Genomic DNA, 144,179 nt, shown 5'->3' with positions numbered 1-144,179 from the left:
TTTCGTTTTGTTTTTTGATTTATTTTTAGCTGAGTTGGGTCTTTGTTGCTGCGCACAGGCTTTCTCTAGTTGCGGCGAGCGGAGGCTACTCTTCGTTGCAGTGCGCGGACTTCTCATTGCGGTGGCTTCTCTTGTTCTGGAGCACAGGCTCTAAGCACGCAGGCTTCAGTAGTTGAGGCTCACGGGCTCTAGAGCGCAGGCTCAGTAATTGTGGCCCACGGGCTTAGTTGCTCCGCGGCATGTGGGATCTTCCCAGACGCACGGGCTTGGTTGCTCCGCGGCATGTGGCATCTTCGCAGACCAGGGCTCGAATCCATGTTCCTTGCATTGGCAGGCGGATTCTTAACTGCTGCACCACCAGGGAAGCCCTCTTTGAGCTATTTTTAAATAACTCTGTAAATTGTAAAAAGCTGGTAGAAAAGATTCTTACCCATGAAAAGACAGTACAACTGATTCTTGCCCTGTGTCTATTGACCAGTTTTTAACTATCTGTAAATTCATTTCCTGCCTTCCTGATTGCCCATATATGTGTGTTGTTTGGATTCTGTTTTGAACCAACTGCAACATCTTACTGGTTCCCTTATTAATTAATGATTAAATAAAACCTTTGACATGTGTTCATTTTATATTTATATGAGAGTCATGATTTTACTTCTTTTACTAACTGTCCTTTAATGTTTTTGAATTTATTATTTCTGGAATGCATATCACAATTGTGTATATATTAAATGTGTTAGTGGTTCTTTTTGCTTGAAAAGTGGGCAACTTAATATTAAGTCCATAGAGTGTTTTATTATTGATAGCCTTAACAATTTGCTACATTACACATTCAGATAAGCTCTGAAGTTATAGTCATGGTTCTGGCAGTTGCTTACTGAAAGTTATGAACTATTACTAGGCAAAAAGCTGACTCTTCTTTATTATCTTTCAATACTACCACTCAGGACTTCCCTGGTGGCGCAGTGGTTAAGAATCTGCCTGCCAATGCAGGGGACACGGGTTCGAGCCCTGTTCCGGGAAGATCCCACATGCTGTGGAGCAACTAAGCCCGTGAGCCACAACTACTGAGCCTGCGCTCTAGAGCCAGCGAGCCACAACTACTTGAGCTCACGTGCCACAGCTATTGAAGCCTGTGCACCTAGAGCTTGTGCTCGCAACAAGAGAAGCCACCTCAGTGAGAAGCCTGTGCACCACAACAAAGAGTAGTCCCTGCTCAGCAACGAAGACCCAACGCAGTCAAAAATAAATAAATTTATTAAAAAATAAAAAAAAACTACTACTGCGTAGTGTTGCCTTGCTTGAAACATTAGTTCTTCACATTAGGATTGGCTTAATTTTTGAAAAAATGCTAAAAATAAATTACTGTCAGAATTACAGAAGCTGGGCTTCCCTGGTGGCACAGTGGTTGGGAGTCCACCTGCTGATGCAGGGGACACGGGTTCGTGCCCCGGTCCGGGAGGATCCCACATGCTGCGGAGTGGCTGGGCCCATGAGCCATGGCCGCTGAGCCTGCGTGTCCGGAGCCTGTGCTCCATAATGGAAGAGGCCGCAACAGTGAGAGGCCCGCGTACCGCAAAAAAAAAAAAAAAAAAAAAAAATTACAGAACCTGGCTGACGATGTGGGAATTCATTACGAAAAGCATACTATAGGGCTTCCCTGGTGGCGCAGTGGTTGAGAGTCCGCCTGCCGATGCAGGGGAAACGGGTTCGTGCCCCGGTCTGGGAGGATCCCACATGCCGCGGAGCGGCTGGGCCCGTGAGCCATGGCCGCTGGGCCTGTGCGTCCGGAGCCTGTGCTCTGCAACGGGAGAGGCCACAACAGTGAGAGGCCCATATACCGCAAAAAAAAAAAAAAAAAAAAAAAGCATACTATAAACAATATATGTCCTCTTAAACCCTTGCCTATTTAAACAGTCATTCATTTTACAAACATTTACTGAACACCAATTATGTGTTCTCCAAGGGTAAAAAGGTGACTGCTCTAGGTCGAAATTAAGAATCCAGCATCCCATCATGCAACCATGTTTTGAGAAAATTTAAATTGCCATGTATCGTTAGTCCAGATAATTGATTAGCCTAATGTGTGGATTGATATTCACAACTCCCATTTATTTGTGTATTACTTTATGCCAGATTCCTTACTGCTTTCTATACAAACATCCCAGTCTGTAGAATGGGGATATTGTTCTCAAACTCATTGGGTTGTCATGGGGATTAGATGTATTTATGTATAAATAGTACTTAGATAAATTCCTGGCACACAGTAAGTATAAACCACGGTTATGGTCTTATCTAATTCTCACAATAACCTAGTGAAGTAGATGTTATCCCATTTTTTAGAATAGAAACTGAAGTTCAAAAACTGGCTTGCTAATGAGCCTAAAGCTATGTAGTGAAAGAGCCAAGATTTAAAAAAATTTTTATGGTTGTGAACTATAACACATCTACAAAAAAGTTCAGACAACATAAATATGTCATTAATAGGTAATTATAAAGAGAATATCCCATGTAACCACTACCCAGATCAAGTATTTAATAAAAAACTGCCAATATACTGGATGCCACCAAGCTTTCCCAATCACAACCTCCTCCCTCCTTCCTAAAGTAACCACTATCCTAACATTTATGGTACTTACTTACTTGCCTCTGTTCTGTGCTTTTACCATCTAACTATTCACTAGAGTTTAATTTTACCTGTCTTTAACCTTTACATAGAATCAGACAATTTAGATTCTTTTGAGTTTAGCTTCTTATATCTAAGCTCCATCTGAGTTAAATTAAGCTGGAATTTGTTCATTTTTATTCAGTGTTCTATACCACAGATCATACATTCTTCTTTGATATTATTTCCAATTTTGAGGATTTTACAAATCTTCTTGTTAAGAATATTATTATAATTCTTCCTCTTCCTCTTCCCTACTTTAACAAGTCAGTCCCTAAAGCCATAAGGTGGTATGGATCCATGCAGAGGACTGACTTGGCACTAGAGTATTAGAGCTGAAGGGGAGTAACTAAGGCATCCACATAGGGACGTGAACTGGCTTGCAGTGCCAGCAGGGTGCATAGGGCATCCAGTTGAGGGAAGGTCCAATGCAGGGTACCAGATCCCAAGCAGAGTGAGGAGGGTTTCCACACAGGGAGAGCCATTTAACACAAGTTGTCACCCTAGTGGGGAGAATGTCTCCATGGGGGAGGGGAGGTATAATTTGGTATGGGGTGGCACAGTCTAAATAGAAAGAGAAATGAGTTCATGTGAGGTGGACTGGCCTGGCAGTGGAAGTCAGCCCAGGCAGAGTGAGGAGCATGTTCACATGGGTAGTGTGGGAGGACAGCAAAGGGCAGAGTAGCAGAGCCCAAGTGGAGTAAAGAGGGCATCTGTAAGGGGGAAGGGGCAACAATGGGCAATTGGTTTCATAAGACAAATTGACCAAATAAGTAAATCTGTTAAGGATAATGGGAGCCAGATTTCTCACTGAAGGAGGAGGAGGTATGGGGAAGGAGAAAATAGAGTAAATTCTGTGAAGTTGGATTGGAATTAAAGGTATCGGTATGAATTCATGGTTTTCAAAATATATAGTTAAATATAGCTGTAAATGTGTGTATTTGATACATGGATAGTAATGTGTGTGTTGTTCCCTAGCTCTGTCCACTGAAGGGGTACCTGAGAGCAGCAACATTCCAGTTACAGTGAGCACATGTGTGCCCTGATCTTGACTCTGAATGTCATCAGGGTTCTATCAGGCTGATTTCAGGCCTGGAAAGGCCTGATTTCAGGACAGAGAAAGTATAAGATGAGCCTGGAATTTTGTCTTGTACCAGAAAGCAAGGAAGTGCTCAAAGAATGAAGGAACCATGTCAAAAGAACACAGAATCCAACTTGGAAGGATTCCCACTGACCAAATCTAGGGCAATCTGAGCATCAAAATAAATCATGGTAACGGATAGTAACTCATTCAATAAAATAGAAAAATAGAGTTCATACTGATAGATGAATAAATGAACTAAAAATTTAATGAGCAGGATATTTATGTACTTTCAAATACCAACCCACAAAATATTTACTAATTGCTTTATTAGTTATTAATTATAGTTGTATAACAAATTACCCCAAAATTTAGTGACTTCTAACAATAAACATCTCAGTTCTGTGGTCAGGAATTCAGGAGTGACTTAGCTGAGTAGTTCTTTTTTCTTTCTTCGGTTTTTTTTTGGCTGCCTCAGGTGTTAGTTGTGGCATGTGGGATCTTCATTGAGGCATGCGTGATCTTTCGTTGTGGCGTGTGAGCTTCTCTCTAGTGGCATGTGGGTTTTCTCTTCTCTAGTTCTGGCACGCAGGCTCCAGGGCACATGGGGTCTGTAGTGTGGCATGTGAGTTCCAGAGCACATGGGCTATGTAGTTTGCGGCTCGTGGACTCTAGTTGAGGCGCGGGAGCTCAGTAGTTGTGGCGCACGGGCTTAGTTGCCCTGCGGCATGTGGGATCTTAGTTCCCCAACCAGGGATCAAACCCGCGTACCCTGCATTGTAAAACAGCTTCTTTACCACTGGACCACCAGGGAAGTCCCAGCTGAGTGGTTCTGACTCAGGTTCTCCCTATATGTTTGTGGTCAGGATCTTGCCAGGGGCTGCAGTCATCTGAAGACTTGACCACAACTGGAGGATCTGCTTCCAAGATAGCTATTCACAGGGCTGTTGGCAGGAAGCCTCAGTTCCTCACCACATGGGCCTCCCTAGAGGCTGCTTGAGTGTTTTCATGACATGGCAGCTACATGAGCTAATCTTTAAAGTCATGCTCCATCACCCTGCTTTATTCTGTTAGTTAGAAGCAAGTCACTAAGTCTTAGCCACACTTAAGGGGAGGGTAGTTAGGCGCCAACCCTTGAAGTAAGGATATCATAGAATTTGTGGACATAATTTAAAACCACCTCAATTACAAAAGGACAAAAAATAACTTTATATTGCAAAATCTGGTCGACCCTCCATAATGAAGGGATCAAAACGAACATCATCAGTAACAAGACAAATTGAAGTCTTGTGTCACCTGACAGGAATACAGCGAGAAGAACACGGCACATGTCTGTTATATTCCTGCCAAAAATACGTGGCTTGAATCTAATCATATAGAGATATCAGATGTTGTAGCCAGCCTCCAAGATGACCTCCAGTGATCCCTGCTTCATGTGTACTCTCCTCCAGAGAGTACCAGAGTTGGTCTGTATGACCAGTAGAATATAGCAAAAGTAATGGTATGTCATTTCCAAGATTGGGTGATAAAAGACTGACTTCTTTCTTGAGTTATCTTGGTCACTCTCCCTGAGTAAAGCCATGTTGCAAGCAGCCCTATGGAGAGGCCAGCAGGCAAGGAACTGAAGCCTCCCATTAGCCACATGAGTGAACCTGGAAGCAAATCCTCCAACTCAAATTGAAGCACATTCTACAAAATAACTGGCTGTAATCATCAAAAAGTGTCAAGGTCATGTAAAGCAAGACACAGGACTGAGGAACTCTTCCAGACAGAAGGAGACTAAAGAGACATGACAACCTGTGTAACATTGATGCAGAACTGGATTTTGCTATAGAGAACGTTTTGGAGACATTTGATGAAACTTAAATGGGGTCTGAAGATTAAACTTAAATGGGATCTTGAAGGTATCAACATTAACTTCTTGATTTTGATGGTTACATTGTGTATATGAGAATGTCCTAGTTTATAGAGAACATGCAGTAAAGTGTTCTGGTTTGATGAGGCATCAGGTTGGCAACTTACAAATGGCTCAGCAAAAACAGTTCACAAATGATTTAGGAAAAATAGTTCTTTGAACTGTACTTAACAGCTTTTCTATAAGGTTGTGACTATTTCAAAACTTTTAAAAGCTACATAAAGGAAAGCAATATTCCAATATTCTTATACATGTTATCTGGTATAGTTTTGTGTAGATGTCTATTGTGTAAGTACCTGAAAGTGGAATTGCTGGACTGTAGAGTATGCATTTCTTCAACTATAGTGGTTTTTGCTTTTTCTTAGGTTAGTATCGAGCACCTTTTCATGTGTTTATTAATTTGTTTCCCAATCCCATTTTTGTACTGCCTTTCCATCTTCCACTTTATCTTATTTTTCTATTATACATCATATCCTTAATGATTCATAAGAGTTCTTTGTATACTTAAGATGAAGCTGTTGGCAAAATGTGTTACAAATATCTTCTCCCACTCTTTGGCTTCTCTTTTTACTCTCTTTTTTTGTTGTTGTTGGGGGTAGGAGTTTATTAATTTATTTATTTTTGCTGTGTTGGGTCTTCGTTTCTGTGCGAGGGCTTTCTCTAGTTGCGGCAAGCGGGGGCCACTCTTCATCACGGAGCGCGGGCCTCTCACTATGGCGGCCTCTCTTGTTGCGGAGCACAGGCTCCAGACGCACAGGCTCAGTAGTTGTGGCTCACGGGCCTAGTTGCTCCGTGGCATGTGGGATCCTCCTAGACCAGGACTCGAACCTGTGTCCCCTGCATTAGCAGGCAGATTCTCAACCGCTGCGCCACCAGGGAAGCCCTCTTTTTACTCTCTTTATAGTATATTTTGATGAACAGAAATTCTTAATTTTTGAAAATTCTTAATTTTAGTAATTCTAATTTATCAATCTTTTATGATTAGTGATTTTTTTAAATTAATGTAGTTATTTATTATTTTTGACTGTGTTGGGTCTTTGTTGCTGCACGCGGGCTTTCTCTAGTTGAGGTGAGTGGGGGCTACTCTCCTTTGCGGTATGCGGGCTTCTCATTGCGGTGGCTTCTCTTGTTGCGGAGCACGGGCTCTAGGCACGCGGGCTTCAGTAGTTGTGGAACATGGGCTCAGTAGTTGTGGCTTGCGGGCTCTAGAGTGCAGGCTCAGTAGTTGTGGCGCACGGGCTTAGTTGCTTCTCAGCATGTGGGATCTTCCCGGACCAGAGCTCGAACCCATGTCCCCTGCATTGGCAGGCGAATTCTTAACCACTGCGCCACCAGGGAAGTCTTAGTGCTTTGTTTTTGTTTCTTAAGAATTCCTAACTCAAATATGTCACGTTTTTTATACTGTCTTTTAAACCTTATTGTTTGGCCAAGTCTGTAATCATTGTTGGCTTATGGTTAAGTCTTATTTTTATCATATGCATAACCAGTTGTCCCTACATCATTTATTTATATTTATTTATTTATTTATTTATTTTGCGGTACGTGGGCCTCCCACTGCCGTGGCCCCTCCCGTCACGGAGCGCAGACTCCGTACGCACAGGCACAGCGGCCACGGCCCACTGGCCCAGCCGCTCCGCGGCACATGGGATCCCCCTGGACCGGGGCACGAACCCGCGCCCCCCGCCCCCCGCATCGGCAGGCGGACCCCCAACCACTGCGCCACCAGGGAAGCCCTCCTACATCATTTATAATCTAACCTTTCCCCCCACTGCTCTTTAATGCCATGGTTGTCATAAATTGTTCATGTATACATTAGTCTATTTCTGGACATTCTGTTCTGTTCTACTGGCATATTTGTATATATTTGCTCCAATCTCACATTCTTAGTTATTATAGCTGTATCATAAGTCACTGTCTTTTATTTTTTCTTTCAGTCTTATTGAGATACAGTTGACGTACAACACTGTATAAGTTTAAGCTTAATGATTTGATTTACATACGTCATGAACTCACTGTTAACAATAAGTTTAGTGAACATCCATCTTCTCATATAGATACAAAATTAAAGAAACAGAAAAAAAAACGTTTTTTTCTTGTGATGAGAACTCTTAAGATTTACTCTCTTAACAATTTTCACGTATAACATACAGCTGTTAATTTCATTAATCATATTGTACATTACATCCCTAGTACTTATTTATCTTATAACTAGAAATTTGTACCTTTGACTGCCTTTATCCAGTTGCTGCTCCCCCATCCCCCACCTCTGTTAACCACAAATCTGAACTCTTTTTTTTGTGATTTTTTTGTTTATTTTTGAAATATCATTTACCTACAGCACTATGTTAGTTCCGGGTGTACAACAAAGAGATTCGATATTTCCGTATATTACAAAAGGATCACCACAAGTCAATTTCTTTTTATCCAAGTCTTCCCTACTTGTTCCTTTATAAGGGTATTTTGGCTGTTCTTGGCCTTTTGAATGTCCATATACATTTTAGGGAATAAGTTTAAGTTCCATACCAAACAAACACCTGTTAAGATTCTGATTGGCATTGCTTCGAATCTATAGATCAGTTTGGGGAGAATGGACTGTTTTTACAATATTGAGTCTTTCAGTCTATGAACATGGTAATCCTTTTATTTAGCTACTTATTTAGATGTTTAATTTCTCTCAGTAATGTTTGTTTTCTGCATAGAATTCTTGCACATATTTTCTTTCACTTATTTATAAGTGCTTGTTATTTTTCAGGATGTTATAAATACCACCTTTTAAATTTTTATTTTTAACTGTTTTTGTTAAGTAGAAACTCAATTGATTTTTATGTGTTGACCTAATATCTAATAGAAAGTTTGGCAAACGATAGTCCACTGAATCCTGCCTGCTGCCTGTTCTAGGCTTGCAAACTAAGAATGCTTTTTACATATGTTTGTATATATATGATCAATTTGATGATAGAGAACACTAATTTTGAACCTCAATTGAGTGAAATGTTATCTTATAGAAAAGAATTCCATTCTTCTCATTAATAAACCTCTTTTATTTGAAATATTTTCATTAATAAAATATTTGTAGAAATTTGTTTTCTCTCTTGTGATATAAATACCTTTGTAATATCTTAAATTTTGCCTCTTGGTCTGCAAAGCCTAAAATATTGACTCTCTGACACTTTATAGACAAAGTTTACTGACCCCAATATAAAGCCTTCCTAAACTCACTTATGAATTCTAATTATTGAAAAATGTTTTGGGACTCCCCTGGCGATCCAGCATTTAGGACTCCACGCTCCTAATGCAGGGCGCAAGGGTTCGATTCCTGGTTGGGGAAGTAAGATCCCACATGCCGCATGACAGGGCCAAAAAAAATTCTTTTTATCTGTAGAGTCTGTTGGATTTGCCATTTACATGATACATCATCAGTAAGGAATGACAATTTTATTTATTCCTTTCTAATTCCTTTATCTATTTTTCTTCACTTGCCACACCTTAATTCAATTTCAAGGACTGAGATTTTTCTTAGTCTAGGTGACTAGAAGCTGGGCTGCACTTGATAAGTAGTTGCTTTATTCTCAGAGTAAAGCCCTTCAGAATCCCAACTCTGAATGCATAATTTGTCTCCCTTGCTCCTTATAAGTGATGCTTGCTTACCCTCCTGACTTGGGAAAAAAACCCCAGCACAAGAGTTGACTTAAACGTAGGGCTGACCACTCTAGGTTTCCAGCTTCTTCCATATCTTGGCTTGGTTATTCTTTAATCTCTTGTTAGTTCTCTGATACCTTGAGCACATTGTTAAAAATGTTTTGACTGTCTTTTCTAGTTCTGAGCTGAAGAGTTGGTCTGAGTTACCTAGTCTGCCGTTACTGGAATGGAATTGAGGAAAGAAGATTTGTACTCAGTTCTGTCTAACTCCCAGGGCCATGCTCTTAACCACTTACTATATTGCTTTGTGATTAAATCTAACAAATAATTTAAAGTGTAAAATGATGCTTATTTTTGAATTGTACCTTTACATAAGCATCATTTTATGCTTATATTATTTATGCTTCTCACAACAGAAAATGTCAGGTCAAAAATTTAAGGCCTGTATTCTATTTTTTACTCTGCAGTGAAGCAAATAAACAACATGTAAGATGTCAGAAATGCTTGGAATTTGGGCATTGGACTTATGAATGCACAGGAAAAAGAAAGTACCTACATAGGCCTTCAAGAACAGCAGAACTAAAGAAAGCTTTAAAAGAAAAAGAAAACAGATTATTATTACAGCAAAGGTAAGGTTACATATGGTATCCAAAGGAATATTTATTTGTATTTATAAAATTTATTAAGGGACTAAATATCTTATGGTGGTTATCCAGATTTAGATTATATTGTAATATTAGCTAATGTTTAATGAGTGTTACTGTGTGCCAGGCACCGTACTAAGGTCTTTACAATTATTAGCTTATTTCAGCATCACATCTATACCGTTAAGGTAAGTACTATTATAATTCCCATTTTACATATGAAGAAGCTGAGGCATGGGGCTTCCCTGGTGGCACAGTGGTTGAGAGTCCGCCTGCCGATGCAGGGGACACGGGCTCGTGCCCCGGTCCGGAAGATCCCACATGCTGCGGAGTGGCTGGGCCCGTGAGCCATGGCCGCTGAGCCTGCGCGTTCAGAGCCTGTGCTCCGCAACGGGAGGGGCCCGAACAGTGAGAGGCCCGCGTACCGCAAAAAAAAAAAAAAAAAAAGAAGCTGAGGCATGGAGAGATTCAGTAACTTGCTCAGTGTCACACAGCAAGTAAGTGGAAAAGTTAAGTGTTAAACCAACTAGCCAGTCTCCAGAGTCCATGCTCTTAATCACTTTGCTTTTTTGCCTCAACTGCCAATGAAATGACAGCAGAATACTATGAGGTAGATTATATGAACTGATATGGAAAGATATCCAAAGTAAGTACCCAAGATACTTAGTATACTAAGTATATAAACAAGGTAGAGAACAGTATATATAATATACTATCATTTATGTTAAAAAGGAAGAAAAAAGGAAGAATGGAGCTTTTTTGGGGGGGAATATAAATGGTTGATAATAGTGGCTGTTTTCTAGGAGAACTGGGTAGGAAGGAAAAATTGTTATTTATCCTTTTATGCCCTTTGAATAAAGCTTTTTAAATTCCCATGAAATAAGTAAGCTTATGTGTTTCAGAGAAACTGAAACAGGAAGGTGTCAGGTCTACTTAGTGCTGCATATTAGAAGTAGCACCTTCATGAGAATCGTTAGCAATATAATAGTGTCTTAAACATCTGGATTTTCCAGGCAGCAGTCTTCCAGTCTGTGGACAGGAAGGCTCTTCAAGGGTTATACAGGAATAGACAGGTAATCAGTTTCTAGATTATAAATATTCATATATGTTTCTTCCAAAAATAAATCTGTATGAGACCTTTCCTACCCTTCTCTAATTTCACAAAAGAAAGGCATACCTCTCGCCTATCTCTAATCTTACCTTGGTATATTGTGCTCATGTATAAAATCCTAGAGACTTTTCAAAATACTGGTGTTTGTAAGAAAGTAAAAGGCCCAAATTATTGGGAGCAAGTTCTTTTGTAATTTTTTTCCCCAGCAAAATTGAAGGAGGATCTAATTGAGTTGTCAATTTAAAAGTATATTTTAATGATACATCGTTATGTGACTTGTGGAATCTAACATGGGAGAAATTCAGAGAACTGAGTGACATTGCTACAGCAAAACTCTTTCTGTTCCCATCTACCTGTTCAGGTTAACAAGCTTTCTCAGGGTTAAATCTGTAAAAGTTAAATATAGGAATTAAATTGATACTGAACCCTGTCATAGTCAAGCAATAAGATCCATGGATACATAAGCTAGAAAAAAAATCCATGTCATTAAGAGGTACAGTTCCAGTGAAATTTTTTAATGTATAATAGTTACTAAGGGCCTCCCTGGTGGCGCAAGTGGTTGAGAGTCCGCCTGCCGATGCAGGGGATACGGGTTCGTGCCCCGGTCTGGGAGGATCCCATATGCCGCGGAGCGGCTGGGCCCGTGAGCCATGGCCGCTGAGCCTGCGCGTCCGGAGCCTGCGCGTCCGGAGCCTGTGCTCCGCAACGGGGGAGGCCACAACAGTGAGAGGCCCGCATACCGCAAAAAAAATAAATAAATAAAAAAATAAAAAAATAAAAAAATAGTTACTAAAATTTATAATATATTTTACATTGTTTTAATCAATTTGTATAGTAGTAATGATAATGGTAATTCAACTCAGAATTTTAAAACACTTTTAAAACCTTATCACAAGTAATTAAAAGATACAATATCAAGTTATGTCTATATTTTTATTGCAGAGAAATGTAAGTGATCACTAAAATTTTCAGGCATGAAAATATATTAGGATACATTCTTTGGGGAAAGGAGAATAAAAATTCAAGTTCAAAGAGGAAAAGGGACAGTGTAAAAGTACCAATTGTTAAAGATAAGCTTGTTCATTTATTTTTTTAAAATTAATTATGGTACATATCAAATTTTGTGGTATTTACAATTACCAAAATGATGTAACGATTTTCTTTTTAAAATATCAATATTTAATATATAATATACCAGACTTTATACCCTTTGAGGGGAAAAACATAATTTTTCAAACTTCTTTTGTTAGGAATGTAAGCAAAAAATGTTTGAAGACCTCTGTCCTAAAGAATAAAATATGAGTTATGAATAATTTCATTTCAACATTTACTTTTGTTTTTCTAGTTGTATTACACAAGTATCTTGGTCTTAAAAATACATAGAACTACATGAATTTTAGTTTTGGCTCTGTTACGTAAAGAGTGCTGATTTTTTGGTTCAATGATAAAATTATGGAAGTGTGTGAATTTCAGTGATCTTCCATTCTTGTGGTATGACTTAACAAATGTACTTCTACCACTTATTTTACTGCAAAAATTACAATTCTCCAGTAAGTAATTCCATCGTGTAAAACAGCTTTACATAAATACATATTTATATTTGAGGACCCAGGAAATAAGGATATAATGTTATCTAGGAAATATAGAGAAGTTCAGAATATAAAAATGTTAAATTTACAGGACAGTATATAGTAATAGAAGTAAATCTGTAATTTGAAAGCCTGATTTAGTATGCATGTTGTTTGGCAGCAGTATAGCAGCAAGCCATTTGTGTATTTCACTCAGCAATCTCCAGACTTTGTTCTTTATAAATAATGTGAGGGAACACAGTCTTGAAGTATTAAGTCTCTGGTTCTTAAGCAGTAAATAACTGAACGTTTGGGGGACATGCAGAAAAAGAAATATTTTGTTTGTTTTTGTTTTTTAACTTTTTTTGACCATTCCTCACGGCATGCAGGATCTTAGTTCCCAGACCAGGGATCGAACCCGGGCTCCCTGCAGTGGAAGCACAGAGTCTTAACTCCTAGACTGCCAAGGAAGTCACAAGAAACAGTTTTTATTTTTTTTTGTTTTATTTTTACTTTTTATTTTTATTGGAGTATAGTTGATTTACAATGTTGTGTTCGTTTCAGGTGTACAGCAAAGTGAATCAATTAAGAAATTTTTTTTTAAATTAAAGGTTGCTTTTTTTATATGAAATGGCCATTTATAATACCATTCTAGAAACCCAAATTATAAATTACAGCTGTTGTGCTATTACTTGCTTTGTTCTGTTGTTCGCTAAATAGTCAATTTAGCCATGTCAATCTAAGTTCAAAACTAAAAAAGAGGGGCTTCCCTGGTGCCACAGTAGTTGGAAGTCCGCCTGCCAATGCAGGGGGCACGAGTTTGAGCCCTGGTCTGGGAGGATCCCACATGCCGCGGAGCAGCTGGGCCTGTGCGCCACAGCTGCTGAGCCTGCACTCTGGAGCCCATGAGCCACAGCTACTGGGCCTGTGTGCTATGGCTGCTGGGGCCCACACACCTAGAGCCCGTGCTCCGCAACAGGAGAGACCACCATGGTGAGGGGCCTACACACCGCAAAGAAGAGTGGCCCCTTCTCGCTGCAACTGGAGAGGGCCTGTGCACAGCAATGGAGACCCAGTGCAGCCAAGAATGAATAAATAAAATAGATGAGTTGGGAAAAAACTAAAAAACAATCAAATTGGTGCGTTTGGTCATCTTAACTACTAACTTAACCTGGCTTCTAAAGTACAGTTGATAACATTTGTCTTGCTTAAGTGCTGGTTAAGTTGACTGCATTTACCATATACACCTGCAACAGGAAACTTTCCTCTTGATTATAGCAATAAACACTGGACTCTCAGTACATGTTATAAAAGACAAAGTGTTTCTCCAATGAAAAAAGTTTTGGGGATAGCAGAAGCGTTTGTCTGAGCTGTTTATAATCACTGTATTAACAGGAGCTTTTCCCCCCTTCACATTTATCAGCATTGGAGAAACTAATGTAGAAAGAAAGACCAAGAAAAAAAGGTATGTGTGGCTTTAGTATTATATAGATAATATATAATACTAGTTGGAGGGATGGGGTGTGTGATTTTAAAATAATAGTTAAAAGATTTGGATCTGAAGTCTCTTGTTTGCAATTCATGATTAAATATCATCCTGTTTTCTGATATGTTCCTCTGTTTACCTATCTGGAGTTTCTTCCTTCATTTATCCTTTTTCTCCAACTTTCTAGAGTCCTTATACATGGAAATAGTAAGTAATTTCTCTTGTCTTGGATTAGGAAATGTTATTAGAGTGGTAAGAAATTATTGACCAGCTGTATCTGGTATGAAGTAGTTAAGGTTATGAAGCATTTACCACTGTACGTGAGGTTTAAATAAACCCAGTTGTTAAACTGCAACTTTATTCTAACATCATTCACTCTGGAGCATAGTATAGTAGGTACACTTATCTCAGACTCCATCCAAGAGAGTTAAATTGCTGTAGTAAAAGACCTTGTGGGGCTTCCCTGGTGGCGCAGTGGTTGAGAGTCCACCTGCTGATGCAGGGGACACGGGTTCATACCCTGGTCCGGGAAGATCCCACATGCCGTGGAGTGGCTGGGCCCATGAGCCATGGCTGCTGAGCCTGCGCGTCTGGAGCCTGTGCTCCGCAAAGGAAGAGGCCACAACAGTGAGAGGCCCGCGTACCGCAAAAAAAAAAGACCTTGTGGTTGGGGGGAGAGGGTGGGCATGGTGGGGTTATTACAGTTAGGCAATCCTCAAAACATCAAATCTAGAGATAACATGCTAGCAAAGCTTCAATATATATATATACATAATACTCAAGTGAAATTGCTTTTAAACATTCTATTAAATGTCAGCTTCTCATGCATATAATTGTCTAATAGGTCTAAGAGTGTAACCAGTTCCAGTAGCAATAGCAGTGACAGTTCAGCCAGTGATTCTTCATCAGAGAGTGAAGAGACCTCTACCTCATCCTCCTCAGAGGACAGTGACTCTGATGAAAGCTCCTCCAGTTCATCATCTTCAGCCTCTTCCACAAGCTCTTCCTCGTCCTCCGATTCAGACTCAGATTCCAGCTCTTCCAGTAGCAGCAGCAGCAGCTCTAGCTCTGAGGATGAACCACCAAAGAAGAAGAAAAAGAAATAGAACTGTTCCATCCATGTTGGACTGATGGACTAAAAACATTAATGTGATTCTCAGAAGGGAATTTAGAATGTGTTAAGACCAAATAGGTTAACTGATCAAAATTTTTAGAGTTCAAAAGTTTCTAAATGTTTTACATTGTAAGAGCATAAAGAGTATTAATAATGGATTATATATATAAAGACTTTTTTATTTTAGGGGTGAATCTTGTTTTTTTTTTATCTTTAAAATATATCTCTAAAATTAATCAAAGCTGAAACCTAGTAAATCTTTTTGTGATGAAACCTATCTTTTCTCCCTGTAAAATAAATGCCATACTTTGTTATATGTTAGTGCTATGTATCAGACATGTTTTCAGGATAATGCATCAGAATATCTGTCAGGCAGTGAATTTCTAATGCTTTTGGCTGTATGTTATTATGTAAGATTTAATACCTCTATAAGCTTAGAGTTTTCCTACTGTTAATAAATGTGCTCTATTTTTATGTTTATGTTCAGAAAGTTGTTCTGACTTCTTGTCCTAAGTGAAAAGTTCAAGGAATCTATTAATAAATTTATACCTTTTGGATGGTACAAGTTTCAAGTTACTGTGTTGTATCATTCATTTTCTTCTGGTTCTTAGAGTTACCCTTTTATGACAAAAATTATTCTAGAGGAACTTAAAAAGGAACAAAATTCTGAAACTACATAGGACTCTAATCTTGGTGCCTTTTGATAAATTCAGTGTATCAGAAAAGAAAACAGTCATTTAAAAAGCTAACTTAAGTAAAAGTGATATAAATACCTTTGTGTTGATATGCTATAAAAGGTACCATTCAAAGGGGAAAAAAATGGTAGGAGGAAGAGAGGTAATTTTTACAGAAAATTAGAGTAATGTTGGTTGCCTTTTACTAAAATATTAAGTTTTCATAAAGATTGCCTTTTACCATTTTGCAATTGTGGTATGACAGTTCATCTGGTAACTGGTCGTATATGACAGTCTACTGCATAAATATGAATGACTTGGATTAATCTGGTATGTTGACATAGCATATACACAGTTGAAATCTAGCATGAAAGTTTAAAAAGAAATACTGCACAGTATTTCTTAAAAGTAAAGTACCAGGCCATGGTGAAATTATTTGGTTTAACATCACATTATTTTGTGATGTCTTTTAAACTTTTTGGAAAGAGGTATCATTTGTAGAAAAATCTTGATTTGGGTTAAATATAGATTTTTAAAACTACAGATGTTGTCTTTTTATATTTTTATGAAAAAGCAGTAGAAAATTACTTTTGAAGAAAATCTATTTAAATGTTTAAATATATGTATGTTGTGAGCTTAAAGAGCTGTAATTACCTGTTTTACAGAACCGTTGCTTTCAATGATTGTAAATAAACTCTCAAAACATCATTTTAAGGCTCCATACAGAATGTGTCAATTGACAGGCAAATTTAATAAATTACTAATGAAATACAATTTACAATGTAATCTCTGTGAGGACAATTTTAGCAGTTAAACTTGGAAGGGAAACAAATGTGTACATAGGTTACATCACTTGCAGTTAAATAAAGCTCAGTTTGTGCTGACGAGCTTAATAAGCTGCTTTTCTCTCTTTGCTGTTTTACTTAATGCCACTTCTTATCCATTTACATGGTAAGAGCATTTAAATTCTAATTATTTTTACTATTACAGATGTTAAAATGTATACCTGGGAAAGTACAGAGGACAGGAGCTTTATTCTAGTCACACAGTTTACTCAAAAAAGAAGAATCAATGGCAAAGTGGAGAGTAACTTCCAAAGAGTTTCTCCCCATCCTGCCTAAAAGCAGAACTCTGGATGTTGAATCCCTGGCAAATGTAATAAATGTATTATTTCTCAACCACAACCACAAACATATCAAAAGGAGACATAATTAGATCATAGGTTTTCACTCCACAAACATTTGTTAGTATGACTATATAATATAGTAAATTTGTCTTGGGATCAAAATATGGCATTAGGCCAAGTTAGCACTGGAAATGGAAAAAAGTACAGAGAAGGTGTACTTTATAGTCATGGTTTTATTTACTTTTTTAACTTGCTTTTTTTTTTTTTTTTTTTTTTTGCGGTACGCGGGCCTCTCACTGTTGTGGCCTCTCCCGTTGCAGAGCACAGGCTCCGGACGCACAGGCTCAGCGGCCATGGCTCACAGGCCTAGCCGCTCTGCGGCATGTGGGATCCTCCCAGACCCGGGCACGAACCCGTGTCCCCTGCATTGGCAGGCCGACCCTCAACCACTGCGCCACCAGGGAAACCCTAACTTGCTATTTTGAACTGACTGTAGATTTACAGAAAATTTGTAAAAATATTACAATTTCCCTGTATACCTCACCTAGCTTCCCCTAATGTTAGTATCTTATATAACCATAGTACAATGATCAGAACCAAGAAATTAATATTTGATAAACTACTGTTAATTAAATCAAAAGCCTTACTCATATTTCATCAGCTTTCCCAGTAATGTTCTATTTCTGTTCCATTATATTACCCAGAAAGTACATTTAGTTACTTCTAAGTCTGAGGCTAAGTTCCTTAGTCTTTCCTTGTCTTTCATGCCCTTGTCACTTTTTTTTTTTTTTTGCGGTATGCGGGCCTCTCACTGTTGTGGCCTCCCCCGTTGCGGAGCACAGGCTCCGGACGCGCAGGCCCAGCGGCCACGGCTCACGGGCCCAGCCGCTCCGCGGCACATGGGATCCTCCCAGACCGGGGCACGAACCCGCATCCCCTGCATCGGCAGGCGGACTCCCAACCACTTGCGCCACCAGGGAGGCCCCCTTGTCACTTTTGAAGAGTATTGATCAGTTATTTTGTCTAATGTCCCTCAATTTGGGTTTGCCTAGTGTTTTCTCATGATTGAAATGATGTTATGCTTTTTGGAAGAATATCACAGAAATGAAGAATTCCCAATATCGATAAGTCATTTATTATTGGTGATGTTGACCTTGATTACTTAGTGAAGGTGGTTTCATCAGGTTTCTCCATTGCAAAGTTACTGTCTTTCCCCTTTTAGTTGATATATATCTTGGAGGAGATACTTTGAGACTTTGCAAATTGTTTGTCCTTACAGTCAGCCACTACTTTTAGTGGGTCTTGTCTAGAACAATTATTACTGTGATGTTTTGCAAATGGTGATTTTCCATTTCCCTCTTCTACACTAATTGGAATTATACTCTTAAGGAAGAGCTGCCTCTTCTCCCCCATTCATTTAATCAATGGTACTGTGGACTCCTGGATGTTTATTTTGTTCTGTGGGTTAAAATTCAATAATAGTGTTGCTTTGTTGCTCAAATTCTTCCACCTTTGGCTATTAGAAGAGTTCCTTCAGGTAGCCTCCCTCATTCTTTCAACAAATCCTTATCTTTTTGTTAGGACTTCCTTACTTTGTGGGACCACAAGACGTTCCGGGTTCATCTTGTGGACTCCTTGCCCCATATTTGGAAGCAACCACTTCTCCAAGAGGCCTGCCCTGATTTTTAATTGGAGAATGGTGTTTAGAATCCATGATCTGGGTGCTTAGTAGGTTTCTTATACATTTTGTATAATAGTGTTCTAAGGTAGGTAGTTAAGACATGGAGACCTGCCATTAGCAGGAAGAAATGAGTTAATTCAACATTTCTCAGCTTAGCTTTTTTTACTTTCACAGGACTCTTCCTCAGCAGCAAAGTTCTTTGACAACAGGTGGAAGAGACTAAGTCTTTAATTAAAAATTGCCATTAGAGACTTCCCTGGTGGTCCAGTGGTTAAGACTCCGTGGTTCCAATGCAGAGGACAGAGGACGAGGTTTTGATCCCTGGTTGGGGAACTAAAATCCCACATGCTGCACCGTGCAGTCAAAAAAAAAAATTTTTGTCATTACTTCCTCCCATTCCCCACTCTACAGTATATCTAAATTGAGACATAGGCCAAATATATATCCATATTCAGACCTTGGGTTATGGTGCCTTAATTGAAAGAAATTGGCCCAAAGTAATATTTCAAATTGTATTTTTATATACTGTCCTGTGGGTTTATACATCCTAGGAAAATTGTTCCATAAAAAGATTTAGGTGTGGGGACTTCCCTGGTGGCGCAGTGGTTAAGAATCCGCATGCCAGTGCAGGGGACACTGGTTTGATCCCTGGTCTGGGAAGATTCCCACGTGCCGTGGAGCAACTAAGCCCGTGCACCACAACTTCTGAGCCCACACTCTAGAGCCTGCGAGCCACAACTACTGAGCCCACATGCCACAGCTACTGAGCCCACGTACCACAACTACTGAAGCCCACGCATCTAGAGCCTGTGCTCCGCAACAAGAGAAACCACTTCAATGAGAAGCCCTCGCACCACAACGAAGAGTAGCCCCTGCTCTCCGCAAGTGGAAAAAGCCTGCGCACAGCAGCGAAAACCCAAGGCAGCCATAAATAAATAAAAAGATGTAGGGGTGGTGGTGGTGGTGGTGGTGTGTGTGAAAGAGGGAGAAAGGCAGTGTGAGAGAGGAAGAGAGAAAGGAAAGCCAGTACAATACCTGGGTTGCAGACATTCTCAGATGAATTTTAGGAGAGGTTACAGATGGAAGTTGAGGACCTGGAAATTGCCAATGTCCTTGAAAAGTCTTTTGTGTACCCCCAAAGACACTTGTGCGTGCTATTCAAGGTAATCAGTAATAAACACAAACAGTAGTATAACTTCTGTTTGGAAGGTACTGTACCACAATGTATAAATAACACTTCAACAGTGATTTCCTTGGAGTTCACTATCTGTTGGGGAGACACACACAAAAACATTGAGAACAATGGAAAGAAGACTTTCATTGAAACATAGCAAATCGAACCCATGTTTATTACCATTCCTCCTGACACCTAACTAAAATGGTAGAAAAGAAACAAAGAGCATAAACCCATAAGGCAAAGAGAAAAAGAGAGGAGATGAAACATGAGAAATTGCAACTCTTTTGGAAGCTGGAAAGTTGATAGAATCCTGAATGCCAACTTAAACAACAAAACAAGGCCAAATTGTTGGTCTACAGTGATGGAAAGTCAACAGGAAGCAAACCAATTTATGCCACAGAACTTTGCAAAGGCTCCAAACTTGATGGTACCATACACTTGTCAGCCAAGGTGCAGGGAGGGCTCGAAGACAGAGTGGTGCTAAGTTTATGTAAGAAACTGCTCCCCTGTGTACTCCTCTCCTGTTTGTGCTGTTTCAGTGGGTTTATTTTTATTATTATTTTTTTTATTACTTGACTGTGACATATTGTGAGTTTGCAGTAGTATACACCTGGGTTCAACCTGCTATGATTAATGAATACTATGTTAACTTAAAATTAAATAAGACATAGTACAAGTTGCCATATGCCACAAGCCACTTGAGTTATAGATAATAAATGCTATTAAACCCCGTTGATAAATCCCCAGCACTGGATCTTACTCTCCCCAAAATTCTGGACAAAATCAAGAATGAAAAACCATGGAACTATTGGGTAACATTTTTACATGGACATTGTGGTATACACTTGATAAAACAATTCCCTTCCCTAAGAAGTCCTGAGGGTACTCTAAAAAGATTGGTTCTGTACTAGGCAAATCCATAGTATCACTAAACATATAAGCCAATACAACTAGATACTTGCACAAAGAAAATCATCCCTAACTAGTTAGCTGCCTTGAGGGGAATCAGTGAGTATGTGGACAAAGGAGAAAACACTCATTCACATAAAATTTAACAGCTAGTGTTAAGTACCTGTCTTTGTCCTCTGAGGATTCATAGGCTATTAATAAATACTTATAGACGTGTCTTAAGTGGTGCAAGCTTAAGTCACTAGAGAGCTTAGAGTAGACAATTGCAGGGAGAGTTTGGTAAAGCCTTTCAAGGGAGGTGTATTTGGCTGAGAAAGAGTTGTTGAGCCCATGCAAATATATATGTGTGTGTGATTAATACTCAGATATATAAAATATAGTTATTTAATTAATTGATCAGCTTGTAATCAACATTTAAATGTCCAAGAAAATTTTTTTCACATTTTACTAGATTTACTGGTTTAATATCTTTAACATTAAGATAAAAGAATGAGAGATATTATTTCAATTTTTCAGAAGAAAAATGAGGGTCACTCCTGGGGACCTTGATCCTCAGAGCCTTGATACAGCTACTCATCCCCATCACTCTCTGCAAGGCCAGAGGGAACACATCCCCTTACAGTAGAGTCTCTGTTGTATGATTTTTGTGTTCTTGTTTGTAATTTATGCAAGCCTAACACAATTATACTAACTTAACACATTAAAGATGAGAGTGGAAAGGAGGTGACAGATATGAGAGATACTGAGAAGGTAGAAATGACAGAATTTAGTGATCGCTTGATTTTGGTGGTAAGAGAGGTATACCTAGGAAGGTTTCAAGATCTGTTGTTTGGATGACTGGGTAATAAAAGTATTCATTTCAGTATAATTATAACAATAAGAGCAACTACTACCTTGGCAAATATAAACTGACGCTAGCAATGGGAGAAATGTCAAACTATTTTTAACATAATGGAATACTACAGTTTGTGAAAATTTTCAGATACCACTTGGGTATCTGAAAATGTGTCTATAGAGTCTGATAGTGACCAAGTTGCTAATAGTTATCATATTTGGGTGGTAAGATTATAAATTATACTTTTTATTTCCTTACTTTCCAATTTTCTTTTCTTTCTTTCTTTCCTTCCTTCCTTCTTTCCTTCCTTCCTTCTTCCTTTCCTTCTTTCTTCCTTTCCTTCTTCCTTCCTTCCTTTCTTTCTCTTTCTTTCTTTCTCTTTCTTTCTCTCTTTCTTTCTTTCTTTCCTTCTCTCCCTCTCTTTTTTTCTTTCTTGCCTTGTGGCTTGCAGATCCTCAAAGAGGGATTGAACCCTGGCCATGGCAGTGAAAGTGCCTAGTCCTAACCACTGGACCGCCAGGAAATTCCCTTCAATTTTCTTTTTAAAACTTTATGAGATGCACTTGACCTACAATAATCTGCACATATTTAAAGTGTATAATTTGATGGATTTTGACGTATGTATACACTCATGAAATCATCACCACAAGCGAGATAATTAAACCTTGCCCCACAAAGCGTCCATGTGCCCTTTTGGAGTCCTTCCCACCCATTCCTCTTTGCTTACCCTATCCCCCACCAATCCCCAGACAACTACAAATATAGTTTATTTAACTATGGAATAGTTTGCATTTTTTAAATTTATATAAATAGAATTATATAGTATGTACTTTTTTGGTCTGCCTTCTTTCTCTCAGCATAATTATTTTGGGAATCATTCTTGTTCTTATGGCTGTCAACAGTTCATTCCTTTTTATTGATAGTAGTATTCCACTGTATGGATATACCAAATTTGTTTATCCATTCATGTGTTGATGGCCATTTAGACTGTTTCCAGGTTTTGGCTATTACAAATAAAGCTGCTATGAACATTCATGTATAAGTCTTTGTGTGGATATATGCTTTCATTTCTCTTGGGGAAAGTCCTAACAGGGAATGATTAAATATACTATGAACCCTATAAACCAATAAAATAACAAAAGGAAGCACTATAGCTAATAATCCAACAAAGGAAATAAATGGAATTCAAAAAAAAAAGAAAGTAAAAGAGGAAAAGAAAACAAACTCAAATGGGACAAATAGACAATAAATATCAACATGACAGATTTAAACCTAATCATGTCTGTAATTGCATTATATATAAATGATCTAAGCACTCCAATTAAAAGTTAGGGATTATTGGATTGGATAAAAGAGCAAGACACGCTGCCAACCAGAAATGCACCTTAAATATAAACACACACATAGGTACACTAACACTAATAAAAGGAAAACTAGAGAGACTATATTAATATCAGACCAGTAGATTTCAGAAGAAAGAATATTACCAGGGCCAAAGAAAGTCACTCTGTATGACAATGTGGTCAATTCTTCAGGAGGACATAATGATCCTAAACATTTATAAATAATAACAGATTTTTAAAATATGAGAAGTAAAACTGATGGAAATAATAAAATGAGAAATAGACAAATCCACAAGTATAGTCAAAGATTTCAATACCGATACTCAGTAACTGGCAGAACAAGTAGACAGAAAGTCACTAAAGGTATAGAAGACTTGAACAATTCAACCAGCCAATTTGACATAATTAGCATTTATAGAATACTCCATCCAACAATAGCAGAGTACACATTCTTTTGAAAGTGCATCCAGAATATTTACTAAGGTATATTTACCAAGGTAGCCCATATTCCAGATTGTAAAACAAGACTCAATAAAGCTAAAAGGATTCAAGTCAACTGAAAGAATTTTTTTGAATATTTATTTATTTGGCTGTGTCGGGTCTTAGTTGCAGCACACGGCATCTTTGCTGTGGCATGCGGGATCTTTCGTTGCTTCATGAGGGCTCTCCAGTTGCTGCTCTCTAGAGCTCTTGAGCTTAGTTGCCCCACGGCATGTGGGATCCTAGTTCCCTGACCAGAGATCGAACCCGCGTTCCCTGCATTGGAAGGGGGATTCTTAACCCCTGGACCACCAGGGAGGTCCCTGAAAGAAATTTTTTAAAATTAACTTTTATTGGGGTATAGTTGATTTACAATGTTGTGTTAGTTTCTGCTGTACAGCAAAGTGAGTCAGAGTTGTGAGTTTTATTCAGGGTCTTACTGAGGACTATAGCCCAGCAGACAGCTACTCAGTAGCTCTGAGTATACTGCTCCGAAGAGGTGGGAGAGAAGCCAGTTTATATGTGATATTTTTGGCACTCAAGTATACATCTTGGTAAAAGATTACTGCTAGTCACAAAGAATAGATATCTCATGATATCTATATGATTTTAGTGCTTTCCTATGTGTGGGAAGATGCAAGAATCTGAGTTCATTAAAATTCTTCCTGAGATATACATCTAAGGGTCCTCCTTGTCAAAAGCACAGAGCATCCTGATATTGTCATTTCCTCTGTCTGAAGCATGGACTGCACTGTCTGTGAGTGTCTGCAGCAGGTTAATCCCTGTAGAATTGGGTGGTGAGCAAAAATGCTCTTTTGTTTTTCTTTGTTTATAGCACAGACAAGGTATATCTGACCACAGTGGAATTAAACTAGAAATCAATATCAGAAACATCTCTGGATAAGTCCCCAATATATGGAAACTGAATAACAACACTTCTGTATAACTCACAGATCAAAAATGAACTCATTCGTACTTCCCTGGTGGCACAGTGGTTAAGAATCTGCCTGCCTATGCAGGGGACATGGGTTTGATCCCTGGTCCGGGAAGATCCCACATGCTGCTGAGCAGCTAAGCCCGTGCGCCACAGCTACTAAGCCTGCACTCTAGAGCCCACAAGCCAGGACTACTGAGCCCTCGTGCCGCAACTACTGAAGCCCAAGTGCCTAGAGCCCGTGCTCCGCCACAAGAGAAGCCACCACAATGAGAAGGCTGTGTACCACAAAGAGAAGTCCGCGCACCACAATTAAGCCCATGCACCGCAATGAAGAGCAACCCTTGCTTGCTGCAACTAGAGAAAGCCCATGTGCAGCAACGAAGACCCAATGCAACCAAAAATAAATAATAAATTAATTAATTTTAAAAAATGAACTCATGAACTCAAAAGGAATATTACTATATATATATATATATATATATATATATATATAGGCATACTGCACAGCTTGTGGGATACTAGTTCCCCGACCAGAGATCAAACCTGGGACCTCAGCAGTAGAAGCACAGAGTCTTAACCACTGGACCACCAGGGAAGTCCCCCAAATACTTTTTTTTCCCAAAAAATACTTTTAACTAACCAAAGATGAAAGCAGAACATTTGTGGGATGCTTCTGATGCATACTTAGAGAAAATTAATAGCACTAAATATTAGAGAAAAAGAAAGTTCTCAAAACAATGACTTCAGCTTGCACCTTAAGAAACTAGAAAAAGAAGAGCAAATAAATCCTGAAACAAACAGAAGAAAGGAAATAATAAAGATCAAGAGCAGAGATCAATGAAATAGAAAACAAACTATAGAGAAAGTCAGTGAATCTAAAAGGTAGTTCTATGGGAATTCCCTGACAGTCCAGTGGTTAGGACTCCTCGCTCTCACTGCCGAGGGCCTGGGTTTGATCCCTAGTCAGGGAAATAAGATCCCACAAGCCCCTCGGTGTGGCCAATAAATAAATAAAATGAGATAAAATAAAATAACATAAAAGGTAGTTCTAAGAGAAGATTAATAAAGTCAATAAATCTCTAGCCAGACAGCTCAGAACAAAAAGAGAGAAGAGGCAAATTACCAATATCAGAAATGAGAGATATGCTATCACTACAGATTCCACATATATTAAAAAGACACTAAGGGAATAATAAGACAACTTTACTCATTTAATAAATTAGGTAAAATGGAAAAATTCCTTGAAACCCGAACTAACAAGTTTCACTCAAGAATAAACAGATGACCTAAATACTTGTATATTTATAAAGGAATTGAATTTTTAGTTAAAAATCTTCTCACAAAGAGAACTCACATTTTCAAAACTGTGATTTTGTACTTTTATAAACATTTAAGTTTATAAATGAAATAGAAAATATTGTCTAATTTTTCCTTTGGAATTCTTCTTTGACCCATGGGTTATACAGAGTGTATTATTCAGTTTCCATATATTGGGGGATTTTCCAGAGATGTTTCTGTTATTGATTTCTAGTTTAATTCCACTGTGGTCAGATATAATACCTGGAAATATCTTGTGTGACTTGAATCCTTTTATCTTTATTGAGACTTGTTTTACAATCTGGAATATGGACTACCTTAGTAAATACACTTTACTAAATGTTCTGAGTGCACTATGAAAAGAATGTATATTCTGCTATTGTTGGGTGGAGTCTTCTATAAGTGTTAATGTACACAGGTTATGCATGTGGATAAGGACTGGAAATGAAATTGAACCAATATAAAAAAAATGTAGAATTTACTGTTCATTAGTGAGTTTTTTTTCCTGTGTAAATTGCTTGAAATCATATGAAGGAAAACTATGGTTTGGATTGGTATAACTACCCTTCTAGATGGTTCCCAAAGATCCTATTTCCTGTTCTTTATGGCCTTGTATAGTCCCTTCCCACACTGAATAAAGGCTAACCAAAAAAAAGAATAAGGGCTAACCTCTGTGACCAGTACAACAGTACAAAAGTGACAGTGTGTGACTTCAGAGGCTAGGTCATAAAAGGCATTACAGTTTCTGCCTTGTCTCTTGAAACATTCACTCTAGGATGAACCAGCCTCTGTGGTATGAAGATACTCAAGCAACCTTGTAGAAAAACCCGTATGGAGAGGAACTAAGTCCTCCAAGCAACAACCAGCAGCAACCTGCCAGTCACATCCAGGAGCCACCTGGGAAGGAGGTCCTCCATCCGGAGTTCAGTCTTCATATAACTACAGCCTCTTAAGAGACCCAAGCCAGAACTGTTTAGCAAAGCCACACCTGAATTCCTGACTCACAGAAATTGTGAGAGATAATAAATGGTTATTGTTGTGTTAAGCCACTAAGTTTTGAGCAATTTGTTATGCAATAATTTTAAAAACCTAATGCTCATATATTTTAAAGTAAACATTTATTCAAAGACCACATTCAAGCTTCTGCTCATCTCCTTTGAGAAGTTTTTCCTAGACAACCTAGCTGAAATAACCCCTGAACTCATTCTATCCCTTTGCTCTGCTTTTTCTTCTTTACATTTATACCCAGAAATTTAGAGTTGTGTGTGTTTCTTCTCCGCTAAAATGGAAGCCCCATGAGAACAAGGACTATTTGTTCACTACTGCTCCTAAGACCAAGAGTGCTTAGAATGCTACTTGGTGTATCATAGGCACTCTACCAATAATTGTTGAAAGAATGAATAAATTAATAATAACAAAATCATTAATATTCTCATTTGCCTTAATAGTATACTTGGATTTTATTTTGCAGATGCAGATATGTATAGAGACTATGAGCTATGTGTGAATTTGTACTAACTACTTTTCTTAATGTTTGCATTAGGATCATTTTTACAGCAACATTTTTTGTTGATTCCCTTTTCTTAACAAGGCATTGTGGTAGGCAGCCTCTAAAATGGCTCCCAATGACTTCTGAGTCCTGGTATTCATGTCCTTGTACAGTCCCCTCTCACACTGGATGGGGCTGACTTGTGCAACCAATAGAATATTGCAGAAATGAATGGGACTTCTGATCATAAAAGACATTGGAAATTTTAAATGGAATATCTCATTACAACTGAATTTCTTCAAACAATTTAAAAAATTAAAAAGAGGCTTTAACCAAAGTTTCTGAGTGACTTATTATGCAAGCAAGGAAAGTCATTTACTGATGGCAGATTCATTACATCATGTTTGATTGTAGCGGCCAAAGAAATATATCCACAGAAAATAAACTTGTTTAAGATTATTAGCCTTTCTGTGAGAACAGTTACTCAGAGCTGAAGACATTGAGAGCAACATCAATAGTCAATTAAGACACAAGCTAAGTCATATCGACTGGTTTTCCTTGACTCTTTAATTTTTTTGTAATAGCTTCTTGAGATATAATGAACATGCCATACAATTCACCCATTGAAAGTATATAATTCAGAGTTGTACGGCCAACACCAGAATCAATTTTTGAACATTTTTATCACCCTCAAAAGAGACCTTGTACCCATTAGCAGTCGTTACCCATTTCGCCCCCAAGCACCCAGCTGTAGGTAACCACTAATCTCTTTAGGTCTCTGTAGATTTGCCTATTATGAACATTTCGTATAAATGGAAGCATACTGTGTATTGTCCTTTGTGCTGACTTCTTTCAGTCAGCATAAAGTTTACAAGGTTCGTCTATAGTGTAGCATATATCAGTATTTCATTTCTTTTTATTGCCAAATAATATTCTATTGTATGGACACGCCACATTGTTTGTCCATTCATTAGTTGGACACTGATGTTGTTTTCCATCTTTTGGCTATTATGAATAATATTGCCATGGACATTCTTGTGCAAGTTTTTTGAGGACTTTTAAAAATTCTCTTGGGTGTATTCTTAAAACTCTGGGTTAAGGCTTCCCTGGTGGCGCAGTGGTTGAGCGTCCGCCTACCGATGCAGGGGACGTGGGTTCGTGCCCCGGTCCAGGAAGATCCCACATGCAGCCTGCGCATCTGGAGCCTGTGCTCCGCAACGGGAGAGGCCACAACAGTGAGAGGTCCGTGTAACGCAAAAAAAAAACAACCCCAAAACTCTGGGTTATATGGTAACTTTATGCTTAACCTTTTGAGGAAAGCCAAAACAAAACCAAACCTCTGTGCATTTTTCAAAAACCGGGTATTTGTCTTTTGTCTTTTCACTTTATTGATGTTGTCCTTTGAAGCACAAAACTTTTTAATTTTGTTGAAGTCCAGTTTATGTTTTCCTTTTGTTGCTTGTACTTTTGGTGTCCTATCTAACCTAATAAACCATTGAAGATTTATGCCTATTTTTTTTTTTTTTTTTTTGCGTTACGTGGGCCTCTCACTGTCATGGCCTCTCTCGCCACGGAGCACAGGCTCCGGATGCACAGGCCCAGTGGCCATGGCTCACGGGCCCAGCCACTCCGCGGCATGCAGGATCCCCCCGGACCAGGGCACGAACCCGCGTCCCCCGCATCGGCAGGCGGACTCCCAACCACTGCACCACCAGGGAAGCCTCCTATGTTTTCTTTTAAGAGTTTTATAGTTTTAGCTTTTACAATTAGGGCTTGGATTCATTTTGAGCTGATTTTTGTATGTTGTGAAGTAGGAGTCCAATGTCATTCTTTTGCATATGGGTATACAGTTGTCCCAGCACGATTTGTTGAAAAGACTGTTGTTTGCCCATTGAATTGTCTAAGAATCCTTGTTGAAAATCAACTGACCATAAATATGAGGACTTACGTCTAGACTTTCAATCCTATTCCATTCATATATATGTACTTGACTCTTGATGAGTACACAGGAGTTACTGATACCAGTCAGTTGTTTATTCAAGGAATCAATGTTGAGTTTGAAGAATTACCACTAAGAGTAGTCTGTGGGACAACTACACATGAGAATATTTTCAAAGAAGTTGAGGAAACCCTAATTCAGTATAACCTGCCGTTGAGCTGAATAAGATGTGTTATAATTGATGGTGGTACCAATATGTGTGGAGGAGAAAAAGCTTAGTTGGACAGATTTACAAAGCTTTTGAAAATGTAAGGTGTTTAAAGCCTGTTGCAAATATTTGAATTTATCCTGTGTCATCAGACCAACAGTATCAACACTGAATTTCATTTGCTCTTCTGGACTTAACCACCATGTGTTCCAGGAATTGTTTTAGAAATAAACCTGAATATTCTGACTTGCTATACCACACAGCAGTTTGATGGTTTAGTAATGGTAAAGTATTATGGTGATTATTTGAGCTCTGGACTGAGATAGAAATTTTTAAAATTGAGGTAGAATACATATAACATAAAATTTAACATCTTAACCATTTTTTTTTTTTTTTTTTTTTTGCGGTACACGGGCCTCTCACTGTTGTGGCCTCTCCCGTTGCGGAGCACAGGCTCCGGACGCGCAGGCTCAGCGGCCGTGGCTCACGGGCCCAGCCGCTCCGCAGCATGTGGGATCTTCCCGGACCGGGGCACGAACCCGTGTCCCCTGCATCTCAACCCTGCGCCACCAGGGAAGCCCTTAACCAATTTTTAATGTACAGTTCAGTGGTATTAAGTACATGCACATTATTGTGCAACCATCACCACTATCCATCTCCAAAACTTGTTTCATCATGCAAAACTGAAACTCTGTACCCATTAAACAATAATTCCGCATTTCCTCCACCCCAGCCCCTGACAACTGCATTCTCCTATCTGTCTCTATGAATTTAACTACTCTTGGTATCTCTTATAAGTGGAATCATACAGTGTTTGTCTTTTTGTGACTGGCTTATTTCACCTAGCATAATATCCTCAAGGTTGATTCATGTTGTAGCATGTGCAAATTTCTCTTCCTTTTTAAGGTTGAATAATATTTTGTTAATGAATATACCACATTTTGCTTATCCATTCATCCATCAATGGACACTTGGGTTGCTTCCACCTTTTGGCTATTGGGAATAATGTTGTCAGATGGAAGTTTTTGGGAATAAGTGCCCTCAACGACTGTTGAACACTAAATGGCTTGGAAATTAGCTTTTACTGAAGACTCAATAATGCTTATTAACAAGTTCAACCTAAGTTACAAGGCAAACTGTTTATATGTGAAATTTTACTGCAGACAAGTCATTTCAGCAACAACTTTTTTTTGAATTACAATATCAAGTTGTTTTGTATACTTCCTGTGCTGTCCAAAGTTATAAGTAAAATGTCTATTACCATACAGATTTGCAGCATATATTTTTTCTAAGCTTGAACTACAGTGCCTATGGAGGTTTCTGGAATTTGCGGCAGTGAAAGCATGGAGTCCTAACCACTGGACCACCAGGGAATTCCCAGCAATGAATATTCTTAACTAATATCACATGCCAGTGGATTGATGTCAGTATTTGGCAGTACCTATCTGTGTGAAAAGATGTTTTCAAAATGAAATACTTAAAACTTTACAACAGATAAGCATTAACAGAAGAATATCTGAAATCACATTTGATGATAGGAAATATTAACTTTGAATCCCATGTAAGTGAAATGTTATCCCCGTTCCCTGCCAAAAAAGAAAAATTATTATTCTCATTAGTAGACTTGAATTACAAAGCTTAATTACTACATTTTGAATTTCATGAAAAATTGACGGAAAAAAATTTTAATCTATTATGTACCTACACGAAATCCTTGATTTTTGCCACTTGGCCTGTAAAGCCTAAAATATTTACTATCTGGCCTTTACAGAAAAAGTGCCAATCCCAGAAAGAAAGAGAGAGAAAAGAGCTAAAGATCAAGTCTTGAGACACCTCTATTCAGAAGTCAGGGAAAGGTAAAGGATCTCCTGCAAATGAGACTGAAAAGCAGCAGCCAGGAGGGAAACTTGGAGAGTGTGGCATCTCAAAAACCAGGAGAAGAAAGTGTCTCAAACAAGAGAAAATGGTTAACTGTGTTAAACACTAGTAAGGTAAAGACAAAGATTCAACTTTTGGATTTGACAGTGTGGGAACTGATGGTGATCTTGGTGAGTAGTTTCAGTGGCATGCTGGTAGCGGAAAAGATAGAGAGGAAAAGGTTAAAAAAATTAAATAATGCATCTGAAAATGTTTAGCTTTGTGCCCGGCACATCATAGTATGTACAGTAACTATCATTGAAGCAGACATGGATGTTGCCCGCCCATGTCCCTCACCTCTACCATTTCAGGAATATCAGTGTAACTTTGAATTATGCAGATGTTCCTGATTTTATTTGCCTGAAAAACGTCTCTGGCTGCTGTAGTTTGCTCTACTTACATGCAACAGGCCGAAGTTGCTAGAAAGCCCTCAACAGTGATCAACAGGAGTAGTTATATAAATACTCCAGGGACTTCCCTGGTGGCACAGTGGTTAAGACTCTGGGGTCCCAGTGCAGGGGGCCCGGGTTCAATCCCTGGTCAGGGAACTAGACCCCGCATGCCACAACTAAGAGCCCGCATGCAGCAACTAAAAGATCCCGCGTGCCTCAACGAAGATGCTGCACACGGCAAGGAAGATCCCATGTGCTGCAGCTAAGACCCAGAGCGGACAAATAAATGAATAAGAATTAAAAAATACTCCAGCTTCCTTGCCCCTCAGATGTGGTAACTGAGATATGTGTTCTCCAGTGTTCCCCAGAAGGATTACGAATGGGAAAACCTGATACTTGTGCAATTTGAAACAACCATCCCCCAGAAATTTGATTCGTAATCATGACACCTCAGGTAACAGTGAAGATTTGGACTGATCATGGCTCTAGATATTAATGTTCTCCAACTCAGGCTGAAAAATGGCTGCAAAGTCAGACACTGAGAATTGAACCAGTCTGTATCCACATGGATTACTATCAACATTAAATATCTACATGGATTACTGTCAACATTAACATAATTTTATTATTTCATTGTCATCTTCAGCATTACTACTATTCCAGGAACATTTGACCAGGAACAGAAAAATTGCAACTTTTCATTTCAGAAACTTCTCAAAGTCTCATTTAAATGAACAAAAACCTCATCAACTTTTCAATAGATGACTTAATTTTACTTATTTATTTGGCTGCACCACGCGGCTTGCAAGATCTTAGTTCCCTAACTAACCAGGGATCGTACCCCGGGCCTCCCACAGTGGGAGACCAGAGTCCTAACCACTGGACTGCCAGGGAATTCCCTATTTATTTATTTTTATTGAGGTGTAGTTGATTTACATTGTTGTGTAGTTTCTCCTGCACAGCAAAGTGATTCAGTTATATATATATACATATACATATTCTTTTTCATATTCTTTTCCATTATGGTTTATTGTGCGACATTGAATATAGCTCCCTGTGCTATATAGTAGGACCTTGTTGTTTATCCATTCTATAGATAACAGTTTGCATCTGCTAACCCCAGACTCCCAACCCATCCCTTCCCCATTCAACAGATGACTTTAAATGACAGTTTACACTGTGTGGTGGGCAGAATAATGGCCCCTCAAAGGTGTTTACGTACTAATCCCTGGAACCCTTGAATATGCTATGTTACATGCAAAATGGAATTAAGGTGGCAGATGGAATTAAGGTTACTAATTCAGCTGACCTTAATATAGAGAGATTATCTTAAATTATTTGAGTTGGTCCACAGTAATCACAAAGGCTCTCAAAAGCAGAAGAGGGAGGCAGAACAGAAGGTCAGAGGATGTGATTTAAGAAGGAGTCAACCAGCCCTTGCTGACTGTGAAGATGGATGAAGGCGTCACAAGACAAGGAATGTGGGCAGCCTCTAGAAGACGGAAAAGAGCCGCTGGAAAAGAGCCTCTGGAAAGGAGCAGTCTTGCCAACACTCTGATCTTAACACAGGAAGACCTCTGTCAGACTTCTGATTTATAAAATTGTAAGATGATAAATTTGTGTTATTTTAGGCCTCTAAGTTTGTGGTAATTTGTTAAAGTGGCAATAAAAACTAACACACTCTCAAGACTCTTTAAAATCTTTACCTTGCTGTGTGTGCTAATCCTAAGCTATTATACCATAATTCTTATCCAATCCTAATCAAGCCCCCTAAACTGAAAAACCCCCTTAGACCAGACCCCAAAACCTTATAAGTGTTCCAATTTCCCCTTGGAAATGCTACTGAAAACATCAAGGCACCCGTCTCTTTTATCAGTAAGTAATAAACTCAGCTTTGCCTTATCAACACACCATTTTGGTGCTATTTTTTTTGGTGCCAGCATTTGACCATCGTTTTATCCATATGCCTAGAACAGTACCTGCTATGTAGTAGATGTTTAATAAACATTTGATACATAATGAATAAATTATCTGAGTTTCTAAAATAACACGAACTAATATTTATGACTTAGTAATTCCTATGTCTAGAAGTCACTTTCAGAAAATCATTTTAAAGCCTGAGTGAAACCTTGTATGTGGATGTTTATATGTTTTATTCATAATCATTAAAAACTGGAAGCAACCCAAATGTCCTTCAACTGATGAATGCCTAAACAGGCTATGTTATAGTAATAGAATACTACTCAGCAATAAGAAGGGATAAATTACTGAGACATGCAACAACGATAGATAGATCTCAAAGACATTATGCTAAATGAATAAAGGCAGACTTAAAAGGCTACATACTGTGAGTCTATTCATGTGATACTCTGGAAAAGGTAAAAGTATAGGGACAGAAAGCACATCAGTGGTTGCCAGGAACTGGGGTTGAGGTGAGGAATTCATTACAAAGGAGCAAGAGGGAATGTTTGGGGGTAAAGGAAATGTTCTATATCTTGATTGGGGTGGTGGTCACATAGCTGTATGCATTTGTCAGAACTCATAGAACCATACATTGAAAAGGATAAATTTTACTGTATGTAAATTTTATTACTTTTTAATTTTTTATTGAACTATAGTGGATTTACAATGTTGTGTTAGTTTCTGGTGTACAGCAAAGTGACTCAGTTATATATATATATACATATATATATATATATTCTCTGTATGTAAATTATACCTTCACAAAAATCTGACTTAGAAACACCCCAGAACTCTACTGAGAATTGCTGCTGTAACAATATATACTGAATACTTTGTTCAAATATTGCCTGTTAATAAAAGTCATATTTTTCTTTGAGATTTTTTTCTCTTAAAGTTCTATGGTTTGTATTTTCTGATATTACACCAAACTGTGCAGTTTACTTACATTGTTCTAGAACATGAAGTTAGAGACAGAAAATTCACTTTGTTAAAATGGATGCATCTGATTAAATAAAATGACAGCGTATTAATATGTTACGAGTTGAGAAATATATAATTAGGAATTTTTTCTCTCATTGCTAAAAGAGAAAGAAATTCCTATTTGCAGAATAATTCCAAAGGAAAGTCTATTTTTTCCAACCCAGGCCCCCTTTTGTTTTTTTTTTGGCTGCGTTGGGTCTTCGTTGCTGCGCACAGGCACTCAGTAGTTGCGGTGCGTGGGCTTCTCAATGCGGTGGCTTCTCTAGTTGTGGAGCACAGGCTCTAGGCACACGGGCTTTAGTAGTTGTGGCTCGTGGGCTCTAGAGTGCAGGCTCAGGAGTTGTGGCGCACAGGCTTATTTGCTCTGCATGTGGGATTTTCCCAGACCAGGGATTGAACCCGTGTCCCCTGCACTGGCAGGCGGATTTTTAACCACTGTGCTAGCAGGGAAGTCCCCTCTTTTGGTTTTTAAGTAGGGTCTCATTTATATTGAAAAATTATCGTGATAATTTATGGAACAAAAAGCATATTATCTTTTGGTTAGCCAAGTAACATTTACGCCAAAATAAGTAAAGGAATCTTCTTGTAAAGTTTACGACATATCTTCAATGTTTTAGTACTTCTTTAATTGTGAAAAATGATAATCTTTCTTGTTGTCAGTCTCCATCTTCCCTCCCTTCTTATACAGGCTTGTAAATCTTCCAAGGCAGAATACAAAAGAAAACACGTGAAATTGGCACTACATCTATGGAGGACAATTTGGCAATCTCTATCCAAACTGAAAATACCTTTTGATTTAAAGATTGCCGTCTAATGAGTTATTGGTATACTTATCCATTTTATGAGACTATTAGTTGTGGCCTAGTTTGTAATTTAGTAACGGCTTGGCAACAACCTAAATGTCCACCTGTAGGAGATTGGTTAAAATAAATTGATATTTGCGTACAATGGAATACTATACTGCCCCTAGGAAGAATGAGACAGTTCTTTACACAGTGATATGGAAAGATATCCAGGATATTTTAAGTGAAAAAAGGAACTTAACAGTGTATATAGTACGTTACCTTTTGCATAAAAAGAGGTACGTATAAGTGTATTTTAATATATATTTACAACATATCTTGGGAAGGCTACATTAGAAAATGCTAAGTGATTGCCTCCGGAACTGGAGTAGTTGAAGGGCAGGGATGGGACTGCCAATTATTTTTCACTATATTTTGTCACAGTTCATTTTGAGTTTTGCATGAAATCATTTCCTAATTTATATAGATAGATAAAAATCTATATAAAGAGTTTAGCTTAAAAGAATATGGGGTCACTTCAGAATTTTAAAAAGAAAAATATTATACTACTATTGCTGCTGATGAATTACCAGCTTTTAGGGCTAATAAAAACATTTTCATATGCACACTCTTTATAGTTTATCATAAAGCTCCTCAAAATCCTTGCATTTTATTTTTAAAAATCTTTAAAATGCTTGCTTCAAAATTAGTAGAGAGTGAAAAAAACACCTTCATGAGGCTCCTTCATGGAAAGAAAACAGATAAGAAGCAGGAAATTATAAAGTGTTTTCCAAAATAATGAACCCAAAGTAGTTTCTCTGGACAGTTACCGTACTGGGTTCTATGAGACCCTTTGAAAATCCTGTCTAATCTATAACTATGGCTTTACTCTCAATTAAATTATAGCTTGTCCTGACTGGCAGGATGTTAAGAACTGAAGAAAAGTGTTCGGAATGATATCTTGAAAGAAAGTATTAACAGTAGAAGATGTTTAGATGACCAAGAAAAAGGGCTGGCTTGGCTTCGTCTGAGAAGTTCAAGAGAGGTTCTAGGCGGCCTCCGGCAGAGAAATTCCCAACGGACTTCCTTTTCCGGCCGGACCTGTCGAGGGCCGCCGCACTGACTCCAGGCTTCGACGGCAGCACCGCACCACGGGCCTGGGGGCTTCGGCCACACCCTCAGGAGGGGCGAACTACCTGACCTCCTGAGCCCCAGAACCAGAAGATCCGGCTCCACCCGGCCCCGCCCTTCTGAAACTCGCTAGCGGTTACGCGCTGGAGGGTGTGCGCGCCGAAGTGTGCGCGCGCGAAGTGTGGAGGCCCGATCCTGCCTGTCCCGCCCTGTTAGACGCGGCCGCCGGGCTCAGGGGCTCGGACCTAGGCCACCTGGGCCAGTACCCAGCCAGCCCGGCGTCGTCGGACACAACCGCCGCGCACGTCACCACCTCCAGCGTCACCTCCCAGCGATGTAGGATCCGCAGCCCTCCGCTTTTCTGGCGGGGAGGGGGCGCGGCGTCGCCACGTGATGCCTCGTCCCCGCCCGGCCCTGGTCACGTGGGTGGCGCGGCCGCTGCGTCAGTCGCTGTCCTGGCTGCGGGAGTTGAGCGCCGTCGCTGCCGCCGCCAGCGGACGGGGCGGGGGATCCCGGTGCCAGGTCCTCGTCAGCCCGCCCCTGCCTCCTCAGCCAGCCGTCCCGGTCTGGGCTCGACAGTCATGGAGCGGGGCGGAACCTCCGCCTGTGCTGTGTGAGGTGCGTCGCCACCGCCGCCGCCTGCGCTTTTCGAGACCTGCCGAATCCCCGCCGCCGCCCGGAGCTCCTCGCCCTTGGCAGTCTGTCGCCGCCCCCCGAACGGGTTCGAATGCGCGTCCGGTGAAGGTGCAGGCCCGGCGCCGCCTCTGCCGCAACCGGGAAATGGTTCGGGCCTAGCGGAGCCGGGACTGGAGGTGAGAAGAGCAGACAGACAGACTGAGGGCCGGGCCCGGCCGCGGGGAGGGGCTGGGGGGAGGGGAGGACAGGGTCCGTTTGGGGGCTCGGAGAGACCCTTCGGGCTAGGGCTGCTCGATCCGGCTTCCCTCGTCTTCGCGTTCCACCTCCGACCCTCAAAAATACAAATTAATTAAAAAGGCTAACCCAGTCCTAACAAAAATTCCCAGAAATCAGTCTTTTCACTGTTTCTCCTTTCCTCTTTCGTCCATTAATCCATTCCTTCGCTCAGAAATTCCATCGACTGATCTGTTACTTTTTAATACCCTTCTCAATTTCAAGTTATTTCTAGTTAAAGAGAAAATAGGCCTAGGTTCTGGCTATCATTACCCAACTAGTTCTCGCTTTCCTTCTCGCGATCCTGCGTACGTCCTCCTCCACCACCACCACCACCTCCTCCTCCTCCTCCTCCTCCTCCTCCTCCTCCTTCTTCTCCTCCTCCTCCCCGCCCCCCCCCCCGCAAAAAAAAAAAAAAAGGAAAAAAAATTTCCGCCTTCGACTGGCGAAGGGGGTTGACTAAAAATGGGAATGTGGGGGTTTAATACTTGAATACCCCCCCATAACTTCTGAATCGGTTAGCTAGTTACCCCGATAGCTTGCATTTGGATATTGATGGTGTAGGCCTTTCCTCCAGCTGCCTGTGCCCGGGGTTAATCTCGTAATTGACGTCAGTGCTTTGTTCCTTCCACTTTGCTGTTCCTTCCACTCTTTGAGGATGGATTATGGGATATAGGAGTTTGAGGAGTATCCTTATTACCTTTTCTTTCACAAATGGTATCATTTGTAGGAATGATACAAAGGTGCAAATTTGTACAAAGATACAAATCTGAAATGCTTTTGTATGGAGTTCAAACTAAGACGAAGAGTTCGATTTAGGGTTCTCATAGTCACTTGCAAAGAAGAATTGTGCGATTTCTTTTCTGCTGGCCTGTTGGAGATTTTAAACTAAGGCCAGTCCCTTTTCCAGTTACCACTGTTTTTCCTTACAGAATCTAGGCGATAGTTCCTTGTGTATAGGATGTTTGTAAATGTGATGTTTAAAATGTCTTGTTTTTGAGGGTTCAGATGTTAAAAGCGCAAAGCTTTGTTTCCATATTGATTCTGCAAAGCTTTGTAAAGTGTTCCTTTTATTTAACTGTCCTTTAACTTATCAAAATTGAAATATGAGAACTTTCTTAATTTGACATTTAATAAAGAGCTTCTGTGGCCTGTGAGTCTTGCCTAGAATCATCTTTGGTTTTACGTGCATGAAGAAGTGTTGGCAAGTGGCCATCTGGTTTTTAACAAAGCTGGCTTCTTTAAATTGCTCAGGTTTATTTTACTTATTCATCAATGCCTCCTTCAGTCTCCAAACATTAAAAAAAAATCTTAAGAAGTTATTTTAAATTATCTTTTAGCGTTAACTTACCTGAGGCAATAAAAAAAATTTTTTTTTTTTTTTAACACCAGCATTTTCATTCAGTTTGCGGTGGCTTGCAGGCTGACGGCTTTGGTTTTTGTTAGCTCTACTGGAACAGTAGGCAGATTTTGCTTTAAATAAAATTCTGTGTCAAGTGGAGGCAAGATGGGATGTTTGTGAGTGACCAAACTTTTACTGTTTGATTTTAAAAAAAAGAGCTTAGCTGTGATTATTGGAAAATGGTCTACAGTTTTGAGGTGTAAAGGTGATTCTACAGTGCTTTGAAGCTGTGTAATTCTTAAAGATAGCATATTTTCATTCAGAATAAGTTTCTGTTTGTCAGATGATGTACATTCCCTTCTCTGTGCTCTTGAGATACTGTACCCCCTTTGTGACAGTTGATGCATTCTGCTTTGTGTTGTAATTTTTTTATAGATCTGTCATGTCTTTAGAGCAAGAACTATATTTATACCTCTTTGTGTCCTCCCCAGTATTTTATACAGTTACTAGGTTGAATTTGAATGTGATACCCAACCCAAGATTTCACAAAAGGGTACTCTTAAAAAAAAAAAGGCTGTATGAGCAAGTGATCAGTATTTATTTGTAGGGGAAAAAGTAGCTGTCAGCTACAGAAGATGACAGAAGGTGAAGCCTTCTAAAATTATGTATCTTACATTTTTTTAAGAGTTATGGTAAATGTCATGGTTTTATGTGTACCTGAGAGGAACAAAGAAAACAGGTATTTCTTCTTTTGTGGCCATCTACTGGTTTAGAATGGAGTCCAAAATGTATGAGGCCTTCTCTTCATAGTATTTTTCATAAAAATCAAAGAGGTAGTCTTTTTTTTAATATAAATTTATTTACTTATTTATTTATGTCTGTGTTGGGTCTTCGTTGCTGTGCGCGGGCTTTCTCTAGTTGCTGTTAGCAGTGGCTACCCTTTGTTGCGGTACCAGGCTTCTCATTGCCGTGGCTTCTCTTGTAGCTCTAGGCGTGCAGGTTTCAGTAGTTGTGGCACACGGGCTCAGTAGCTGTGGCTCGCGGGCACTAGAGTACAGGCTCAGTAGTTGGGGAGCACAGGCTTAGTTGCTCCTCGGCATATGGGATCTTCCTGGGCCAGGGCTCGAACCCATGTCCTCTGCATTGGCAGGCAGATTCTTAACCACTGCGCCACCAGGGAAGTCTCCAAAGAGGTAGTCTTAAATATTGAAGGCACACCTGGACAGTGACCCAGAAGTGCAGTGTGTATTATAAAAATGGATAACTTAGATTTGATTTTATTTTACTATTTTTTATTTTTTATTGAAGGATAGTTGATTTACAGTGTTGTGTTAATTTCTGCTGTATAACGGAGTGACTCAGTTATATACATATATGCATTCTTTTTTATATTCTTTTCCATTATGGTTTATCCCAGGATATTGAATATAGTACCCTGTGCTATGCAGTGGGACCTTGTTGTTTATCCATTCTGTATATAATAGTTTGCATCTACTAATCCCAAACTCCCAGTCCATCCCCTGCCCCCACGTCTGTTCTCTATGTCTTTTGAGTCTGTTTCTGTTTTGTAGATAGGTTCATTTGTGCCATATTTTAGATTCCATATATAAGTGATATCATACAGTATTTGTCTTTCTCCTTCTGACTTACTTAGAATGATAATCTCTAGTTGCATCCATGTTGCTGCAAATGGCATTATTTTGTTCTTTTTTATGGCTGAGTAGTATTCCATTGTATATATGTACCACATCTTCTTTATCCATTCATCTGTCAATGGACATTTAGGTTGTTTCCATGTCTTGGCTATTGTGAATAGTGCTGCTGTGAACATAGGGGTGCATGAATCTTTTTGAATTATAGTTTTGTCCGGATATATGCCCAAGAGTGGAATTGCAGGATCATATGGTAGATTTTATTTTTTATTTCAGCTCTATTCTACAGATAACTTACTATAAAAACTTTCCTGTATAATGTAAAGGATTTCCAGCTTTTGAACCCCCAGTCTTCATTATGGTTTTCCCATTTCCTTTTTTATTTTCTCTGAAAAGTTGGAACAATTATATTGATTTCTGGGAGGGTGTTTGCCAGTCTCAGGTAATTGTGAAATAAGGTGTAGTCAGTGACTAAAAATTGCTTAAAGCTAACCTGACCTGTTACCTTGCTACTTTTCCCTTTGGTTTAGGGAGAGCACCCCTACTTGCAGTAACTCCCCACACCCAGAGATTGACATGAATAGATTGCTCTGGAAAGCCAGTATGGTTTGGCTACCCAGATACTGTCGTGATCTGTCCTGGGACTGGGCTTCCTCGGTCTGTTTTGGGCCTGAATGGGTCTCCCATGATTTTGTCAACTTGGAGCTGTGTAGTGGGTTATGACATTTCACTTTGACTTCTCCTTTTCTTGTCATCACTAGGGTAGGGACAGTTTTATGGAAAGGTGAGTAGAGTCAGTACTCTTTGTAGATAGGCCTTCCCACCTCTTTCCAATTTTTATCATTTCTTCCATCTGGAATATCACTTTTCCTGTCTTGTTCCCTGTCTCTTAACATTTCATCATCTTTTAAGGCACAGTGCAAATACCATTGCCTTAAGTTTTGCTTGATTCCCTACCCCAATAGTGACTTATCTCCTTTGAATCCCTGTATCGCTTTGTATCTCTCTTAATATTTGTTATGCAGCTAACTATGGGACTGTAGCAGGCTGGATGACTTTGAGCACACTCAGTGAAGACTCACTAGTAGAATAAAGACTGTGTTATACTATTTTACTGTATATCTCTAAGAATTAAAACAATAATCCAATTTAAGATTTTACTAAAAAAATTAACACTAATTCCTTAATATGATCACATATTCTAGTCGGTGTTCAAATTTCCCTGATTACAGTTTTTGTTTTGTTTTAACAGTTTGTCTGAATTAGGATCCAAATAAGGTTCATACATTATATTGTGTTGATGTGTGTCTCAACCTTCTTTGTCTTTTTGTTCTTGTTCCTATACAATTGGTTTGTTAAAGAAACCAAGCCTTTGCCCTATGAGATTTCTCACAGTCTGGATTTTGCTGATTGCATCCCTGTGGTTTCATGTAGTATGTTCTTCTGTCCACAGTTTTTCCTGTAAATTGGTAATTACATCTAGAAGCTTGCTCCGATTCAGGCTTGAATTTTTTTTTTTTTCCAATGGGAAGAATACTTCATAGGTAGAGTTGTGTACTTCCTATGTATTCTTTTTTTTTTTTTTTTTTTTGCCGTACACGGGCCTCTCCCGTTGCAGAGCACAGGCTCCGGATGCACAGGCTCGGCAGCCATGGCTCACGGGCCCAGCCGCTCCGCGGCATGTGGGATCTTCCTGGACCGGGGCACGAACCCATGTCCCCTGCATCGGCAGACGGACTCTCAACCACTGCGCCACCAGGGAAGCCCTTCCTATGTATTCTTTTTTTTTTTTTTTTTTTTTTTGGTATGCGGGCCTCTTGCTGCTGTGGCCTCTCCCGTTGCAGAGCACAGGCTCCGGACGCGCAGGCTCAGCGGCCATGGCTCATGGGCCCAGCTGCTCTGCAGCATGTGGGATCCTCCCAGACCGGGGCACGAACCCGTGTCCCTTGCATCGGCAGGCAGACTCTCAACCACTGCGCCACCAGGGAAGCCCTTCCTATGTATTAAACCCTCAATCTGGCTTCTCATCCTAGCATGCCAGTGAAATTGCTCTTATCAGAGCCACCTGTGACTTCTACATTGACAAATTGTATAATCATTGCTTACTCCTTTACCTCTTTCTATACTTGACATTGTTAACCGTCTCCTTGATACTGTTTTTTTTCCTTGACTTTCATGACTGTCCCTTTCCTGCCTTTCTTACTACTAGCTGCTTCTTTGCAGACTCTTAATTCTCTGCTAATCATATTGATATTTATGAATTTCCACCTTGACCTTCTCTTTTCACTCTTCCTGGTGATTTCTTCCATTTTTGTTGCTGTAGCTACCATCTTTAAGTGTTTTAAAGTCACCAGAACTCTTTGATCCAACTGAATATCCCTATTTAGATTGTCCAGTAGGTACTTTGTTTTAGTTAGGAGAGCGACACATACCTAACTGAAGCAAAAAGAAGAATTTTTTGGAAACATACGGGTATCCTGTGAATTCTCAGAAAGGCAATCAAGCCATAGGAGGACAGCTAGAACTCAGGAACAGCTAGATCCAGGGACTCCATATGTGGTCAGGAGTATCTCTTTATGTCTCACAAGATACTCTTTTTTTTTTTTTTTTCACACAAGATACTCTTTGTTCAGTTAGTTCTTTCTTGCTGCAGGTCAGTTTTTAACACTTACTAATATCTTTTGAGTTTTAAATCTTATAGCTTCTGCCATCAGAGAGACTGACCTGATCCTCAGTCTCAAATCTCAGGAAAGGGACTCGTTATGTTATATGTCCAGCTCTGGACCACAGCTGTGGCTACCGGGCTACATCCCAGAGAGAAGAGGAGTAAAGGACACTCTAAATCATAGTTGTCCAGTTCATTCATTCCATGGCTATTTAGCATACACACACAGAGTCCTACTTTTCTTATATATATTAAATATTTTCTTTAACATAATCTCACTATCTCTATATACCAGCAAACACTCTCATCTCTTCTATGGAAACAACCCAAATTCATATCTACTTAGCATATCCAGAGGTCATTGTTCTCTGAGTCCAGATTCTAAAGGTTATACTCTTTGTTAATCAGGCCTAGATATGCTTTGTCACATGTTTGAAAATTGTGGACTAAATACTGAATTTAACCATCCCCAACATAACTGATACACAGTAGTAGGAAAAAAAAATAGCTAAAACTCTTATGAGGGGAGGGGAGAGGAAGGTATCATTGTTCCGAAACTTAACACCGTATCTTGCTGGACAGGTACAGTAGAAGGTAAATGATAGAACCAGCAAATTGCATGGGCCTTCATTTGTTGACTTACTTCCTTGCAAATGGAGTGAGTTCTTTGGCAGCCAAATGAAGATTTTCAATTCTGTCCACTAGAAAGATTTTCCTTTTCTGACACTTAGAGGACATTTGAAAGAATAGGAGAGGGCAGTTCTGTGTTACCTTAGCACAAGGGTTGACACACTAAGGTTAGTAGGCCCAATGCTGCTTGCTTTTATATGGCCTGAGAGCTAAGAATGGTTTTTACATTTTTTTAAAATGGTGGGAAAAAGTCAAAAGAAGAATATTTTGTGGTATGTGAGAATTATAGGAAACTCAGAATTCAGTGTCCATGAATAAAGTTTTATTGGAGCACAGACAACACACCCATTTGTTTATGTATTGTATGTAGGTGCTTTTGCTGATACAGTGGCAGAGTTGAGTAGTCCTAACTTTATGGCCTGTGAAGCCTAAAATATTTACTGTGTGGCTTTAAAACAGTTTGTCATCTTTTGTCTTAGCAGATCAAATGACCCTTAGTGGATATTTGAGTCTGAGGATTGCCTTAGGGTTGAGCTGTTAGTTACAAGGTCCTATTTACTGTGGTGGTTGTTAGGGGATTTTTGTGTGTGTGTGTGTGTGTGTGTGTGTGTGTGTGTGTGTGTATGTATATGTATATATCTGTGTATGTATGTATAAATGTGGGTATACATATGTGTGTGTATACATACCCATTTACATATACATATAGAGATATAAATAAACCAGGTGGGGTCTGCATATTGGCCTAGCTTTAGTTAAGGATTCAGACTTTATCTGTCAACTGTACCCTGAAGGTAGGATCACACTATAGGTTACATTGTAACATGGTTGCTCTTAGTACAGCTATGTGAATGGGGGAGAGAATTTTGAGAAAAGTTGGGGGTGAGTGAGGTGAGACTAGAAGATGATCAAATAGTCCCTGTAAGTGTTGATCATGTTCAAATTAACTATTCTACTACTTCTCAATCCCTTCATCCCTAAATTCTTCTATTTTCCTTGCCTTGGAGGATGTACCACTATCACTGTTTTTTCTAGAAACCTGCAAGTTGTCCTTGATTCCTCCATTTTACATCTCACATCTGTCTGGCCCCAAGATTCTACCTCCTTAACATCTTTGAATCCAAACGCTTTATCTACATTATCAACACTCCTACTATTACTGCCTTAATCCAGGCTTTCATTTCTTACCTGGGTTACTGCAACAGTCTTCTCATTTGTTTCCTTATAATCTACTTCATCCTGTACCAAAGTGATTTTTTTTTCCCTCTAAACTGCAAATTCACTTCTCTTAGAACTCCTTAGTAATATTGTGTTTTCTGTAGTATTTTTCTAACTGGGTATTCTTGTACATTAATGAGTTTTATATAACTTCTAAAGGACTGCTTTATAGCCAAGTAATCCCTTGGGAGTTTGTTGCTGTGTTTAGATTTTGTTTATTATTGTGTTTGTGCCAACTTATAAAGCATTGTACTGATGATGCTCAGACAGGGAAAGATGGTGAGTTAAATTAGATCATGTCATGGTATATGTTAGTACAGGCAGGTCAAGCCCCAGCTTAGTATTTAGTATCATATTTTCACTGTGAGATGTATCTGGTAGATCCCATCTTGTAATTAATCAATGTGAAACAGTTTGTTTGCAGTGTGAGTGTTTTATTCCAAACTTAAGCAGTGATTATATTAGATACACATTTAATGTAGTTTTCATTAAGGTACTGAACCACAAATGAACAAGAAAGATTGCCAGAGTTAACAAGTAGGCCTCTTTAAAACCGACATTTAAGGACCGCTAGCTGGTATGGTAGTATATATAAGGTTGTATTTCCCTAAATAAGCAAATAAACACTTGCAGTTATTAAATCTGTTTAGTTTTACATATTTATAAGCATTTTATGCACTACTGTTATTGAAGTCAAATTACAGAAGTGGTTTAAAAATATAGAACTATGAGAATTCCCTGGTGGTCCAGTGGTTAGTACTCTGTACTCTCACTGACAAGGGTCCAGGTTCAATTCCTTGTCGGTGAACTAAGATCCCACAAGCCATGCGGCACAGCTGGGAAAGAAAAAAAAGTGTGTGTGTGTGTGTGTGTGTGTATAAAACTAGACCCGAGACTACATATTTCCAGGATTGAATACATCATTGGTCTAGTTTATGTAAAACAACATAATCTGTTACATTAGCATTTTATTTATTTATTTTGGCTGCACTGCGTGGCATGCAGGATCCTAGTTCCCTGACCAGGGGTGGAACCCGTGCCCCCTGCAGTGGAAGCATGGAGTCCCAGCCACTGGACCACCAGGGCAGTCCCACATTAGTGTTATTTAAATTTTTGTTTTGTATTTAATTTTTAAAGTTGTTTTAGTGTAACGGTTACATAAGAGCTATATAACATAATGAGTTCATACCTAATTTTATATCCATACCAGATTCTTAACATTATAATTTTAAAAAGGTCATCACTCAAGATCTGGGAGATACTAATTTTCTCTGAAAAGGTATCCTTATGTCTTTCAGATTTCAGAAACAAACCCACAGGTCTAGTCTGATCCCATGTATTTCTCCAGTCTCACCTTTCATTTTGTACTCCCCCAACCCTATTTTTCAACTACTCTTGATCTATCTCTATTCCCTGGGTGTATGCTATGTTCTCTCTTCAGGGCTGTTCCACATAGTCTTCTTTCTGCTCAGAACTAACTTCCCTCCCTTCCTCTTCTTCCTTCCCTTCCCTCCTCCTGTCCTCCTGCCACCTTTCTGTAGTTGGTCTAGCTGCAACCAAATCTTGGAGATGATGGGTAATTTTTATTTTTATATCCTTAGCCTTAGTGCAGTGTGTGACACAACATATGCCCTGGTTAACTACAGTATTAACGTTGTACCGTATATATAATATTGGTCTATACTGAAGAGACAGATTTTAAAATCAGAGTTATAAAGCCTTCAGAATCTTTTGAGTTCTGTTTAAATATGTTACAAGTCTGAATTAGAAAATATTTTGACAATAAGTTTATTCTTATCACTTTATAAATTGATTTTTCAAAGTAAATATTCTCTCTGTCATAATAACTCATTTAATATATAAATTTGTATTCTGTGATTAAAGAGCAATAGCCTTAAATGACCTTAACTACCTTTTAAAGCAATATTCTTATTTACATTTTAATAGAACCTTATTAACAAGAAGTTAAGGTAATTAGGATAGGGGCTGATTTAAGTTCACAAGCCTTGAGTATCTGCCTTCTTCATTCAGTACATTAGCGTTTTCTCTCTAACCTTTTTTGTAATATTCTAAGACACTAAATATATTTTAGGAAACCCAGATACTTTATTATCACTTGTCTTCCACATATGCAGATGAAGATGAAATTAATCAGAAATAATTCCTTTTTAGCGTAAACTAAAGAATCTTTGCTGTGTAATGCTTTTTAACTTTTGTTTAATTTGCTATATACATTTTTAAGTAATAAAATTGCCCTTATTTTGCCTTTTTGACGTGTTATTTTCTCTTGGCTTCCTCAGGTACTATAAATGAAAGCAGTCTTGCAGTACTCTTTTGAACAGATCATTTCTTTCTGGGTGTTGTTACTGAAACACTCAGTTTTTATACCGTCTCAGTTTGCCAAGTATGATTATGAGATTTTACAGTCTAGCACTTGTATTTGGTGAACATTTGAGAGTGTAGGTTTTAAGTAAAAATAGAAATTGATCATTTCTGTACAAGTGTTTTTTTTCTTGTACGTATGTTGTTTTTTTTCCTTTAGATAAACTCTTTTAGAGAAATTGTTTTAAAAACAACCAAATTCATTTAGTATTAATATTAATGCTTTATTGGGTTGATAATATATTGAATGCAGGAAATGAGGTAGTAAATGAGATAACCCCTAGTAAATGAGAGAACCTCTACTTTCTAACCAACTAATGAAGTTTACTCATTTAAGTGATTGTCTACTAGGTTATGTTCTAGGTATGCAGTGCTGAAAAACAAGCACATTCCCTGATTATTGTCTAGTGGGAGAGGAAATATAAATGAACATAAAAATAAGTATATATTTAATTGTGATCAGGTACTCTGAAGGAAACAGGAATTGTCTACATGAATTTTTTTAAGCTGGAAAGAGCGCCACAGTTCAAGAAGCCTAAAAAAGGCCCTTGGTGGGAGCTGGGAGGGGAGGGCAGTGAGATATAAAATAAATGTGATGAGATAGGCAGGAGTCACGTCAGTAGAAAGTCAAATCCTGGCTTTGTAGGCCATGTTAAGTACCTTAAAGTTTATCCTAAGGCAAGTGGAAAGGTTACTAAAATTTTTAAAGCAGGGGTTGAGTGAAATGATCTGGTTTGTGTTTTAAAAAGATCACTTAAAAAAAAAAATCACTTTAGGGCTTCCCTGGTGGTGTAGTGGTTAAGAATCCGCCTGCCAATGCAGGGGACACGGGTTCGAGCCCTGATCCAGGAAGATCCCACATGCTGCGGAGCAACTAAGCCCATGCGCCACAACTACTGAGCCTGCTCTCTAGAGCCCGCGAGCCACAACTGCTGAAGCCCGTGCGCCTAGAGCCCATGCTCTGCAATAAGAGAAGCCACCGCAGTGAGAAGCCCGCGCACCACAACAAAGAGTAGCCCCCACTCGCCACAACTAGAGAAAGCCCTCGCGCAGCTACAAAGACGCAACGCAGCCAAAAATAAATAAATAAATAAAATTAATTTTTTTTAAAAAAGATCACTTTAGCTGCTGTATGAAATATGGATTAGAGAGAGATGAGGGGAACTAGGAGTCCCAATTAGAAGGCTGTAGCATTTGTCCAAGTCTGAGGTAAAATGATGGCTTGTTTTGAACAGTGACAGTGGAGAAGGAAGTGAACTGATAAATTCAAAATATATTTTGGAGGCCATGGTTATGGAGTGGATGTGGAGGGAGGTTGAAGGGAGGGTTCAGCAAGAGCAGGTGGTTGGTAGGATGAGGATCACTGGAGCAGAAGTTGTTGGCGGTAGGGAAAAGAGATCAAGAAATCCATTTTGGATGTATTAAGATTGATATTCCTCAGTCAAAGGACATGATCAGACAGGCTTGATGTGGAGTATATTTTGGTATTTGTAGTATAGACATATAGATGGTATTTTAAGCCATGAGAATGTAGGGAAAGAATGTAGATTTAATCAGAGTCTGAATAAAGACTTAATCGGAGTCTGAATAAGGCCCACGGCTGAGTGCAGAGGAGCACCAATTTTTAAGAAGTCTGGTAGATAGAATGGGAGAAGCCAGAGGTGCTAGGAAAACTGGGAGGGCTGGGGTTATAGAAGCCAAAAGTATATTAAGGAGCCATTAGTGGCTAAGTATGTTGAACAGTAGGTCAACTAAAATGATAGTGTCTGTTGAATTTAGCAACTTGCAAATCAGTGTGATCTTGGCAAAGGAGTGGAGTGTGGGAAGTTGGAAACAATGTTGGAAGGTTGGAAACAATGTTGGAAGGTTGGAAACAATGTGGAATAGTGATTGGATGTATTTTGGAAAGCAGTTTGTGTATATCAATTAAAATTGAAGATGCTCATTCCCTGCAACCTAGCAATTCCACTTGTAGGTGTCTCTTCCAGGAAAACTCTCACTCATTGGTACAAAGAGAAGTGTATAAAAATGATCATTACAGGGACTTCCCTGGTGGCATAGTGGTTAAGAATCCGCCTGCCACTGCAGGGGACAAGGGCTCGAGCCCTGGTCTGGGAAGATCCCACATGCCGCGGAGCAACTAAGCCCGTGCACCACAACTACTGAGTCTGCGCTCTAGAGCCCACAAGCCACAACTACTGAGCCCATGTGCCACAACTACTGAAGCCCGCATGCCTAGAGCCCATGCTCTGCAACAAGAGAAGCCACCATAATGAGAAGCCCGTGTACCACAACGAAGAGTAGCCTCTGCTCTCTGCAACTAGAGAAAGCCCGTGCACAGCAACAAAGACCCAACGCAGCCATAAATAAATTAAATAAGTAAATAAATAAAGTAAATTTATATTAAAAAAATCATTACAGCATCGTTTGTAATGGCAGAGAAAGGGGAAACTACCTAAATATCCATCATCTGGAGAGTGGATAAGTAAATTGTGTGGATACACAGCAGTGAAAACAGATGAGCTACAGCAACATGTATCATGATGGATTAACCTCAACATAATGCTGAGAATTTAAAAGGCTCAGAGTCTTTAAAGTGTACCCTTTTTAAAGGTTGAAAAATATGCAGAACAATTCAATGTCTTATTTAGGGATACATACATATATAGTAAAAGTATAAAGAAATCTATGAGAATGATTAACACCAAAATCAGAATAGTGGCTATCTCTTGTAGGGGAAGGGAGCACAGGAGATGTGATCCAGGAGGGGTACACAGTAGCCTTCCACTATATTGGCAATGCTGTATTTCCCAAGGCGGTTCATGGGTAACACAAGTGTTTACTATATTGCTCCTTACACCTTTTTGGGTCCTTTTTATCAAACAAATGGTTGCAGAGAGAGTGGGGAATCACCAAGAGTCCTTTTGGCTGTGAAGGAGAATAGAGGAGAGATAGAGTGAGAGCTGGAGAGATCTATAGGATCAGGGAAGACTTTTTTTTTTTTTTTTAAGAAGAATATGTTTGAATGATGATGGAAGGGATTCATTAAAGAGAGAAGAGTTGAAGTTGCTGGAGAGAAGGCAGTAACTGATAAAGGTCTAGGAGAAGATAGCAAAATGGGCATAATTGTTCTTTGATAGAGAGATGCTTTTTCTTTTTTAGACAGAGGAAAGAGAATGGATGCAGTGTTAATAGTTTGAAAGTTGATAGTTGATTTCTCTCTCGTCTTTAATCTTTGTAATCTTTGTCCAGTAAGATAAGGTCATTTGTGGAATGGAAGCTAGGAGGAAGAGTCATAGAACTCCATGAAAATACTTGTGAGGAATAGGAAAGAGCATTTGTCAGAGAAGGATAGTAAATTTCCGGGAAACTTTGAGGGCCTAGTTGAAAGTGATTCATGAAACATGATTATGAGAAATTAGATAATGTATAAAGATATGATGAAGAAAGCAAAAACGGTATGGAATTATCTTTGCTTTCATGTTTTTTACTACCTTTTTTTTTTTCTTGGTCACGCAGCACAGCACGTGGGATCTTAGTTCCCCAACCGGGATCAAACAACCTCCCCACCCCCCAACCCCACTGGAAGCACAGAGCCCTAACCACTGGACTGCCAGGGAAGTCCCTTTACTATGTTATTTTAAACCTGAAGGCTATAGAAATCTCATGACTAACTTTGGGTGAAAGGTCCTTTTATGCAAAATACCATTTTGGGACCTGATGTTTTGTTATTGTTGGCTTTGATCTCCAGGTGTACAACCTCTGTTTGCCTGCCTTGTAGGAACTGACCTCTTCAGACTCTCATGGGTAGAGAAATCCTGCCAAATGAGGCCAAGAGGGATTTCTCTACCTATAAGGCTTTTTGCTTTAAGATAGTGTATTTTAAAGTTATAGTTTAATAGCAGTTGTAATAAACTGGATTCTAAAATAATTGAAATCTTAGCTTAAGTCTCATTTTGACTTTTGGAGTGTAAATCATTTAATACTCTGGTAGCTGAATGGCTTCATTTTTCAGTAGGATAGTTCTAAGATACTAATTGAAAAAAAACCATTGTAACAGGTTCTGAACACTTGAAAGGGGCAAGTTAAAGGTCACATTTTACTCTTTAAACTATTTTTGAAATTTTAAATTTTAAAAGGTTATAAAACTAATACATGTTTTTATTAAAAGAATTATAGGAGATGAATTTCTGGTTCATTGGGAATGCACACTTTTTTTTGAACTGTGAGTACTGTAATTTTTTTATTGTAATATATGCATAACAAAATTTATCATTTCAGTCATTTTAAACGTACAATTCAGTGCCATTATTTACATTCACAGTGTTGTGCAACCATCACCATTGTCCATTTCCAGAACTTTTTCATCATCCGAAACAGAAGTTCCATACCCATTAAACGATAATTCCCTATTCCCTCTTATGCCCAGCCCCTTGCAACCACCATTCTACTTTCTTTTTTTTTTTTTTTTTCTTTTTCCTCTACTTTCTATCTCTGTGTCAGTTTGCCTTTTCTGCATACCTCATGTAAGTGACTGCTTCATCCATGGTACCATGTGTCAGAATTTCATTCCTTTTTAAGGCTGAATTATATTTCTTTTATGTGTATACCACATACATTTTGTTTGTCCATTCATCTGTTGGTGAACACTTGGGTTGCTTCCACCTCTTGACTGTTGTGGTTAATGGTGCTATGAACATGGTGTGGACAACTACCTGTTGGAGTTCCTGCTTTCATTGGCCATATATACATAACAGTATAATAGCTGGGTCATATGGTAATTCTATGTTATACTCTTAGAGTGACCATCAAACTGTTTTCCACAGCAGCTGCACCATTTTACATTTTTACCAGCACTGCACAAGGATTCTAATTTCTCCATATTCTTGCCAACACTTGTTTTTTTTAATTTTAATTTGTTAATAATAGCCATCCTGATGGGTGTGATGTTGTATCTCTTAGTTTTGATTTGCATTTCCCTAATGACTAATGTGGTTGAGCATCTTTTCATGTGTTTATTGGCCATTTGTATATTTTCCTTGGAGAAAAACTTATTCAAATCGTTTTCCCCTTTTTTTTTTTTTTTTTTTTTTTTTTTTTTGCGGTACACGGACCCCTCACTGCTGTGGCCTCTCCCGTTGCGGAGCACAGGCTCCGGACGCGCAGGCTCAGTGGCCACGGCTCACAGGCCCAGCCGCTCCACGGCATGTGGGATCCTCCCAGACCGGGGCACGAACCCACGTCCCCTGAATCGGCAGGCGGACTCTCAACCACTGCGCCACCAGGGAAGCCCCCTTTTCCCATTTTTTGACTGAGTTGTTTGTCTTGGCATTCTTGTGGAAAATCTGTTACAAATGTGAGGTATAGGGACTTCCCTGGTGGTCCAGTGGTTAAGACTCTGCTTCCACTGCAGGGGGTGTGGGTTCGACCCCTGGTCAGGGAACTACAATGCCGCATGAGGCGTGATGCGGCCAGGGGAAAAAAAAAAAAAGTGAGGTAGATTTCTGGACTCCCAGTTCTCTTTTCTTGATCTATAGGTTTGTAGTAAGTTTTGAAATTGGGAAGTGTGTGTCTTCCAGCTTTGTTCTTTTGCAAGGTTGTTTTGACTGTTCTGGATCCTTTGAATTTCCATGTGAATTTTAGTATCAACTTGTCAATTTCTGTGAAGAAGTCAGCTGGGAATTGATAGGGATTCTGTAGAAACTGTAGATCAATTAAGGGAGTATTTTCATCTTAATAAATTTTCCATTCCATGAATAGGATTGTTTCCATTTATTTAGGTCTTTTAATTACTTTCAGTAATGTTTTATAGTTTTCAGAGTGTAAATGTTGCTGTTCTTCTGTTAAATTTTTTTCTAAGTATTTTATTCCTTTTGATGATATTGTAAATGGAATTATTTTCTTAATTTCATTTTTGGTTTGTTTATTGCTACTGTACAGAAATACAATCCTTTTTTGTGTGTGTATCAATCTTGTATCCTGCAGCCTCGTTGAACTTGTTTATTAGCTCTAACAGATTTTCAGGGGATTCTTCATGGTTTTCTATGTACAACATCATTTTACTTTTCCTTTCCAGCTCAGATATCTTTTATTTCTATTTCTTGCCTAATTGACTGACTAGACTCTCCATACAGTATTGAATAGAAATGGTGAAAGGACATCCTTGTCTTGTTCTTGATCTTAAGGGAAAAGTATTCAGTACCTCACCATTAAATATGATAGCTGTGTTTTCCTTGTAGATGCACTTTATTAGCTTGAGGAAATTCCCTTCTCTTTTTTTTTTTTTTTTGCGGTACGCGGGCCTCTCACTGTTGTGGCCTCTCCCGTTGCAGAGCGCAGGCTCAGCGACCATGGCTCACGGGCCTAGCCGCTCCACGGCATGTGGGGTCTTCCTGGACCAGGGTTCGAACCCGTGTCTCCTGCATTGGCAGGAGGACTCTCAACCACTGTGCCACCAGGGAAGCCCCCTTCTCTTTTATTCATAGTTTGTTGAGTGTTTTTGTCAAGAAGGGATGTCGCAACTTGTCAGATGCATTTTCTCCGTCTGTTGAGATGGTCATTTGGTTTTTGTCCTATATTCTATTGTTATGGTGTATTACTTTAATTGATTTTTGGATGTTAAGCCAATCCTGCACTCCTCACTTAGTCATGGTGTATAATCCTTTGTAATATTGCTGGATTTGGTTTGTTAATATTTTGTTGAGGATTTTTATGTATATATAATAAGCTTTTTATTGATCTATAGGTTTTTTTCTTGTAATGTCTTTGTCTGGTTTTCATATCAGGGTACTATTGCCCTTACAAAATGAATTGGAAGGAGTTTCCTCCTTTCCATTGTTTGGGAAGAGTTTGTGAAGGATTAGTGTTAATTCTTTAAACGTTCGTTAGAATTCAGCAATGAAGCCATGCAATTCTGAGCTTTTATTTATAGGCAGTTTTTGGACTACTAATTCAGTCTCTTTACTTGTTATGGGTCTATTCAGGCTTCCTGTTACTTTTTTTTTCCTCCTAAATTTATTTATTTATTTATTTATTTATTTATGGCTGGATTGGGTCTTTGTTGCCGCGCGTGGGCTCTGTCTAGTTGCAGTGAGCAGGGGCTGCTCTTCGTTGCAGTGCGTGGGCTTCTCATTGTGGTGGCTTCTCTTGTTGCGAAGCATAGGCTCTAGGCGCACAGGCTTCGGTAGTTGTGGCACACGGGCTTAGTTGCTCCACAGCGTGTGGGATCTTCCTGGACCAGGGTTCGAACCCGTGTCCCCTGCATTGGCAGGCGGATTCTTAACCACTGCGTCACCAGGGAAGTCCCCCTGTTACTTCTTGAATTATGGAATTTGGTGTCTTTTTAGGAATTTTGTCCATTCCATCTAGGTTATCTACTTTGCATACAGCTTTTCATCATATTCCCTTATAATCCTTTTTATTTCTGTAAGGTTGGTAATATTGTCCTCTCTTCATTCCTGCTTTTAGTAATTTGAGTTCTCTCTCTTTTTTGGTCATTATAACTAAAGGTTTTTCAATTTTCTTAATCTTTTCAAAGAACCAATTTTTGGTTTTGCTAGTTTTCTGTATTATTTTTCTATTCTCTTTTATTTCCACTCTAATCTTCATTTATTTCCTCCCTTCTGCTCGCATTTGGTTTAGTTGACTTTTAATTTTTTTAGTTTCTTATGACTGATTTGAAATCTTTCTCCTTGCTTAATAACAGTGTTTGTAGTTATACATTTCCCTTTAAGCACAGCTTTAGCTGCATCTCATAAGTTTTGGTATGGGGTTTTGTTTTTATTATCTTAAAGGGTTTCCTTCCTCTTGTGATTCCTTCTTTGACCAACTGGTTATTTAGGAGTATATTGTTTAACTTCTATATATTTGTGGATTTCTCAATTTTCTTCTGCTCTTGATTTCTAATTTCATCCCATTGTGATCCAAAAACATAGTTGGTGTGATTTCAGTCCTTTTAGGTTTATTTAGACTTGTTTTATGGCCTTACATACAGTCTATCCTGGAGAATGTTCCATGAGCACTTGAGAAGAATGTGTATTCTGCTTTTGTTGGGTGTTCTATATCTGTTAGATCTAGCTGAATTATTACAGTGTTGTTCAATTTAGTGTATCAAAACCTGAGAGACTGTAATATTTGTTCTACTCATATCCTTTATCTCTTGAATAACATCAGATTGTTTTAATGATATGAGACCTCAGTCGTTTCTGATAGGGAAACAGGCAGTTTAAGCAGAAGGTTGGGAGCATGAATTATTTAAAGGAATGCACTGGTCTGAAGCCCATTAATAAGGTCATGAAGATAAAGGAAAAGTTGACAAAGATAAGGTTTCTTTATTCTCTTTTCAAAAACAGCTTTATTGAGGAATAATTTGCATTCCATAAAATTCACTTGTTTTTAAGTGTACAATTCAGTGATTCTTAATCAGTTTATGAGTGTGCAACTGTCACCACAATGTAATTGTAGAACATTTTCAGCACCCTAAAAAGATCTGTTGTGTCCATTTACAGTCACTCTTCATTCTTTGTTTTACCCTTTACTCTTTTTATGGTGGCGGGGGTGTGTGCACCATGTGGCTTGTGGGATCTTTGTTCCCTGACCAAGGATCAAACCTGGGCCCCCAGCAGTGAGAGTGCCAAGTCCTAACCACTGGACTGCCCCTTTATTCATTTTATTTTATTTTTATTTTTTTCATTTCATTTATTTGTTCTGTGGCACGTGGGATCTTCCTGGACCAGGGATCGAATCTGTGTCCCCTGCATTGGCAGGTGGATTCTTAACCACTGTGCCACCAGGGAAGTCCCCCCTTTATTCTTGTATAGTGTTAAATACTCAAGTACATTCAAATAGTTCTCTCATCTAAACCTTACCATCAGATTAGTATGGACATTTTATGAAAGGCAAAACCGAGGTTTAGGGAGATTATTTGCCTAAATCATATGTCTAGTATGTTATATAATCACAACTAACCATCAGGTATCCCTAATTGTCCCATTTATAAAATTATGGTGCCTCAGCTGTTTACAGCTCAATTGAAGTTTGGAAGTTATGTTACTTTGTTAAGGTATTTAAGAAGTTAATAAAGAGGTAATTGCCTGTATTGGTTTTTGGTTACTGGATGTTTTATGTTTGAGAGTTTTTATTAGCAAGGATACCACTCTACATCAAGATTATCCAATAGTCTTTGCTTATAATTAAACCACCTGAATCACTACAATTTGAAGAACTGTGTATTAGGAAATAGAGGGTCATTTTGCAAATTAATACCTTAGCCTCTTTGATATTGATTATGGAGAAATAAGGTAGGACATCCCTTTTTCCCCCAAATATTCTTCCAGTAGATAGTAACTGCACATGTACCATATGCTCTGAGTTATTTTTGATGCTCTTCTGAGATTGCTATTCTCTTTTTTTCTTTGCTTTTTTGGCTTTGCTGCATGGCTTGCAGGGTCTTTCTGGATCAGGGATTGAACCTGGGCTCCGGCAGTGAAAGTGCCGAGTGCTAACCACTGGACTGCCCGGAAATTCCCTGAGATTGGTATTCTTAACCTCTCTCTCATTTCCTTCTGGTTTCTCCCCAGGAGGTCCTAAGGATCTTCAGAGAAATATAAATGACTGAGAAATAACCGCTTTCAAATTTGTCCGGTTCCGCTATAAATGCAGTTTCACTTGGACAGAGCTGCTAGTAGTGGGTGGATAAGACTTAGAATAACTGCAATGGGTAGCAGAGGCTGCCTATCAAAGCAACCCTTTCCTTCCTTTAGTACCTCAATCCCATGTAGTCCATAGTATAATTCACTTTTAGTCTCTTCGGATACTAGGTAACTGAGAAGTAAAGATACAGATAGCACATTATCTGTAGTATAGACATTTAAAGTTATTTATTTAGATTGATTTTAGTTAGACCACAGAAATAAAGAATGGAAAACTCCAGAGAGGCTAAACAGTTGCAGATCAAGGTGAAAGTTAAAAGTCAAAAATCCAGCCAGAGGGACTTCCCTCGTGGTCCAGTGGCTAAGACTCCATGCTCTCAATGCAGGGGGCCCGAGTTTGATCCCTGGTCAGGGACCTAGATCCCACATACCGCAACTGAACATCCCACGTGCCGCAACTAAGACCCAGGCGTAGCCAAACAAATAAATTAAAAAAAAAAAAAAGAGCCAGCCAGAAACAAATCAAGAGACTTGGAGAGAGTATTGACAAACTTTGAAAACCACAGTGTGAAGTTTGCATCTTAGATTGAGGAGAGTTTAGGCATGGCCTTCCCGTAGTTTGGGAGTGGTCCTGAAAGAGGAGGCAGACGACTTGAAGGAGGTGGTCAGTAGAATTAGTATGCAGTTTAGCATAAAATTTAGTCCTAACCTTATATTCCTCAGCTAAGATATAGGGCAGGTTGGGAAAGCCTAGTTATTACATAATCAAAAGACTATCACTCTAATAGAAAAATGGGCAAAAGATGTAAATAGGCAGTTCACAAGAGAAGAAATATGAATGGCTAAGTAGGACATGAAAAAGATGTGTGGTTTAACTATCGGAGAAATTGACTAGAAAGCAGTTGACTATGAGCTTTATAAGGTCAAAGACCGTGAGTCATTCTCCGTTTTATCTCTGGCTCCTAAGACAGTACCTAGACATAGTAAATAGGCTCATGTATTTGTTGAATGAATGAAATAAACAAATAACGTTGGAATAATTTTTTTTTTTACTTCTTAGATTGGTGGCACGATTAAAAAAGACTCATAATGCCTGGGATTGGAAATGGCATGGTTAAAGGGCAGTTTCATACTCCTTTGGGGCGCTGTCAATTAACACAATCTTTTCGAAAAGCAGTTTAGTGATATACGTTAAAGTGGTATAGCATATATCCTTTGACTCAGCAATTTCACGTGGAGAAATTTATCTGAAACTGAAATAGTGTGCTGGCGCACACGTGCACACACACACACAATCATTATAATGTTTATCATACTAAATTCCGGATACAACCTAACTATCGGGCTTTCTGGTTAAATGAATACTATGCAGTCAATCAAAGAATGAAAATTCATATGTATTGATATGGAACTATGTTCATTACTTATTAAATGAAATAAGAACTGTATGTGTAACAGTTTTCTACACTACTAATGTGTGACTCTTTGCAATATTAAAGGGAAGTTTCACTTCCCTGAAACTGTTGGTGACTTCTGCTTTCTACTTTATGTTAATCATATTAAAGTTTTTGAGCAAAGAGCGAGTATTACTTGTGTAGTTGGAAAAACAGACCCATCAAGGTTTATCTCTTTTGAAAAAGAACCCTCTACACTGTTGGTGGGAATGTAAATTGGTGTAGCCACTATGAAGAACAGTATGGAGGTTCCTTAAAAAAACTAAAAACAGAGTTACTATATGATCCAGCGATCCCACTCCTAGGCATATATCTGGAGAAAATTATAATTCAAAAAGATACATACACCCCAGTGTTCATAGCAGAACTATTTACAGTAGCCAGCACATGAAAGCAACCTAAGTGTCCATCAACAGATGAATGAATAAAGATGATGTGGTATATATACACAATGAAATATTACTCAGCCATCAGAAAGAATGAAATAATGCCATTTGCAGCAACATGGATGGACCTAGAGATTATCATACTAAGTAAAGTAAGTCATCAGAGAAAGACAAATATCATATGATATTGCTTATATGTGGAATCTAAAAAAAATGATACAAATGAACTTATTTACAAAACAGAAATAGACTCACAGACATAGAAACAAACTTATGGTTACCAGAGGGGAAAGCGGGGAGGGATAAATTAGGAGTTTGGGTTTAAAATATACACACTACTATATATAAAATAGGTAACCAGCAAGGACCCACTGTATAGCACAGGGAACTATACTCAGTATCTTGTAGTAACCCATAGTGGAAAGGAATCTGAATATATACATATATATGTGTATAACTGAGCCCCTTTGCTGTATACCTGAAACTAACACAATGTTGTAAATAACTATATTTCAATAAAAATTTTTTTAGAAAGGTTTATCTCTGTTGGAAAATACAAAAGTGGAAGACTGTTCCTTATTAACATTTACAAGAACAGCCAAAATATTTACTAGGGTCAAGAAAGAAGATTTACCTAAATAGACATCCTTCATATTATGTGTGAAAACTGGATATTCAGATTTCAGTTTTCTTGTGTTTAGCTTATGAGAATAGGAGTTGGCATATTTTGCTGTTAGTTGAGTTAGTTGTATCTCATTCTTTCTATATACTCAACACCTAACAATTCTACTTCTGAGTTTACCCTAAAGAAATAACGAGGTCATCAGTCATATGGCATACATTGTGTTGCATCTACTTTTCCTCACAAAACGGCATTTATGGAAATTCCTCCAAGGTAACTGGCAGTGATCTACCTCATTTGTTTTAAAAAACAATGGTTTATTTAAGCATTTCTATTTTCTTGGGCATTCAGTTATTTTAAATTGTTTTACCACTAAAAACAGTGCTGCAGTAAACATCTTCATAGCTTATGGCTGTGCTTTTAATTCTGTGGAATATAGTCCCACAAGTGAGGTTACTGGGCTGAAGGACTTGTCTTTTTTCTGGCTGAGTTTGAAATGTCTTCACCATTTTATAACCGTCATCTTAGAAAAGTATGTGGTTTTTAACTGTTATTAAATAAAACATTTATTTAAAATTTTTATTTATTTATTTTAAATTTTATTTATTTATTTATTTAGGCTGGTCCGGGTCTTAGTTGTGGCATGCAGGATCTTTTAGTTGCAGCATGCTGACTCTTAGTTGCGGCATTTATATGGGATCTAGTTCCCTGACCAGGGATTGAACCCTGACCCCCTTGCATTGGGAGCGAGGAGTCTTACCCACTGGACCACCAGGGAAGTCCCAAAACATTTTATTATTTAATTGGTTTTGTTAACTATTAAAATCCCATATATCTTTGGGTTTATTTCTTCCCTCTGTTTTACTGATCAGTTTGTTCATTTCTGTGCACTACCATACTATTTTGATAATGGTGATGGCTTATAGTAAGTTTTATTCTAGTGTGGCCAATTCTTCTTGTTCTCTCCCCAATGCTAAGTATTTAATAGATGCTTGTTGCATATTAAGTTAATAGTAAACTTAATAATAAACATTAAATCTTGCTTTAGATAAATTCTGGATGCCCATTTACTTTAGGGAGCTGAGCTTGGCATGTGGATGTTGTCCTCTCCTAGCAGTGTAATAAATGTAATTTCTTTCTGAAATGTAATAAATTGTGACACAGAGGAGGAGTTGAGGAGAATTGGATATCGGTGTGAATTTGGAGACAGGGGTGCACCTTAGTCATGAGAGAAATACTTTAAGCCCTAGAGAAGAGACAGTTTGATGGTAAATCCCAAGGCTGAAAAATGTTGGAAAGCACCCATAGTGCTCTAATATATAAATTTTATCACTCTTATCCTTCCATCTTTTATTTTGAAAAATCTCACACCTATAAGAAAAGTATAATATACATATGTATACCCTTCACCTAGATTAACATTTTTCCTGCGAACATTTAATTGCTGCTGCTGCTACTCTTCCTTCTCTTCCTCTTTCCCTCCCTCACCCTCTGTCTTTCCCTCCTTCCTTTATCCATCCTTCTCTGTCTGTCTGTCTGTCCCTCCCACCCTCCACACACATACTATCTATATACATGCTATCTATACATAATAAATATATATTCCAGTGGTCATTGAACCATTTGAGAGTTGGCAAACATGATGACATTTCGCCTGTGTGTTGTGTATGTCCTAAATAAGAATCAAAGATTTTCTCCTGCATAAACAAATACAGTTATCACATTGCTATGATTATCTGAAATACCATTCATATTAAAATTTTCCCAAGTTTTCCATTAATGACCTTCACAACCATTTTTTCCTCCTCAGATCCAGGGTCTGGGGTATGAAAGATCATGCATTGCATTTAATTGTGTCCTCTTTCTTTCTTTCTTTCTTTCTTTCTTTCTTATTTATTTATGTATGTATGTATGTATGTATGTATGTATGTATGTATTTATTTATTTATGGCTGCGCTGGGTCTTCATTGCTGCACGCGGGCTTTCTCTAGTTGTGGCGAGTGGGGGCTACTCTTTGTTGCAGTGCATAGGCTTCTCATTGCGGTGGCTTCTCTTGTTGCAGAGCATGGGCTCTAGGTGCACAGGCTTCAGTAGTTGTGGCATGTGGGCTTAGTAGTTGTGGCTCATGGGCTTAGTTGCTCCGCGGCATGTGGGATCTTCCTGGACCAGGAATTGAACCCGTGTCCCTGCATTGGCAGGCGGATTCTTAACCACTGTGTCACCAGGGAAGTCCTGTTGTGTCATCTTGAATGTAGAATATAGACATAATCTCCAGTGCCTGCCCCTGTCTGTTTGTCTCTCCTTTTGTTCTCTGACATTGTTTGAAGAGTCCAGGCCAGTTTTGTAGAATGTTTCTCAGTTTAGGTTTGTCTGCTTACTTGTGATTAGATTCAGATTAAATATTTTTAGCAGGTAGAATACTGAGGTGGTGATATGTCTTTAGTGCATCACATTGGAAGGCACATGATGTCAGTTTGCCCCATTATTGATATGTTAAGTCTGATCACTTGATTACGGGTAGTGTTTACTTCTCTACTTCAAAGATTTTTTTCTTTATACTTGATATTTTGTGGGGGTGATACTGAATATTCCATTGCCTCCCAAATTTTTACCCAATGGTTTTAGCATCCATTGATGTTTTTTGCCTCAATTATTACTTTAGTGGCTGCAGAAAAGAGATTTTTTAATTCTTTCATTTCTCCTACATTTATTAGTTGGCATTCTTCTATGAAGAAGTACATTTGCTCCCTGACTTATTTGTCTTTTAATTTTATTCTTTGCTATTATTCTGTGGATTCAGAGATTTTTCTTTTGTTTTTAAGTATAGTTGATTTACAATATTGTGTTAGTTTCAGGTGTACAGCATAGTGATTCTGGCTTTTTTGAGGATTATATTCCATTATAGGTTTTTACAAGATATTGGGTATAGTTCTCAGGGATTCTTTTTTTATTCAATTTGTTATATTCCGTTGCTTGTTCATTGTGATGCTCATGTTTTAAAATTTGACCAGTGAGAGCCCCTTCAAGCTGGTTCTTGTGTCCTTTTGATATGTCTCCATCTGTTTTTGAGCGTTTTCTTACTGTTACAACAAGATACTTTAGGCTCACTTTTTACCTTCCTTGCTATAGCTCTGGAATTATCTATTTCCCGAAGAAGTCCTGTTCCATTTTAGCAGGGAATGATATTAGAAAACAAAATTTGGGGGCTTCCCTGGTGGCGCAGTGGTTGAGGGTCCACCTGCCGATGCAGGGGACGCGGGTTTGTGCCCCGGTCCGGGAGGATCCCACATGCCGTGGAGCGGCTGGGCCCGTGAGCCATGGCTGCTGAGCCTGCGCGTCCGGAGCCTGTGCTCCGCAATGGGAGAGGCCACAACAGTGAGAGGCCCGCGTACAGCAAAAAAAAAAAAAAAAAAAGAAAGAAAACAAAATTTGGTTGCTGAGGGTGCTTCTTTCTACCAGATTGTCACTGCTTCTAGACTCTTTCAGTGGATGGAGCTAGAGACACCATATGTGTGTGTGTATATATATGTATATGTGTGTATATATACTTAGATATAATTTATTTTTAATATAAGCATGAGTTCATAGTACTACTTTCTAATCCCCAAAGGTTCTTTTTCTTCTTATTCCTCTCTATATTTGTATCTGTTTTCCCATAGTAAGGTCCCTGGTTCCCTAAAAGTTTCAGGATGTTTACATTTACTTATTTGTTCAGTCTTGTAGCAGTAAAATTGCTACACCATTATCTTTACCAGCAACCAACCAACTAAAGTTGCAGATATTTCTTTGCATTTCTTTTTGTCCCTAGGATTTCATTTAAAACTGTTTTGAATTTTACTGAATTGGGAAGAAATAGAAAATATGAACAGACCAATTACCAGTAATGAAGTTGTATCAATAATTTAAAAAGTCCCAATGAACAAAAGTATAGGACCAGATGGCTTCACAGGAGAATCCTACCAAACATTTAGAGAAGAGTTAACACCTGTCATTCTCAAACTGTTCCAAAAGATTGCAAAGGAAGGAGTATTTCCAAACTCATTCTTTGAGGCCATCATTACCTTGATACAGGCACAGACAACACAAAAAAAGAAAATTACAGACCAGTATCACTGATGAATGTAGATACAAAAATCTTCAACAAAATGTTAGCAAACTGAATTCAGTAATACATTAGAAGAATAATACACCATGATCAAGTGGGATTTATGTCAGAGGTTCAAGGGGGTGGTTCCACATCTGAAAATCAATCAGTGTTATACACATTAACAAACTGAAGAATAAAAATTATATGATCATTTCAATAAATGCAGAAAAAGCCTCAGACAGAATTTAGTGTCCATTTATGATAAAAAGCTCTCCACAAAGTGGGTTTAGAGGGAACATACCTCAACATAATAAAGGCCGTATATGATAAGCCTGCAGCTAACAACATAATGGTGAAAAGCTGAAATCATTTCCTCTAAGATCAGGAACAAGATAAGGATATCAGGGCCTCCCTGGTGGCGCAGTGGTTGAGAGTCCGCCTGCCGATGCAGGGGATACGGGTTCGTGCCCCGGTCTGGGAGGATCCCATATGCCGCGGAGCGGCTGGGCCCGTGAGCTATGGCCGCTGGGCCTGCGCATCCGGAGCCTGTGCTCCGCAACGGGAGAGGCCACAACAGTGAGAGGCCCGCATACAGCAAAAAGAAAAAAAAAAAAAAAAAAAAAAAAAAGATAAGGATATCGACTTTTGCCATTTTTATTCACCATAGTATTGGAAGTTCTAGCCACAGCAAACAGGTAAGAAAAAGAAATGAATCCAAATTGGAAAAGAAGAAGTAAAAACTGTCACTGTTTGCAGGTGACATGATACTATAAATAGAAAATTCTAAAGACATCACCGAAAAACTACTAGAGCTCATCAGTGAATTCAGTAAAGGTGCAGGATAAAAAATTATGATACAGAAATCTGTTGCATTTCCATACACTAACAATGAACTATGAAAATAATCCTATTTACAATTGCATCAAAAAGAATAAAATACCTGGGAGTAAACCTAACTAAGGTAAAGGATCTGTATTTGGAAAACTATAAGACACTGATGAAAGAAATTGAAGATGGCACAAATAGATGGAAAGAGATAACGTGTTCATGAATTAAGAGAATTAATGTTATTAAAATGACCATACCACCCAAGGCAATGTACAGATTCAATGCAATCTCTATCAAAATACAAGTGGCACTTTTCACAGAACTAGAACAAATAATTTTAAAATTTGTATGGAAATAGAAAAGACCTTGAATGGCCAAAACAGTCTTGAGAAAGAAGAACAAAGCTGTATGTATCATGTCCCCCGATTTCAAACCATACTACAAATCTACAGCTATCGAAACAGTATGGTACTGGCACAAAAAGACATACAGATCAGTGGAACAGAACAGAGAGCTCAGAAATGAACTAATACGTACATGAGCAATTAAACTATGACAAAGGAGACAAGAATATACAATGAGGGAAATACACCCTCTTCAGTAAATGGTGTTGGGAAAACTGGACAGCTATATGCAAAAGAGTCAAACAGGACTACTTTCTAACACCATGTACAAAAATAAATTCAAAATGAATTAAAGACTTAAATGTAAGACCTGAAACCATAAAACTCCTAGAAGAAAACATAGTATGCTCTTCGACATTGGTCTTAGTAATATTTTTTGATATATTCCCTCAGGCAAGGGAAACAAAAGCAAAAATGAACAAATGGGACTGTGTGAAACTAGAAAGCTTTTGCACAGTGAAGGAAACATCATCAAAATGAAAAGCTGCCTACTGAGTGGGAGAAGATATTTCCAAATGCTCTGTCAGATGAGTGGTTAATATCCAAAATGTAAAAGAACTCATACAGCTCAACATAAAAAACACAAACAGCCCAACTGAAAAATGGCCAGAGGATCTGTAGACATTTTTCCAAGGAAAACATATAGATGGCCAGGAGGCACAGGAGAGATCCTCAGCATCGTTAGTCATCAGGGAAATGCACATCAAAACCACAATGAGATGTCACCTCACACACAATAGCCATTATCAAAAGACAAATAAAAAGTGTTGGGGAGGATGTAGAGGAAAGAGAACCCTTCTGCACTGTTGGTGGCAATGTAAATTGGTGTAGCCACTAAGGAAAACAATATGGAGATTCCTCAAAAAATTAAAAATAGAACTGCCATATGATCCAGCAATTCCACTCCTGGGTATTTACCTGAAGAAAACAAAAAACACTTGAGATATGTGCACCCTTATGTTCATTGTAGCATTATTTACAATAGCCAAGATATGGAAGCAACTGAAGTTCCCATCAGTAGATGAATGGATACAGAAGATGTGATCTATAAATATTTGTAATGGAAAATTACTCAGCCATAACAAAGAATGTGAAATTGTGCAATTTGCAACAATATGGATGGACCTAGAAGGTATTATGCTAAGTGAAATAAATTAGAGAAAGACAAATACTGTATGATTTCACTTATATTTGGAATCTTAAAAAACAAACAAACACAACAAAACAGAAACAGTTTTAGATACGGAGAACAAACAGGTGGTTGCCAGAGGGAAGGGATTGCGGGGGAGGGGGAGGAAAGAAACAGGTGAGGGAGATTAAGAGGTACAAACTCCAGCTTCAAAGTAAATGAGTCAAGGGTTTGAAATATACAGTGTGGAGAATATGGTCATAACTATGTAATATCTTTGTATGGTGACATATCTTAGCTAGATTCATTGTGGTGATCAGTTTCAAATGTATAGAAATATCAAATCACTATGTTGTGTAACAGGAACTAACATAGTGTTGTAGGTCAATTGTACTTCAAAAACAAACTCAGAAAAAGAGATCTGACTTGTGGTTACCAGAGACTGGGGGGCTTGGGGTCGGGGTCCAGGGAATCGGATGAAGGCAGTCAAAAGGTACAAACTTCCAGTTATAAATAAGTACTAGGGAGGTACTGTACAACATGATTAATAAAATTAACAGTGCTGTATATTTTATATGAAAGTTGAGAGTAAATTATTAGTTATCACAAGAAAAATAATTTTTTTCTATTTCTTTAATTCTGTATCTATATGAGATGATGGATGTTCACTAAACTTACTGTTATGATCACTTCATGATATATATCAAATCATTATACTGTACACCTTAAACTTGTACAGTGCTGTATATTAATTATACCTCAGTAAAACTGAAAGAAAAATTTGTTTGTTATTAATATATCAACTTAAAATAAGTACCGGATGGGTACTTAAACAATTTACCTTAAGTAATTTAAAATATTAGATGGAGAACCTCCTTTCTACTTGCTAATTTTCTTTTAAAAATTATTTTATCTAGTAGTCAGATTTTGTTATCATACAGCAATTTGTTATTTTTTACTGAATCCTGTTTCAGTACAGTTGCAGATGTCCTGAGGAATATAGTTTTGCCTTTACAAACAGAGATATAATTCAAATTGAGTCATACTTAAATTTCATAATAATTTTAGGGCAGCTCAAGTGGAATTACTGGAATTACTGCTTTGGGGAAAACTTTATTTTAGGCAGAGATACTGATGTTGAAAGACACAGGAGAAAAAAATAAAACTGACATATTAGATGTGAAAATAAGTCAAATCAGAAAAAAATTAGAGAATAAGAGCTACAACTAGAATATTAGTTCTTATAAGCTTATATAGTTCTATATAAGCTTATAGTTCTGTAAGCTTATAGAACTTAATATTCTTATAGTTCTTATAATCATTTAATTTCATTATGAGCTTCTTGGCAGCCTTGTTTAAAAGAGGAAATATTCAGTGTGATGACTTATTGTTTAAGAAAAGGTTTTATTGAATTATAGGAGGAATTTTATTGTGGGAATCGTCCGTTTTTGAAGTAAATGTTCACGTGTTTCTTGCATGATTATTTTAGTGCTGTTGAATACATAAAATTAAATCATAGTTTAAATAAGGCATTTCTGTTGTTTTCTGATCTTTCAAGAATTAAATTTAGGGAAACATAAGGAAATTGGTCATTAACATAGACCCTAACATACAGATAAGTTTGTATGTTGCAGCACCATAGCTCTAGAGGTCTATTTGAAACCTGATTGTTGGTGATATACAGTTATTAGTTGGTTCAAGTGTGCTGGAGGATAATAAATGTTCTTTGTTTTTATTTTTGAGTACCAAAGTGTAGATGTTTTATGGTATTTATTAAAGAAAGAATCAAGTACTTTATGTGGTTCTGATGGGAGACCAAAGCAAGCACACACTATTTCCATAACCTCAAAATAGTTTATGTTTTCTTATAAATTTATTAGAAAATTGTGCATATAAGAAAGAACTTGAATACACATTTGGACACTTAGAACATTTTTTTAAACACGAAATTGCTTTATTTGCATGATATTAAACTAATCAGGATGTTTTATCTTTGAATGTTTATTTGTACTTAAAAAAGTCCTCAAGAATATATTGGTTTTGCTGTCCATTCTCATTTTATGATTATAGTTTCCCCCAGTCTTGATTGACTTTAATTTTCTGATTTGATTTGATTTATGAATCATAAGGCTGGAAATACTCCACAGTATAACCTGTTTTTTCCCTTTGGCCTCCAACAGGACTTTCAAAACAAAACAAAACATAACCAGGACAATTGATTAAAACTATCTCCTGGGAAGAGTGTGTTGACAACATTTTTCATTATCTAACCAAAATTCCCGCTGCTATAAATAAAATATTTTCCTTGGTTTGTTCTTAGTGACAACAGTATGACAACATACTGTCACGATTATAGAAATGACACCCTCATTTACCCTTTCTCCCCAAAGACTTTTTCTTTTTCCATACAATTTCGACTACTGTTACTAACCCAAGTTAATTTTAGATTCTATTGCTGAAAGCCTCAGTTTTGCCATTTATTGAGGTGCTAATTGAAATATTAATGTATTTAGAGCAGAAATGTCGTTTTTTAGGGAATCTAGAGCAACAGCAAAGCTGAGGTCAAACTGCCATAAGGATGGACACCAAGGAAGCTGTGTTTGGGACAAAAAGAAATCAAGATAAGGTAGATGCAAAGTAGAGAAAAGCACTGGACCCTGGGGGGAGAGGGTGGTAGGTGGGAGTGGGTTGTATGCCTCTAATGGCAAAGGATAGCTAGATTTCTGAAGAGGAAGCCATAGGAGGCTTATAGGAAATATTAAGAATTATGGGCTTAAGTACTACTTTCCCTCTGAATATAGAAGTTTTAGTTGACTTTTAGCTAGCAGAACACTTAAAAATTCATAAGGTTAAGTATTTCAGTGGGGTGGATCCTAATATTCTGGGCTAGTTTTTCCTGTCTGGATAGTTGTGGAAGACACTGTCGGTTTAGTTGATAAAACCGTTGCCAAAACCCAACTTCAGTACTAATGCCTGTTATTACTTGAAAGTTGAAAGGGAATCTCCGATTGAAGTGTTAAACTGACAAAATGAGTACAGAACATTTAATTTTTCCTTTTCTTTTTGTGATGTAAAGATTGTGTTTCTCTTCATAGCAACATGAACCGTGAAGACCGGAATGTGCTGCGTATGAAAGAACGGGAAAGGCGGAATCAAGAAATTCAGCAGGGGGACGACGCCTTCCCACCTAGCTCTCCTCTCTTTGCTGAGCCATACAAAGTTGTAAGTTGTCCGTTGAATGTTTTTTCCCCTGTAACATAACAGTTTTTGTTTTTAAAATTTTTAAACTTGAGTTTTTATATTAGAAAGGGTTGTTATGTTACACCTTTTAACAGTTTTTCCTTTTCTCAGAATATACTTTTTTGGTGTAAACTTTTCATTGCAGTATAACATACTATGGAAAAGTACACAAAGTAAGTGTTACAAATGAAAGAATTTTCACCACATGAGCAACCTCACATAATTAGTACCCAAATCAAGAACTACAGCATCACTAGTACCCTAAAGTCATCCTCACAACCCCCCACCCCCACCCCCATTGCTACCCTATACTCTTGAAATATGGTCTGGAGTAGCTCAAACATTCATATCTGTATTCCTGGCTCTACCACTAACCCTGAGCAGGCATTCCACCTTTCTGAACCTTGAATTAAATTAAAAGTTTGTGAATCACTATGCATTGTCTGCTGTTTCCTTGGCTATTTGGGTATAACATCAAAGACAAATATTTCATAGATTCTTTTGTTTCTCCCTATTTCTTGCCATTTGCTTACTTAGTTTACTAAGTTTCAGTGATTATTAGTAAGTTTGAGTAAATGTGTCTTCAGCATCAATCTGATTCTTTTTCTGTTATCATATACTAAATTCTCTGATTTTCTATATGTTTAATGCTTAATTAACAATATCAAATTTAGATTAAAACATGTTATCAGACATGTTCAATAAATTGAACTAATTGCTTTTTTTTTTTTTAAACTATCATGGTACTTGATTTGGGATTACATAAAACACTGAATCTGATGACTCTGTTGTAGCTGTAGTGGCCACACATGTCTCTCTTAGGTTTGATTTGGCTTTGGATTTCATTGGAAGTATTATTATAATTTAAAGGCTTGTACTGTGTATAATAGTTGTAATACTATGTATTGCAGCACTAGTGACCATTGTTGGCTTTATAGTATGAGATTGAGAGTGTGTTAGACTTTTTTCTGATGAAATACAAATGTAACGACATATCCTGGGTTTACCCTTATAACATTTGGTGTTTGTAGAAACCATTTGGGAGCTATATAAAAAAACATTTATTCAGAGCTTATAAGGATTGTCCAATGAAGGGCAGTTATACTGACATCATTTATGAGTGTAACACAAAACTTTGGGATAAAAGACATTTTGAAAAAAGCAGGAGTTTGGTCCAGAATCTTTGAATCATACTACAACTTATTTTGTAATTACATTGTAATGAATTGGATTTGATTTCTGATCTTGATGTTGTCAATAAACTGCTGTAGATTTACCTCTCAGTCTGATTTTCAAATAATCTAAAGTCATTACTGATGCCTGCCAACCTCAAAATAAATAGTGGTGGTTCAGGCTTTTCTGTTTGTTTCAAAGTCTTGATTTCCCTTTTAATGTAATCAGTCAACTTTTTTTCTTTCATGTATATGCTTACAAAAGAGTCCTAAAGCTTGTAGACATCTTGGACCTTATTATTCAAGAATAATTCTTGAAACTTAAAGTATGTATTATTGACTTCAAATGTTGGAGCATTTGATGGTCAGAATTAATAGTCAAGATTTAAAACTTTATTACTGGATTTTCCATGCTTAATTTGTTGTTGATTTTTTTTTTTTTTTTTTTTTTTTTTTTTTTTTGCTGTACGCGGGCCTCTCACTGTTGTGGCCTCTCCCGTTGCGGAGCACAGGCTCCGGACGTGCAGGCTCCGCGGCCATGGCTCATGGGCCCAGCCGCTCCGCGGCATGTGGGATCTTCCTGGACCGGGGCACGAACCCATGTCCCCTGCATCGGCAGGCGGACTCTCAACCACTGCGCCACCAGGGAAGCCCCTTGTTGTTGATTTTTATTAACTTGTTGAGTCACAGTAAAAGAAGGAATTATAAAAAGTCATTTGCGTATAACTTGTTTAAGTTTTTATTTCTGCCTCTAATTATAACATTGAATTATAAGGAATATGATGTTTTCCTAGACTGCTAAAATGTGCGTATTGGCTAATCTGTGACTTGGAACTTAATTACATAAAGGCATAATTTTCCTGCTCTTCAAAAGATTTTACTACTGTTCCAATATATTTATTGGTGAAATTTGGATTTTTAAAACATCTACTGTAGTCTATTGTGTATATTTCTCAGTGTCCTCTAGGATATTTGTGTTTTAACATGAAGGTTTTTCACCTTCAGTTCATTTTTTTCACCATAAAAAATATATGTATTTGGAGTTTGTTTTGAGATTTTAACCTTAAGATATGAGATGAGACTTATTTTGAAAAGTCCCGTTCCATTTGAAGTTTGTAGAGTTAGTTTAGAAGCATCTTTTATTTCTAGTTTTGCTAATTTTATAATTTTATTTTACAATATTTTTTGTAGACTAGCAAAGAAGATAAGCTCTCAAGTCGTATTCAGAGTATGCTCGGAAACTACGATGAAATGAAGGATTTCATAGGAGACAGATCTATACCAAAGCTTGTTGCAATTCCCAAGACTACAGTACCGCCGACAGCAGATGAAAAATCTAACCCCAATTTCTTCGAACAGAGACATGGGAACTCTCATCAGAGTAGCAAATGGACTCCAGTAGGACCTGCACCCAGCACTTCTCAGTCTCAGAAACGGTCCTCAGGCTTACAGAGTGGACACAGTAGCCAGCGGGCCAGTGCAGGTGCCAGCAGTGGCGCTAATAGCAGTGGCCAGAGGCATGACCGTGACTCATACAGCAGTGGTGGGAGCAGTAGCCGGAAAAAAGGCCAGCATGGATCAGAACACTCCAAATCACGCTCTTCCAGCCCTGGAAAACCCCAGGCTGTTTCTTCATTAAGCTCCAGTCATTCCAGGTCTCATGGGAATGATCACCATAGCAAGGAACATCAGCGTTCCAAATCACCTCGGGACCCTGATGCTAACTGGGATTCTCCTTCCCGTGTACCTTTTTCAAGTGGGCAGCACTCAAATCAGTCTTTCCCACCTTCATTGATGTCAAAGTCCAGTTCAATGTTACAGAAACCCACTGCCTATGTGCGGCCTATGGATGGACAGGAATCCATGGAACCAAAACTGCCCTCTGAACACTACAGCAGCCAATCTCATGGCAACAGTATGACTGAACTAAAGCCCAGCAGCAAAGCTCATCTCACCAAGCTGAAAATACCTTCCCAACCATTGGATGTAAGTCACACATTTAGAGCTTTTTAACATTGTAACTATATGAAGCAATTCACCCTGAAATTATGTTTGAACTTGAACTGTCTCTTTGTCTTAATAGTAAGGAATGTAAAAGTTTAAGGAAAGACTTGTGATTGACTCCCAAGGAATCTGTAGAGCTCTTAGCTACCCCTCTTGAGCAGTAGAGAAAATGTCATTCATTGTTCTCAAATATTAAAATGACAAGTCAGTTATAGAATTAAAACATGGTCTATCAATACCTTAGATTTCCTCATTTTGATTTTATGGAATAATACATCTTGTGTTCTTTTGTTTTAAAAAAATTACTTCTGTTCTCATTGTGATACTCATCAATGAGATGTGGGCATGGTTCGTTGCGGTGAATGTTGGAACTTTTTTGGGTACATGAAGATGGTAATGTTTTATGGTTTGGATGCCATGATCCTTTTCTCTGGTTACACTTAAAGGTTTGAGGCAGCTGCTCCAGGCATAGTGTGGTTTGAAATTTACAGTATTTATAACTACATACCAAAACATGCTATTCAGAATAACCAAAGAAGTGAGCATTCGTTGTGGAATAGCTGAAATTTTATCTTTTAATCTAGTTTTTGCAATAAAAATTTTTTTTTTTTTTTTTGCTGTACGCGGGCCTCTCACTGCTGTGGCCTCTCCCGTTGCGGAGCACAGGCTCCGGACACACAGGCTCCGCGGCCATGGCTCGCGGGCCCAGCCGCTCCGCGGCATGTGGGATCTTCCGGGATCGGGGCACGAACCCGTGTCCCCTGCATCGGCAGGCGGACTCCCAACCACTGCGCCACCAGGGAAGCCCTGCAATAAAAAATATTTTAAGTAATATCAGTAGCTGAAAATCATAGCTTAAAACGGTGGGGGAAGAGATCAGGAATAGGTAAAATGCTGTCTTAAGGACATTTTAAAATCCTTCTTATGGCCTTGGGAAACTCATTGTTTGTAGCATTTGTCATCTAATTACTCCTCTCAAGAGAACAGTAAAGTGGTAACTTGTTCTTTCTTCAAACAGTATAACATGATCCTTAGAGTTAGACTTCACTGTAGCTCTCCAGTTCCTGTTTGTACTTCAGAATAAAATTAACTTTTGAGATTTAAGAAATACTATGTAAAATGTCCAGCATGTTCCAGACAACTAATCTTTCAATAATATTGGTTTTATTCTGTTTGTTATTTATGTGAAATGATGATCTCAGTACCATGGTATATTTTGTATATAAACCAGCTTGTAAATTTTTGACAAATTGTTCACCTGAAAAAAGTACATTTTAAAAATTATTTCTAATCCAAGTGTAAGAAAGATAAGATTTCTTTTTCTTTTTTTGGCTGCGTTGGGTCTTTGTTGCTGCAAGCCGGGGCTACTCTTGTTGCGGTGCACGGGCTTCTCATTGTGGTGGCTTCTCTTGTTTTGGAGCATGGGCTCTAGGCGTGTAGCCTCAGTAGTTGTGGCACACGGGCTCTAGAGCGCAGGCTCAATAGTTGTGGCGCACGGGCTTAGTTGCTCCGCAGCATGTGGGATCTTCCCGGACCAGGGCTCGAACCCATGTCCCCTGCATTGGCAGGCGGACTCTTAACCACTGCGCCACCAGGGAAGTCCTTAACATTTTTTTTAAAGAAATCTTATCTTGGGACTTTCCTGGTGGCTCAGTGGTTAAGAATCCGCCTGCCAATGCAGGGGACATGGGTCGAGCCCTGGTCTTGGGAAGATCCCACATGACGCGGAGCAACTAAGCCCGTGCGCCACAACTATTGAGCCTGCGCTCTAGAGCCCGTGTGCCACAACTACTGAGCCCGCCTGCCACAACTACTGAAGACTGCATGCCTCAAGCCCGTGCTCTGCAACAAGAGAAGCCATGACAATGAGAAGCCTGCGCACTGCAACGAAGAGCAGCCCCCACTTGCCGCAACTAGAGAAAGCCTGCGCGCAGCAACGAACACCCAATGCAGCCAAAGATAAATTAATTAATTAAAAAAAATTTTTTAATATAAAGCTCTTCCGGTCATGTACAGCTTGGTGATTAAAATTTTTTTAGTGCTTGAGAATTTGTATTTAAGGAAATTAGTCCAAAGATTCTAATTAGTGTTCTGACTTAAAGTAGTGGGATACTAAATATGCCTTTAATTTTAATCTCATTTCTAATAATGTTAAAGCAAATCTAATAAGAAATGACTCCAGATCTAATGTGTGTTTCTTTTCCTCTTTCTTTAGGCATCTGCTTCTGGTGATGTGAGCTGTGTGGATGAAATTCTTAAAGTAAGTTTTAAAAAAAATAGTTTTAGTCTCTTTAATTATGATGCTTTGCTACCCTCTTACCCTCCTTCCCCTTGTATTTCACGAAGTATCTGAAACTGCAGCAGATTGCTTACATGTATAACCTGATTATGGCCATCAAAAGTAACTGACTCTGTTCTACTTATATTCATACTTAAGTTCTAAATCACTTGGTTTGTTTACTATTTGCCCTCAAAAAGCTGGGGGTTTTTGGTTTGTTTTTTTGTTTTGTAAGTAAAAACAAACTAGTCTTAGCAGCTTGCTTTGAAAAGAGGAAGAAACCAAATATAAACTGTACCTTCTCAGGTTTATCGGTTAATAATTTGAAGTACTAAAAATATCAGTAGTTATCAGTCAAACCATTCTGTTGAAAATAGCTTGCTTTGTAGTTTATCTGTATATACTGGTCAAATCCTACATTGGAAGATCTTCTCTGAATACTACACATTTTGAGTGTTTAATGGAATATGTTTAAACTTGACACATGACCAAAGAGTACATTCTTCTGTTGGGAAAAGAAAACGTTGTCCTTTGGAAGAAGAAAAAGTCCAGTGAACTGAGTGACAGTGACTGCTTTTGGCTCAATAGACAAAAACCATCAGTCACATATTAATTGTATTTTTTGTGTACACTCTTGAATTTTTGTGTCTGTACTTGTATTTCACTATGGATACTTCTGAAAGACTACTTGCATTGGCTGCTTCCACTTTATTTTCTCCTTCCTTCCTTTAGCCTGCTAAAATTGCTTTTACTTCTACCATTCTCCTGAACTTGTTTCTCCAAGGTCATTATCTTCCATGTCACCAGAGGCTTCATTTGAGTTCTTTCTGCTGTTTTGAAGAATTTTTATTTTTTTCTTCAGAAAACATCATTCTTTCTTCCTTGACTGTTGTTATGCTTCACTGTTTTTATTTTCCGCACACCTTCTTGTCTCACATTCTCTGCCCTTTGGGAACACTTGTGTCTTCTCTTATCTCTTAAATATGGGTGCATTGTCTAGCCTCTCCTCTTTTCTTTCTCCTCTTTGATGTGATTTTCCTCCATCCTTTGGGATTTATCTGTTAGACAGCTATTCAGTCTTTCCTGCTTTGGCCTCCTTTGGGTTTTGTTTTGTGTCTCTTAATTGCTTCTTAGCCGGGTCTCCATTTGGATTTCTCCCTGCTTTTTAGACTCAACATGTCTAAAGCTGTATTTATCAGAGTTAACTTCTGTTAGTAGTATCACCATTCTCCCTTGCTTATAAGTGTAGAATCCTAGTTATTTTCCACTTCTTTCTCTCATGTTCTATTTAATCACAAAAACTTCATGTAGATTTTGAAAATTCCTTGAAAATGTTCATTCCTTCATTTCTATTTCTGCCACTTTGAGCTTCAGTAATTGTAATATACAGTCCTCACTTTGCCTTTCTGTCTCCACAGAGTCTCCCTGCTCATCTGTCTTCTGTATTGCTGCCAGATTCTTTGCTTTAATCCTTTGTCTTCATAAAGTGATATCCTTCTTAGACGTTTTCAGTGGCTCTCTAAGGCCCCTAGAAAGAATAATGTGCAAATTTAACATTTTAAATGTTAGGCTGTCCACAGGCCAGTTTCACCCTCTCGCACTATTGATTGACCACTTTGCCAAACTGGTGTCCCTAAGCCATACACTTTCTTGCTCTTTCATCTTTGTAAAGTAAACTTTCATGGAATGTGTGTCTCCTTCCTCTTCATTTATACATAGATTCTGTTTTTTCTTAGAATCCCACTGAAATCCTTATTCCCCCTGTATCAGGCCGTCAGACCACAGTGATAACTCATATTGCATTCATTTTTCAGTTGCCATGTACATAAGAAGTTTAAGGGAGCATATATCTTTACTCCTAAATCCTCAAAAATGCATGGCACTTTAATACCTGGAAGAAATCTTAGATTTTCTTATATTTAATTATATCTTTGATGTTACTGACCATTTATTCCTCATTTTATGTATATGCAGGACTTGGCACGTGGCCTTGGGTGTAATAGGTGCTCAGTCATTTGATGGTAGGGAGTTAAATAGATTTTCTATTGAGAGTATTTTGGTATTTGAGGTGTAAAATGCCAACATTGAAAACCTGGGGCATATGAGTTTCTGTTTCTTTTCCCTTCCCTATGTACAGCGTGCAAGGAAGTTCAGGTTTACACTCCTTTCGTGTTTTCTTTATTTTTCTTCTTCTTCTTTTTTTTGGCTGTGTTGGGTCTTTGTTGCCGTATGCAGGCTTTCTCTAGTTGTGGCAAGCAGGGGCTACTCTTCATTGTGGTTTGCGGGCTTCTCATCGTGGTGGCTTCTCTTGTTGCGGAGCACAGGCTCTAGGTGCTCAGGCTTCAGTAGTTGCAGCATGCAGGCCCTAGAGTGCATGGGCTCTAGAGCGCAGGCTCAGTAGTTGTGGTGCATCAGCTTAGTTGCTCCACGGCATGTGGGATCTTCCCAGACCAGGGATCAAACCTGTGTCCCCTGCATTGGCAGGCAGATTCTTAACCACTGTGCCACCAGGGAAGTCCCCCTTCTTGTTTTCTTGATATTTGTAGTCATATTGTTTCTGGGAACCCCATCACGAACTTAAAGGAAAAAAAGTTTTTCTAATCTAAAAGTAATATATGTTTATTGTAAAAAATGATGTATTAATTCAAAGCTTACTAATTGAGTACCTACTGTGTGTCAAGTACTAGGGACATAGTGGTGATAATAGTGATAATGTTGCATCCTTTGAGCTGACAGTCTCGAGCAGGATGTAGGAAATAATCAATTATATACAATTACTTCAGAAAGTGAAATGCTATTAAAAAATAAAGCCTTGTAAGAGGATAAAGAGCAAGTTTAGTGCAGGTGGCTGTTTCAGGAGATTCAAGTGGTAGAAGCTGCATCAAGTGCCCTTGTCTCTTCCTCCTTCAGTCATTCTGTTCAGAGGTAGCCACTGTTAACTGTCTTCCAGAGATTTTTTCATCGATAAGCATTTACGAGGATATACACTATGATTTGTATTTGCCACTTAACAGTAACTGTGGATATCATTTTATTTCAGTAGGTAACTTTCTCATTTTTCTGTCTGCTTGGTGTTCCATTGTATGAATGTCTGGTAATCTAATCTTTGGTTGTTGGATATTTAGGTTGTTTTCGTTTTTTAAAAGTGTGAACCCCTTGAATATGTATCTTTACATAACTGCGGGTATAGCTATAGGGTAAATTCCTAAAAGTTATATCACCTTTAATTTATTGTGTTTCCTCAGACTACTTGATGGCTTACTTTGAACTAAATGCCAGAGATAAAACACTCCCTCCTTATTCTAAATCTGATACCTCTCTCTCTCCTGCTTCTCTAACATATACATTGTGATTGTATCCAAACCTCTACTTGGACATACTTGGCATATGATTAGACAGAAGGCATTGAATGAAATCAGACGTATGGCCTTTCTTGTCTGTCTTCCTCCTTGTGTGCTTTTGATAGCTCTCTTCTTATTTCCTCCACCTGACCAAAATTTCCTTTCAGCGAATGGGCTCTGTAGCCAGACTACCTAGGATCAAATTCTGCGTCCATTACTTACTAAGTGTGTGACCTGGAGTAAATAACTTAATCTCTGTGCTTCAGTTTTGTCCTACATAGAGTCAGGATAATAACAGTATCTACTTCATAATGTCATTATGATGACCAGTTGAGTTACAAACATGTAAAATAACAGTATCTGGCCCATTAAAGGTACGCAGTAAATGCTGGCTGCTTTTCTTACTGTTATTCTCTTCCTCCCACTCCCACAGAAAGCTCTTCCTCAGTAGCATTTTACTAGCCTTGTGTTTGATTGCAGGCTGATTTCTATAACTGTTCACAGGTCTTACCATCTTAACTCTAAGCTCCTTGAAGCCAGAGAGTGTAAACTATTTATCTTCCTATTACCTACCCCATAGTGCTTCGCACACACTGTGCTTAATTAATATTGATTGATTAAATATGTATACTTTTGGAGGAGCAATCATGAAACCAGCATTTATAATACAAATCTGGTTTTTAGCTGTGTAATTTTTATCCTTGACCTGCTTGAAAACAAACTGTAATAATTACATTTCAGGAGATGACGCATTCATGGCCTCCCCCTCTAACGGCTATTCATACACCATGCAAAACCGAACCTTCCAAATTTCCTTTTCCAACTAAGGTAAGTAAATGAAGTGTGTCTTTATACTGTAAGAAGTCTCTAAATGGCTTGACTAAAATCATGTGAATTCAGAATTATCTTGCCATTCCCATTCTAGTGGGAGATAGATAATAAGTGAATAAATAGGTAAGTTTGGATAGTGATATTACTATGAAGAAAATAAAACTAGAACATAGAATCGAGATTAACTTGGATTGAGAGATACTTGGAAAATCTTTGGAGGCAACATGGGAAAGAGACTTAGAAGTCATCAATGTTTGTTGCAAACTATTATGATATTCTAGGCCACAGATGATAAGGGCTTCCCAAACTGTTTGTATGAGGAACTCCTTTCCAGAGGACACAACAACCATACTTACGTCATATGGTAAAGGTTTTCAGACAACAGTTCCAAGCTCATCTAAAATCAGCAGATTTCGTTTTTTTACATTAATTTATACTTATACAAATAATGCAAAAATATATTCTCCTTGTGAAAGTTTGGGCAGGACCCCTAATAATAGTCTTCCCCATATTCTGTCTCCTACATCTCTCACCAGAGCTACTTCATACATACGTTTACAAGTCTTTTCATATGCATTTACATACACATGTAATGTAATTGTTACATACATGCATTTTCTCATTTAATTTCTGTACAGATACATTCTACTGTATTTTTCATCAGTCAGCAATAGGTCTTAGAGACTTTTTCATGTTATTTTATATATATATAGAGAGAGAGATTATATATAGATAATATATTACATATAGAGGTATTTCAGTTCTTTTAACTGCATCCATTTTATAAGTATATCTTACTTTATTTAGCCATTTCCCGTTGGTATTTAACTTGTTGCCAAGTTAAATTGTAAACATTGCTATAATGGATAACTTCGTTCATGCCTTCTTGTGTGCATATGAGTTTCTTTTGTGTAAAGAGCAAGAAGTATAATTGTTGGATATTGAGAGTATATAGTTAATATATTCTCTCAAATCCCCTCCATAGTGATTGTACTAGTCAGTACTCCCACTTGTATTCTCTATTATTCCTTACATGCACACCACTATTTGTTATTTTAAGTACCAGTCTTTTGAGTGGGAAATGGCATTCCATTTCCTAGATTGCTAGTGAGGTTCATCATCTTTAGTCCATTTAACTTCTATGTGGATGAATTGGCCTATTTCCTCTGCCTTTTGGGCTACATCTTTCACTGAGTAAGTTTCAGCAGAATTTCTTTTTTTGTTTTGTGTTGTTTGAATTCTGGATTCAAATAATTTGTTCCACATACTGCAAATGTTTCTCTCAGTTAGAGCCCATTTAAGTTTTATGGTCTAGAAGATTTTAATTTTGATGAATAAATTTCTTTTTCTTCTATAAAGCTTTTGCTTTTTAATGTCTTGTTAAAGAAAGCTTTGCCTTCTCCAGGATCATAAACATATCTTCTTATTTTTCCTTTAATGCGATTGCAGTTTTGTTTTCTTTGTTTATATTTAGCCCAGTTTATTTTTGTAAGTGATGTGAGGTATATCACTCACATCTGCCTATATGTGTGCCATACCACTCTTTTACTTTTTTAAGTCATAAAAAATGCACATATATTTAATGTACAGCCCCAGTTTTGATAGACATATGCACCTGTGTAACCACCACGTTAATCAAGAATTAGAACATTTCCGTCACCCCACAAAGTTCCCTCAAGTTCCTTTCCAGTCCCCCTCACCCCCACCACTGGCCGCACACAATGGCTGACCTGTTTTATGTTACTATAGGTAAGTTTTGCTTTTTCTAGAATTTCATATAAATGTACTCCATACAGTGTATACTTTTTTGGCATATATATTTGCATTCTTTTGCTTAGTATATACTTTTGGAATTCTTCCATGTTCTTGAATATATCAGTAATTTTTTCCTTTTTATTCATAGTTCATTTTTATTTCTGTTGTATGAAAATACCAAAATTTATTTATCCATTCACCTGTTGATGAACATTTGGGTTGTTTCTAGATTTGGGCTATTAAGAATTAAGTATTTATAAACATTCACTAACAGTCATTTCTGTGTTTATATTTTCTTATGGGTAAATACTGAGTCATGTGGAAAAAAGTAGAATTGCTGGGTCATGTATTAAGTGTGTGTTAAATTGATTGTATCACACTCCTACCTTATCTCACTCCCATTTCCCAGCAGTGTATGATAGTTTCATTTGTTCTACATCCTTGCCTACATTTTCTATTGTCATTCTGTGTAGTTTTAGCCATTTTAGTGGGCATGTAGAGGTATCTCATATTGATTTTAATTTGTATTTCCCTTATGACTAATGATGTTGAACCTCTTCATGAGCTTATTGGCCATTCTTCTCTTTGAAATATCAGTTCAAATTTTTGCCTTTGCCTTCTCTTTGAAATGTCAGTTCAAACTTTGGCCTTTGCCGTGTGTGTGTGTGTGTGTGTGTGTGTGTGTGTGTGTGTGTGTGTGTGTGTGTGTGTGTGTGTGTGTGTGTGTGTGTGTGTGTGTGTGTGTGTGGTGGTCATGGTGATGCCAGAGTTGGGTGGGTGATGACTGTAATTTTGTTTTGTTTTTTTCTAATAATGTCTTTGGTTTGATATGAGGATAGTGCTGGCTTCTTAAAAGGAGCAAAGAAATGTTCCCTTCATCTCTATTTTCTGAAATAGTTTGTGAAATATTAGTATTAATTCTTCCCTGTATGTTTAATATAATTCATCAGTGAAGCCATCTGTACCCCTAGTATTCTATATTGGAAGGTTTTGAATTACAAATTAAATTTCTTTATTAAATATAGAGCTATTCAGATTTTTGATTTCTTCTTATGTCAGTTTTGGTAATTTTGTTCATTTCAGTCAAATTTATTGGCACAGTTATTTATAATCTATACTTACTCTTTAATGTCTGTAAGATCTATAGTGAAGTCCTTTTTTCCCTGCTATTGGTGATGTGTAGTTTCTCTTTCTTTCTGTTTTCCTTGATTTGTCTAGCTAGACCTTTTTCAGTTTTGTTGGTCATTTCCAAGAACCATCTTTTAGTTTTTTTCAGTTTTCTGTTTCTTTGATTTTTGCTTTTACTGTGATTATCTTCTTCTTTTTTTTTTTTTTTTTTTTGCGGTATGCGGGCCTCTCACTGCTGCGGCCTTCCCCGTTGCGGAGCACAGGCTCCGGACGCGCAGGCTCCGGACGCGCAGGCTCAGCGGCCATGGCTCACGGGCCCAGCCGCTCCGCGGCATATGGGATCCTCCCAGACCGGGGCACGAACCCGTATCCCCTGCATCGGCAGGCGGACTCTCAACCACTTGCGCCACCAGGGAGGCCCTATCTTCTTTCTACTTATTTTGAAGTTTCTTTTATTTTTTAATTTTTATTTATTTATTTATTTTTGGCTGCATTGGGTCTTCGTTGCTGCACGTGGGCTTTCTCTAGTTGTAGTGAGCAGGGGCTACTCTTCGTTGCAGTACGTGGGCTTCTCATTGCAGTGGCTTCTCTTGTTGCAGAGCACAGGCTCTACGTGCATGGACTCCAGTAGTTGTGGCTTGCGGGCTCTAGACCGCAGGCTCAGTAGTTGTGGCGCACGGGCTTAGTTGCTCCACAGCATGTGGGATCTTCCCGGATCAGGGATCAAACCCGTGTCCCCTGCATTGGCAGGCAGATTCTTAACCACTGTGCCACCAGGGAAGTCCCTTTCTACTTATTTTGGGTTTCATTTGCTTTTCTCCTGATTTCTTAAGTTGGAAGCTTAGGTCATAGATTGTAAATATTTCTTGTTTTAAGTATGTAAAACTATCAGTTTCTCTCTAAGCCCTGTTTTAAATGTACCTCACAGATGGTGATATATTGTGTTTTTATTATCATTCAGTGCAGAATATTTCCTAATTCCCTATGTGGCTTCTTCTTTGTTTTATTTAGAAGTATGTAGTTCTATTTTCAAGTATTTGAGGATTTTACAGATATTATTCTTTTACTGATTTCTAATTTATTTATATTCTTGTCAGAGAATATACGCTGTAGAATTTCAGTCCTTTTAAATTTATTCAAATGTTTTAAGGCCTAGTAAATGATCTCTCTTGGTGACTCTTCCATGTGCACCAGACACAATATGTTCTATATGTGTCAATTAGATATGGTTGGTTGAGAGTGGTTAAGTCATCTATATTTTTACTGACTTTCTATCAACTTGTCCTCTCAGTTACTGAAAGGAGAGTGTTGACATCTGCATCTGTATTCGTGGTTTTGTATGTTTCCTTTCAATTTTGTCCATTTTGGGCTCATGTATTTTGGAGCTTTGTCCTTAGGTACATATACATTTAGGATTTCTGTGTCTTTCTGATGAATTGATCTCTTTTTTTCATTATAAGATTTCCCTCTATGTATCTGGTATTAATGCTTGTTCTGAAGTTTATTTTGTTTGATCATATGATAATTCTATTTTTAGTTTTCTGAGTAACCTCCACACAGTTTTTCATAGTGGCTGTACCAACTTACAGTCCCACCAACAGTATAGGAGGGGTTCCCTTTTCTCCCCACCCTCTCCAGCATTTGTTATTTGTAGACTTCTAAAAAATTAATTAATTAATTAATTAATTAGTTAATTTTTTTTTTTTTTTGGCTGTGTTGCATCTTCGTTGCTGTGTGCGGGCTTTCTCTGGTTGCGGCGAGCGAGGCTACTCTTTGTTGCGGTGTGCGGGCTTCTCACTGTGGTGACTTCTCTTTGTTGCAGAGCACAGGCTCTAGGCACGCAGGCTGCAGTAGTTGTGGCATGCGGGCTCAGTAGATGTGGCTCACGGGCTCTAGAGCACAGGCTCAGTAGTTGTGGCACACGGGCTTAGTTGCTCCGCGTCATGTGGGATCTTCCCAACACCAGGACTCAGCCCCGTGTCCCCTGCATTGGCAGGCAGATTCTTAACCACTGTGCCACCAGGGAAGTCCCTATTTGTAGACTTTTTAACGATGGCCATTCTGACCAGGGTGTGGTGGTACTTCATTGTAGTTTTGATTTGCATTTCTCTAATAATTAGCAATGTTGAGCATCTTTTCATGTGCTTGTTGGCCATCTGTATGTCTTCTTTGGAGAAATGCCTATTTAGGTCTTCTGTCCATGTTTTGATTGGGTTGTTTTTTTTTTTGTTGTTGAGTTATATGAGTTGTTTGTATATTTTGGAACTTAAGCCCTTGTTGGTCTCATTGGTTGCAATATTTTCTCCCATTCTGTAGGTTGTCTTTTCATTTTGTTTATGGTTCCTTTTGCTGTGCTATTTAGTTTGACAATCAACTCTCCTTTGTCTGATATTCATATAAAAGCCACTCCAGCTTTTTAAGAATTTATGGTTAACATAGTTTAACATTTTCTATTCTTTTATTTTTAATCTTTTTGTGCCTTTATATTTAAAGTGAATTTCTTATAGGTGGCATATAATTGGGTCTTGATTTTTTATTTACTCTGCCCATGTAGTGTGTAATCTTGGCACATTCAAAAGATTTCCCTTTAATGTAATCATTAGTGTTGTAGGCTTTAAATATTCCATTTGCTACTTGTTTTCTATTTGTCCCATCAGCTTTTTCTTTCTTTGTTCCCTTTCTTGAGATCCTTTTGGGTTAAATAATTATTTTTTAATATTCTGTCTCATATTATTTAATAGCTATACCTCTTTTGTAATTGTAAGTTAAAGCTTGAGTTTATCAGAAGACTTTGGATATATGTTTGTAATTCTGGCTAATAGCTACTTTTCCTTTTCTTCGGTAACTATTTCATTGAAATGTAATATACATACCATACAGTTCATCCATTTACAATGTACAATTCACTGGGTTTTAGTATATTTAGAGTTGTGTAACCATCACCACAATTATTTTAGAACATTTTCATCACCCCAGAAAGAAACCTTGTACCCTTTAGAGTCACCCTCCTGTTTCCTCCAACCCCACTCCCCACCCCCCAGCCTCTAGGCAACCACTAGTCTTACATTTTATCTCTGTAAATTTGCCTATTCTGGACATTTCATATAAATAGAGTCATGCAACATGTGATCTTTTGTGACTGGATCTTCTTGTTTTTTGTTTTTTGGCTACATTGGGTCTTCGTTCCTGCGCACAGGCTTTCTCTGGTTGCGGCGAGCGGGGGCTGCTCTTCGTTGTGATGCGCAGGCTTCTCATTGCGGTGGCTTCTCTTGTTGCGGAGCATGGGCTCTACACACGTGGGCTCTGGTCGTTGTGGCCTGCAAGCTCAGTAGTTGTGGCTCGCGGGCTCTAGAGCACAGGCTCAGTAGTTGTGGCGTACGGGCTCTGTTGCTCAGCAGCATGTGGGATCTTCCCAGACCAGGGATTGAACCCGTGTCCCCTGCATTGGCAGGCAGATTCCAGGGATCGAACCCATGTCCCCTGCATTAACCACTGTGCCACCAGGGAAGCCTGCTGTCATTTAATAAGTTGAGGAAGTTCCCTTCTATTTTTATTTACCTGAGAGTTCTTATCAGGAATGAATTTTGGATTTTTTGAATGTGTTCTTTGAATTTATTGATATAGTCAGAGGATTTTCCTTTTTTTTGTCTGTGAAATGGTGACTACATTGGTTAATTTTAAATTTTTAAATCAACATTACATTTCCTGGTAAAAACTCCACTTAGTGATTATGTATTATCTGCTTTATGTAGTGTTGAATTTGATTTTCAAAAAAAAATTTTTTTCAGAATTTTTGCACCTATGTTCCTGAGGGATACTGGTCTGTAATTTTCTTTTCTTGTTGTCTTAGTCTGGCTTTGGTATCAGAGTAATGCTGACGTCATGGAATGAGTTGGCACCTAATTCCCTCTTCTCCATTTTCTGGAATAGTTTGTGTAGAATTGGTGTTATTTCTTCCTAAATGTTTGCTAGAATTAACCAGTGAAGCCCTGTGAGTATTGAGTTTCCTTTGTAGGACAGTTTTGTAAAAACTGAATGTATAATCATGTTATCTATTTCTCCTTGCATCTGCTTTGGCAGTTGTGTCTTTCAAGGGATTTGTCCATTTTATCCACTCATTGTCAAATGTTGTCAAATTTATTGATGTAAAGTTTTTGATAATTTTCTTTTATTATACTTTTAAAAATCTGTTGTGATGCCTCTTCTCTTATTCCTGTTATTGGTAATGTGTTTCTTCTCTTTTTCATCTGTCTAGAGGTTTGTAAGTTTTATTGATCTTATTTTTTTTAAAACTGCTTTTTTTCCCTCTCTCCATTGTTTTTCAATTTTGTTGCATTGATTTCTACACTGATCTTTATTACTTTTTTGTTTTGCTTTGTTTTGCTTTATTTTGCTCTTTAAAAAAAATTCTTAAATTGGAAGCTACGGTTGTTGATTTGAGATCTTTCTCACTTTCTAATATAGGATTTTAATGCTATAAACTACCTTCTAAGTAATGTTTTGTTTACATCCCAGAGATTTTGATATGTTATGTTTTCATTTTTATTCAGTTCAACATAACTTTTTGTTGTTGTTGTTGTGTTTGTTTTGTTTTGTTTTGTCCACATCATGCATGGCATGCAGGATCTTAGTTCCCTGACCAGGAATCCAACTTGTGCCCCCTGCAGTGGAAGCACGGAGTCCTAACCACTGGACTGCCAGGGAATTCCGTCAACATAAACTTCTGATTTCTTTGATTTCTTCTCTGTTCTGTGGGTTATTCTGAAGTGTCATTTAGTTTCCAAATATTTGGAGATTTTTTTCATATATCTTCTATTATTGATTTGTGGTTTAATTCCGTTGTGGTCAGAGAACATACTCTGTGTGACTTGAATCCCTTTACATTTGTTAAGACTATTTTATGGCCCAGAATATTGTCTCTTCTGGGAAATGTTTGAAAAGAGTGTACCGTTGTCAAGTGGAGTGTCCTGTAAATGTCAGTTAGATCAAGTTAGTTATGGTGTTATTCAAGTTTTCTGTGTTTTTATTCTTTTTAATTCTCATTCTGCCAATTATTAACTTATAGTTAATCTCCAACTATTACTTTGAATTTGTCTCTTTGTCCTTACTTATTCATTCCTACTTTTTCAAGTTCTGCTTTTAGGTGCTTAAACATTTGGGATTGTTATTAGCTCTAGATGAATTGGCCCCTTATCATTATGAAATGACCTCCCTTTAATCCTGATATTATTCTTTGCTATAAAATTTACTTTGCCTGATATTAATATAACCACTTAGCTTTCTTTTGATTAATGTTAAGTTATATACCTTTTTCCATCCTTTACTTTTAACCTGTGTTCTTACATTTAAAATGCATTTCTTATAGGTAACATAATTTTGTCTAGGGCTTTTTTGTATTCAGTCTGACACTCTCCTCTTTTTTGGGGGTATTTAGTCCATTTATATTTAATGTGATTATTGATATGGGTGGGTTTATCTCTGCCATCTTGCTTTTTGATATCTACCTGCCCCATCTGGTCTTTTTTGCCTTCTTTTTGGATTGAGTATTTTTTATTATTATATATCATTTTTGGCTTATTAGCTGTAATTCTTGTGTTATTGAATGTTTACTTCAGGGTTTGTAGAATGTATCTTTAACTTACTGAAATCTATCTCAAGTAATACTAAGCCATTCTTTTCTATCATATAAAAATTTCTCAACATTATGCTTGCGTTTTTCACTTCTCCGCATCTGTTGTTGCATACATTTACTTTCATGTAAGTTATAAACCCCACAAAATTGTTAATCATTTAAAAAGTCTATTATTTTATTTTATTTTTTTTAAAGAAGATGTTGGGGGTAGGAGTTTATTAATTACTTTATTTATTTTTGCTGTGTTGGGTCTTCGTTTCTGTGCGAGGGCTTTCTCTAGTTGTGAAAGGGCCACTCTTCATCGCAGTGCACGGGCCTCTCACTGTCGCGGCCTCTCTTGTTGTGGAGCACAGGCTCCAGATGCGCAGGCTCAGTAGTTGTGGCTCATGGGCCTAGTTGCTCTGCGGCACGTGGGATCTTCCCAGACCAGGGCCCGAACCCGTGTCCCCTGCATTAGCAGGCAGATTCTCAACCACTGCGCCACCAGGGAAGCCCTGAAAGTCTATTATTTTTTAAAGAGATTTAAATAATAGGAAAAAAAGGCTTTTGTATTTCCCCATATAGTTACCATTTCATTTGCTCTTTCTTCCTTTGTGTTAATCCAGATTCCTCTCTGGTATCATTTTCCTCCTACCTGGAGGACTTCTTTAACTTTTCTTTATAGTGCTTATTTGCTGGTGATAAATGCTTTTAGCTTGTGTATGTCTGAAATAAAATTTTATTTCACCTTTTCTTTTTTGTTTTTAAGATACTTTCACTAAATATAGATTTCTAGGTTGAAGATGTTGATCCATTGTCTTTTGGCTTGCATTGTTTCTGAAAAGTAATTTATTGTTCTTTCTTCATCTGTGTATAATGTGTCTTTTTTTTTTTCTGGCTGCTTTTAAGAGTATTCTGGGGCTTCCCTGGTGGCGCAGTGGTTGAGAGTCCGCCTGCCAATGCAGGGGACACGGGTTCGTGCCCCGGTCCTGGAAGATCCCACATGCCGCGGAGCGGCTGGGCCCGTGAGCCATGGCCGCTGAGCCTGCGCGTCCGGAGCCTGTGCTCCGCAACGGGGAGAGGTCACAGCAGTGAGAGGCCCGCGTACCGCAAAAAAAAAAAAAAAAAAAAAAAAAAGAGTATTCTGGTTTCAACTGATTTTAAGTTGTTCATTTATGATGTGCCTTGGTGTGATTCTCTTCATCTTTCTTGTGCTTGGGTTTGTTTGTTTTTAGCTTCTTGGAACTTTGGGTTCATAGTTTTCATCATATTTGGAAAAATTTTGCTATTACTACCTCAAAATATGTTTCTGTACTCACTTCTTTCCTTTTTTCCTCTTCTTTAGAGACTCCAATTACATGTATAGTGGGCCTCTTGAAGTTGTTCAACAATGTAGTAATGTGCTCTTCATTTTTCCCAATCTTTTATCTTTTGTTGTTTCATTTTGAGTTGTTTCTATTGCTGTATCTTCAGGTTCAGTAAACTTTTGTTCTGCATTGTCTAGTTTGCTATTAATCCCATTTGACATATTTTTAATCTCAGATATTTTAGTTTTCATCTCTGTAAACCTGATATGTTTATGTGTTTTATCAAACAGATACTAAGTTCTTACTATGTTTCAGATACTAAATTTGACAATGTATTTTTTTTTAATTTTATTTATTTACAGTCTTTTTGGTCATGCTGTAGGGCTAGTGGGATCTTATTTCCCAGACTAGGGACTGAACCTGAGCCCTCTGCAGTGAGAGCGTGGAGTCCTAACCACTTGGATGACCAGGGAGTTCCCGAGAATGTACTTTTTATTGCAATGCTTTTTCTTTCTTTCCAGCTTAAAAAAATTTTTTTTAATTTTATTGAAGTATAATTGATTTACAATGTTGTAATTTCTGCTTTATAGCAGTGATTCAGTTATACATACATATACATTCTTTTTCATATTCTTTTCCATTATGGTTTATCATGGGATATTGAATATAGTTCCCTGTGCTGTACAGTAGGACCTTGCTGTTTATCCATTCTGTATATAATAGTTTGCATCTGCTAATCCCAAACTCCCAATCTGTCCCTCTCCCACCCCCTCCTCCTTGGCAACAACAAGGCTGTTCTTTATGTCTGTGAGTCTGTTTCTGTTTCATAGGTAAGTTAATTTTTGTCATATTTTAGATTCCATATACAAGTGATATCATATGGTATTTGACATTGTATTCTTTTTTTAAATTTTATTTATTTATTTATTTGGCTCCATTGGGTCTAAGCTGTGGCACATGGGATCTTCGTAGCGGCATGTGGAATCTTTGATTGTGGTGTGTGGGCTCTTCGTTGTGGCACGCAGGCTTCTCTCTAGTTGTGGCACACGGGCCCTAGAGCACAAGGGCTCAGTAGTTGTGGTATGCAGGCTTAGTTGCTCTGCGGCATGTGGGATCTTAGTTCCCCAACCTGGAATCGAACCTGCGTCCCCTGCAGTGGAAGGCAGATTTTTAACCACTGGACCACCAGCAAGTCCCTGACAATGTATTCTTTATTGGTGACACTTTTAGTTAGAAAGGTGAGGGCAAAAGAATGATTGCAGTGGGCTCAAAAAGTATTGGAGACAATGATTATATAAATGGAGATTTTCTTTTGAGGCATTGTCTGTAAAAGGGAGCAGAGAAATGTGGGGCTGCCAAAAGGGTATGGTGATATTATCAAGGAGGTCTTTTTTATAAGGTGAGGACATTTTATCATATTTATATGCTGATGAAAATGATTTTGTAAAAAAGGAAAAACAAGTGATATATGGGAAGGAGAGAAGGTAACCTTAGGAAATCTCCACAAGAGGGATTGACATTCATGCCCAAGTAGAGAAGACTGGCCTTAGAATAGAGCACAATTAGGTCATTCTTTTCCACAGGAGGGAAAGCAGAGTGAATGGGTGTAGTTAGAGATAGGTTGGTAGATTTTCCAGTGTTAGTTTCAAGCAAACTAAAACTTTTGACTGCCTTTACTCATATTCACTCTATGTTCTGAACAATCCCTGGCAGTGTTCTAGGTGCTATACATACAGCGCTGAACCATTTAGATGGTGTCAATGTGTAGAACAGTTCCTGGCACATAATATTCAGTAAATGTTTATTGAGTGAATTTGGGTATATATACTCAGGTAATTATGTTTAGATTTTTGATATTTATGAAACAGCTCAGTTAGCTGCTTAATGATTATTGTTTTGGTTTGGTTGCTTTTACAGGGTTTTGCTCTTTTATAGCTTGTCTCATGCTCTGAATTTTCAGTGAATACAGCTTCACGTATAATATAGCTTAAAGCTTTATATGAAGCTTTAATAGGTATTTATTCTCCTTGTGCACTAACTATATGGACTAAGTCTAATGAGCAGACAGAGAAGGGACAAAGTTTTGATACTCAGGGAATTTGGAGATGGCATCCTAGAGAAGATGACAACAACCGGGATTAGAATAGGAAGTATAGGAGTGCCAGAAGCACATGGGAAGATGAGGAGCACAACAGAGAGGATTTCCTACCCATTAACAGATCTGAAAGAGCAGTTCATAGTCATGGGTGAGAAGTTGAGTTTAAGAACATATTTGGAGAGCTAGTTTATTAGTGAATCACTATCATTTGCTTAACCATTCTTTATCTGTCCCATTTAAAAACAACACAACAACAACAAAAAAATCCAGTCTGTTCCGTGTTGTTCTCCAGCTACTCCTCCACTTTAGAGTTACTCTTATTAAAGAGTGGTTCATATTTGCTGTCTATATACTTTCCTCCATTTAATCCTCAGTCCAAGCTGATCTTGCTTTCACTCTCAGTGTCTCACCAAAACCATTAAGATCACCAGGGGCCCATTTTGGCAACTCCAGTTAATGTTTTTCATTTTTTTATCTTCATTGAGCTTCTCATGAGCATTGAATGTTGTTTAACCTATTTCTTCCTTGTCTCCCACTATACACTGCTCATCCAGATTTACTTTGTTTCTTCGGTTGCTCATTTTTCTCTTCTGTCTCTCTACCATTAAAAGTAAGTTTTCTGGGCATTGTGTTGAGTACTATAAGAGAATACGAAAGAAGAAATGTGTTCTGCCAGTGTGTCAAACATTTGGTTGTGGAAATGAAATAATACAAAAGAAAGAAAAAAGAATTACATGTTAGTGTTTAATTGGATGCACAGCTAAACATGAGGAGAAGTCATTATTCTCCCAACCAAAAAGCAAAGAGAAGAACAAGCATGGTTCTCTTCTACTGTTCCATATCTTAGTGAAGCTAGAAAACCTTATAGGAGTTATGTTTGGCATTTTCCTCTTCATCACACCTCATAGACTGTCACCAAGTCCTAATGATTTTAATTCCTTTAATGCATTTCAATTTCATTCATTTTTCTCCATCTTTGTTGTTACCGCTGTGGTAAGTCAGTGGTCTCCAGAGTGGAAAACATATACCCCAGTGTTGTGTGCATTGGAGAATGGGGGATGGGGGATGAAAAGTTTATTCTTATTTTTTAGTTCTAAAAATGCCAATTTATTTGCTTTTTAATTTTGAAAGAAAAATCAAATACGTACATTTTGCTGTCTCTTGATCCGAATGGCAGATGGTCACATTTTATGTCTGGTATGTGAGGTATCCCAAGAGAAGTTTAGGTCTTTTCAATATGGAAAATTGATAGAGTTGTTTTCATTCATTTGTTCTTCCTAGCTGTGTCATATTGCAGTTTTAAGTGCGCTTGGTTAAGATGATTTACAGATTGTATTAACTGGTTTTAATTCAACTAATCTTCACTAATGCACAAATGGCTTAAAAGACATACCTGCAGTGAAACTACTGAATGAAAGTAACACTAAAATGCATTTCTGACCAAACAAGAAAATGGCAGAGTTGAGATTGTCCTTCTCCTTCATCTGCCACTACAAAGTAGAAACAAAGATGCCCATAAGCAGAAAAAAGAAACAAAAAAGTCCAGATTATCAACAGTAGTTTGAGCATGCATGTTTATCATTAACCTTGCTTTTAGTGTATATAGCAAGTGCCTTGAGATAGTAACTGATGAAACTGAAAGCATCATAATTTGTACTTAGTGATATTTTGAATTATGTGGTATTCAGTTCAGTCCTTAAACATAAATCAGGCCTAATAAAATTTTATTAAAAACTTCTTTGATGTTTCTCCCAGTGTTCTATAACCTTTGTTTAAAAACTCAGTCTTTTTACTCCAATGAAAATGACTGAAATCCAGTACAGAGAGAACACAGAGAAAACATACTAAAATGCATTCCTTTGTCAGGAAACACTATTGAAACAGGCTTAGAAAGCAAAGCTAAAGCTTCAAGAACAAATATTAGAATAAATCATGCAGTGTACAAAGTTAGCTATATATAGATTGATGAAAGTGCAGGTGCTTCTGGTAGTATCAGTTTAAGATATTGTTAGATTCTTTTTTAGTTATAAAATACTTGAAAAGCAGTTTTTTTGTGTGTGTACCACCACTCAAAGAAAGATATAACAGAAGTTAAATCCTAATGTATAAATAATTTTTCTTCCTCCTTCCTTTGTGGAGAACCTGTGTGGCACTCCCAGATACCTTTTATACTGACGCAGAAGTTCACTGATTATTTGTTTAATGACATAAGAAGTTAGCTCACTTATAAAAAAAAAAGAAAATAATTCATCAAAAGGCAGTGCTTAATCCATAATGATTCTGAAGAATATCTGGCTCTGACCTAGTCCCCCAGACCACTACAATGTTAGTATTTTAAAATAATCACATCAAAAATAAATGTAGTATCTGTACCTCTATCTTGAATTATATAAATGCATAATTCAAGCTAAGAAAAATGAATTAGACATCTCCTTCCCTTCCTTTCTCTCCCTCCCTCTTCTCTCCTTTCTCCCTCCCTCACTCCTTTCTCCCTCTCCCCTCTCACTCTTTCACACACAAGTCCCAAATACATTAGATCTTTTCATAACATATTTAAAATAATAATAATAAATTAAACCCTCTTCTTAGAATAAAAGTGATATCTTAATGAATGAAAAAGTAACTGCCTCAAGCTAGGAAAACAAGATTTTAAAAATAAAGTCATTACTATGTATTTTTTATTGTTGACAAAAACTATGATGATTGTCATATGTGCAACCTTTAAAGACTTAGAATTTTCTAACTTCAGTGGGTTTTGAACCTATTTCCTAAAAATATTAAATCACAACCTTTTAATTTATTTTCCTGAAAACCTGTTTTGTATCATTGAACATTGGAAATCTATTAGCTCAATTTCAACAGAAACCTTTGCATAATTAAGGTATAAATTGAAATTTTGGTATCATGATTTAGTAAGTATAGCACTTCCGTTTGTATAGCTGTGTCTTTGTGATGTCCAATGAAACCAAATATCAAGCCAGTTTTGGTGTCAGACCTTTGAAGCACTATATATTTTTTTTGTGTGTAAGAAAAGTGTTGTTGTCATTGATAAATATAATTTTTAAATTACTCTAGAATATTATCTGAGCCCTTTAAAATTTCAATATTTTGGTTTTACATAATATATACTAGTTAAATAACAATGCATACAATATACGTATTTGGGAGATACAAATGCAAAAATTTCTTAGCGGTGGGGGGTACATGATCAAAAAAGCGTGGAGACCAGTTTGTTTAAGCTGTTGTCATCTCCTATTTGTACCACTGCGGTTATCTCCTAACAAATATCTTTACTTCCATTCTAGATTTCTCAAAGCTGTTCTCTACTTAATAGCCAAGGTAATCATCACAATATGCAGATGTGCTTGTATAATTCTTCTGCTTAGTAAATTGCACACACACACAAATCTTTAATATGGTCTATAAAGTCTATAAACTATGTGATCTAGCCTCTCTGGTCCTGAGTCTAATTTCTTAACCCTCTTCCTTCTGTACTTTTTCCTCCCATGGGCTGCCTTTAAGTTCTTTATACTAGCTGTGCTCCTGTTCTTTCTTGCCTTTACACATGCTTTTCTCTCTACCCTAAACACTTACCTTTCCCTTCGTTTCCCAGTTTACTTCCTACATAACTGTCAAATTTCATACTGAACAGTACCTACTCAGGGAAGCCTTTGTTCATTTTCCCGATCAGGGGTGTGTGTGTGTGTGTTTGTGTTTGTGCGTGTATGTATGTATCTGTATGTGTCTGTTTTGCGTGCACACACACACACAATTGTAAGCTCTTTTATAATGCTGTGTAAGCATTTGCCCTTCATTGTACCTAACACAATTGCTATTTTACCTTGATTTGCATGAGTAGTTGCAAAGATATTCATTGACATTAAGCTCCATGAGGACAAGGCCCATGTTAGTTTTTGCTTAATTCTGTTTTTCCAGTACTTAGATAAGTGAGTGAATGTTATATCAAGGAGTTTGGATTTCATCCCTAGGAAAAACAAAGAGCCATTGGAGACTCTGTGAAGAATAGGAGTAATGATGACAAATACTAAGATTTGGGCTTTAGAAAGGTCAACTAGAGGCTATAGCTGAGTGAAGGAGAGAGAGACTAGAGCCAGGAAAATCCATTAGATGGCCATTGTAGATGAAGAAAGGTGAGGACCTAAAGTCTTCGCAGTGTAGATGGAGAGGAGAAGGTGTTGCTTGTAGTAGATGGTCTGGAGACACAGAATCCAGTCGCATTGGTAACTAGCTGACTGACTGTTGTCAGAGGTGAGGGGACGGAGTCAGAGATTACTTAAAAGCTTGGGCTATTAAACTTTTAGGCCATTTACTAGGTAAATGAGTATAAGACAATTAGCCTTTCAAGGGGGGTGGAGAATTCTTTTCGTTTTTAATAAGATTCACAGGAGTGACCTCTTGGCCACTGCTGTATTTAAAGAGTGTTTTAGAGTAGCTTTACTGAGATATAATTCACATACCATGCAAATTATCCATTCAGAGTATACAATTAAATGGTTTTGAGTATATTTATAGACATATGCAACCATTACAACAGTCAATTTTAGAACATTTTGGAAAATCCATGGTGGTCCAGTGGTTAGGACTCTGCGCTTTCACTGCCGAGGGCCTGGGTTCAATCCCTGGTCGGGGAACTAAGATCCCACAAGCCACATGGCACAGCCAAAACTAAACAAACAAACAAATAAATAATTTTTTAGAACATTATCACCTCAAAAGGAAACTCCCTACTGTTTAGCTATCAACCTTTTCCCCTCTGTTCCCCTCCCAGTGCTACCCAACCACTAATCTGTTCTCTCTATAGATTTCCCTTTTCTGGACATTTCATGTAAATGGAATCATATCATATATGGTCTTTTGCAACTGGATTCTTTCACTTGGCATAATCTTCAAGGTTCTTCCAAGTTGTAGCATGTATCAGTTCCTTCATTCTTTTTTATGGCCAAATAATATTCCATTGTATAGGTGTATATCATTTTGTTTCTGAATTCATCAGCTGATGGACATTTGGGTTGTTTTGAGCTTTTTTTTTTCTGTTTTGAGCTTTTGGCTACTATGAATAATACTTCTGTAAACCTTTGTATGCAAGTTTTTGTGTGGACATACGTTTTTGTTTCACTTGGTTATACACCTGGGGGCAGAATTGCTGGGTCATATGGTAACTCTGTGTTTAATCATATGAGGAACGGCCAGAATGTTTTCCAAAGCAGCTAGCCACACCATTTTGTATTTCCCATTAGGCTTTCAATTCCTCCACATTCTTGTCAACACTTGTGATTATCTGTCTTTTTGATTCTAGTCATCCTAGTAAGTGTGAAGTGGTTATCTCATTGTGGGTTTGATTTGTATTTCTCCCAGTGACAAATGATGTTGAACATCTTTTCATGTGCTTTCTGGCCATTTGTATATCTTTCTTGGAGAAATATATAGTTAGATCCTTTGCCCACTTTTTCATTGGTTTACTTGACTTTTATCATTGAGTTGTAAGAGCTCTTTATATATTGTAGATACCAGTCTCTTATCAGATATATGATTTGCAAATATTTTCTCCCAATTTGTATGTTGTCTTTTCACTTTTTTTCTTAGAATATTTTTGTTTTTATTGGCATTATTATTATTTTATGGTAGTGTCTTTTCACTTTCTTGATGGTGTCCTTTGAAGCACAAAAGTTCTTAATATTGATGAAATCCAATTTACCTGTTTGTTTCTTTTGTGTCTTGTGCTTTTAGTGTCATGTAAGAAGTCTTTGCCAAATCCAAGGTCATTAAGATTTGGGCACTACATTTTCTTCTAAGAGTTTTGTAGTTTTATCTCTTATCTCTTACATTTAGGTCTTTGATCCATTTCAGGTTAATTTTTTAATATTGTCTGTGGTAAGCATCTGACTTCATTCTTTTGCATATGGCTGTTCACTTGTCCCAGAACGTTTTGTTGAAAAGAGAATTCTTTCCCTGTTGGATGGTCTTCACACCCTTGTTGAAAATCAGTTGACAATTGATGTAGGTTTACAGTTTTTTTTAACACCAAAACTATATTTTAGCTTAGATACTGTTTGGATTTCTCTTTCATAGATAATTCTGTCATTAAAGGAAGATTGTGCTTATTTTTAAGTAAGCTGTTACAGATGTTAGGGATGTTTGTGTAATCTTAGTACTACATTGTGTACCACAGACTTAACCTAGAAAAATGCACAATTTGCACTTGCGAAACAGCTGTTCTGATCTTGAAAGTTGACTTTGGAAAGTCATGTTTCTTTCATGGACAGTGACATTTTGGTTTTCTTTTCTTTTCTTTTTGGCTTTCTTTTTACGGATGCTTCCTGAATGCCAGGCACTGTGCTAGTATAGGGCTTACAAAGAAGTATATAAAACGAGTATGGAAAATCTCTTCCTCAGTTTGCTAATTGTAAGATCTTGGGAGCAGGGAGAGGAAGTAAAATGACATCGGAATAACATAGTAGGAGTTGCTAGTTCATAAAAGTGGTATATTTTGAGTCTATATAGTTTGTACAGCTATTTTCACTCTAGTATATGGTTATTAGTATTACTTTTTAAAAAATAGCATTTTCTTAAGACCAAGAATTAAATTGGGATATGAGTACCATGGATGCTGCTGAATAGAAATGAATGATAAAGAAAGACTTACATAGCTTGATGCTTTTTGTATTAAGCTCTGGGAAACTCTGTTATTGACCACAAAATTGCTGAGGCTGATCAGATGGAATCATTAAATTCTTTTGGTGTTTTTTTCTTTTATGCATTCTTAGGAACTCAACGGGATCTTTCATTGAATTAGCTGGAATTGAATAGTTTAATTTGAAGCATTTTTCTCTAATGAACCTTTTTCTCTTAATGTCACTATATAATTTTATGTCCCTTTTTCTTAGGAGTCTCAGCAGTCCAATTTTGGCCCTGGAGAACAAAGTGAGTATTTCTTTTCCTCTTGGTTTTCAAATTAAGCTGTTTGTTGCACATTCATTTCTCATGGTCACATCATGTATTTCTTTAATAATTCTTTTGTGTGTCTTATCCCAGTTTTAAAAATTTTTTTGGCCACACCACATGGCATGTAGGATCTTAGCTCCCTGACCAGGGATTGAACCTGCATCCCCTGAAGTGGGAGCGTGGAGTCTTAATCACTGGACCACTAGGGAGGTCCCTTATCCCAGTATTTATGACCTGATGATCAGTAATGGGTTGAACTGAATCTTGGCTTGAAAGATGAATTAAAGATCATTGGAGATCAAAATTAACTGTTTTTACTAAGTATTTGAACTAATAGTTCAGAGTTCATGAATTCAATTTGATGGGCACCTCATAACCCCAAGAGCCATACTTCTGTCTTTCCATCTCCTTCATGAAGATACTGGGTTCTATTATGGTAAAACTCCAGGCAAGAAGGGGTCATTTTAGCTTACCATGGCTCTTCTCTTCCTGTATCTATATTTATCTGTTCTTCCTGAGTGTTTTTGGCTGGGAAGAAAGTTTGCTGTCTGCTACACAACCCCCCTCCACCTCCACTCTCTTGGCCTCTCAAAGCACTTGAGGGGAAGATAGCCTTGGGGAATTCAAGTGTGATTCAAAGAGTTGATGGCTGTGTGAACTGGTAGTGGTAAGGTCAGGAACCTTGCAAATGTCTGGGCTTCACCATATAGCTCTCTAACAAAACAAATGTTCTTTTGCCAAGAGCAATAACTTTTCAGATAGATTTACTCTGGTCATAAGCTATTTTGGGAGATTAATATGTGGAGCATTTTAATCCTTAAAGTTGTCTTTAGTGATCTTAAAGCAGGGACAAAACTAGAAGAATATCCATTTTAAGGTTAACAAACTTTTTATGTATCTGTTTCTTCGTTCTGCCTTAAAGCTGCAGTTACAGGAAAAAAAGGACCCAACATTGTTGATATACAGTAGATAGCTAGCTGTAGGCCAGAAAGTTTACATTTTCTCTTAAAATCTTTTAAGAATGTCTCATCCTTACTTCTCCCCTTCCCCCATTCTCTCTCCCCAAAGCTCCCTATTGGCAACCGGGCTCATAAGTTGCACCTACTCTTTATTACCTGTATTTTTCACTTAATTTATTTTAGAACTGTTTTTATATCAGTATAAAGTTCTAGTTCATTATTTTTAAAAACAAAATTGTGTTATATTGTTGAAAGTATTGTAATTTGTTTATCTAGTCCCCTGTAGCTGAACACTGGTTTCCAGTTTTTGCTGTTGCAAACCATACTATAATAAACTGTATGTGTGTGTCTGTGTGTCTGTGTGTGTCTGTGTGTCTGTGCATTTATGTATTCCTCTAGATATACCTGTAAGGTAAACTCCTTTCCTTATAATTGCTAGGTCAGTGGATATGTGTATTTACAGTATTGGTAAGATAATATTATCACATTGCTCTCCAGAAAGATTGTATGAGTTTATAGCCCTACCAATAACATATGAACATGCCTATTTCCACCAGTGTTTCATATTATCGCATTTTAAGGTGTTAGCAACTTGATGGATGAAGAATTTTATCCCAATTTTTTGATTTATATTTCTTTAAGGTTATATTGATAGATACTTTAAAATATAAATAGCCATACTGTAGTTGCTGATTTCTGCATTCCTTTTTGTTCCAGAAAGATATAATCCTTCTTCTAAAACTTCCAATGGACACCAGTCTAAATCGTAAGTTTATGGCTTAGTAAGTTTAATGTTTGTCTTTTTTTGCTAAAAGTCTAACTGTGGTATCGATATTTAGAACAACACTTAGAAATATGTACTTAATCTTTTAAGGCAGGGGTAGGCAAACTTTTATGTAAAGGGCCAGATAGTGAAATAGGGGCCAAATGGTTTCTGTCTCAGCTACTCAGTTCTGCAGTTGTAGCTTGAAAGCAGCCATAGACTATGGGTGTGGGTATGTTCCAATAAAACTTTCTTTACAAAATACGTGTAGATTTCGCTTGTGGACCATAGTTTGCCTACCCCTGCTCTGCGATTGCAATTACACTTTTTTCTCATCTTTCAGAAATGTGTGTGTGTTTGTGTGTGTTGATAGTTTGTTTTTAATAAAAAAAAAACACATGAAAAAATATAGGATTCTTCTTAGTAAGCCCTCCATTTGACCACTAAGTGTAGAATATTAAAGCAACATAGTTCATACTGTCTGAGTTTTCCTACTTTTATTTTGTAGGTAGACCTAGGAATATATTGGGTTGGCCAAAAAGTTCATTTGGGTTTTTCCATAACATCTTATGAAAAAAACCTGAATGAACTTTTTGGCCATCCCAATAAATCAAAATATGATAGGGTTGTATATTGGATGATGATAAATTCTGAGCTTAAAGAGTGAACTAACAGGGCTTCCCTGGTGGTGCATTGGTTGAGAGTCTGCCTGCCGATGCAGGGGATGCGGGTTCATGCCCCGGTCCAGGAAGATCCCACATGCCGTGGAGCGGCTAGGCCCGTGAGCCATGGCCACTGAGCCTGCGCGTCCAGAGCCTGTGCTCCGCAACGGGAGAGGCCACAACAGTGAGAGGCCCACATACCGCAAAAAAAAAAAAAAAAGAATGAACTAACTACTGAATTCCTGAGACCACAAGTTAACCCACTGATTAAAACAAAATTCTAAAGAAACTGACCACAGTGCTAGCTTTATACCATAACCACACTCTATACTGATAACCTCAGCCTCTTCAGCTAAACATAGTGCGAGCTGAGAATGAAAGTATATGAATGCAAGGAGTTTAGCCTCACTGCTGAAGAATTCAAATTATGTAAATTCCTATTTATCATATTTATTCATGGGCAGAAAACTGATGGGAGCTTACCATGTATGTGCATATCACTTTGGTTGTTGACAGAACAAAAGCATGAAGGACCTTGAGCGGTCTGGTAAAAGCTTTGACATATTCACATGTGTAAACAGGTTCATTGAGCTGCCATTATTAAAGCATAAGGACTGAGAGAATTCAGACTAAGTATATTTCTTTACACGAAATGAGTCATAAAGATGCACTAAGCCCTAAAACTCTTTTTCTCTGTTCCACTTAATTGGTCATCCTTAGAACACTTTTCGTAATTCTGTAATCATGTGGTTACTTTGTTTCAAGGTGATCTTTTATGTGATACTCTGAATTTGGGATCAGATTTAGAAACTCAGGTTAAGCTTTGAGGGGAGAGTGTAAGTAGTTGTTGGAGTGAAATATTTCCTTTCTGCTGATTGGAGACTGTCGTGAAATTTTAAGAAGAAAGGTAAATGGAGCTAGTGGTAATGAGAAATTAAACATTTTCTAGTTGTAGTTCTCCCTAAGCTTTTTTTTGTTTTGTTTTGGTTTGGTTTTGCGATACGCGGGCCTCTCACTGTTGTGGCCTCTCCCGTTGTGGAGCACAGGCTCCGGACGCACAGGCCCAGTGGCCACGGCACACGGGCCCAGCCGCTCCACAGCACGTGGGATCCTCCTGGACTGGGACACGAACCCGCGTCCCCTGCATCGGCAGGCGGACTCCCAACCACTGCGCCACCAGGGAAGCCCTTTTTTTGTTTGTTTGTTTTTGTTTTTGCTTTATCTCCCTAAGCTTTGTATTAATTTTTCCTTTCTTGTAAAAAGGCAAGGAGTGTTTTGTGGTTCATTACTCAGTTTTTAATTTTGATTTTATGGCCTTAAGGAAAATTTAAATCCGTAATTTTACTTTCAAAAACTAATTCCAGGGCCTCCCTGGTGGCGCAGTGGTTGAGAGTCCGCCTGCCGATGCAGGGGATACGGGTTCGTGCCCCGGTCTGGGAGGATCCCATATGCCGCGGAGCAGCTGGGCCCGTGAGCCATGGCCGCTGGGCCTGCGCGTCCGGAGCCTGTGCTCCGCAACGGGAGAGGCCACAACAGTGAGAGGCCCGCATACCGAAAAAAAAAAAAAAAAAAAAAAAAAAAAAAACTAATTCCAGAAACTATCAACTTACAGTATTTATTTGTGTTTTTTTGATCAAGGAAGATTTGGAGACTGGAGTTTATTTTTAATTTATACATTGTTATTTCTCTTGTATAACCAAGGTTCTTACCCAGAATTGTTACATCTGCAAGGATCGGTCGTCTTTCATAGCAAGGCATTTATGAACTAGAATTTTGACTGTGTGTTCTGGTTTTCACAGTCACCCAAGTGTACATATCTCTTCATGAAACATTGGGGACAGTGAAAGAGAATTGCTGATGCTTTCATTTTATCTTCCTTCCTTTTAGGAGTTATATTTCTCTAGTGGACTGTTGGGTATGCGTATGGTCATTTGTTTTAATAATGGAAGAGTTTGTGTGTATACAATTAGAGAAAAGCTAGAGATAACAGAAGTGAGTATAAGAGTTTGTGGAAGGTAGCTTTTGTTTAATTAGAAAAGAAAGATGAATATTGTACATATGGAAAAGTGAGCTTCCAAAACTGTTAAATTCCACCTTTCTTAATTTTTTACTCTAGATGTACACCAAACCAGATAGAGTAAGACTTGTTGTTTTCTTTATTTTTCAAGTAAATCTTTGGCTACCACAGTGATTATTCCTAGAATTATTGGTAGATATTTAATACTCTGGTATGCCATGATGAAGTTCCAAAAATAATAATCCTTTCTGCCTTTTCCTTTTAGTATGTTAAAAGATGACTTAAAACTAAGCAGCAGTGAAGACAGTGATGGGGAACAGGTGTGTCTACTACTATATAATTTTGCCGGTTTCATACAGTGTTTTCATTGTATTTTAAAAGAATTATAATTGAATAATACATATGATTCAGTTATTTAAAATAAGTTCCTTCCTGCTGTCTGACGCTAAATGTTACAGTTTTCCACTTTGTCTTTAAACCTCCATTTTTTTCTTATTTTAAAAAAAACTGGCTTTTTCTTAATACTTAGCATATATCAGAATATACTCGTGAAGCATGAGATTGTTTACAAGAAGAACTATTAACACAGCTTTTAATCTTACCCTGGAAATTATTCTTTAGGTAAAAACAGTATTTTTGTAAGTGTTAAGTGACCATTGATGCATACATTAGAGAAACCAGTTTTTCTATTAAGATTTCAGGTATTGTTCACATCAAGCAGATAGAGTACTATTTATTCATTCACAGATTTCCTCTCATGTTTTAATTTTAGGATTGTGATAAGACAATGCCAAGGAGTACACCTGGAAGGTAGGCATCCTTTTATTTCTTGTTTTATTTAGAGTGGAATGGTCAATCTGATAAGTGTAGTGATAGAGTAATTGACCTTATGAAGTAAATATTATCGATTGTGATGGCAGTTTTACAACTCTGTAAATTAACTAAAAATCATTGGATTGTATACTTCAAATAGGTGAATTTTATGGTGTGTAATTTATACCACAGCAAAACTTTTTTAAAGGTAAGTACTAATGGCTGAGCCGCATTTCAGATTTTTTTTTTTTTTTTTTTTTTTTTCTTTTTGCGGTATGTGGGCCTCTCACTGCTGTGGCCTCTCCCGTTGCGGAGCACAGGCTCCGGATGCGCAGGCCCAGCGGCCATGGCTCACGGGCCCAGCCGCTCCGCGGCATATGGGATCCTCCCAGACCGGGGCACGAACCCGCATCCCCTGCATCGGCAGGCGGACTCTTAACCACTTGCGCCACCAGGGAGGCCCCAGATATTTTTTAAGGAAGTATTTATTTCATTTATAATGAAGTTCTAGATTCATGATGAAGTTCTAGATTCATAGAATTATAAGAGCTTAACAAATAGTAAACATTTTAAATAAAGTTCATTGTCAGATTTGAATGCTTACCTGTTGTCCCTCTAAAAAAAAATTTTGGGGTCATTTATATGTTTTATCTCTTTTAGTAACTCTGAACCTTCACACCATAATAGTGAAGGGGCAGATAACTCCAGGGATGATTCCAGCAGCCACAGTGGATCTGAAAGCAGCTCTGGATCTGACTCAGAGAGCGAAAGTAGTTCCAGTGACAGTGAGGCAAATGAACCATCCCAGAGTGCATCTCCTGAGGTGAGAGGGGGGCAGGGGGGTGCCTTCCATAGGCCCTCTGAAGGCCCCTGGTGATGGCCAGTTAAGACTAGTTTCAAATATAAAAATGAAGAAAAGAAGATTACATATTCTGACAAAAAGAAACTGAACCGTGTATCTTGGAGGAAATTTAAATACTTCAGTGTCCTTGTTATGTGAACATATTTGGTCTAGATTAGGGACTATTTGCAGTCATATTTCAGGTCACTAAAATATTGGATTTATTTACTTTGGGTTTTATTTTTGTTTCAACCCGGTAATGTTACTTAGTTATGGTGAAAAAAGTCTTTAAATAGTATAATTTCACTGTAGGTTGATAAAATGTTGTTAAAAATCTCTATGGTACTTACATCATTTGTTTACTTTCTGGAATTAAATGTACTGTATGGTCATTTGGATTCCTGACAGGGATATTCAGTAATTAAAGGCTGTATATAACATTAAGCCTATCTTCTCATTCAAGTGATTAAAGCCATTAGTATTTTTAGCCTTTTGCTTTGGTTCATTCAGAACAATGAAAAACAAATGCCTTTGTGGCATTAGGCATTATGTTTTTCCCTCTTCCTCGAAATTTTAAAGGAAGGAGAAAGTTTCAGTACTGAAAAAGCATACTTCTTTCTCTGTTTTTCAGCCTGAACCACCACCCACAAACAAATGGCAACTTGATAATTGGCTGAATAAAGTGAACCCACATAAAGTGTCACCAGCTTCTTCTGTGGACAGTAATATCCCATCATCTCAAGGCTATAAAAAGGAAGGCCGAGAACAGGGCACAGGAAATAGCTATACTGATCCAGGTGGTCCTAAAGAAACAAGTTCTGCTACTCCTGGACGAGACTCCAAAACTGTCCAAAAGGGATCAGAGAGTGGGCGTGGGAGGCAGAAGTCTCCTGCACAGAGTGACAGCACAGCACAGAGGAGAACTGTAGGCAAAAAACAACCCAAAAAGACTGAGAAGGCAGCTGCTGAAGAGCCCCGCGGAGGCCTGAAGATAGAGAGTGAAACCCCTGTAGACATGGCTACCAGCATGCCCTCCAGCAGACACAAAGCAGCTACCAAAGGCTCAAGGAAACCCAATATAAAAAAGGAGTCCAAATCTTCCCCTCGACCTTCAGCAGAGAAAAAGAAATACAAGTCAACAAGTAAATCTTCCCAGAAATCAAGGGAAATCATAGAAACAGATACCTCATCCTCAGATTCGGATGAAAGCGAGAGCCTTCCTCCTTCCTCACAAACTCCTAAGTACCCTGAGAGTAATAGGACTCCTGTTAAGCCCTCCTCAGTGGAGGAAGAAGATAGCTTTTTTCGGCAACGAATGTTCTCTCCTATGGAAGAGAAGGAACTTCTTTCACCCCTCAGTGAGCCTGATGACAGGTATCCACTTATTGTGAAGATTGACCTGAATCTCTTGACTAGAATACCAGGAAAGCCTTACAAAGAAACAGAGACACCCAAGGGGGAAAAGAAAAATGTTCCAGAAAAGCACACAAGAGAGGCTCAGAAACAAGCCTCAGAAAAAGTTTCCAACAAAGGCAAAAGGAAACATAAGGTTTGTAAAGGGTTTTGTTGTTGTTTTTTGAACATCAGCATCTAAAATGTAATGGAAATCTCAGTAAGCCAAAAAATAGCTAGTTGAGTCAGCTATGAGGGAAAATAGAGATGAGCCTAAAGCCCCAATGAAGCTACAGACACAAGAATCTCTTGAAGACCACTCTGCCTCTGCCTATCTCCTTTAGTAAAGAATTATAGTTTCTAATCAAATAAGAAATGAGCCAGTGCTTCTGTTCATGATGTGTGCTGGCCAGTATAGAGGTGAGAGTGAAGCAGAGATTGCAAACTGGCCTTCACAACATTCTTAAAATTTTGGTTTTCATTGTCTTTAGTTGGGATTATTTACTCTTCAGGTTGTCACAGTCCCTAACACTTTTTTCTCTCTTACACCCAGACCAAGTCACACTTTTTTTTTTTTTTTTTTTTTTTTTTTTTTTTTTTTTTGTGGTACGCGGGCCTGTCACTGCTGTGGCCACTCCCGTTGAGGAGCACAGGCTCCAGACGTGCAGGCTCAGCGGCCATGGCTCACTGGCCCAGCCACTCCACGGCATGTGGGATCCTCCCGGACCGGGGCATGAACCCACGTCCCCTGCATCGGCAGGCGGACTCTCAACCACTGCGCCACCAGGGAAGCCCTAGAAGTTGAAGATTTTTTAAAATTTGAATTTCTAGAAAACTGAAGCTTACTACTTTCAGTGCTATAGCTAATGCGCTTCCATTGTTTTAGTAAAGGGATACTTTATTCAACTAGTAAGCTGTTTAGAGCTGCTAGACTCTAGAGCCCGCAGCCTCAGATTGCTGGACTTGGTTATGGGATTTAATTAATAGAATTACATGAAATAAGAGCTTGTATATGATAGGTTCTGCTCTTTAAAAAACTAAGGTGTTTCTTATGGAATAAAAAAAATGGTCCTTTTGTCTTTAAAAGATATTACATGTTCTTTGTAAAATTTTCAAACATTTAAAATATAATATAGAAAGTGAGTCTTTTTTACTCTTTTGTTTAAAATTTTACAATATATATAACTTACAATAAAAAATCCTCTTCCTCTAAAAAGTGGCCCATATCTCCTTCCCTCCCCCACATCTCACTGGCATATATTCCTCACAGGTTTTTTTTTTTGTTTTTTTTTGGCGGTATGCGGGCCTTTCACTGTTGTGGCCTCTCCCGTTGCGGAGCACAGGCTCCGGATGCACAGGCTCAGCAGCCATGGCTCACGGGTCCAGCCGCTCCGCAGCATGTGGGATCTTCCCTGACCGGGGCATGAACCCGTGTCCCCTGCATTGGCAGGTGGACTCTTCAACCACTGTGCCACCAGGGAAGCCCCCTCACAGGTTTTTTATATCAATACCTATGAGTCAAATTTTGATTTTATAAAATGTATGTATATCACCAGGAAACTGGGTGATGATCCCGCATCTTGCGGGATCTTAGTTCCCTGACCAGGGATCAAACCTGGCCCCCGCAGTAAAAGTGCCAAGTCCTAATCACTAGACCGCCAGGGAATTCCCAGTGATGATTTTTGAGATTTGCTGCTTTGGTAAAATTAAGTGTCAGGGGCAGTTCCTGAGGATACAGCAGATAGTACTGAGAAGAGACCCAGCCAAGGATAATGAAGAATGTGGATTCCTTTTTCTCATGTTTTCACATGTCCAACTTTAATCATTTGTGTATGGGAACAAATTCTTTTGTTATGGCAGAAAGTTTGCAATATTCGTGCCCTGATATTTAAGTCAATAGGAAATCTTAAATTCATCAAGCAAGTAGCTTGGGGATTATAGACACGCCCATAGCTTTTGTTTCAGCAAAAAAAATTTTTTTTTTTTTTTTTGGCGGTATGCGGGCCTCTCACTGTTGCAGCCTCTCCCGTTGCAGAGCACAGGCTCCGGACACGCAGACCCAGCGGCCCTGGCTCACGGGCCCAGCCGCTCTGCGGCATATGGGATCTTCCCGGACCGGGGCACGAACCCGTGTCCCCTGCATCAGCAGGTGGACTCTCAACCACTGCACCACCAGGGAAGCCCCAGCAAAAAAGTTTTTCAAAAATCTTTAGGCTTGTCTATAAGCAAAAAGATGGACAGTAACAAGTATTGGTGAAGATATGGAGAACTGTAGTGCTGGTGGGAATGTAAAATGATGTAGCCACTTTGGAACATAGTTTAGCAGTTCCTCACAAAGTAAATATGTAGTATTACCTTATGACCCAGCAATTGCACTCATAGGTGTATACCCAAGAACAGTGAAAACATGTCCATACAAAAACCTGTACTTGAAAAGTAGAAACAACTCAGTTGATGAATGGATAAATAAAATGTGGTATATCCATACCACCATATATTCAGCCATAAAAAGAAATAAAGTATTGACAAATCTTACAACATAGATGAACCTTAAAAATATGCTAAGTGAAGGGAGCCAGACACAAAGGCCACACATATTGTATGATTACACTTTATGAAATGTGTAGAATAGGCAAATCCATAAAGACAAAATGTGTAAATTAGTGATTGCCGGATCTGAGGGTGGAGGGAATGGGGAGTGACTGCCAGTGGAGAACAGGGTGCTTTTTGAGATAATGAAAATATTCTAAAATTGATTGTGGTGATGGTTGTACAACTTTGTGGATATGCTAAAAGCCATTGAATTGTGTACTTTTAAAGGGAATTTTATGGTATGTGAATTATATCCGAATTATAATCTCATCCCCAGCCCTCCCCAAATCATTAGGCTGAAAAGGTGCCACTAAAAGACTGTTGCAGCATTTCAGCTCTTCTTATCTAAAATAGGAGGCTCTTTCTCAGACTTAAAACCTAATTTATTGAACATCGTTTAAATGAATTCTTTTACTTCACATTTATCTTCTTTCTGAAGTTTATCAGAGATAAACTGTTTGAGGGTAACTAGTACTGGAAACTGAAATTTGATGAATAGAAATCAAACCTAGCTGCTTTTTTTCTTTTTTTCATGCAGAATGAAGATGATAACAGAGCCAATGAGAGCAAGAAACCCAAAACGGAAGACAAGAATTCGGCAGGCCACAAACCATCCAGCAACAAAGAGTACGTTTGCAAAACATGTTACATGTGTGTCAATCTGTTATTTGCTATTGGGTACTTTCTAACATGCTCTTAGAATGTTCCTTTTAGTGAGTATATGCCATACACATCTATACACAGTCATATACCAAGTAGTGGGAGGTTTTGCTTTTAGCTAATTGGGATGAAAAGCAATTAAGATTCGGTCACATCTTCCTCTCTCCTTTTTTTAGTGGAATAGGAGGTATTTATAGGATAAGAATTAAAGTAAAGCTTTACCACTTTCAGGCTCTGTGACAAGCTTAGGTATAACTTGCAGGAGACTTACGAGCATTAATATCATCATTCACCATTCATCTTTTTGTTAATTTATTCAACCACTATTTATTGAATGCTTGTGTGGCAGGCCAAGGTTTAGGCACTGGGTATACAACCATGATGGGGGGAAACACCAGACAAGATGTCTGCCCTCATGAAATTTACAGTTTTATTTTGTTTTGCAGAAATCATGTGTTCTAGTAATCAAATAGGGAAAAACAAATTTGTCTTGAAAGCAGGCAAAGTCAAGTGGAAAAAATCCATCACTCCTGTGTGACCGTGTGGAGAAATGAGGGCATTTGTTTGGTTTGGCAGGTCATCTAAACAGAGTGCTGCTAAAGAAAAAGATTTGTTGCCTTCTCCTGCTGGGCCTGTTCCTTCAAAAGATCCAAAAACAGAGCATGGCTCTCGGAAGAGGACTATTAGTCAGTCTTCTTCCTTAAAGTCAAGTAATAACAGCAACAAGGAAAACAGCAGCAGCAGCAAAAACAGTTCCTCCACATCAAAGCAGAAGAGGACTGAAGGGAAGACTTCCAGTAGCTCTAAGGAGGTCAAGGTAAGGCATTGGGGGCTCGAGCCTTTTGAAGAAAAATCTCCTTGCCATGTGACTTCTCCAAGGTGACACTGTGCTTTGAAAATTTTGTAAACGTCTTTATTTTATAGACCTGTGCATTTTTACTCTCAAAATGTCATAATCTTGTTAATAAACTTGTGCAGTGATCTGAGACCATGAAAGGAATGAAGTCATCTGGCCATATGCATATTAGTTAGCATAGAAACCCATAATTGGAAAAGTTGGTTATGGAAAAACAGTTGATTATGATCAAATTTGTAAATAGCTCCAGTTGTTCTGATTGGGTTCTTATCTATGGTTTTAAATGGACTTTGGATTTTTTAGAATTAGATTTTACAAGCAAGTTATACTATTTATAAAGTGATAAAGCAACCATTTGGTTTCATGAAGAAAAAATTTCTTTAGCTGAGCTACCACTGGAATTATTTCTAGAGCATGATCATAATGTAGGGGAATACTGTTAGTGTTTGTGGGTATGTAATTAGATCAAAGAAGCTTTTTCAAGGCTATACTTGAGGCTCTCACCCTGAATTTGTTTACCAGGTTATTTGTATTGCTTTCTAAAGTGTTCTGATCAGGAGCAAACTACCTGACAAAATTAAGAAAATACCTAGATTTTTAAGTATATAATTTACTGAATTATTTGTGACTTAAATAAACAGAGACTAAGGGGGTTGAAAAAAATTGACTGTTAAAGGCAGTTGTGCTTATTAAATGTGGTAATTAAATTTTTCAAATTTTGAGGTAATTTAAATGGTGAACATCTCTGTTAAGATATACAGAAGACTTTTTCTCCTGCTGGACCCCCTTCCATAGTAGTTTAGAGAGTTAGTCCTAGTGCCCTCGAGGAACCTGTCCTCTTGGCCTTTTTCACTGTCCCAGTTCTCTGTCTACCTCCTGACTGGCTCTTTCTCCATTTCCCATCCTGGAACTGTAGGATTTCAGGCCTGTGTGCTTCTTTCTTTAAATCTCTTCTCCCTCTCTCTGTCTCTGTCTCTGTCTCTCTCTGTCTCTCTCTGTCTTTCTGTCTCTCTCTCTCTCTCACTTTAAATGCACTCATTAAGTGAGCTCACCTGCTCATTTGGCTTCTGTTAGCTCATAGGTAACACTCTCTGTGTCTCTTCCTTATTGGTTAGGTTCTTGAAAGCAGGGATTTGTATCTTACTTGTTTTGTGTTTTATCCAGTGTTTAACTTTCTGGATAATGAGGAAACATTTGGATCAAATGTAGTTATTTGGTTCTTTGCTGTTATCAACAAAATATAAAATGTATTGGCCCTGACCCCTTTGATTTCAAGATCTTATGGCACTTAACAGTTGTTAAAATTGTTAATGTTAGTCTTGGCAGTTTCCAGTTTAGGCAATTATATATGAGTTTATTAAAGAAAATTCTATAATTAACTTAGAAAATATGCTCTTTCTCATATCAACTAAAGAAAAATTAGATAACGTGAAAAACCAAAATTACATATAATTTTAATTTTTTTTTTTTTTTTTTTTCTTTTTGCGGTATGCGGGCCTCTCACTGTCGTGGCCTCTCCCGTTGCGGAGCACAGGCTCCGGATGCGCAGGCCCAGCGGCCATGGCTCACGGGCCCAGCCGCTCCGCGGCATATGGGATCCTCCCAGATCGGGGCACGAACCCGTATCCCCTGCATCGGCAGGCGGACTCTCAACCACTGCGCCACCAGGGAGGCCCTTAATTTTGTTTTTCTAGATATTTGATGATATCAAATTTTTGAAATATGCTGGCATAAATTTTGTTAATTATAGTCTCTTATGTTTTTAATATCTATAATATTGCTACTTATGATCCTCTTTTATTTTTAGTATTAGTTTTCTGAGCCATCTTTCTCTTTTCCTTGATCAGTCTCATGAGAGGCTTATCACTTTTACTTGTCTTTTCAAAAAAGCAACCTTTCTTTGTCTTTATTCGCTGTAGTTTATTTTTGTTTTTCTGTTTCATTAACTTACATGCTTTATAATTTCCTTTTAATTTCTTTTTGTTTTGCTGTTCTGTTTAATAACTTTTAAAGATGGATACCTAGCTCAAGTTTTTTAAAATTAATTTTCAGTCCTTTTTCTCTAATATTCTAATATAAGCAGTTAGACTATATATTTTCCTCTAAATACTACTTTACCTGCATCTTCAAGATTTGGTATACAGTATTTTTATAACTCAGTTTAAAATGTTTTTTAATTTCCTTTCTGATTTCATCTTTGATCCAAGAGTTTTTAAACGTGTGTTACTCACTTTCCAAATGTAGAGATTTTCTTGTTGTCTTTTGGTTAATACTTCTACCTTAGTTGCAGTGGGGCTGGAAAGTGATCTGCGTGTAGCAGTCTTTTGATATTTGTTAAGAGTTGCTTTATAAAAGAGCATAGTATACAGTAGATTTTTGTAATGTTCTATATTTGTTTGAAAAGACTGTGTCTTCCACATGAATTGGGGACAGGGAGCTATATAATTCAATTAGGTTAATCATGTTTTCACACCTTCTATACGCTGACTGATATTTTGTCAGTTTGTCCTATTGTTCACTGAGAGAAGTTCTTCCAGTTTTTTTTTAATTGAGATATAGTTGATATATAACATTATATTAGTTTCAGGTGTACAACATAGTGATTATGTATATGTATACATTGCAAAACAATCACCGCAGTAAGTCTAGTTAGCATCTCTTACCACACATAGTAATTTCTTTTTTTATTTTCAGAAACTTCAGTTTTCCATCAATAAACTTAGGCATTTGTAGATCTGTTTATAAAACACAGAGGGAAAGCTGTCCAAGTAATGTTAGATTGCAACAGTATTTAGGAAGCCATTTCATAAACATGCAGACTGCCTAAACAGCTTAGCATTTTCTCAAATCTCAGGGCTTTTATTTTCATTCTTGAAGGAAGCTGTAATGGGTGGAACTGAAGGACTCTTTTACAAGAAAAGAAAAAAAAATGGTTACATGTTTTTTTAAAAATAGATTTTAAGCAGAAGTAATAAAATATATATTATTGTGTCATAGGGCTGGATGGGGAAGCAGTTGGGAGGACAGGGTCATAGCCATTGCATAGAGGTCTGTGTTGATAGGAGACAGGATGGACATGTTGATAGGAGGCAGAATAAAATTTAAGAAAGTGTCCAGGCTCCTTTTTTGGCTGCGCTGGGTCTTCGTTGCAACACTCGGGGTCAGTATTTGCAGTATGTGGGATCTTAGTTCCCTGACCAGGTATTAAACCCGGGCCCCCTGCATTGGGAGGATGGAGTCTTAGCCACTGGACCACCAGGGGAGTCCCTGTCCAGGCTTTTGAAATCTGAGAGCTCTGGTTGAAATCTGAGAAACTGGAAGCCGAGTTTCCAGGAATACTGCTTAAAAGCTGTTTGAACTTGGACAAGTTACTCAGCCTCCTTGAGACTACTTTTTATTCTATCCTAATAGCAGTACCTATTTCATAGGGTTGTTGAAGGATTAATCATTGTGCTAAGTACTTGGTTAACTGAATGCCTAGTAAGTAGTAGGCACATAGTAGATGTTAGATATTATTGTTGTTTTCATCGACCATTTATTACCAGTAAATTTTGTCTTAAGTAGTACTGCTATATTGATAATAGGTTTGTGTCTTCCTTATGTTTTTACAAGTGCCAGGGTCAGTGCCTGGCACATAGTAGACCCCTGATATTATAAATAATATTTTTGGTTATGTAAAATGGGCTCATTCCATAAAAAGGACATTTACCTTCTGAAATTGTAATATTTTATAACAAGGAAATTAATTACCAAAGGCAATGGAATTTTCTTTGCTTTTTAACCACTGACTCAAATACTTTTAATTTTAATCCCACAATTTTCAACAAAATTACATATATTTTTTTGGTCAGGAAAAGGCTCCAAATAGCTCTTCTAACTGTCCTCCATCTACACCAACTCCTGATGCTTCTAAGCCCCGGAGAACGAAGCTTGCCTTTGACGACAGGTAAGATAAATATGATTCTTTATGCATAAAAGAAATCATTCCAGTCAGCATATAAAAAACTCATTTTAATTTCTGTCAGTGACCAGAAGAATTGATTGTGTTGTGATCACAGAATATTCAGATTTTAATTTGAAAGGCACCTACTAGTCCAAGTATTGCTCCTTTAACTTATTAACTCCATGATTCTCATGGGGAATGTGAATAATGTACCTTCCAGTAGAATCTTACTGCTGCTGACTTTACTGTTTAAAATAAGGGCTTTCTTTAATAAGTAAGAGCAATGTTGCTTTTTTTCCCTCCATTTTGATAAAAGGTTATTTTTCCTACCCACATTTTATTTACTCTCAATCTTTCAAACAACTTGGGTAAGTTAGCAGTTAATACTAGGGAGTTTGATTTCTGTTTTCCTAGTAGAAAATTTGCCAAGTTGGCCAAAATGATTTATGCTCTTAACCCAATTTAAATGTTCATCAGAAAAAACTGAATTGAATGTTTAGTAATAGTTCATTTTCTTTACTTGAGGACACGAAAACTGAGGAATATTAGAGACTAAAGTGAACTAGTATCATGAAAATATTTACCGTTTTACTTATAATAAAAATTTACATTGCAGAAATTATTCAGCAGACCATTATTTACAAGAAGCAAAAAAGCTAAAACACAATGCAGATGCATTGGTATGTAAATATTCTCCTCACATTTATATATTTAATCAGATTAACTTAAATCTTCATTTGTTCTCATAGTACATCAGTGTGGCTCTCATTTACCTTTATTCTCCTTTCTTCAGTCTGATAGGTTTGAGAAAGCTGTATACTATCTTGATGCTGTGGTATCTTTCATTGAATGTGGGAATGCATTAGAGAAAAATGCTCAGGAATCTAAATCCCCATTCCTTATGTATTCAGAGACAGTGGAGCTCATCAAGTAAGTGGGAAGACTTGCCACATCACTGGCAATAATATTTCTCTGGTCCTTCTAGGAAAAGACTAATATAGTTATATACAGTAAAGCTAAAGAGGATCCTTAGTCCTTTATTGTCCTTGGATAAGGAAAACTAGACACTTCAGTGCATCAGTCTCCAACCTTTTTGGCACCAAGGACTGGTTTCGTGGAAGACAATTTTTCCACGGACTGGCGGTGGGAGATGGTTTGGGGACGATTCAAGCGCATTACATTATTGTGCACTTTATTTCTATTATTATTACATTGTAATATTTAATGATATAATTATGGAACTCATCATAATGCAGAATCAGTGGGAGCCCTGAGCTTGTTTTCCTGCAACTAGATGGTCCCATCTGGCGGTGATGGGAGACAGTGACACCCAAAGTGTGTTGCTTATGTCCCGTCTACTCTGTAAGATGCAGCTTAATTGTCACTTGCCACTCACTGGTAGGGTTTTGATATGAGTCTGCAAGCAACTGATTTATTATGGTCTCTGTGCAGTCAAACCTCTCTGCTAATGATAATCTGTATTTGCAGCCACTCCCCAGTGCTAGCATCACCGCCTCAGCTCCACCTCAGATCATCAGGCATTAGATTCTCATAAGGAGCACACAACCTAGATCCCGCATATGCATAGTTCACAGTAGGGTTCATGCTCCTATGAGAATCTAATGCCGATGCTGATCTGACAGGAGGAGGAGCTCAGGAGGTAATGCGAATTATGGGGAGCAGCTGTAAATACAGTTGAAGCTTCGCTCGCTCGCCCACTGCTCACCTCCTGCTGTGCTGCCCAGTTCCTAACAGGCCACAGATCAGTACCGGTCTGTGGCCCAGGGGTTGAGGACCTCTGCTTTAGTGGGTATTTTTGCCTTTATTTAGGTTTGATTCTAATGTTTAGAGGACTAAGGAGGTCATAAGACAGATGAAGTATTATATTTTGTGTCATTTGTTTCTTATATTTTCTCACAGATACACCATGAAGCTAAAGAATTACTTGGCACCAGATGCTACAGCTGCAGATAAAAGACTCACAGTACTTTGGTAAGTGTCGTGTGTTTTAGCCTCTGCTAGATGACAAAGCAGTTTCATAATGAATTGTGCTATGTTCTTCTGAAAGTTATCCTTGAATCTTCCTTCCATAACTCAGTCATAAATCTGTTCTTGATGGGTAAAGTAGAAAATAACTCAGAATTCCTTCAGAAATATTTTAGTTGCTGTGAGTCTCTGATCCATTGCCCTCTTGGGAAAAGCCATGGTAGAGGGGGACTGATGTTAGAACTTTCTGTTGTCTTAAGTGGTCACTTTTTCAGGCTCTGGGTTTTTGTTTTTGTTTTTTTAAACTATAGTTTATTTTTATTACTCTCAGACTTCTGTTGTGTATTGAAGTAAAGGTGGACACTATAAAAAATCCAGGCTCTTCTTTTGGTAGCCTCTCTCTCCGTTTACATATTCATATATCTTACATTAGGGAGCAAACATCTAGCTTGCTCAGGATAAAGAATATGCTTTGTTTGCTTGTTCCCAGAGAGATAGTTTATTTGTTGTGGGTATATACTTTACCTGGCACATGTTTAACAACTGGGAGTGCAACCTTGGGAAAAACTGACTGGTCCTATTTGTCATGGAGTCTAGTGTCTAGTGTGAAAAAACAGAAATTAATCAAATAACCACACAAGTATATGAATTAAGTAATTTGAAGCAAAAGTTTATGTAACTATAACGGTAAAATGTAGGGATACTTAATCCTTAGGTAGAGAAAACATGTACACAGCTGGATAGTGGAAAGAAACTGGAAACTTTCTGTCAAGGAACTAAAAGACAGGGAGAAGTAAGTGAAAGTAACTGGAGAGGTAGGCAGTGATGATCATGCAGGGCCTTTGAGCCATGTTGGGTTTATATATGTTACATCAGAATTGTAATATTCAGAGCCAGGAGTCAAGATGGCGGCATGGGAAGACGCAGAGTTAGCGTCTCCCCACAACTAGGGCGCCTGCCGGACGCTGGCGGGAGACTTTGACGCCCAAGGAGACGGGAGGAACCCCCAAGCGACCGGGTAGGACGTGGGGGGACTGAGGGGAGAGGAGAAGTGGAGGCGGGACAGTACCACACCGCTGAGGGGTGGCTGGGATGGGGGAGGGGTTCCCACGCCTGGAGGGACCCTCGGGGGCTCGGATCAGTGGGGAGTGCACCTAGCGTTTCCCCTGCCCTGTTGGCCTGGGAAGCCTGCCCAGCTCTCAGGCCAGATCCTATGCCCTAAGAGGCCTGCTCCGGGCTGTGTTGGTCCTGGGGGCATAGGAGGGAGGGTGGGGGAGAACAGGAGAGGCAGTTGGGGGGACCCTCCAGGACCAGAGGAGCAGGAGAGGTGCAGAGGGCTTTGCCCTGCCCACTCAGCGTAGGAAACCTGCTGGGCTCCCAGGCTGGGTCCCCGACCCTCCAAAGCCCCCTCCCGGGCCCTGTGGGTCCTGGGAGCATAGGAGGGAGGCAGGGGAGAACAGGAGAGGCAAGTGGGAGGGATCCTCCAGGACCTGAGGAGCAGGAGAGGTGAGGAGGGCATTTGCCCCGCCCACTCGGGGCAAACCAGAGGCACGCCTGGACCCCTTCTGTTTTGTTGAGCCTAGGTCCGACCCCCGCCCACACACACTTTTCCAGCCCTGTGGGTCCTAAACATAGGCCCTGCCCACAGCCTAAAAACCCCACCCCTGCCTAAGCCCCACCCACACAGCCAAGGCCTTTTCTCTTTTTCTTTTCCCCCTTTTTTACTATTGTGGTGCTGTTTTACTTTCCGATTGTTGTTTCATCTGTATTTTTTTTTTTCTTCGCGGTACGTGGGCCTCTCACTGTTGTGGCCTCTCCCGTTGTGGAGCACAGGCTCCGGACGCGCAGGCTCAGCGGCCATGGCTCACGGGCCTAGCCGCTCCGCGGCATGTGGGATCTTCCCGGACCGGGGCACGAACCCGTGTCCCCTGCATCAGCAGGCGGATTCTCAACCACTGCACCACCAGGGAAGCCCTCATCTGTATTTTTATTTTTATATTCTTTCTAACATATCTGTTAGTTTCCTGGTCTAATTTTATTTTTCACTCTTTGTTATTGCTCTGCTCTCTTTTTCTTTTCTTTTTTTTTTTTTTTTTGCCACCCTGCATGGCTTGCGGGATCTTGGTTCATGAGCTGGGGATTTGGCCAAAGCTCCTACTGTGGGAGCTCTGAGTCCAAACCACTGGACTAACAGAGAACCTCAGACCCCAGGGAATATTCATCAGAGGGAGGTCTCCCAAAGGTCCTCATCTCGGCACCAAGACCCAGCTCTACCCAACAGCCTACAAACTCCAGTGCTGGAAGCCTCAGGCCAAACAACCAGTAGACAGGAAAACAGTCCCAACCATCAAAAGAAAAAAAAAAGAGACAGCAAAAAAAATATGTCATAGATGAAGGAGCAAGGTAAAAACCTACAAAACCAAATAAATGAAGAGGAAATAGGAAATCTACCTGAAAAAGAATTCAGAGTAATGATAGTAAAGATGATCCAGAATCTCGGAAATAGAATGGAGGCACAGATTGAGAAAATACAAGAAATGTTTAACAAAGATCTAGAAGACCTAAAGAACAAACAAACAGAGATGAACAACACAATAACTGAAATGAAAAATACCGATTCAGTAACAATAATTGAGGCAGAAGAACAAATAAGTGAGCTGGAAGACAGAATGGTGAAAGTAACTGCCAAGGAGCAGAATAAAGAAAAAAGAATGAAAAGAATTGAAGACAATCTCAGAGACCTCTGGGACAACACTAAATGCACCAACATTTGAATTATAGGGATCCCAGAAGCAGAAGAGAAAAAGAAAGGATCTGAGAAAATATTTGAAGAGATTATAGTGGAAAACTTCCCTAACATGGGAAAGGAAATAGTCACCCAAGTCCAGGGAGCGCAGAGAGTCCCATACAGGATAAAAACCCTAGGAGAAAAACACCAAGACATGTATTAATCAAACTAACAAAAATTAAATTCAAAGAAAAAATATTAGAAGCAGCAAGGGAAAAGCAAAAAATAACATACAAAGGAATCCCCATAAGGTTATCAGCTGAGTTTTCAGCAGAAACTTTGCAGGGGAGAAGGGAGTGGCAGGATATACTTAAGTGATGAAAGAGAATAACTTACAACCAAGATTACTCTACCCACCAAGGGTCTCATTCAGATTCAACAGAGAAATCAAAAGCTTTTCAGACAAGCAAAAGCTAAGAGAATTCAGCACCACCAAACCAGCTTTACAACAAATGCTAAAGGAACTTCTCTAAGTGGAAAACACAGAGAAGAAAAAAACCCACAAAAACAAACCCAAAACAATTAAGAAAATGGTAATAGGAACATACATATCAATAATAACCTTGAATGTAAATGGATTAAATGCCCCAACCAAAAGACACAGACTGGCTGAATGGATACAAAAACAAGACCCATATGTATGCTGTCTACAAGAGACCCACTTCAGACCTAGGGACACATACAGGCAAAGTGAAGGGATGGAAAAAGATAATCCATGCAGATGGAAATCAAAAGAAAGCTGGAGTAGCAATACTCATATCAGATAAAATAGACTTTAAAATAAAGATTGTTACAAGAGATAAGGAAGGACACTACATGAAGATCAAGGGATCAATCCAGGAAGAAGATATAACAATTATAAATGTTTATGTACCCAACATAGGAGCACCTCAATACATAAGGCAAATGCTAACAACTATGAAAGGGGAAATCAACAGGAACACAATAATTGTAGGGGACTTTAACACCTCACTTACACCAATGGACAGCTCATCCAAACAGAAGATAAATAAGGAAACACAAGCTTTAAATGACACAATAGCCCAGATAGGTTTAGTTGATGTTTATAGAACATTCCACCCTAAAGTGGCAGAATACACTTTCTTCTCAAGTGGATACGGTACATTCTCCAGGATAGATCACATCTTGGGTCACAAATCAAGCCTTGGAAAATTTAAGAAAATTGAAATCATATCAAGCATTTTTCTGACCACAAACGCTATGAGATTGGAAATCAGTTACAGGAAAAAAACTGTAAAAAACACTAATAGCTGGAGGGTAAACAGTGTGCTACTCAGTAACCAAGAGATCACTGAAGAAATCAAATAAGAAATAAAACAATACATGGGAACAAATAACAATGAAAACGTGACAACCCAAAACCTATGGGACTCAGCAAAAGCAGTTCTAAGAGGGAAGTTTATAGCAATTCTGTCTCACCTCAAGTAACAAGAAGAATTTCAAACAAACAATCTAACTCTATATCTAAAGCAACTGGAGAAAGAACAACAAAGAAAACCCCAAGTCAGTAGAAGGAAAGAAATCAAGATCAGAGCAGAAATAAATGAAATAGAAACAAAGAAAACAGTAGCAAAGATCAATAAAACTAAAAGTTGGGGACTTCCCTGGTGGCGCAGTGATTGAGAATCTGCCTGCCAATGCAGGAGACATGGGTTCGATCCCTGGTCCAGGAAGATCCCACGTGCCGCGGAGCAGCTAAGCCCTGTGAGCCACTGAGCCTATGCTCTAGAGCCTGTGAGCTACAACTACAGAGCCCGCGCACCTAGAGCCCGTGGTCCGCAACAGGAGAAGCCACCATGATGAGAAGCCTACACACCACAACAAAGAGTAGCCCCCGCTCGCCACAACTAAAGAAAGCCTGTACACAGCAACAAAGACCCAATGAAGCCCATAAATAAACAAACAAACAAGTAGAAACTAAAAGTTGGTTCTTTGAGAAGATAAACAAAATTGATAAACCCTTAGCCAGACTCATCAAGAAAAAAAGGGAGAGGATGCAAATCAATAAAATTAGAAATGAGAAAGAAGTCACAACTGACACTGCAGAAATACAAAGGATTATAAGAGACTACTGAAAACAATATGCCAATAAAATGGACAACCACAAAGAAATGGACAAATTCTTGGAAAGGTACAATTTTCCAAGACTGAACTAGGAAGAATTAGAAAATATAAACAGACCTATCACAAGTAATGAAATTGAAACTGTAATTAAAAATCTTCCAACAAACAGAAGTCCAGGACCAGATGGCTTCACAGGTGAATTCTATCATACATTTAGAGAAGAGCTAACATCGATCCTTCTCAAACTCTTATAAAAAATTGCAGAGGGAGAAACACTCCCAAATTCGTTCTGTGAAGCCACCATCACCCTGATAACAAAACCAGAAAAAGATATCACAAGAAAAGAAAATTATAGACCAATATCACTGATGAACATAGATACAAAACCCTGAACAAAATACTAGCAAACAGAATCCAACAACATATTAAAAGGATCATACACCATGATCAAGTGGGATGTATCCCAGGAATGCAAGGATTCTTCAATATACTCAATCAATGTGATATACCATATTAACAAACTGAAGAATAAAAACCATATGATCATCTCAATAGATGCAGAAAAAGCTTTCAACAAAATTCAACACCCATTTATGATAAAAACTCCCCTGAAAGTGGGCATAGAGGGAACCTACCTCAACATAATAAAGGCTGTATACGACAAACGCACAGCAAACATCATACTCAATGGTGAAAAACTGAAAGCATTTCCACTAAGATCAGAAAGAAGACAAGGATGTCCACTCTCGCTACTCTTATTCAACATAGTTTTGGAAGTCCTAGCCACAGCAACCAGAGAAGAAAAATAAAAGGAATACAAATTGGAAAAGAAGTAGAACTGTCTCTGTTTGCAGATACTATACATGATACTATACATAGAAAATCCTAAAGATGCCATGCCACCAGAAAACTACTAGAACTAATCAATGAATTTGGTAAGGTTGCAGGATACAAAATTAATGCACAGAAATCTCTGGCATTCGTATATACCAACAACGAAAACTCAGAGAAATTAAGGAAACACTCCCATTTACCATTGCAACAAAAAGAATAAAATAACTAGGAATAAACCTGGCTAAGGAGGCAAAAGATTTGTACTCCGAAAACTGTAAAACACTGATGTAAGAAATCAAAGATGACATAAACAGATGCAGGAATATACCATGTTCTTGGATTGGAAGAATCAATATTGTGAAAATGATTATACTACCCAAAGCAATCTACAGATTCTGTGCAATCCCTATCAAACTACCAATGGCATTCTTCACAGAATTAAAACAAAAAATCTTACAATTCGTATGGAAACACAAAAGACCCTGAATAGCCAAAGCAATCTTGAGAAAGAAAAACAGAGTTGGAGGAATCGGGCTCCCCGACTTTAAACTATACCATAAAGCTACAGTAATCAAGACAGTATGATACTGGCACAAAAACAGAAGTATAGATTAATGGTACAGGATAGAAAGCCCAGAGATAAACCCACGTGCATATGGTCACCTAATTTACAACAAAGGAGGCAAGAACATATAATGGAGAAAAGACAGCCTCTTGAATAAGTGGTGCTGGGAAAACTGGACAGCTACATGTAAAAGGATGAAACTAGAACACTCCCTAACACCATACACAAAAATAAACTCCAGATGGATTAAAGACCAAAATGTAAGACCAGACACTATAAAACTCTTATAGGAAAACATAGGAAAAAACACTCTTTGACATAAACCACAGCAAGATCTTTTTTGACCCACCTCATATAGTAATGAAAATAAAAACAAAAATAAACAAATGGGACCTAATTAAACTTAAAAGCTTTTGCACAGCAAAGGAAACCATAAACAAGACAAAAAGACAACCCTCAGAATGGGAGAAAATGTTTGCAAATGAAACAACGGACAAAGGATTAATCTTCAAAATGTAGAAACAACCCAATTAAAAAATGGGCGGAAGACCTAAACAGACATTTTACCAAAGAAGATGGATGGCCAAGAGGCACATAAGAAGATGCTCAACATCACTAATTATTAGAGAAATGCAAAACAAAACTACAATGATGTATCACCTCTCACGAGTCAGAATGGCCATTGTCAAAAAATCTAGAAGCAGTAAATGCTGGAGAGGGTGTGGTGAAGAGGGAACCCTCCTGCACTGGTGGTGGGAATGTAAATTGATACAGCCACTATAGAGAACAGTATGGAGGTTCCTTTAAAAACTAAAAATAGTACTATCATATGACCCAGCAATCCGACCACTAGGCATGTACCCTGAGGAAAGCATAATTCAAAAAGAGACATGTATCCCAATGTTCATTGCAGCACTATTTACAATAGCCAGGACATGGAAGGAACCTAAATGTCCATCGACAGATGAATGGATAAAAAAGATGTGGCACATATATACAATGGAATATTACTCCACCATAAAAATAAATGAAATTGAGTTATTTGTAGTGAGGTGGATGGACCTAGAGTCTGTCATACAGAGTGAAGTAAGAAAGAGAAAAACAAATACTGTATGCTAATGCATATATATGGAATCTAAAAAAAAAATGGTACTGATGAGCCTAGTGGCAGGGCAGGAATAAAGAGACAGACATAGAGAATGGACTTGAGGACATGGGGCGGGGGAGAGGGGAAGCTGAGGCAAAGTGAGAGTAACATTGGCATATATACACTACCGAATAAAATATTTAGCTAGTGGGAAACAGCAGCATAGCACAGGGAGATCAGCTCGATGCTTTGCGATGACCTAGAGGGGTGGGATAGGGAGGGTAGGAGGGAGGCTCAAGAGGGAGGGGATATGGAGAATATATGTATGCATATGGCTGATTCACTTTTTGTACGACAGAAGCTAACAGCATTATGAAGCAATTATACTCCAATAAAGATGTATAGAATTGTGATATTCATAGTTGAGTTCCTAGATTTACTATTTTACATTATTTATATTGTAATTTGATGTAGAGATTCTGCCCCAAAGTGATTTTTTTTTTTTTTTGCCATGCCACGTGGCCTGCGTGATCTTAGTTTCCTGACCAGGGATTGAACCCAGACCGTGGCTGTGAAAGCACTGAGTCCTAACCACTGGGCTGCCAGGGTATTTCCCCGCAGGGATTTTTTTTAGTCCATATGTTATAATAACATGTTGGTGTCCTGTGGGTAAGGTTTTGATTTTTGAATGTCAACAAACAGGAGGCTAGTCCTAGGTTTCTTCCCCTTCCTTCCTCTCCCTAGGGTATGTACCATAAGAAGATCACATCTTTTGGCTTTGCCTAAGAGTTAGTGTTGTTGTTCTTATGCCATGGTCTGCTCACATGAGCCAATCATGTAGTCTGGCACTATGCAAAGGTTGTCTATACAGATGTGGCCAGAGTCTGTTGTCCTGGTAAATAAGCTGCTCTTTTCCATTGGCTAGCCTGCGATGCCAGTCTTTGCTGTACCTGAGGCTATTCAAACTGAAGAAAGAAACTGCTCTGAAGTATTCAAAGACACTAACAGAGCACCTGAAGGTAAGTGTGCAAAAGAGGAGTATCTGTTTCCCAGGGGACAAAATTTATAAAGTCTCCTATCTCCACCCCAGAAGTGCCCTCATGTTTTCCCTACCAGAGCAGGGGAGAAGCTACTATTTGGCAACTTTCAAATAGTTTGATGTTTAAACTGCACACGTATCTGATTGTAGAACCTGTGTAGCCATATTCAGTAGCTCTTAATAATATTTTAGTAGATGTAGCCTATTTTTATCACAAAACCTAATTTATACTTTTTAAATGGTCTTTTGTTTTCACTACCATCCTTCCTTAAACTATTCTCTTAGTTTCCTAAAATACCTTCATATGTTTTTTCATGATAGCACTACATAAGTCTTCCTAAAATTCTGCCCTGATTATGACTTGGAACCCTTTCGTAGCTTATCATTCCCTGCAGGGTCAAGTTAAGTCAAAGATTCTTACCCCGACCTGCAAGGCCCTCAAGATTTCTCTCTCTCTCTCTCTCTCTCTGTCATTCTCTCGTTCCTTTTCTAAACCTTTGCTGTAGATAAACTATATGGGTCATATACATTCTCTTTTCTGCAGCCTTTGTACATAGTATGACTTACCCTCTCTTTGCCTTCTCCCCTGTTCTTTATCCATCTGAATGTTACTCATTCTTTGTCTCTCCCTTTCAGTCTTCCAGAACACCCCAGCTCCCATCTAAATAACTTCCTTCTGTTGCACATTTACACACACACACACACATTTTGGTTTCTTAAGTTTGTAAACTTTCTTAAGATCAGTACTGGCCCAATGCTTTTGAATATATTTAATACTTCATAAGTAGTGTTTTTTTGGGTTTTGTTTTTGTTTTTTATTAAGTACATTCTCTTTTCTCCACAGAATTCTTATAATAATTCTCAAGCACCATCACCAGGCTTGGGAAGGTGGGTAAATTTTATTCTATAAAATATTATATGACAAGTTTATTTATTTTTATGTAAAAGTGGAATGGGTTTGGCCACTTTCCAAAAATGGAAAGATGACAACTTTAAAAAAAAATTAAGGCCATGTCTAATAATGTATTTTTTAAAGTATTTTTTCTTTTTTTTTTTTTAAGTTGAAAATATCATGAACATGATCTTAGAAAGATTAAAAAGGGGACAGTTCACCTGCAGAAGTCTAAGTTTTTTACAGTACCTCAACCCTTCTCACAGTTTGATTTCTATGGCTAGCCTGGTTTTTATCACCTTGAGCTTATCTTTACTCATGTTTTGACACGAATTTAATAACAGTGACATGATTACGGTTTCTCCTCCATTCCCACATCACTCCCAGCCCACCCACCCACAAAAAGGAGGAAAAACACCATGAAATCTTTTTTTTCTAAGTTTATTTGTTCAATTATTTTGTTTATGCTAATCGACAGTCTGTCTTTTGCCTTTATGTATTTTCTTAACCACATTTAAAGTGCAAAATGTGCAGATAAAAATATTCTTAACAAATAGCTTTTCTCCCCTCAACTACTGTTTGATTTTCCTTTTTTTATGGTCTTGGGCCTTTTCAGAAATTTTAGTACTGCTGAAATGAACCTGCCAGATTTCAACATGTGTTTTCTAGGAAATGCTTAATTGACAGGAAGCTTGAGATGATTGCAGTTGATTGAGAAAGCTGTTCTTCTTTGTCATCTCTGAATAAGTTGGTTAAGCTAGGAAAGTACCAGAAATTATGGAGTTCAAAATAAGATGTTTCCATCTACTACCACATTTTTTTGTGTGTTAATTGTTAATCCACCCAGCTTTCTATGAAACAGTTGGAAAGTACCTAATTATTTGCCCGAATAGGTGGAAAGTGTGTTGAGGAAAGAGTCTAGATAAAATGATAATTTGCAGTGGTCTTCAGTGAGCTAAGTATTTATTTAAAAGAAATTGTACTTCTCTCGAAACTCTTCTAGTTTAAAAGAATCTTTAAATTTTAAAAGTCTTCAGGTAGGAAGAGCCAGTAGTACATCGATTTCCTCACATTCACCATATTCATATGAATAAACTTCCTATTTCTCTGTGTGTAGCAAAGCTGCTGGGATGCCTTCCCCTGTTTCTCCAAAGCTGTCACCAGGCAATTCGGGAAATTATTCTTCTGGGGCCAGTAGTGCTTCAGCAAGTGGTTCTTCAGTGACCATTCCACAGAGGATCCATCACATGGCAGCCAGCTATGTTCAGGTTACATCCAACTTCCTCTATGCCACCGAAATTTGGGACCAAGCTGAACAGCTTTCCAAAGAGCAGAAAGGTAGGGAGGTCTCTGGAGAGAATCTGAATGATGGAATTGTTAAAAAGAGCTTTTATGATATAGTTAAGTAAGTCTCTGGTATGCATTTAGTTTATTATCTAGTCTAGAGTTAGTGACAATCAGTTTGCTGATTGCCATTGCTTATCAATCGTGAATATACTGAATTCAGTCAAAAAATACCTTGCACTATAGTGGTGACACAAACTAAAACAAAAAATAGTTTTTGGTCTAAGACAAATACGCCTTTGTTCAGGCAAATTTAATTACAGCTTATACTGTAAAAGTAATAAAATGTAGATTCTACTCTGGGATGGTTAACAGTAAATTTGGCTATGGGCATAGGATTACATCCAGACATCTTGTACATATGAGATGTTGAATATATAAGAAAGCATGTTCATATTGGATTTTTAGGTATATTGGAAGAAACTTATATGATAAAAGAGACTACAAAATGAATAGACTTACAGCATTCTTTAATATTAGGTCATTTGAGGCCTTGCACCCTGTTTGTTATCTCTAAAACTAAGAACACTGAGAATTAGGAAGTATTAAAGATCTTTGGAAAAGTACAAGATAAACACCATCTTATTTTAGTAGATATTTTTAGTAAATATGTGTGTGTAGCGTCTATTCAGGCAGTTCCTTTGTAGAGAAACACTTGAAGTAGCCAATCAATCAAGTGTCCTTTTGTCACAGAGTATATTTAAATACTTATAGCATGAACAGGTGATCAGATGAAAATGAAAAACTCCTATCCCTAAAGAGGGATAATGGTGGGAGAAAGGTAGAAGGGGAACCACAACATGCAATAAAAAGTTGTGTTTTTGAAAACCTAATTTGTTTCTAAAATTTTAAATATTGTCAGTGCTACTCAGGAAAGGCTACAAAGCTGAAATTCTTCTTAAGTCATTCCTACTTTACATTCTTCTCCCTGATGCCAGTTTTCTAGCATCATTCTTCCTTTCCTTTCCCTCCCTCCCTCCATCCCTTCCCCCCTCACTTTCTTGCTTCTCTCCCCGGCTCCTTGCTTACACACTTACTTGCCTGCCTGCCTGCCTGCCTACCTACCTACCTACCTACCTATTGTATGGCAGTTTGCAAACACTGACTAAAGGAAAGAGAATGGTATAATGAACCCCATGTCCCTTTTACTCAAGTTCAGCTTCAACAACATATTTTGCTAATCTTGTTTTATCTCCCACCCCCGACTGCCCCCCACCGCCCCCCGTCCTACCTTTCTTTACCCTGTGTATTTTAAAGCATGTATCAGATACGACATTTCACCTGAACATACTTTGGTATGCATCCTTAGGTGATAAGGAGTTTTCAAACACATGACCGCCATGCCTTTATCACAACCACCGAAATTAACAATAACTCCTTTATGTCATCTAAGACATAGTCTCCCATCAGATTTCCCTATTTTCTCAAATATGCCTTTTTTTTTTTAAACAGTTGGGTTTGTTTCAAACAGGATCCAAACATTCATTCATCAGTCTCTTAAGTATCTCCCTCTCCTCCACTTTTTTTTGGGGGGTGGGGGTGCAGGCATGCCATTGATGTCAAGGAGAAGCTGCAGCATAGCATGTGTCATAGTCTAGATGTGGCTGATTACTTCTTCATGGTACATTTAGCTTGCTCTTCTGTCCCCCTCATTTCGTTCATGCTGATAGTTATATCTTGAGACTTGATTAGATTCAAGTTCATTATTTTAGATAAGATCTTTTCATAGGTGTTATTCCATATTTCCTATTACATCATATTATGAGGCATGTAATGGTTATCCCTTTTTTAGTGTCAGTAAGATTTGACCATTGATTCATTCAGATGGTGTCGGCCTGGCTCAGTTTGATGTTAAGATTCCCTGTTAAACTTTAACTTAGGCTTTTAGCATCCATTGATGGTCATCACCTACATGTGCTATTCCATTAGGAAACAGAAAATTCATCAGGAATTTATTAGCTGGAATTCTATAAAGAAGATTCTTTTCTCCTCAACTGTTTGATTACTTCTTATCTTGTTTAAGTATACTGAGGTCTTTGTCATCACTGCACATGTAAAAACTCTCCTTACTGAGTCCTACCTCCGTCTTCTTCCAAAATTGCATTGGGATCAAATGTCAGGATGTTATCATTCCTTCCTCCTCTCTGTACCCTGCCTTACATGCACATCAGTCTGTATTTGTTCACTTAGGAAGAATCCTTTCATTTCTGTCTCTTACATTTTTAAACTACTGTCTAAAACATGAGATTTAATGTATCAAAGTTGCATGACATATGATTATAGCAGAAAGGTTGTCCAACCTCACAGTGGCTCTTATCGGGAAAAATGCAGATAACATCCTCCTTTTTTGTACCACTTGCTTCTTATAGAAAAACAGTACACAGAGAATGTTTTGAGTAATAGTACATTGTAGAATTAGGTCTCCATTTTAATAATGTTTGCTGCATACTAGCAATTTCCATCAGTGACATTTTGTCTATATGTATAACTCTTAATTCCTGACCATATAGTCTTTTAAAAATGTTTCGTGACTTAGGGAAAAAATATAACTTGAGAGACTATGGGATGATTTGTTTTAAAACACGAAGAGTTATTTTAGTGCAGGAGGGAGTGCTTTTTACCTTATATGAATAGTATTTTACAGTCTAGACTAAAAACTTTATAAAGCACTGATTCAAAAGAGTGTGCATCATTTAATAAGTGTTTTTGGTTTTCTAGAATTCTTTGCTGAACTGGATAAAGTAATGGGTCCTCTCATCTTTAACGCAAGCATCATGACAGACCTAGTTCGTTATACCCGGCAGGGACTGCACTGGCTTCGCCAGGATGCCAAGTTGATATCCTGAACTGAACACATTCTTGTTGCCTCTGATTTTCTCCACAACACTGTGTCACATCACGAAGGAAAACTGCCATAACATACCACCTAGTCGACACTAAGAATGAGGAATGGTTTTCTCCTCCCTGGTTCATGTGTTGTTTTTCATAACCCAAAGCCATCATGTAGTTTGACCCCTTCAATATTCCCAATATGAAAAATTATTTAAATGCTTTTAAATCTGCAGCACGTTGATAAGCTGGTTACAATGATCTGTAATAAGATTGAAATTTCGGTTGCAATTCATAACTAACCAGTTGAAATTCTATTTATTTTAATTTTTTTAAGTGCCCAGATTGGGGCTAGTTTAAAACTTAGTTATTTCTGCCTATAAATTTACTCTGTTGAATATTTTGTGTAAATTTAATGTAGGCATTTTTATTTATATACTTTGGGAGCTTTGTTACCTAAAAATAATGTCTTTTTGTGGTAACTCTTCTAAGAGTAAGAGTCGGTTCATCTAGAATGTGGACATGTTCTTTCTACACCTACTACCTGATATTACTTCAGATCTTAAGTACAATTTTATTATTGCAGAATTTATACTTAGTATTAAGGATATTCTTCTACACATGAAAAATCACTTAAATATGAGAAGATGGCGTTCTACGTGGATGTAAAATGAAATGTTTCTGATTTGGTATGCATTATTTCAAGAACTGTGAACATGTGTTAATAACACTATAGCAATCACAAGGTGACTATAACTTGCATTTAATGCATTACAAAAGAGGGCAGGCAAACTTTCTAGGAGAAGCATAGCATGTGAAGGGTTTCATAAAAGGACAATCTTGAACCTTATGGATTTTATTAAAACCATGTTTTTTGTTTTTTGGGGTTTTTTGTTACTAATAATTTGACACTTAACTGAAACAGAATAAGTTACTGTTGAACAAAGGATGATCTAACTCCTGAACGTTGCTGCCTATATCTCTTGCATTGATGATGTTTGTAGGGTAAAATCTCTCTTCAGAATTCTAATTTAAAACTTTTTTCCCACACTAGGTTGTGATGCTCTGATAGGAGCATTCAGTGACTGGTGTAGGAATGGGCTGGAGCTTTGGTGTGTGTGCTTTTGCTATACAACTTAGAGCTCTAATGCCTGATGTAGAGATGATCAGTTTCTCCTTTTAAACCTGTCTTGTGTTTACTACCTTTGTATTATGAAGGCCCTCATCAATGATGTATGTTTCTGATGGGATCAGAAAATTCACACTAGAAAAGTACCTAACTTGGTTCAGTATGAATTCTCTTGGGAAGGGAAGGGAAACAGGGGTAGAGCTTGAGAAGCCAGCTCTGTAAGAGTTGTATATCAAAGTACCTTTCCCTATAAGGTGCATATAGGAGTCAAAAGTGAGAAATATACCTTCTATCTTTTGTTTTTAGTGCCCCTATCATATCTGGTGTGCCTTAAATCTTACCTTTAAATGAAGAGTCTATGGGTTGTTTACAGATGAAGTTTTACACTAGTTGCAGATCACCCATATGGTTGGTATTCTGTAGTAACAATGTTAAATTCTCTTTCCTTTTCAATCGTCCTTTAAGGTCACATAAAGATCAATTCTTTCAGAAAAGCTAATGCTTTGGTACATGACTTAGTCTAACCTATTGGGTAATGCTGCTTCAAAAAATAGTTTGTCCTTCTCCCAATTTCAAAAATGAATCCATCCAATCAGAAAAAAGGATTGCCCTGCTATTTATAGATGATTGCTAAGGCTTGAAATGGGAAAGAAGGGATAGAAAATCTCCAAGCCCAGTGGTATAATGACTCCTCTGTGTCTGAGTCTACACTTACTTATGAAGCTAGTGAACTTTCATTGTCCTGTGGCCTCATATAGAGCTTCTTAATGGTTTTGTACCTCAAGTTGTTTTTGCATATCACTGAAGATTCAGATCTCCAAATTATGCAGAATTTAACAATTTTCCCTTGGAGAAATTGCCTCTGATACCTTGCTAACTTAATCTTAGTGTGTTTTAGGAACAGTTTTCCTTAAGAGGACAGCTTCTCAGTGATCGTTATTCAGTAAGAAACTTGCCACAGTTAATCAAGTAGATGTTTGTCCTGTTCTTTTCTGATTTCTCTGACTCTGATTCCTTAATTTTCCGTGATATCTTAGAAATGGAAAAAGTATCCTCTGAGCTTTTAGACTTCCAGCAACAGCAGCCAGTGGGGCACTTCTGAGTTCCAGTGTGTTCTAGTCTCTTGTGGGTCCTGAGAGGTAGCAGGAGCATTTCCCAGATCACAGTGATAATTTGTTAAAGCAGAATTTCCTGCATGTTTTTTGGTGCTGTGCTAAAGTACTCTCTCTCTAAAACTGTGTTAATTCTTGGAAAATGAATTTTTACAAGCTTTTCATTGTTGAGGGTTTTTCCCACCAGGTGGTAATGGGCAATGGATCAAAATCCTTTTCTAAATAATTGAATTTTCAGTGTAATAGTCTCTGGAAACACCACTCCCTCTCCTCTGTGTCCATCTCCTCAGAAGTTCTGTCTGTCTTCATCTGTTCCAGCACATACTTTGCACTCCTTCACAGGCGACCATTCCTTCTTCCTCAGTAGGTGTCTTCAGTGTTCTCTATTTACAACTGATTTTGAAAAATAGGTAAAAACTTACTTAGTCTGAGACTTGTATTTAATATAGTTAATTATAAAAATAGCAGCTATTTAAAAAATTACTGTGTTGACTGCTCTAAGACCACACTTGTATGCCAGGAGACAGTAGCCTACCCCACTGGACTCTTGCCAGGCAACCAACGAACATATTATGGTGGATGAAGTTGTCACGTGGTATAGTCTTGCCCGGCCTAGGCTGGGCTGTGGGGAGCACTCCCCTCCAGGTGATTCAAGCTTCCTGAGTTCAGCCCAGGTCCAGTCTGGCTGGGGAGCATTCAGCCCATTTCTTGCCTCAGTGCCACCTTTTTCTGGGCAAGTAGTTAAGAACTGACTTTATAAGCAACGAGTACTCCAGATAAATTTACAGCTGTAGTTGCTGAAGAGTAGAGAAGGTTGAGCATCACTAGTTTAACTCTCCAGCGTAAAAGCTGTCTAGAGTAACGTGTGCACGTGCCCACACATGCCTGTGCTCTGTGGGGCTCTCACGCTGGTGGATCCACAGGCATCTGGGTTGCACTTTGAGCGACACACTTATGGCTTTATTAGGTTTGCTGCTGTTGTTTTTTAATTGTTTGTTTCTTTTCATTAAAGAAAGTTTTAATCAGCTAGATCAGACAGCATCATTTTTATATTTAATGACAGTAACTTCGAGAAATTACCTTATTGAATAAGCTTGCATTGTGAAGCAAGAGCTTACAAAACACACCTGTTCTAAGTGAAATTTCTGGCTCTGGAGGCCAGCAGCACTCTGCGGAGTTTCAGCACAGCCCATGATCGCTCCAGTCAGTGATGCCTAGCTGTGTAGGGGAGAGGTACGCTGTGCACTCTTCTAAGTGTGAGGGTATGCGACTTTGGATTTTAAAATTATGTACACATACACACTTTATATATATGTATGTATGTATGTATGAAAACATGAAGTTAGTTTGTCAAAAATGTGTGTTTAGTATTTTAGCTTAGTGCAACTATTTCCACATTATTTATTAAATTGATCTAAGACACTTTCTTGTTGACACCTTGAATATTAATGTTCAAGGGTGCAATGTATATTCCTTTTAGATTGTTAAAGCTTAATTACTATGATTTGTAGTAAATTAACTTTTAAAATATATTTGAGTCCTTCCGTAGTATAATAGGGCTCTTACAGGGTGGGAAGGATTTTAATTTTCCAGTTGCTAATTGAACAAAAGGGCCTCATAATGTATTTTGAATTATAGAAGTTTGCCTCTGGGTCCCACGAACATCTACTGGGAATGATGCTTTAGGCAGATTGTGATGATTTTTTATTTTTCCTAAATGGGAAGCAAAACATTTCAAATCCATATAGATTCCTATAACTCATATTCCCTAATTACGTGGAACACAGATTTCATTTCAATTTAATGTATCTACCTATGTGTTGGAGAGGCAGACTTTTTTCCAATAATAAATAATATTGCACATCTAAGGTTGCTATTCAGTAAAATAAATAGAAGAGATAAGTATTGAATGACTTAGAACATGTAGTGACAAGAGGCCAAATTGTTCATGTTTGTGAGCATATCTTTCACATATTCACTAATAGAGAAATTCATTTTAGACCCCTAGACCCTGTAACTAAGCCGACAAGTGATAGGAAGTAAGTTATTAACAGTTGGTAAAGCAGATACAGATTCTATTTACTTGAACCATATGGTTAATTAAAAAGAACTTACAGTCTCCAGAAAAGCGAATGGAAAGAATATCTCAGTCTCTTCTGTTTGATAGAATTTGGTCACAGAATAAGGCATTAGAGTTAAGTCTAAACCAAGTCTTATAATCTTTAAGCAACCTAAAATAGCAACCTAAGTAATCATCATATAATGAAGTTGACTTTCAGGAATGTCAGCTTGGACCTCTCCTTGCCACCATTGCTCAGCTAAGCATAAATTCCCATTTTTAAAAAGAAACAGCTAAAAAGCTCTCTAAATGAGCATGGGGAAAAAAGCTCTCACCCAGAAATTCTAGTAATATTCAGTTTTGACCTCTTACTGCTTCCACATAGGAAGCAGCTTTTATCCATTGGAATTTTCTACCTGCTGTGTTCCTCTCTGGAAAATATCTATTTGGAAATGCTGCCTTTCAAATCAATGCCATGATTATCCATACTGTTGAGTTTGTTGTTGCTGTTCAAGAAGTGTCCCCATTTTACAACTTTATGCACACACCTGGCAAATCATTGACATGAGCATTCAGCAGTACTGGGGTCGGGGCGGGGCGGGACGGGGCTCACCAACAGAGCTGGCCCAGGTGGTAGAGCCTGAAAAGGCATCACCCCTGAGGACCAGATGTAGGGTTGGTAAGCACAGTTATGAAAATTTCTATCTAGCCTCCGTTTTGAATGGTTTTAAGAAATTTTGTATATGGAGGATGGAAATACTTATATATTTATTGAAAATCCTTTTATTTGAAATTAAAATTATTTGGTGAGTAATGGTTTGATATTTGGGGAGGGTTTTGGAGGGGAGGTAATGCCGCTGATAAAAGCCTTGTTGATTCTGCAGAAAGGTACTGTTAGTGTCTGATAGAATGCCTTTGTTTTGTACATGATCCAGATCTTTGTTTTACATTTCTTTTATCCAAAATATTTAGGCATCTGACATTTTCAACCAAAATTCCAATTATATACTGTGATTTTTATTTGTTGTAATACATTAAAATTTCAGAGGTACTTTGGGGCTCAAAAGCTAGGATTTCTAAGTCAGTATGTGCATTTCACATAACAAAGCTGTTAATGGTGAGCAAAGTATTATATACTAACTAGATTTTTCCACATCTGTATAGTATATTATATGTATTTTGTGGTATTGAGATTATAGAAAGTTTAGAGTGTCAAACATGCGTTTAATGTGTATTTTTAAACAAATTTATGGCAATTAAAATATTTGGAGACAAGGGTATCACATTTCAATTTGTAAAGATCTTTTTAACTCTACTGTGTCATTAAGATGCTTTGTATAATGCCAAACCATAGCTGGAGAAACGAAGTTTAATAAATATCAAATAGATTTTCTGTATTAAAGTTTATAAACACTGCTCTCTACACTTCTTCAACTCCTACTTTGCCCTTTTCGTGTAATTTCTGTTTTGTATTTTAGGGTCCAGTGCTACTCTTCTTTAAAAGTCTGGTCCCGGGCCTCCCTGGTGGCGCAGTGGTTAAGAGTCCGCCTGCCGATGCAGGGGATACGGGTTCGTGCCCCGGTCTGGGAGGATCCCATATGCCGCGGAGCGGCTGGGCCCGTGAGCCATGGCCGCTGGGCCTGCGCGTCCGGAGCCTGTGCTCCGCAACGGGAGAGGCCACAACAGTGAGAGGCCCACATACCGCAAAAAGAAAAAAAAAAAAAAAAAAAAGTCTGGTCCCATCAGTCCAGGTCTTAATTTCTGATTATAGAAATTCTGAACTGGCTGGCCATGGGTCCTTCTGCATAGATCAGAATTCACCCTGCTCCAACAGAAATCTCATACACATCCTTTTTGTTATTCTTGGTGGCTTTTATTGTTTCATTTTCTTCCAGTTCTCTGTTCATAGACAAACTAGGGCACATCGTCAGGTACGGAGTGCCATTATCGCCTGTCTTTTGACATCTCACTGAAATGTTCTTTACATGGAGCGAAGGGTTAGGATCCAGGGCCATAGTTTATGAACTTGCCGAGGTTAATCACTAGCTATTAGTAAACTTTTGCCTTTAGCCTGCCATTGTGTTCTTTATTTCTTCAAGAAATGTTAACTCTCACTGCACTTTCCAGATTGAGAAGTTAACACATTATTAGGCAATGCTGGGTTTTCTATAATATACAAAATAAATCCTTCTTCCCCTCAAAAGCATGAATTCCATGCTGCCAGAATTTCAGTTTGAGACATTTAATAGTATAAATAGAAAAATAAACTCTTAAGTTGACAAGTTTAGTTATGCTTATCTGCATATCAACATTGTAAGAAGAAACGGAGACCAATTTAAAGCATACACCTGTCTTTAAACATTTAAAAACATAACATTGCTTCACTTAAGTGCCTCCAACCAAATACAGTTAATCAATATTCCATAGAACGGAGCATTGTTGTAGGTAAGTGCTGTCCTCTTTTCCCCTGGTGTATATACATCATTCCTGGGCCACACTTAGGGAACAGCGTCTTTTTCTAAGGGAAAAGAAAAGGTGATTTTTAAGACAGAGGTCTGGCAGTGCCCAGAGCCACCTCTACTGCATTTCCTTCCTCTGCTTGATATCCAATCTCAGGGTAGAGCGAAGAAAGGAAAGGAACTACTCTTTCATGGTACCTGTGTGGAGCCATTCTTGGCTTTTAACTCTTGAGGGATTCTCCCCCGTGGAGCTCCCACCTCAACCCAGGCACTCTTCCACCCCAATTTTATTTTTAGGTCTGTGTATGTGCTGATTGCTCCTTTGCGCAGCTTCCCAGGCCTCTTGGGCCCAGGTTTGTGGAGTACCTGCATAGCCTTGTGATACATTCAGAATCATCCCAACAGGAGGCTCCAATGGGCCTGAGGGAAACCCCTCTCCAAAATGGGGTCATTCTCCTCAGCCTTCTCTTTGCTGAACTCATTTCTGGTATTGGGGAGCCATATACCTGTAGGACAAAGACAGATTCACCTCAGGTATGGAAGAGTTGAAGCCTTGCTGTACAACTTGGAATAATGATCCCCCCCGCAGATGCTGTAGACTCAGAGCAGAGGGTCCATTCCTCAGGACTGAGTCTGGCGCTCAAGGTCTGCTTACAGTTCTTCCACCACCACTACCATCCCCACCCACCCATGTATGTATCCTTCTCTTCTTACCTGGCGTAACAGCAGCAGGCAGACCAGGAGTACTGCAAAGGGTTTGAGGTGCCACATCTCAATAGATGGGATATTGGATCCTGAAGGCCGGGGACAGTTCCCACTTCCTTTTATAGGTAGCTCTGCCTCTTGTATGGTTGCCAAGTGAGATGGGGGCAAAGTTTATGTTTGCAGTCAGGGTCAATTTAATAAGTTAATGTCTACCAGAGAGGAATGTGCTCAAGGCCTGCCTTTCATGCATGTAGTATTTACTGATCCCTCATCTGGACTTTGAGTGATCGTGTTGCTGGCATGGACCTTTTCACCCATTTTGCCAAAAGTCAGCACTACCTCCTCCCCTTTGAAAAGCCACGTGAAGCCATTGAGGGAGACCAGACACCTGGCCACGTTTTGATTCCAAAATAGCTTAGTGAGATCACTTCAGTCAAAACAGAATAATAATGAGGTCTTCAGAAATAGTGTTGACCCCTTTCAGCCTTGTCTAGGAAAGAAGCACTGGCCTATTTTGTTACAGGCAATTGGATAAGGCCCTTATCTCCCTTCTGTGGGAGGATACTTCAGCAAGCATGGTCTACAAGTGTCCCAGATCCCCATTTGTATAGATGGACTATCACCCTAATTATTTGTTCCACATCATCTCTGTAAAGAATGGAAACCCAGCTTCAGAAAGTTCAAAGTCTGGCCTACCTGCCATCTCCCAGGGGAAGGGCAATCAGGACTTACTGGTGGTGTTTCAATCATGGGTGAATTGAATGAAGAAGTATAGGTTGACTTTGTTTCCTTTTTTAAAATGTGAATGAGGAGATAGCAGGGGCCCCTAAATCAGTGAGAGAGCTTGATGGTGGTGATAAACATTGTCAACCTTGAATTACTAGCTTTCTTGCCAGTAGCTGACTGGGCCTTTTACAGAGCACATCCTTCCAGCAGCCTCAGGGAAGCAGGCATAGGGCTGAGATCTCTCCAAAGCCCAAGGCATTGTCACCTTAAGTAGGAAGCAACACAAGTTTCTAGACCAAGAAAAAGCATGTACCTAAACCATGAGTAGTTATGGGTACTCCTTAAATGACATAGACATTTTAATAAATGTGTAGGGAAAGGTGTGAATTCTGAGTAAGGAGATAAATAGGACTTCAGATTTTCCTATAACCTGGAAGGAAAAGCCAAGAAGACAAATGCAACAAGATTTTTTTTCTGCCTTGTGTCTCCCTGAACACCTGGCTGTTACCTCTTCCCAAAGCCCTTCTCATCTTCACAGGTTGGATATGTGGTGAGGGCCTGCCTGTTCCCCAAGGAAAAGTGGAGGAGATGTGGCACAGCTGAAGGTGGAACAGGATAGTCACGAATCCTCTTGCCAAGGGAGAAGAGGGTGGTATGGTGGGCCTCAGAGCTGGGATTGGGCGGGGTGTGACTCCACAGATCTGTCTGCCTGGTTCCAGTCCTCTCAGGACCAGGCAAGGCCTGGAGGGAGATACCACTGCTTGCACTTAAGGAACATTGAGAAGCAGAACTATGCCAAACTCACCTAAGCAGTCCTGCAATTTTGAGACTAGTTAGCTGTTCCTTCCCTTTACTCCTGAGCTTTGATACAGAATGACCCCAAGTAGGGGCTTAACTAGAACTTTTGTGGGGTGGGGAAGAGGCTGTGTGGTGACCTAGTGAACACTGGGTAAGAACACAAATCTGATTAAGTAAGTGAAAGACTGAACAGCATGATATCCTAGAGCCAGTTGGGTCTGTGGACTGAGTGCCAGCCTCCCGTTAACGAGCATAGACTGATGTGCCAAATGGGATTTGGAAAGTGCTGATTCCAAAGACGGATACTTTCTCCTAATCCTCCATTTCTTTTGTATTAACTTATAAAGCCAATATGACAGCCAAGGATAAGGGCCTGAGGCTGTGGGCCCCCTCTGTGCACGGGAAGAAGGACGATTCATCGTCATGGGTGTGACAACACTGCAGAAGACTTTGTAGCTCAAGCCTCTCTCTTTTTTTTTTTTTTTTGGCCTCACCGCAAGGCATGCAGGATCTTAGTTCCTCGACCAGGGATGGAACTCGCGCCCCCTGCGGTGGAAGCGGTGGAAGCGCAGATTCTCAACGACTGGACCGCCCGGGAAGTCCCTTAAGCCTCTATCTATTTTTTTTTGTGTGCGGTACGCGGGCCTCTCACTGCTGTGGCCTCTCCCGTTGCGGAGCACAGGCTCCGGACGCGCAGGCTCAGCGGCCATAGCTCACGGGCCCAGCCGCTCCGCGGCATGTGGGATCTTCCGGGACCGGGGCACGAACTCGTGTCCCCTGCATTGGCAGGCGGACTCTCAACCACTGCGCCACCAGGGAAGCCCTAAGCCTCTATCTTGTATGCCATCCCTCCTCCCAAAAGAAAAGATGCATTAGTTACTGCCTGTGGAAGGAATCACTGTGAGGGAGAGTATTTCATGTGTCTACAAACTCTGTAGTTGTTTTATTTAAATATGGAGCAAAATCAAACTTTTAAAAACAAAGCAGCATCCAAACAGCATTAAACTGAAGTGACAGAAGTTGTCCACAGCCATCCCACATCCCTTGAGTAGCTGTGGCCTATTCCTGACATTAAAAAATAAAAATTGTAAAAGTCTAGGGGCTCTCTACAGGTATTTTGCTGAATGAATCAACCCAAAGTACATGTTCCTTCCTCCAGTAGAAAGGTCTAGGCGGCCATAAGGAGAAATGCTTGGCTGGGAGGCAGGAGCCAGGGGCCCAGGTAGGGTAGCTGACCAGATGCCAGCCCTGCCCCTCTTTGGGCTTTAGTTTCTTGTTCTGTCAATGAGATGGGAGCATATCTCTGAGGCCCCTCAGGCACTGACATTTGGGGGTTCAAATGATTAATTTAGAAGAAGAAAGTGAGACTGAAGCATGTTTGATAGCTTACAGCTTGGAAACTCTGAATACAACTCTGAGGGATTTTCTGTTTCTGAGGTTAAGTGCCTAGGGTGAAATGGGAGACAGAGTGTGTAGCTACATGAGCAGCTATTTGAAACACATTCCAGGTAGAGGGGAGATCATGAAGGGCTTGACAGTAATTGGAAACTTTTTTGCTGCCCCTGAGCAGGAGATGCCTAATGAAAAATGAAAGCCTCTGAAATGGAAAGACTATTCCAGGTAAAACTTCAACAAAGGGTCAAAGTGTATTTGCTCAATTGCTGGCTAGAACTGGCATGGACTTCTGGGCCTGCATCTCTGGGACTGTGTTGGCCGACGGAAGAGTCCCCTTTGCCGCATTCTGCAGAGATAAAAGCCCTTGTGGGAGCAGGTGCACTGCTGGGGAAGAGAAGGGCTAAATGAACACGTGATTGTGACCCAGCAGCAGGTGAAGGAGCCACACCCTGGCTGGAGGCTCCAGGTGGGTGGGTTATAGGCACAGAGGCCCACAACAGTGATCCCTCTTAAGAGACTTCACCCATTTTTCTTTATGGATTTCTACAGATAGAATAAACCATAATATGATCCCAGATCCCATACATATCATGTACAGGAACACTGAGCTATAACTCACATTCCACACCATCCACCAGCCCCACACCACCCCCCGCAGGACCCTGCTACACAGAGCTCTGGGTCTCCAAGCGTAGAGAGGGAAGCCCCTTGGTAAGGGACAGGCTTAAAGCAGCCTTTAGCAATTTTATCCAAAAGCAGAAGCTTAGCACGTGCGGCTTATAGAACAGTCTTCTCAGTAGAGCACTACTCCTGGGATAAAAGGTTTCAGACCAAGAGGCTCAGTGCCTGGTCTGGGCTAAGAAAGGGTAAGTTTGATTTCGGGCTGTTATCGCCAAAGGACTCAAAAGAACCAGAATAAAAGTCTAAGGGTAAAATGAAGCCAAGATATGGGACAAGGAAGGGTGGCCATAGTCTCTAGGAAGCTTGGGGCTAAAACTGGAGGGAAAAAAAAACAGAGATCAATGGCCTGTCAAGGCAGTGATCGATCCTCCCCTGGGCGGTGAACCTGTTCAAACTATGCCAGGTTAAGGATGCATTTATACCTTCTTCAGGTCCACAGCTTTCACCAGATTCTCAAAGAAGTCTATAACCCATATATGTTGCAGATCAGGCAGGAAGCCCTGGGAATAAACTTGGACAAAAAGCCAAACGGGAAAATTAGACTATGTGTGGTGAGACAAGAGTTTTCATCACACTGCTGTCCTTTGTTAAGCCTGTACCACCCTGCCAGACTCTTACATACCACTCATTTCACTGTTACCTCAGACCTATGGCTTTGTCTTAATACATCTATTTTATGGATGCGAAGCTCACAGCTAAGGAATGCGGGTTTCTTGCCTCTATCACACATTGAGAAAGCAACAGTTAAAGGATATGGGCCCAAGTCTGTCGGTCTCAGCTGTACCTCCTTCTGCTGCCTCACAATCAGTGCCATCTTACTGACTTTTGTTTCGTTTTGAGGTAGTTTTGGTTCCTGAAAGGCAGGAACAATCATTAGAAGAAGGAAAGACACAGCCTGGGCCAGATGCTGGCTGCCCTGTGAAAGCTGCTGCTCTGGACCAGCAGGAAATCTCCTTAGAAGAGAGGAAGTTTCTAGAAATGGAGCAGGGGAACCAGAAGCATAAAACTGCCAACACCTACCCGCACCATGTCCTGGTGAAGGGAAAAGGGTCTTTTCCACTAGAAAGATAATTCAGAGGCTCTAAGGGGTAAACATTTTCTATAAAGGGTCAGAGAGTAAATATTTTAGGCTTTATGGGTGGGCCATACACGGCTAAAAAGCACTGTTAGCAACCTGGTACAAACACAGCCAGCTTGCTGACCCCAGCTCTAGAGGCAAAGGGGTCACCTCACCCTTTCCTTTCATAGCTGACTTCCTATCATGTGGTACAGCACAGCCTTAAGAGCACAAACTTTAGTGCTCTAGCTGTATAATTTGAGGCAAATTACTTAACCTCTCTGTGCCTGTGTCCTCATCTGCAAAATGAGTATAATAGTGATACTTCGAAGGTAGTTTTGAAGGAAAAAACCCTGAAAAATCCAAGGTAGTTGTGAGGTTTAAAAGAACTTATTTGTGTAAAGGGCTAAGAAGAGTACCTGACACACTGTAATTACTAGATTTTACTGTCAGTATGGAAATAGTGGGCAGGGAGCCAACATTACCCCCAGTCGATGCCATCCACAACTGTTCAGCTACAGGAGTAGCTGCAGCTACATTCTTGTAGGTTATAGAACAAGGAGCGAGCTACAATCCTTCAGCAAACTCAAGACTAGCCAAAACGGTTCAGGACTCATGCTGGGGAGGGGAATTCATGAACTTGAAAAGTAGCAATCACATCCAAGGACTCTGCTCACACAAAACGCAAAATCACAACAGTGCAGCCTGTAATAAGTTTATTGTGTCTTCAAGACACTACAATGTAGACTCGTCTCCCAGAGAAGGGTCTTTCAGAGACAAGGAACTATTATCCAGATGAGTTGCTCATTTGTCATTTTCATAGGCAGTTGGATTCTTCCTCTTGGATTTCTCAAACTCCTGTGTTCCCCATGTGTAGACAAGATAAAACACTACGAATGCTATAAAAATAATAAATGAAAATAAGCAGTGAGCACTTACAAGACACATGGATCTCAGTCGTTTTCTGACTCACAACATATTCTGCCTTCCTGTCTCTAGTTTTTAAGAAACGACTCTTAAACGAGACGATCAAGAAAGGTTACATTACAAACCCATTTTTACAGGTGTGTAAAAGAAAGGGGTTTACCCAGGAAAATCTGTGACCAACTCTTCCCTATCGCTCCCCTGTTGCACATTTTAAAATATTTTAATGAGCTAACAGATCAAATTTACATAAACGTCATCATTTAACCATTTTGAAACGTACACTTCTGTGGGTTTTAGCAAAGTCACAATGTTGTGCAACTATCATCACTATCTGCTGCACCTTTAACACAAAACAGTTCATCGCTAAGAAGTGGGTAAAGATGATCTCAGAGGGAGACGCTGGAGTCACACAAGTGACCTTGGGCCAGTCATTTAAGTTCTCTGTGACTCACCTCCCTCATCTATAAGATGGGGACGATATGACCAGTTCAACGTCATTCAGGACTATTCAATGAGAAAACGTGTGTATGGCGAGCTGTAGAGTGCTCAGTGAGGGACCCGCAGTGCCCACTGTGGATGGGAGTCCAGCCCCCCGCCCGGCCAGAGCACTCACGTGGCGCGACGCGAAGGATGCGCGCCCGAGTGCGGCGCAGCATGTTGGGGATGCCCTTGCTGAAGTAGTGCGGGAAGGCGCGCTGTTCGAAGGGCGACAAGCTGTAGGTGATCACATGCCGCATCCGCATCAGATGCCCAAACTCGCGGCCCATGGTCGCGGCGGCGCCTGCAGGACGGAGGGTGGAAAGGCGCTGGGCTCAGGCACCGGACATGCCGCCCCCAACCCGAGGCTCTCCCCAGCGCACCTCATCCCTCCCAGCCTAGACGGCGCCCCAACTCCCCCCCAGGGCCACCGAGACCGCACTACCGGACCCCACACCCGCGCCGAGGTCACCTCGCCCTCCTCAGAGCGAAATCCACCAGCCTCCGTCCGCCACTTCCGGTAGGATCGGACGCCGCTCTAGGAGGCAATGAGGTCACTTCCGGGAGGACCAGTTCCCGGCTGTCTCCGGAGGAAGGCGCCATCCTCCCCGGGTGGGAGAGAAGCGCCCCGGCCGAGTGACGTGAGGTGGGCGGTGCCTGCTTGGGGGTGGGGCCAAGCGCGACTGAGTGGGCGCTGGGGCCCGGCGGCGCCCTCTCGACCCTCTCAAGCTTCTCCTCGGTTCCCGCCTTTCCCGGGAGCCGCACGGACTAAGAATTGAAGAGCCAGGGGCCCGCCGAACTCGAGGGCCTCGCTGGCCGCGCGCTTAGGGTCGGGTGTTCTCCCGCGGTGGAGAGCGCCCCTGAGGCCGCCGCCCGCAGCCGACGCGAGGTTTTGTAGGGTCTTGTCCAGTAGCTGGAACAGGAATCGGTTATGTTCAAGCTCTCAGCGACCCCAGGGACACGGATCTGGGACTTCTCTTGGCACCCACCGGGTTAGAATCCACTGGCAGGGTGTAGACTTTCCCAAGAGAGAATAAAAATGTTTCCTCAAATTTAGCCACAGGAGTCCTCAAGTAATAGTCCAGCAACTGCTGAACAGCTGTTAGTGGTGGTAGGAGGGAAGAAAGAGGCGACCTCCACAGCAGCCGGCTTCTCTCGGACAGGGTTCTGCCGCGGGCGGGATGTCACGTTGCCCACAGTTCACTCCACTTCCCAGGAGGGAGGCGATTCCATTTTCGGAAAAGTGCTGTCTCCTTAAGGATGCCGCTGTCCTGTGCAGCTGACTGACTTTTCCACTTGATGCAGCATGTCTGTAAATGTTCATGGAATTGCTGGCCATGTGTAATCTAGGACTAAGTTCTCATTCAACAGTTTGGCTGTGTTTTATAACCCTGCTTACCAGCCACAGGCCAGGGAGGCTTGGCCGGCAATGACTTAAAATTTACAAATAGGGACTTCCCTGGTGGCGCAGTGGCTAAGAATCCACCTGCCCATGCAGGGGACACGGGTTCGAGCCCTGGTCCAGGAAGATCCCACATGCCGTGGAGCAACTAAGCCCATGCGCCACAACTACTGAGCCTGAGCTCTAGAGCCAGCGAGCCACAACTACTGACCCCACGTGCCACAACTACTGAAGCCGGCACGCCTAGAGCTCGTGCTCCGCAACAAGAGAAGCCACCGCAATGAGAAGCCAGTGCACCACAAGGAAAAGCAGCCCCTGCTCGTAGCAACTAGAGAAAGCTCGCGTGCAGTGATGAAGACCCAGTGCAGCCCAAAACAAACAATAAATAAATTTATTTTAAAAATATTTACGAATATACCTCGGTTTTATCAGCCTGGGTACTGCATAGACTGGTCTGTATCTTATACCATGAGTATATTCAGCTCTTCATTGTGCACCCATCTCATTTTTTCTAAAACATAATCTCTAACCTGATTTTAGCTCAGAGGCAGGAACATAAATACTTATAACAGTTAAGAACAAAAATATCCTAGCAAATTCTACCACCATTTGAGTGATTAATAAAACTTTCATTTATTTTCTAGCACCTGAAAACATCTCTAAACCTTTCAACTAAAGTATGTATAGATGAATGTGCAGACCAAAGTAAAGGCATCAAG

General features: G+C 38.8%; 4 protein-coding genes across 6 annotated transcripts in view; 2 read left to right on the top strand and 2 right to left on the bottom strand.

The window, feature by feature from the left end:
• ZCCHC10 (zinc finger CCHC-type containing 10) overlaps nucleotides 1-16,406 on the top strand; it is a 21,346-nt gene extending 4,940 nt beyond the window's left edge. Inside the window, exons 2-4 of one of the 2 annotated variants that reach the window (XM_060091931.1) lie at nucleotides 9,765-9,926; nucleotides 14,044-14,085; nucleotides 14,951-16,406. In XM_060091931.1, the coding sequence (XP_059947914.1) occupies nucleotides 9,765-9,926; nucleotides 14,044-14,085; nucleotides 14,951-15,212 (466 nt within the window). In that variant the 3' untranslated portion in view covers nucleotides 15,213-16,406. The remainder of the gene's footprint in view (nucleotides 1-9,764; nucleotides 9,927-14,043; nucleotides 14,086-14,950) is intronic. The other variant, XM_060091933.1, reaches the window with a different exon arrangement.
• Nucleotides 16,407-36,695: 20,289 nt separating this feature from the next.
• AFF4 (ALF transcription elongation factor 4) lies at nucleotides 36,696-134,244 on the top strand. 2 transcript variants are annotated; one of them, XM_060093351.1, is made up of 22 exons: nucleotides 36,696-37,312; nucleotides 68,393-68,484; nucleotides 68,954-69,080; nucleotides 71,462-72,256; nucleotides 74,490-74,534; nucleotides 78,635-78,721; nucleotides 97,529-97,565; nucleotides 99,263-99,311; nucleotides 102,253-102,307; nucleotides 102,760-102,797; nucleotides 103,461-103,623; nucleotides 104,273-105,190; nucleotides 108,164-108,252; nucleotides 108,862-109,102; nucleotides 112,993-113,087; nucleotides 113,701-113,764; nucleotides 113,878-114,014; nucleotides 115,005-115,076; nucleotides 123,355-123,448; nucleotides 124,313-124,356; nucleotides 125,478-125,698; nucleotides 128,423-134,244. In XM_060093351.1, exons 3-22 carry the CDS (start codon nucleotides 68,958-68,960, stop codon nucleotides 128,548-128,550), a joined length of 3,495 nt encoding a protein of 1,164 aa, XP_059949334.1. In that variant the 5' UTR covers nucleotides 36,696-37,312; nucleotides 68,393-68,484; nucleotides 68,954-68,957; the 3' UTR covers nucleotides 128,551-134,244. The 2 variants fall into 2 exon arrangements, with proteins under 2 accessions (XP_059949334.1, XP_059949335.1); XM_060093352.1 differs by lacking the exon at nucleotides 68,393-68,484.
• A 1,070-nt stretch (nucleotides 134,245-135,314) lies between these two features.
• On the bottom strand, nucleotides 135,315-136,063 carry LEAP2 (liver enriched antimicrobial peptide 2). Its single transcript, XM_060091930.1, has 3 exons — nucleotides 136,007-136,063; nucleotides 135,659-135,798; nucleotides 135,315-135,351 (listed from the first exon to the last, which is right to left on the bottom strand). The coding sequence occupies exons 1-3, from the start codon at nucleotides 136,061-136,063 to the stop codon at nucleotides 135,315-135,317; spliced, it is 234 nt and encodes a 77-aa protein (XP_059947913.1).
• Nucleotides 136,064-141,355: 5,292 nt separating this feature from the next.
• LOC132485414 (cytochrome b-c1 complex subunit 8) lies at nucleotides 141,356-142,632 on the bottom strand. Its single transcript, XM_060091929.1, has 3 exons — nucleotides 142,531-142,632; nucleotides 142,195-142,362; nucleotides 141,356-141,553 (listed from the first exon to the last, which is right to left on the bottom strand). The coding sequence occupies exons 2-3, from the start codon at nucleotides 142,346-142,348 to the stop codon at nucleotides 141,459-141,461; spliced, it is 249 nt and encodes an 82-aa protein (XP_059947912.1). The 5' UTR covers nucleotides 142,349-142,362; nucleotides 142,531-142,632; the 3' UTR covers nucleotides 141,356-141,458.
• Nucleotides 142,633-144,179: the final 1,547 nt, after the last annotated feature.

Source organism: Mesoplodon densirostris, chromosome 3, assembly GCF_025265405.1.
Source record: "Mesoplodon densirostris isolate mMesDen1 chromosome 3, mMesDen1 primary haplotype, whole genome shotgun sequence".
NCBI classification, from domain to species: Eukaryota; Metazoa; Chordata; class Mammalia; order Artiodactyla; family Ziphiidae; genus Mesoplodon; species Mesoplodon densirostris.
Note: the sequence above shows the minus strand (reverse complement) of the source record. Positions and strands in the feature narration are given on the sequence as shown.

What these genes read in the sequence shown, in the direction of transcription:
- AFF4 (XM_060093352.1), top strand. Translation starts at nt 68,958, where the DNA reads ATGAACCGTGAAGACCGGAATGTGCTGCGTATGAAAGAACGGGAAAGG. An exon ending in AAGCTTGCCTTTGACGACAG is followed by an intron (nt 113,088 to 113,700) that starts GTAAGATAAATA and finishes TTTACATTGCAG; the next exon opens with AAATTATTCAGCAGACCATT. An exon ending in CCATCACCAGGCTTGGGAAG is followed by an intron (nt 124,357 to 125,477) that starts GTGGGTAAATTT and finishes CTCTGTGTGTAG; the next exon opens with CAAAGCTGCTGGGATGCCTT.
- LEAP2 (XM_060091930.1), bottom strand. Translation starts at nt 136,063, where the DNA reads ATGTGGCACCTCAAACCCTTTGCAGTACTCCTGGTCTGCCTGCTGCTG. An exon ending in GCCTGCTGCTGTTACGCCAG is followed by an intron (nt 135,799 to 136,006) that starts GTAAGAAGAGAA and finishes TTTGTCCTACAG; the next exon opens with GTATATGGCTCCCCAATACC. An exon ending in TGTATCACAAGGCTATGCAG is followed by an intron (nt 135,352 to 135,658) that starts GTACTCCACAAA and finishes CTTTTCCCTTAG; the next exon opens with AAAAAGACGCTGTTCCCTAA.
- LOC132485414 (XM_060091929.1), bottom strand. Translation starts at nt 142,348, where the DNA reads ATGGGCCGCGAGTTTGGGCATCTGATGCGGATGCGGCATGTGATCACC. An exon ending in CATCCTTCGCGTCGCGCCAC is followed by an intron (nt 141,554 to 142,194) that starts GTGAGTGCTCTG and finishes TTATTTTTATAG; the next exon opens with CATTCGTAGTGTTTTATCTT.